This window comes from Diadema antillarum, unplaced genomic scaffold (genome assembly GCF_040938485.1).
Source record: "Diadema antillarum isolate AM-2024a unplaced genomic scaffold, OU_Dant_1.0 seq00000819_RagTag, whole genome shotgun sequence".
Classification (NCBI taxonomy): Eukaryota; Metazoa; Echinodermata; class Echinoidea; order Diadematoida; family Diadematidae; genus Diadema; species Diadema antillarum.
In genome coordinates, this window is record NW_027271696.1 from 1 (window position 1) to 144,179 (window position 144,179).

General features: G+C 38.8%; 5 protein-coding genes and 1 long non-coding RNA gene across 6 annotated transcripts; 4 read left to right on the top strand and 2 right to left on the bottom strand.

The window, feature by feature from the left end:
• Positions 1–1,699: 1,699 nt before the first annotated feature.
• LOC139739783 (nidogen-1-like) lies at positions 1,700–26,911 on the bottom strand. Its single transcript, XM_071650378.1, has 5 exons — positions 26,465–26,911; positions 19,226–19,311; positions 18,015–18,201; positions 11,791–11,999; positions 1,700–1,871 (listed from the first exon to the last, which is right to left on the bottom strand). The coding sequence occupies exons 1-5, from the start codon at positions 26,648–26,650 to the stop codon at positions 1,700–1,702; spliced, it is 840 nt and encodes a 279-aa protein (XP_071506479.1). The 5' UTR covers positions 26,651–26,911.
• A 3,422-nt stretch (positions 26,912–30,333) lies between these two features.
• Positions 30,334–33,127, bottom strand: LOC139739784 (uncharacterized). The gene is made up of 2 exons (XM_071650379.1): positions 32,732–33,127; positions 30,334–31,863 (listed from the first exon to the last, which is right to left on the bottom strand). The coding sequence occupies exon 2, from the start codon at positions 31,852–31,854 to the stop codon at positions 31,042–31,044; it is 813 nt and encodes a 270-aa protein (XP_071506480.1). The 5' UTR covers positions 31,855–31,863; positions 32,732–33,127; the 3' UTR covers positions 30,334–31,041.
• Positions 33,128–40,814: 7,687 nt separating this feature from the next.
• On the top strand, positions 40,815–69,120 carry LOC139739809 (uncharacterized). Its single transcript, XM_071650403.1, has 11 exons — positions 40,815–40,865; positions 45,537–45,640; positions 46,764–46,864; positions 47,623–47,724; positions 49,593–49,717; positions 50,333–50,501; positions 51,173–51,276; positions 51,946–52,062; positions 52,375–52,496; positions 53,777–58,503; positions 68,929–69,120. The coding sequence occupies exons 2-11, from the start codon at positions 45,565–45,567 to the stop codon at positions 69,118–69,120; spliced, it is 5,835 nt and encodes a 1,944-aa protein (XP_071506504.1). The 5' UTR covers positions 40,815–40,865; positions 45,537–45,564.
• LOC139739810 (uncharacterized) lies at positions 68,772–82,948 on the top strand. The gene is made up of 4 exons (XM_071650404.1): positions 68,772–68,846; positions 79,144–79,350; positions 80,187–80,284; positions 81,099–82,948. Exons 2-4 carry the CDS (start codon positions 79,263–79,265, stop codon positions 81,888–81,890), a joined length of 978 nt encoding a protein of 325 aa, XP_071506505.1. The 5' UTR covers positions 68,772–68,846; positions 79,144–79,262; the 3' UTR covers positions 81,891–82,948.
• Positions 82,949–92,730: 9,782 nt separating this feature from the next.
• On the top strand, positions 92,731–132,231 carry LOC139739772 (protein farnesyltransferase subunit beta-like). The gene is made up of 12 exons (XM_071650365.1): positions 92,731–92,848; positions 95,561–95,640; positions 96,310–96,474; positions 97,268–97,317; positions 98,416–98,512; positions 100,193–100,276; positions 111,582–111,668; positions 112,526–112,655; positions 127,833–128,007; positions 128,833–128,902; positions 130,592–130,706; positions 132,116–132,231. The coding sequence occupies exons 1-12, from the start codon at positions 92,756–92,758 to the stop codon at positions 132,212–132,214; spliced, it is 1,245 nt and encodes a 414-aa protein (XP_071506466.1). The 5' UTR covers positions 92,731–92,755; the 3' UTR covers positions 132,215–132,231.
• Positions 114,703–117,310, top strand: LOC139739773 (uncharacterized). Its single transcript, XR_011711527.1, has 3 exons — positions 114,703–114,745; positions 116,531–116,674; positions 117,278–117,310. It is a non-coding gene; the product is annotated as an uncharacterized lncRNA (long non-coding RNA).
• Positions 132,232–144,179: the final 11,948 nt, after the last annotated feature.

The following is a 144,179-nucleotide window of genomic DNA, read 5'->3' on the forward strand; positions in this document are numbered from 1 at the left end:
AAAGTATCACTTTTTTATGTATATAAGAAACAAAAACAAATGAGAGGTGCTGAAGTAATGAAGTCACACTATTATGACAAAGCTTTAACTTGCTTGAACCACCAACTGCCCCCCACCCCCCCCCCCCACCCCTCCCCCCCCTCTGGATTTTTCCTTATATTTAGTGAGTGATGTTGAATAATGTACTCACATCTGATTTCAATACAACCTGTACATCATACCTAACCAGTAGAATACCAACTAGATCAAAGGCATTACATTTTTGGCTGCATATCAATCTAGCATGTCTTCACCTACAGTCCCTATGAAACTTGAACAGATCTGTCAAGAATGTAGCCCCAATCTGGGATCCCCATGATGTCATTTTTACAAAATGAGTTAAAAGTCTTGGACTGTTGCCCTATGTCTAATGCATCTGATGCATCAAATAATCTAAAGAAGACACCATAAGATAAATCTTCATATTTGGCAGCAAGTGGGAATGATCCTTTTTTCTTTCTTTCTTTCATTCTTTCTTTCAGCACTGGGGCCAGTGGTTCCACACTTTAATGCCAGAGCCGGGAAAACACTTGTATCTATTGCTATAAACCTCTCATGTCTACAACTAATTCAAGTTTTCAAATAGATCCACGTAGATCTCTATTCATGCTCTGTACTACATCTTGAATATTCATGCCTGTCCAAGCATGACATCATACCCATTGGCCAAATGAAAGGTTTAAGAGAAAGGTTTGTGGTGTGCACGAGGGCTTGGGTAAGATTTTTTCAACAAACAAGTATACTACAATGGCAATGCCTTCACTAAGTCTGAATAACAACAGTATGGAACAGATAAAAACTAATAAAATGTGAATTGTACTATTTGAAGACAGGGTGCATTAGTAGGCAAATGGACTATTAGGCCTACATGTATTTCTCATACAAGTATTAGAATATAAAATGCTACACATGTTTCTTTAATTCGTAATTTCTTCTTTCTTTCTTATTTTAATTATGTGCATGATATACTGTATACGCTATATATTTCGCGGGGGTTTTATTTTCGCGAATTTCGCGAGTCGGAAGCTATTCGCGAAATTAACAACACGCGAAAATATTACCTTCCAAAATGAATCCCTTGCCTTGATGATACAAACATTTCAGTACTAGTATCCATGTCACGGCTTACCGAACAGACCATACTGGCTATGCGCTAAGCTTGTTTACGCACGTCCACGTCTACTTACGAATACTGTAGAGAGCCAATCCATTATCGCAAGGGGACCACTCGTCAGAAATCTAGCGCGATGGACTTAACCACTTCAAAAATGTTGAATTCTAACCTCCTAGTTCGCAGAGTTTGATAAGTTTTTTTTCATGCAGTGTATAACTAGTATCATTCTTATTTGCTAGTAAGTTGAAAATTCACACTTTCTTTGCCACTTCATATTTTCTCTGGTCCCCCAATCGCGAATTTAACCACTCGCGAAAATGTGTGATAGCGGCAATTCGCGAAAATTTATGTACGCGAAAATTACAGCGTATACAGTATGCTGTGCAATACTTCTGTATATACTCAGAAAGAAAATAGTACAATCCATCCGACAAAAAAAAAAAAAAAAAGTAACAGCAACACAAAACCACTAGAACAAACAAATAATCTTGCCATGACACACAAGGACAAAAGTCAGGCAAGGCCTTCAATGAATGGACAGGCCACTCAACTGTTAGCCGCATCCAGCTGCAGATCAAATCCTGCTTCAGGTGGTGAATCAGCCTGTGGACGCTCCTCTTGCACTGGCTGAACCATGGGCACAGCGGGGTAGATGTTTCCGTCCAGGCGTCCATCAATCTGGTAGGCCCACATCCCATTTCGGCCCACATTGGAGTCTCTGTAGTCAAAATAAACAAACAAATAAACAAAAACACCGCAAATGCATATTGGTTTGGTGACTCATCAGCAAAGCTGGACTTACAGCAATTCAATGGTGGTTTGTACATTGTAAGTAACCAATTCACTACATTAGAAATAGGCTTTGAACACAATATTCTTTAAAGGCAAGGCTAGAGGGCTTTGTTAATGACAGAATTAGAATGCATCTGCCAACGAATTGAAGTCTACTCTGAAAAGCTTATTTGCATGCATCGGTAAAGATGACCAGCACTTTTGTTGTGGATGGTTGATATTTGGGGTGATTTGGTTCTTTCTTTCTTTTTTCTCCCCCCCCCCCTTTTTTTTTTTGGGGGGGGGGGGGGGGACTACCTTGATAACAGGTATAAAAACACAGTGAAACATTGCCATCTGCTTCACATCTCTTTTGGGGATATGATATGAGTTGTTGCAGGCATTGGGATTCCAAGGCTTACGTTCGTACCTACTTTCCACAGCTTGTGATTTCTGAAGAGTGTTAAAGGATTCTGGTTGCATAATTTTGTTGACATTGAAAAACCATGTGCATGTTAACCATAAAGGCCCGAATTCACGAAGGTGGTACAAATGAAACCATGGACAAAAACCAAGGAGCACCAAGTGTCGCACGGAATATTTCGTCACAAAATCAGTCATTTCGTCGACAAAATGACCTTTTCATTAACGAAATTATCATTTCATGGACATGTTCATTTATTTACAAAATGTTGTCATTTTGTTACAAAATAATTATTTCATCGACGAAATGACTGATTTCATAACGAAATATTCCGTGCGACAATTGGCGCTCCATGGTTTTTGTCCATGGTTTAAACCATGGTTTCATTCGTACCATCTTTGTGAATTCGGGCCAATGGGTTTCTAGGTACTCATGTTGTCTCCACGTACACAGATAATTGTGTGGGAAAATGAGACAAAATTGAAAGGTATCATGCTGTCTTTGGCTCTTACTTCCAGTTGTTGATGACTTAATTTTGCATCACATCTTTGTTACTACGAAGGTCTTTCTTATAGTACTATGTATGATTATTTTGCTCATATCTGTCTTTGAACAGTGACGGCATCAATATCTAATCAACAACAAGTAGTTTTATTTCATTGTTGGTCGGAGGAGGATATTCTTATCTTTAAATCTTCTATCTTTTTTTCCTTTCTTTTTTTTTTCTTGAGGGGGATGCCTCATATAAACATTTCAACTTTTGGTGTGATCTGCGCAGACAAAATGAAAGGTATTATTCATCTTTTTCATCTGCCCTTGAATTGCTACAAGTGAGCTCCTTGGATAGGTGACATCAAGTGCAGAACATATGAGGTATGTATTCTATTCTTTCTCTCTCTCTCTCTCTCTTTTTTTTTGTATGTATACACAGTCTGATCAATGCAAACACAATCACCTGTATGTTTACTTGAACCCTAGGTTTTTACCCATTGGTCTGTCAACCATGAAGTTCACAACATATAGAGGGACACACATGCTGAACAGCGTAACACACACAACACACACAAACACATACACACACACAACACACACAAACACATACACACACACAACACACACAAACACATACACACATACATACAAGCATGATTCACACATGCCATCCCAATAGCAACTCCCAGAATATGTGTCTCACTTGTAATGCATAAGAGAAACTGGGTGACCTACATTTTGTTATGTCACATAACAAAACAGGAGATATACAGTAGATTGTACATACCAGCCCTTCCTTGTAATAATTCAATAGTAGTGCCCTCAGAATAGTTTCTGGAAAGATTAACTGGCACAAAATCTCAAGTGTTCTTTCAACAACAAAAAAAAAACAAAAAAAAATCTGATGACAGGACCCAATGTATGTACATAACTCTCAAACCTGACCTTCAATAATTGAATTGTTGGTAGCAGGGTTAGAAATTCAGCAAATATAAAACTCAATGCACCAAAATGAAATAAGTTTATATGAGGGGCAATCTATTTGTCCCCCATTCAAAGCCTGTTTGAAGGCAAGTACTTTGCCAAGATACACTGAGGCCCTATAAAACATGACCTGCATATTTCTTGGCTTTTGAACCAATCAAGCACACACACACAATACCTAATATATGACCTGTGTACGATGGGCTGCCCTTCATAGAGATTATTCATCTATAGCTAGATATTGGTATTCGGGATCTCCTTTGAAATATCTCCATTCCAGAAACAAACTTTTGATTTCTATGTAAGAGCAGGCCTTTTGAATTATAGTCACAACATGTTTTCTGCATTTTAATTATGTAATGCATCAAACAGAGGAACTCCATGATCGCAGGGTGTCTCCTGGGAAAAAATTTGTGAGTATGGTTGATTTGTACCTATTTGTGTCCGCAGACAGGATATGTACATATACCAACCACTAAGTTGTGGCCAGAGATGTAGGTGAGCTTTAACTTGTAATGGGGGAAATAGTCTAGACACATTACCGTTTCCTCCCAAAAAACAATAGAGAGTAAGGGAAGAAATTTGAAAAACAATTTGGTTCTCACGAGCCTGACACTTCAAAAACATTTGCGCTGCTTCAATTCTACTTTGTGAGCAGCAGACCTGGATTTACATGAAAATGAGATAGTCAATGATGGAGAATCTTACAAATCCATACTACCACCAGTAACAGATGAAAGAGACATGCAATCTTGACAAGAAATGAGAAATGAAACATATTTAGTTGCTACAAGAAGACTGCAACTTCCCTACATCTACTCAATGCTTGATTATTCAGCTACAGACCCCCGTGTACAAGGTCTTCTTATTTTTCATTCTTCTTCTTCTCCTCCTCTTTCTTCTGTAAGTCATCTTTTTCTTTTATCTGGCTCCTTCAATCCCAAGTGGTCTTGCAGGATTTCATGTAAGTTGAATGAACAAAGAAACTCTCCACTTAACACAGGTACAACAACCCTCAGTCTTTGGATTCAATTTTAGTGCATCCCTTGCATTGCATATAAATACAAATATTACTCTTGGAGGTAGCAATTTATGCCTATCAGCTGATGGCATTCGGCGTGATAAACTGGCATATAATTGTTCACATCCTACAAGGAACCTGTTTGTACATAATACTTGGCAGCAACCATCAACCTGGATCGACTGACTGAATGAAGAACAGTTCACAAATGAAGGTGAAGGTCGGCCGTAGGATTCTCCTTTTTGCATCAATGATTATTTCAAAACGAGTCTAGCATCAAAACCCATACACCAATGCCCCTCCGACATGAATTTTGATCTCAAAATCTCAAGATGGTACAAAAAGTTGGGATTTCATCAGGACGTCAGGTCTGTCAAACTTTGACAACTTTTGACTCTTCACCCAAAAGAAACCAAAGCAGACTGACATTGCTTGCAGAACACTACCAGGGTTCACAGAATTGACAGTCCATCCCAAGTTACTGTAAGCAAGGAGCTCCTTGTTGCAAGGTTCTTGTTTCCAACTTGAGCAATGAGTCTGCACATCCATATCACAGCTTTAATTTGTCATCGCCAGAACTTCAGCACTTACATGGGAAGTGTCATTCACCAAATGACAGAATATTACTCTTGACAAGTACCACCCCTTGTTGCTCTGGGGCCAAATGGTCTTAAAGGGGGAAATCTCTCTACAAAGGAGATTTATAATTTGTGATTACACTCAAAATCTCAGTTAACATGCCATTCCACTTGTCCCTTGAAAGACTTAACCTTGTTGACTTGTGACTATGCTGCACATAATATCTAAACAATTTCCAACAAACATCATGGATAATACTTTTACACAGATTGCCACAGAAGTTGAGTTCTTCATTAAAAAAAAACCCCACGATAAATTACCATTTTATTTGTTTCATACACACCATGATGAAGATTCAATATTGGCATCATCACTGTACCATCAGCAAGATCATTCTTGTGAAGTCCATTTGATGCAATCTAATCACAAGACTTGCCAGAATTCAAAGAGAGGGATGACTCCCAATTTACATGTATGCACTGCTGCATGTACGTGTACATTTCCTGCAATATTCATAACGGCTTTACCTTCACTAGACCAGTATCAATGATACAATTTCCTCTATTCAACTCATGACTGACAAGAAAAGGCATGAATAAATGAACCAGAGTGCATAAGAATTGCTACTGGGGTGCAATTTAAGCGGCAAAAGCCTGAAAGTCAGGCTAGTATTATCAAACCTTCACTGTCTTTGATTGTTCTAGCCCTATCATCGTCTCACTTGTTGTGACCCTAGTGGTACCTTTCATCAATCATCACTGATATCCTCTTGCAGCCAGAGCCAAAGCTGAAAAATCTCTACATTGCAATGAAAACTTGTCTGAAGGGATCCTACTAAGGGGAAGCATGCGGCCCAAAACTAGGAGCAGCCTCAGATGCAGCTCAACTGTATCGCCCTTTCAAGGGCTACCCACCTCCCAACCCTTGTGCTATAAAACCCAAGAAAGTAGTTCATGAGGAGAGTATGGTCCTTATGGAGAAAGATGATACTTTAAATGAAAGTGGATATCACCATGAAAACCAGCCCAAATATTCCCTTATTTCAGAGTAATGTCCCTGGGGCACAACTTGCACACAGAACGGCATGGGGGATTCTCATTATATCAAACTTCAGAGTAAGTTATGATATAAACTGACTGTCAATAATTCTACAGAATGCACGGGATAAAACCTGATCCACAATCATATCACAAAGGAAAACCAGCTTTCTTTTTTAAAACCTGTCATCCAGTTCAGTAGATTTCTAAACCAAAAATGTTATTAAACAGCAATTCTGAATCAGTATTACTTTTATTTGTCAAATATACCTCCTCTATAAGTAAAGTAAACACAGCAGAATTGCATAGCAAACATTGAGTTTGACACCCCTTCCCTTAGTGATTACAGTTGCCCCTTTCCTACCTAGCTGATCTATACAAGTCTTCATATTTTCAACAAAAGTGACTGGGGACTTTGATTCTACACACTAACAAAAATCATTAATTGCCTTGAAAAACCTGCTGTGTATTTCATAAAAGAAAACTTCTTTCAAATTTCTAAATACTTGTCAGCACAAGGATATATCCATAACAGTTAAACCATTACCTCCTTGTTAAAAGGTCATGGGTTGGGCAGTATGAAAGCATTTGAACCACTTGAAACTCTATTGAGTCAAGGCCTGTATGCCCGCAAACTTGGAAAGTCAAAACCAGGAAATCCTTCAAACAAGGCATATGAACACATCACAATCTGATTGTGGAAAAATATGTACAATTATATCATGTCCCCCCCCCCCCCCAACAGGACTTCTCAGAAAATATCTGCTTGATGTATTCTATTATGTTCTTATTCCTGTCACTTTAAAAGAGTTTGGCATATCATCCAGTAAGAGGATTGAAGTGATCAGGAAATTATGGACTGTAAAATGAGGTTTCTATTGATACAACACATATGTAAGTAATGAACATACATGATAGATTTTTCCCATTTTTTCACTAATATTCATTCGCTTCCATTCAAATCATATAAAAACAACAATCAATTAAGTTTTACTGTACATCATAACCAAAAAAAAAAAGTCCTTTAGTATACAATTTCCACACTTGAAAAAAAAAAAGATTAACAAGGTAATGACTGAAACTCACATTTCATTTTTCCTTGAAACAAATGAAATGAAAATAAAACAGCAAAATTACCAATATGAAAAAGAAGGAAGTATATTGTATCCAAACTAGCAACCCATCACCTAAGCAATACTCCCTAACTGCCTGTCCTAATAATATACACCTTCACAACTATCCCCAACTAAAACCCTGCATACTCTCATCTCCCCTCCCTCTTTCAATCTGCCCATCATCAGACAGACATCTGTCATTCCTTCCCTGAACATAGACGCTGAACATTCTGTGTAACACACCTCCATTTTTTTTAATAAACAATTAAAAAACCTCCTTGAAACCCTATTTTTTATTGCACATTGTATGAGACTAACACAACCAACAACAACTCAGAATCAAGACTGGAACCAGAGAGATGAAAATTTGCCTTCCATTCGCTTTGAAATGGGATCTGGCAATGAAAAACCTACGTAACGACTTCCACTAGACCAAGAGACAGCAATCACAGTAGAGATATGTGCACACATCCCTGTTGCTGCTATGAAACAGACATTGCTCTGTTGCATCTCTATCATTCAGTTATGTCACCTCTATAATAGAGTCAGCATAAGGACAAGCTATCCTCTCTCCCTGTATATCGCCGTAAAGGACATTCTTTGCTTGCCTGCTTAGCCCATCTTAAAAGCCGTCATCAAGATGCCTGCAGTCACTGGGCAATAAGTAGAGGAAGTGGGTAAACAAAGTCCTGTGTCGAGAGTTGCTGTGTCAATTTGCCAAAGCACTCTGACTGCAAATGAGAAGATTTGTGCAGAAAGCCTGCATTTCGTGACTTCTAATCCCATCATCATCTTACAAAGTCTGGTCGATGTTTTTTTTTAAATCATTATTCAGGTTTTACTTGGACTGATCTCCCCCTCCCAGTATACACATTTAGTTAATGACCTTGGGTAGTGCTCAATGCTTTTGCTTTCTAGAAAGATATGTAGGGGCAAGTTAAACTCATAATTTACCATTTGTAGATGAAACAAAAACCCAGCAATAGTGCTTAAAAATAGTTCTAAAATGTGAGTTAGGGATAGAAACCAGCACTGTAAAAAATCTGAATCCGTATAATTGATGTTGAGTATTGTTAAATACACAAAATGCGAACAATAGTTATAATAAAAAATATTCCAGTCTACACTGTCTACAATTATGGTTTATTGCAAAAAAATACTGATATCTCCTTATATTTCAGGCTTTATTGCAAAAATTTTATATGGTAAGATGTTCTATGATACAACAGACCTACACATATGCATCAAATGTGATATCTTGAACATCTTTTAAATCACTGCTCCCAAAGGTAAACAGGACCTTTAAGTATTAAATAATCAATAGAAAGGTGGAACTGGCATTCATGTATAATATTGTATATGCTGGTTGTCTTACTATGCTGGTTTGCTTCAGAATTCAGTTGCAATAACTACAAAGCTCTACTGCATGCATCACACTTAAACAAATGAAATCCATGGGGAATGCCAGTAAAACTTTCGTGACATGGGTCCCTAAATGGCAAAATTGAATGGGCGGACTTGGCAACGTTTGTTGGCAGACCACTCTATGTTGCAACAGCAAGTAGGAAAAGTTCAGCACTTTGGGGGCCACTTTTTGCCCCGCACATTATGACAACATGAAGCAATAGGGACACGCTATCAGTTTTTGTGAAGATGGCTCAACAGATTCCACTTTGCAGCATCTTTCCAATGGCATAATTATCCTTAATTGATTTAAGGACTTTATTGGGAGATGCAATCTTTTCTTTGGCTCTACTTCATGTTATATCTACACACTAACACAAAAGTAAATTTCAACAGATTTTTGGAAAAAAGGGACCCAAGTCTGGATTCGTTTCAACTTTTAGAAAAGAGGTTCCTCACTTTAATCTTATTTCAGTGGTATGAATGTTGCCAAAATCTTTCCCCACAATGATCTTCCTATCATGTTGTATGATATACAGTTGATAGTAGTAATGGACCTCCAGAACCCAGTACTGTACAATTTTCAAAATAGAAACTCAATTCTATTACTGAAATAGCACACAAACTCAGCGGGGATGCAGGCCAAGATTTTTATTAAGCACTGGTCTCATAACTTTACAACATAAACTTTATGTCCCTGTAAAAGTCAATAAATGTGGCTTGAAGGGTGTGTACAGTTCTGGTTGAGGTGAGGATTTAGCTTTTAACATTTTGCGAGATATTCAGAAACCACTTTATGAGATGTTAAGGGGCATGCAATTCTAAAAGGTATCAAAAGTTTATTTGATGAAAATTGGTTTTCAAATGGCTGAGATATCAAAAAACAAGATGAAACAAAGAGATCCTAATAAAGTTGTGGCATGTCGCCTTTTATTATTATCACTTTTTTGGATATCTCAGCCATTTCAAAACCAATTTTCATCAAATAAATGTTGAATCCTTCTTGAAATTACATGCTCTTTCATATTTCATAAGAGGTTTCTCATTATCTCACTTAGAAATGTTCAAAACATGAATCCCTTACTTTAACCAGTACTGTACAGTCCCTTCAACCTCTTTCTCAAGCTTGCCTCCAAGTAGAAAATTTATCACTCTGGTGGAGAGCCATACATCTTGATTTATTCACATAAAATGGTTTTGAATAGAAAGCAAAATTCAAAGATTAGAAATTACAAATTTAAAACAAGGTCTACTTTTTTCAACATTGGTGTCACACAGCTCTTTTGAGATGGCTGGAAGCTTTGAATACGACAATTGTCATAATCTTGGATTCCTGTACGGGGATGGTACAATGCATCAAAGTTTTTATTCTTTCTCATTCATGCACAACAGTGTTTAATGAATTGTTGGAATTTCACCAAGACAAAATTTGTGCAAAAAGTAATTTTTATTATATAACACTGAATTTATCAAACTACATTTGCCATGCCCACAGCGGCACAGAACCTGACTATTCTAAGGCATGCCAAAGTCTTGTGTCATCTTTCCTGCTAGGCGGTGGTAAATGTTTTGCTGACTTTTTCAACATGTGTTGCGATACAGGACAACCTCTGGTAACAGATATGAGAACTAAATGGTAAGGCATGCAAAGCAACAACCCAAGGATAAGTGTTGATGTGCGACAGGCTGAATTATCATTAGGATCCATCACTGGCATTGCACTGCACATATCTCTGCAATCAAGAAGTTGGCCTCAAATTGACAAGCGAGGAGCCGAAGATTTAAAGGGTGCCATCTGTGCGAAAGCATGCGGTGGCCAGCAGACCTCATTTGAACATTTTATAGGTCAGGCAAGCTTGACTCACAATGTATTATGACCTCATGCATTCAACATACAGGAAGCCTCATATCTGACAAATGCAAGGCTGATTGATAATCCTTCCTGTCTCACATACATATAAGTCCAACACGATCTTCTCTGTGTGACACCAAACTATACGGTGGCTGTTTAGAAGCTATTACCCATGTATACAATAAATCTAACCATCTTGCCTGCTGTGGAATTTCAATCTGTCTGTTGACTAGACGATTTCATGTCTGCAGAGCTGAGATGATGAACTGATATCAAATTGAATCAACAATACTGCTATCATTTTGTTTTGTAGATGGCAAAGATGGCTAATGGCTAAGGTCATACACCATCAAATTGATAAATAACAACTTCTGTCATTCATCTGAGCCATGGAATGTCAATTCCCACCACCAGAAACCAGTTAACTACGGGTATGCACATCTCTTCATGGCTTTATGAACCATAGACAGTCTTCATAATCACAAAGTTACTGAGCCATTTTATAGCCTCATCAATGCTTCCCTATAAAGTTGAAAGAAGCATTTCAATGTCAACAGTTACAGACTGGAATGTATGACTTCAGGCACACACTACAATCCTCAAACAGGAGAATCAGGAACACAATCAAAGAGAAGATCTGTTACAACCTTTTTTGGTAATATACCAAGCACACAGCTCATAATATACGATAAATACTTAGGTATTTACCCTGAGGTGCTGTAGCTTTGAAATAGTCTAATGCACTGGCAAACAAGAGAAAAAATGTCTGACCTGGGTTTTTTTTTTATCTGGACATTCAAATTGGCAATTCTCCTGGGTGGCTGTGGCAACAGATGACAAAATATGATCATAATATAATACTTCAATGAATTAACTAATACTCATAATCTCCAGATGCAAAAGAAAAACAATTAATTTGTAAAACTCTATTCATTGAACAGTTAGTAAAAATTCTCACCTCATGGCTTCAAATAGGGCAGCAGCTTTGGACCCATCGCTGTACACCATCTCAAACTCCCACTGGGAGGGGTCTCTGCCCGAAGTGAAACCGGCGTCGATGAAACCCTCGATGGTGTTGGGCCTGGGATAACGGTTGTCGTCATCGTAGAGGAAGAAGGCAAATGAGTGGGTGGCATCTGCCACAAGGATGAGCTGGAATGTCACTGTCTGTGGGCAGTTTATGAAAAGAATATTACTTACTTTTCATAGTGATGCTGGTATTAAAAGAAAGGACATCACTTTTCACTTCCAACAAATTTCAGACCTTCTGATTTTGAGTAGACCTGTCGCAAATCATTTCTCATGTTTGTCTGAAATAGCCTGTGATTATTGTGAGAATTCTATTATTTTGTGCTGCACCACTTTAATCTAACAATTTGCTAGACAGAATATCTCCTTACTAACTAAAGTAGCATTGCACAGAATTGACAATGCATGCAGACTTATAGTCACTGTTCAAACAGGATTTCACAGTATTGATATCCTTGCCCAATTCACCATCACACATTACTAGATATGTTTCTTAGATTAAGTGCCAATTAGATTGTTCACCATAGTTATTAAGCAGCTAGGACATACATAGGAAACAGTAGGCCTATGTCATGGGCAAGGAGTGATATAAAATTACTTACAAAACAAAAACACACAAATGAGAGCCATAAAATATGAAAAAAAAAAATAATGATAAGGCCTACTTGTACCTAAGGTAATATGCCAGTGCAAGTCATCATTTGAAAACTTTGATTATCATATAAATATATTAAAAACGATAATGCCAAGACAAGAACTTATTGATCTTTTTTTCTTTTCTTTTTAAGCTACCAGCCATAAACTCCACTGGATGATTTCACTGGATGATGTCACTTTATCATATTCACCTGCTTGATCCAATATCAAATTACATGTACACAAGGTGTACTGTCATAAAACCACACACTTCTACACATGAGTGGAAGTGTAACAGATCATGACATGATTGACAGAACCTTTGCACTCGCTGCTTACTGAAATAAGTGATGTTTCACAAATTATTAAAACAATAGTTTTGAGATCACAATGTATTATAGGTCCTATATGATATATGACAACAGAAGTGTTTTGGTTGTTTGATTTAGAATCACGATATAACTGAAAGTGAACATCACAGCAAAGACTTCCCTCTGTAATTTCTTGTCATTAATATTCATAATATATTTGGTAATACCACTATTACTACTAATACATTAATAATAACTTAACTTGGTATTATTGGAAATTATATCAAAGGTGATAATGACAACACTATTTCAAGAACTAGCACACTACCAGCATTACTACTTATGCTGCTGCTACTACTACTACTACTACTATGTATACTAAACTCTACTATTCTTTCCAAGATATAATAGCAATTATCATTTGAATGGCAAGTTTATCAACTTAAATTCAATAGGTATGCTTCCTCAACTAAATTAACTCCCACTCAATAATTTGTTTTCTCTTGCAATTACATGTACTCCCTCATTGTGTAGTCTGGATCCTACATTGTAAGATACCACATTAAAAAAATTACCATGATGCAGTCACACAGTGGGTATTACAGTACACATCATACAGGGACACATAATTTACAAGGATTCAGTATATCTCTTACACCTTACAATAACATGAAAGTCAGCAACAAGATGCACTTTACAGTTTTGCTATGAGGTGCTGTGTAATGGCAGTTCGTCTCACCTCCCTGGTAATGGTCACAAACGTGAATTTGGGAGTGTTATTTCAATCTAGCACTTGACACTCCCACATCTGGTAATCATTCCACCTAATGATCTCGCATACCAGAGGAGAGACCCACCGCTGCACCTCTGTTCAGTACGCTAAGTTTGATTTCTGAAGATGACTCTTATGCTTTTTCTTCCTTTTTTTTGTGCCATGCCTGTACTGTATGAATGTGTTTGTGTGTCATTTAGAATTTGTTGCTTTACAAGACTGTTAATCGATCTACATGATTTGTACAGGCTGCAGTCATAATGAATTGCATGTAAGTCTCTCCGCAACAAAATTTTGATCAACATTACAAACTAAAAGTCCACTGGCAATACAAATGCACAATCAAGTTGTTAACTCCTGAAACAAAACTGTTTTAATTTTTTTGTCACACAATATTACCACACTCAAAGCTGTACTTGCTGTGTTTTTATATTACTACATTCCAAATCAACTTTCAAAACCAATTTCACGAGTTGCAGCGTCAGTCATTCTTGTTTCACTCTGACAGCATTACAAATTTGATATGAGCAATAACTTACAGTTCATACAAGTTCATAAGAACAAAAATATGTGTATTTCATGCATACTTTTTTAGTTATATAAAATAAGACTTATGAAGACACTATTCAATCAGTTTAACCTTGATAGCTACAACTTTGAGAAATATTATCAGCATACCTACATTCAAGTTCTTTAACACACAAGTTGTGTGTAAATGACTACAAAGAAAACAAATGGAAAAGTTAACAAGTGGCAGCATTTGAGTAAGATCATTTTTACTATTAGTAGACATACCAGTACATGAATAAAGACTACCACTTGTGTGAAATGATCACAGTCTGATACTAAAAGCAATAAGAATATACTTTATTCCCAGACTGAACATCATTGCCATGAGCAAAATATGTACGTGGACACCAAACACATATTGTGCACCAGAAATATGGTATCAGAATAGCAGATGCATCATCCAGTAGGAATGTCTAGGTGCAGCTGCAAGGAAACTAGATTTACTGTCTACCCTGCTGGTGCGCACCAGTTTTGAAACCCCAGGTTATTATCATGCTGCTATGGGGAAAAAAATGAATATAAAATTTGGGGTCACAATCATATTTCATTTTTTAGACTGGAGTAGCCCACAGAAGAGCAACTCACATATCTTACTTGAAAGAATTCAAGCATCAGGCGACAGCAACATATAGTTGAGATTTACAGCTAGGTTATATAGTGTAGGCCTACATAAGAGGCTTCAAAGATGTAGTACAAAAGAAAAAACTTTTGTTGTCTTCATTACTTGAGTAAATGAACAGTAATCAAGAAAGACTGACTGTCTGATGCATTTATTTCCTATGATAGGTGGGTTAGATTCTACTTTATCATAATTGATACAGACAAAGCAATTGATGAGACAGTGATACTGAATCATATCCGTCACTGCCATGCACCCATTGATGCTCTCTGCATACATCACTGTACATAGTCAAACCAAATGTCTGTCACACTGATCACAAGAATTTCTTGCCCAAATAAGTACCTGGCTAATTCTCGCTATCGCCAATGACGTAAAAAGTACCCGGATGTTGATTTAAGCGTCATTTACGGTGCATTATGGGATAGTCCGGTAGCAAAGTCACTTCCGTTCGTACGCGCGTGATACGTGACTAATGCTATTTACACACACAACCGACTGTATTCTACGTGTACTTCCGGTTTTCTCGACTTGAATTACAGCTTTAATATGATTTGAAATTTCTCCATTCTTAAGAAATTGCTGTTAATACGACTATTGGTTGTTGCTGCGAAGCTGCCATGTGTTGTTCGCACGACCATAAATGAAAAAAATCTGCAGAAATAGGACCCTTACTGGCATGTGAGACGTGACGTGGCCGCGTGGGTGAAGTTTGCGGGTGACTCCACAGCGCAGTACGTGCACGCGCGACTTACTAGTAGTGGTAGTACTGATAGTAGCACTAGGTAGTAGGCCTAGTGCCTACGTACATTGTACGTACTTACTTGGAAGAAATTGCTTCGGAGACAGGATAAGTTCGAGATCACTGTTCGTTCCCGATTGTGTTCGTGACATTTCGACAGAGAACAAATAAAAGAAAAGATGGGCATATTCCATGACGATATACTGTATATCCAGGTGGGTGAATATTTTCCAGCATACAGTCAAACCTGCCTTAGCGGCCACCTCTCTATAGCGGCCACCTGTCTATAGCGGCCACTGAAAAATCCCCCCGAGAGAAAAGCAATGTTAAAGACCCTGTGTATAGCGTCCACCTGTCTAACGCGGCCAGCGGCCACAAATTTTGTTTCCCGTGGTAGATTTTAACCTGTCTATAGCGGCCCAAAACTCGATGGAGCCGTAGCCGAGCCGATAATTCAGCGTGTTTTTCTGCTTGTTAGCCGTGCCAGTCATTCCTGGGCAACGTTCAGTGATCACCATCGTTGCATTCATCACTTATTCAGTCACAATAATGCACTTTCTTCATGACTGTGCACATGCTACATGTACTGTGCAACAATTTCATAAACACTGGTATTGTTCTATGTATGATACACACATGTGCATACGTACACACATACATGTACGTGTAAGTATATATAGATGTATACAACGATGATACATGTTACCTGTCTATAGCGGCCACCTGTCTATAACGGCCACTTTTCCCGTATCCCTTGGGTGGCCGCTATAGACAGGTTTGACTGTATTTTCAGCGTATGCAGAGATGACTGATCTGTGATGTGCTCATCGATTGCATGATCAAGCAGTACCGGTATGTGTTATGTAATTAGCTTATGCGCTGCGTGCAGTGGTGCATGTTGACCGAAAGATCGGTCTGTATCTGTCCGTCGGGGAATGTTCCGCGGAGACTGCGTCTGGCTTCACCGATCCCCTCCGTCTACGGAGGACAGCGTTAATGGCAAAATATAAAAGAGTCCTCCGGACAGACGGATCTTTCTGTCTATCTGTCTATGGTGAATGCTAATGCAAGGCCGGCCGCCGGCGGGGACTACAGTGTACGAGTATGACAGGCCTGGCCACACCACAGAACTCTTACACAGAGTTCTGTGGGCCACACTCGCTGGCTCGTAGCTCGGGCGGTACAGCGGCCTATTGGCCTACTGTACTAGTATCCGTGGTCGGCGCTGCGCTATAGGTAAGGTACACGTACGCGCACGCTAGCGTTGTGCAAATTATGCCCCGCGCCGGAAGTGCCCTTGCTACCAAGTGCACTAAATCTTGACGAAAAAGCCACATCCGGGTACTTTTTACGTCATTGGCGATAGCGAGAATTGCAGGGGTGTATCCAGGATTTTTTCTGGGGGGGTCGTAACCAAAATTTTTGGACCTTTACCTTTGCGAGGGAGCGGAGCGACCGAGCGGGGGGAGGGTGTGGGAGGGGGGTGTCCCCCCTTCCACGGTAGGGAGTTTTTGAATTCTATATCTTAAAATGGGGCAATTTGGTGCATACAAAAGTGACTTTTTCGGCTTGGCAGTGCAGCTTAGAAATAAGGTAAATTATGGCATACTAAAACTAAGTTACGAAATTTACGAGGTTTTTGACAATTTGCTGGAACACCACCTGGTCACTTTTTTTTCCTGTTGTAGGCCTATATAGAGTAAAAAGCCCTAAAAAAAATGTCTTTTACAAAAAGTGGACCTCTTGAAAATTTGGGGGGGTCGTACGACCCTCCCGACCCCCCCTTGCATACACCCATGAATTGACATTGCATCTGAAGGGTTGCTGCATATACTGTACATTCAAATTATGAAATTTGAAATTGCATCACACTGACCACACTTTGCTTCAAATAAAAACAAGAAAATCATCAAATCATGTAGTACTGACCAAGATGAGCTTGTGTAATTTCTAAGTCACATAGGCCTACATTCTCCATTAGGCCCTATTCACACCTACCCAAATTCTGCTCAGCTTTCCCTTGTTTGACTTTCCCATGAACTGTGTAAATCATTACTCGACCACATTTTTCCCATTTTGCTTCAAATGAAAACAAGAAAATCATCAAATCAAGTAGCAATAACCAAGATGAACTTGTGCAATGTCTTCATAGGAAATAAATTCACAAACTTTCTCTGTTATTCATACATGGCCAAATTCTGTTCAGCTTACCCTTGTTTGACTTTCCCATGAACTGTGTAAATCATTACTCTATCACACTTATCCCAATCCCCCGTGCTCGGTGAAAATATGACGGAGATTGTAAACAGTGTATTTGATCTGTCACACATCACAATGTCTAGACAACAGATGGATGAATGGCTGGACAACACTGTATCTTTATGCCTAGGCCATGCTTGGTCAGGGGGTGGAAAAAGAACAAACATATGCAATGGCACAAACTTACCGGCTGATACTCTTGTGGGAAAAATGGTTAATAACAAGAGACTGAATCTGTTCTTACCCCAATGACAGTGTGTGACTTGTCTCGAACTGCCATGTTGTCCCAGGTGACGACAACATGAGAGGTCGGGTTGAAAGTACTGACATCGAGAGATCCTCGGTTTCTGAAGTTTTGCTGGATGATGTTGATGATTTTCTCATGGTCTGCAGCTGATACTGTGGTCCTATACCAGACAAATGCAGTCTTCCTACAAAGACATGGTAAAATCATGTATAAACCTTGGTGTGAGATTCATCAGAAATGAACCATGGAGCAGAAAGTGTTCGATGTCACACGTTGATACAAAACTTCTAACAGAACCAACATGGAAGTCTATCCTACATGAAAGTGAGCACATGAACTTCAGTGTATGACGGTGCCTTTGTATGAGGATTAGAATTTGAGCACAGTCATGATTCATTCATTCATTCATTTTATTTAACCACGGTACTAACATCAGCCACGGCTGTTTTTCAGTTAGTCCGTGCAATGATGTGTAACATCATCATCCAGCATACAAACTGTGATACTACTGAGCCCCATTTCACAAAAAAAAAAAAAAATGTTAGGCTAGCAACTCTTCCTGGAATGGCAACTTCCAAAAGCAACAGCCAATCAGGAAGGTTGACTCTTGTAACAACCAAGACAATTGCCATTCCAGCAAGAGTTGCTATCATATCAACTTCTTATGAAATGGGGCCAAGATGCTGAGATGACCATAGTATTTAGTTCAATGTGAAGCATCCATTACCTTTTAAAATGTCAGAACAGATCGGGTGTAGGCCCTACTACCATTATTCATGTATCTCCAAAAATGAATATGAATTCTGCAAACATGCAATGATGAATCGTATGCCATGCAGAATTCTTCAGCTTTATCTTGTGAAATATAATGGATTTGAGAATTACATTAAAAAATGATTTCTGTTTGATAAATCTTGATTATTTATCAGAACTCTGTACTTGCTGGATATAACAAAAGTTGTATTAACAAATTATATCATTATTGAATAAACATGAAAATTTAGTTGTACAATATACCCCTGCACAGGAAAAAAAAAAAGACTATACCATCACCTCGACTAGTAGTAATGCCATACTGATGTTTCTATAATTCTAAGGTGCTGGTACTTAATTGTGATTGATAATTTTCCAATAAACAACCTTTCATCATATTCAGAAATTAGAAATAGAATGAAATAGTGCAGGTAAATGGAAATGCTTTCACTTACCTTGGCATCTTCAGCTTAGTTTTAAATGGAGCAATTTTAGTGTCCCTGGTACTAGGCGAAAGGCTGACATATCCATCTCTGGCCAGCTACAGAAAAGCAGGGACAAAAATATGAAGACAATTGATAAGACATTTTCATTTATTTCATGGAAATACAATGCTGCCTCTACAAGTAGGAAGGCATAGCTGGTTTTGACTGAGCAACTGAATAGTAGACAATGTATATATAAATCTGTAACATGCACATCATGTAACAATTATCTTTGTCATGATATACCAGAGTAGTGCTTAAGTTTTGCAAAAAGAGAACATACTGCATTCTTAATGTTTACATTGTGTTTACAAAACTTCTTCAGATAACTCTTATCAAAAGTATTGGGAGCAGTAAAATCATCTCAAAGTTCATCATACTCAAAGTTCTACCTATCATGCGTTTAATCATGAATGAAATCCAAGTCCCAATCAGTGAAGACTGAAGTCTTTATAATTCATTAGCGCACCGCTTCCATACAAACACTTTCCATTGTGTCAGCTTTGTGGTTAGGAATTGCTTTAATCCTGGGAACTCCTTTCCTTTGAATTTTAGAGTGAAGCCTTCTTCTAAGGCTGGCTACCACCCAGCCATTGGAGTGCTTTTTAAAGTTTCTCCATAGAGTGCTATTGTTTGAGTGGGACTGCAGCCTTTTCAACACAATTTGTGAAGGTTCCTCCATTTCCAAGAGAGAAGAATAGGACATAAGCGATAACAACGAATGGGCACTGCAGACAGACAGACACACACACACACAAACACACACACAAAAGGTGTTTGAAACACCACAACAATATACTCCTGTCCACTCTTTTGTTGGCAAGCGACATGATACAGCTCCACCATGTCTGTGCTTTACCACCGGGGCTGATGGGGATTTCTTTGCCACCATTCAGGGTAAAGTTTTAGAGCACCCCCAGGAGCTGACTCTACCTGTCCACTCCACGGGCAGAATAAATATCTCAATGAGAGTGATTTGCTGAACAAATCTATTCACAGATTACATCAAAACTTGCTGGTATTGTGAGTAATTTTCACATGCAATTACACCCATATACAACTGACCCTAACTGTATAAAGTGTAGTGCTCAATAAGTATTGGGTCTTTGACACAATTCTGAAAACACATTTCAATTTCCCATCCACAGTATGCCTACATTGTAAATGGTGTAGTTTCTGCTGTGCCACAAGCACTCCCGCTGTTTTCCCTCTAGACCTCCATTGGCAGAAGTGGACCTGACACACATATTATATTTCATGATTTATGGTACAACAAAAGTTTTCTCGTTATAACTCCCTGCCGAGTAATTGTTCCCACAGGCGCATTGGGTATGAAAGAGTTACTACACCTCGTTCACCTTTTGAGGACTCTCCTCTTGACAAAAGGGAATAGTTAAAAAAAACTCATGGTACCAATTTGACCCACAACAGGTGTTTAAGCACACCAGCTACATTATCATCAATATCTTGATCTTCTCTTTTCACCTCACCATCTTGTTTTCCTTTGCTCTTTGTTTTCCTTCTCAGCTTTCATTATCACTATCATTCTTCTGAACATCCAATTACCTACATTGTATCTAGATAAAATTCTCTCTATCAAGGGATCTTTCAAGTACAACATATGAACTTACATTAGTTACACCACACATACCAAGACAGTAATATCCAGGGAAGATGGTGTGTGTGTGTGTGTGTGGGGGGGGGGGGGGGTTCTCCAAACCCACATTATACACACAATGACAGAACAGGAAAGCTATGTTTCCATTCAACACTTGTGATTAAGAATAAATGCTTTCTGTTTTCTTTATACAGAACTGACATATCAATTTGCCTTTATATAAAGAATAATAAGTGCTGCTATGACACAAACTTCTTTTTGTCTTGATGTTTATGATAATGCTCATTATATTACCTACATCAAATATGCAGAATCAACAATAAGATGAGAATACTACCAAAGAACAAAATAGATTCTGACATGAGCAAAATCCCTCCTATTTTTGCTGATGAATATTTATAGTATTTTCTAAATTCTCACATTTCTACTTACATATATGTCAGGGTCATCACACATCATCAATTGTGTAAATTGCAGAAATCTTTGCAGTTCATAGCCTAGAAATAGTAAAATATTTGTGATCATGCATGATAAATAGTTAAAGGGACTGTACAGTACTGGTTGAGGTGAGGATTCAAGTTTTGAACATTCCTAAGTGAGATGATGAGAAACCTCTCATGAAATATGAAAGAGCATGTAATTTTAAGAAGGATTCAACGTTTATTTGATAAAAATTGGTTTTCAAATGGCTGAGATATCAAAAAAAGTGATAATAATAAAAGGCGACAGGCCACACCTTTCATTAGGATATCTTTTTTTTCACCTTGTTTTTGGATATCTCAGCCATTTCAAAAACGATTTTCATCAAATAAACTTCTGATACCCCTCAGAATTGCATGCTCTTTGACATCTCAGAGTGGTTTCTGAATATCTCGCAAAACGTTAAAAGCTAAATCCTCACCTCAACCAGAACTGTACACACTCTTTAAAAGCAGAGTTCAGTAACTCATCTCCTGAAAAGACCTATTTCACACTGTCCCTCTCTGGTAGGAGGGAGATACACAACAGTATCACAACATTGTTACTTCAACTCCTTGCTTATGAAAAGGAGCTATTAATGGCCACCATAAACATTGTTACAATGTTAGCCCTATTAAAACCCTAAGACATTTAGTTCCTACAGAGCTCTAAGAATAGGAATATAGCATGTATTACAACACAGGCCAGGTAGACACACACAGAAGCTCTTCTTCCATGCCAATACCTATTGATTTCTGATAAATGTCAGCTTATCTTCCCTCCGTGGGATCCCTGGCAGTTAGTCTCCTATGCCTGGAGCCTGACCCCAGAAAAGAATGAAATCCAAGCAGTGTCTGCCTATTCTTCAAGCTCTGGCAAAACCAATAACTGCACAAAAGCCCTCATCTCTCACTCTTTCCCTGGACCAATGCACAGGTCTCTATTATCCACATTCATCCACATCATAATCCTGATCCATCCAAAATAGCTCTACATCTACACGGTACAACTACTGAGTAAATGTGCAAGGCCAGACAATGCACTTCCTGTGGTTTAAACTCGGTCACACATGTCTGAAGTGAACCATGAAAGACAAAAAGCAGTCACTTGAACTGTGGCTGATCTAAAATCTGAAGAAACTGTAGAGAAGTAACAGGAAGATGCTCTCCAAGGTCAAAAGTTCAGAGGAATATCAGTTTGTTGTTGTTCTTTTTTTTTTTTTTTTTACTAATACCGGTAATATACATGTAAGTACAGTTGTACATGGGATGCACTTGTACTGATTCAAAGTAGGATTACAGTGGTAGAGAAATACAAATGACCCACAATAATCTGTTGTACCGAGGTGGCAAATAGCAAACACAGTGAGTGTGGCTGTAAAAGGATGAAATGTGATGTACCAAGTTCTATGAATGACACGCCATAAACCGTGAAGAGATCAGGCATTTGGCGACAGGTTTACTGACCTGTATAGTCTTCTGCCCCACAACCTGACACATTGTTACACCTGTTAGCCTGCCTTAATTCCTCACTTCCTCCCATCAACCCAACTTTCAATCTGAGCGTGACGGACGCATTTGCGATGATCACACTTCATGATTAACAATGTGTGTCACTGCACTTCCCTTGTTTATAAGATATGACAATCTTTTTTTTTCTTCCTTCCCAATACAATGTAAGCTCTTCCTATAATGTTCTGGTGAATCTGTCTTGTACCATGAAGGATGCCAATATGAACAAACACTTCTTTAAAGTTTCAAACAATTTCATACATTATGAGGCTCATAACCTGTTTAGTAGGTAGGCTCTGTGTTCCTGTATCTTTGGAAGTACATACATGTATGTATATCAAAGCCCACAGGCACTGATCTTTTTTTCTTCACAATATTCACATATTGAATATATGAAGCTATCTCGTTTCTGGTTCAAACTAAAATAAGTTGTAAACTAATTTGAATCAAATCAATACTCATAATGTTAACACTTTAATACTGAGCAAAAACTGACACTCACAAGTCTTTTCTGCATACTGTATACTTAAAAAATTGGTTATTTTTAACATTAATTTCTTATAGTCTTGTATCAGTCCTTTGTTTCAACCTACTCTACTGTAAAATTTGTGAGTAGGCTAGATCACATGACTTGCCTGAACAACAAATATTCAAACTTTATGTACTTATTAACGTCGGTGTAATGTATTAAACTGTAATTGCATGACAATATCAGATGAATCCCATTACTTGCGTTAAAATGCTACAACCTCCTGGTCAGCCTAAACTTGCTGAATTCAGCAGGCTTGAACTACAATCTAAAAGTACAAATGGTTAAACCAGGGAGCTGGAAGTATCTTCCACCTCCCTGGTTAAACAATAGATAGAAGTGTATGTTTTGTACCTGTTCAAGACTACTGTTTTTGCAATAGTGCTAAAATTTTCTACTACAGGTGATATAGGTAAATATCAGTGATTATGAAGTTTCCAGTGAGAGCTGCCATTAAAAAAAAGGGAATGATGCAGTAACTGAAGCAAAAGTATTCAGAAAGCTCTGCTTCTATCATCTATAATTATTTTCATGCAATTCAAAGTGATGAGGTTGAAGGAGAAGTATCAGGATTTGCTCACTAAAGGGCCTCCCATGACTAATGTGCATCACACAGACAGGAGTTCATATAGAGTGTGCTGAATACCCTACCATTGAGAGTCTCATTACAAAATCATAGCTCATCAGTTAGATAATCCCCAGGTCACTTTTTTCCCAGTAACCGGAAGAAACTTATTTTATAGATTTACAATGTATACCTCATCGGCCATTATGTCTAAAGAACAGCCCTGACAACATCCTTTAATACGTCAAAAAGTTTGATGAAAAGCTCTTCACATTGACAGAATACTATAGTAATTATAGAAAACAAGGAAAGTAAACAAGAAGTTCTGCACCTGCTGCACTACTGTATTCATATAGCACTGCCCACTTGGGAATGTAATGGTATGCACTGTACACATTGATGATGAATGAAATTGACTCAAAAGGCTCTTGATTTGAAGCACAATGTTTAGGTGAGGACAAATTACAGATTTTATTGTTTGTATTGTAGTTTTTATGATGTGTGCGTCTAATTAGCAGGAAAATCCCCACAGTGTTAAACACATCGAAATGCTAAAGAGAGAATGCACACATAAAGCAACAATTTTAATTAACAGAAGAAGATAAGGCAATTCAAAACAGGAGCCATGCACTGTAGTAAAAGTTAAGTGTACATTGCCATACTTTTCTCACTGTTGGCCCTTATTTGCATTTTCAATTTTTATCTTTGATTCACAGAAAGTAACTGATGATGAAAGATGAGCACTCCATAAAATCATTATTGTCTCATGACAGAGCTTTTTAAAAATCTTCAATATTTTTATCTCATTGGTACAAACTGTGTAAAAATGTAACCCAGCTCCTCTAGAAAGCATGCACTGAGAATAATATTTCCTTTCCATCATTGTATCTCTCAGAAGCAAGTCTAGGAAATACACACTTATATCTAATAATCACAATAATGGATCTTTAACAGTTTTCTTCATGGCATGAGCTTATTAAGGCTACTGTAAAAGTGGAACTTGCCCGGCAGAGTGCGAAAATATCCACTTTTACAGTATACAATATCAGTAGCACAACCTAGTTACTCTTACTCATACTCTACACCTGTTTAATAAGTATTACACACCAAGCCAGTTGTTTTGTGCCTTTGTGTGTAGTACAGACAGCTAATTACAGACAAAGTAGATGATTTTGTGGCACCTAATCCATGTGGATTTAAAGATTGAATCAATTGACACATCTCATTTCTTCTAACCCTCGCACCCTCGCCCCCCCCCCCCCCCCCCCCCCCCCCCCCCGCCATCCCATCCCCACAGAGCACAGAGGATTGTACCATGGGTATACTACAGCCACAGTACCGGTGACGCTATTATTTTTTAAAGTTATTTCACAGGCCTACAAACCACGCAAAATCATCCTGTTATACAATGCACTCCATAATCACATACATGTAAAACTGTATGCTTGTCTTCATTACATTTCATATGCAAAATTACATTTTATTGCAGCTTAAAAAGATGATCATAAGTACCTGGGCACAGAGTCTAGGAGAGTTCATAATTTCTACAGGACAAAATTCCTAAAATGTTTTTTCAATCATGCATACTCACCAAGGAGGCAAGGTGGATTTGGCACAGATCTATAGAACTCTATATCAATGGTATGAATGTGGATCGTTTGTGGTCTGCATGCAAGGACTGAGGTCAGTCAGATAACTGGCTTGAAAACAGAAACAAGACCTACAGTACAGACAGTGTGGCTACCCTCCTAGCTTTCTTGGTATGATGGAATCCTGAAACTTCTTTACCAGTAATTAAAACAAGAACTTACTCAACTCTACACAATATTTGATATTTAATCTGTTACCAAAACATCACAAATTACCACTGCAATACTAAACCATTTATTTACCATACCATGAAGGACAGACATAAGTTACCTGAGCAATTAGAAAAAAAAGATACATATAAACATGGCGAACTAATAATCTTCGTTGATGATGAATGTTAAAGCTGAGACTGCGAGCGCAAATTAAGATCTTGTTCACAAATTGAGTGAGAGTGCGTACATATATCTAGACCTCCTACAGGGGCAGATCCAGGAATTCGGAGGGGGGTGGGGGTGCCAAAAATATTTCTGGTGCCACTTCTGGATTTCATCGGCTGAGAAGCAAACAACAACAACAACAACAACAACAACTTCCACACACAATTTTTCCGTTTCTCGTGCCACCGTGCTTCCGGGACTCCGGATATCATCAGCTGACAAGCAAGCAAAAAAATTAGCTGACAAAGCTGGTATCTTCAAAAATTAAAGGGGGCTCCCGTGCCCCCTTCATTTATTTTCCTTTTATTTCTTGCTTTATAACAAATCCATCCACTAAATGTCCTATACAGTACCAGACAACTACTAATTACATTGAGCTCAGTTTCTTCCCTTTCTTTTCGTCGAAAAAAGGAAGAAGCTGAAACAAGTGGAAGCGTCGCGTAGAAAAAGTATGAAAAACTACATTCGCGGTTAGGCCCTAGGTTAGTTACAAAACTTACGTGAAGGGAATTATGCTCCTCGCCGAGAAAGGTGAACGGCTCAGCGAGCGTGAGAGAAACTGGCTGCCTGTTGCCGCGGAGCAGTTTCTTGTCACCAGCGTCTGTTCCAAAGTCGAAGAATTTTTGCCTCGGCAGGCAATTCACCACGGTGAGCACAAAGGCAAAGATCGCGATAAATAACTTCATTTTAGCGTCTTCTACCTTTCAGGACCACCAAGCGAATAAAGTTTCGTGCGATGGTCGTCTGCTGCAAATGCACACTGCACCGCCACTGTACTGGTTCGGGAAGCAAGTACGAGCAGAACCAATCTGTTCGTGGTGTGGTGATCCCTTGATCTCAGCTACCTATTGCATGCAGAACCAGGGGAGAGCGTCGATCCGGTTATCTTCCGTCGCGTCCGTACGTAGTCCGTAACGAAAGCACAGGTGTACAGAACGCTACCCTCTCCGTGGTCCAGTCACTGCGAGCATTTGGCAGAGGGGCACCTATTGAACATACAGCTGTACATGACGTTAGTTGTGTTGTATTCTGAGAAGAGAAGGTGCGGTGCGCGAGCGCGGAATCCAATGACGGGCTGCTGAATAAAAGGGGAAATAGTTTCGACCAATGGTAACACAGAACGCCACATTTTCGGACGCCTCATCAATACGGCCCTAGAATTGGACAACAGAAGATATTATGCGGTATATCCCGAATATAATAATCAGTATTAGTGTGTAATGCAGGTATATCTTCGGTAGTGCTATCATCAGTTAATTATCTTTTCTGGCCAAGGTCTTTTTTACTCAGTATAAGCTGCTATTTCAGATGATTTTCTTTTCTGGCTAAGGTCTTTTTTACTCATTATAAGCTACTATTTTCGCGTAGAGATATTTTCGCGAATGGGAAGGTCACAGACATTTTCGCGAGACGTTGTTTTTGCGAATTGTCATCGAGGTTATTGTAAATGCGCTATTATCCTAGCACATAGCGATGTTTTTGTGTATATACATCATAAGCCGGATTCACACGTACAAAATAGCAGGATGACGATCGCGATGCAAATCTCGAGATTTGTATCCCGCTAGTTGATGTACGTGTGAACCCGGCTATTAATATACAAGTCCTGTGTTTTCAACTCGGTGTAAGTAGAAATACGACCTTAGCCTAGGATCGTAATGCCGCCTCTTTCACTTTAAAATCTTTTTATCAATACCATCGGGCCCCATTAAATGTTGGAATTCATTGAATGCAACTCCATATTGCGACAAACTCCCACATTTCATGATCTAACATTATACCCTGCATGGTGACAGCATCATTTTTGATAAATAATTCAAAATTATTATATATCAACACTGATTTATTGGCCTATATAGGTACCTACTGCTTAGCACTGTTGTTAAGCTTTGACTTACTTATATAGTAATTGTATACATATATATGTATTTAGTTCTTGATCTGATTTATTAACCTACTTCTTTCTATGTGTGTTTGTGCAATTACCCTATACTGTCTGTTCATTTTGTTCATCCACTTTTGCGCCCCCTTCTGGATTGCATGCTTTGTCTTTCTAGACCTATCAATACCCTTTCAAACTTTGGATCTGACAGTAAAGGAAGAGGTATAACGGCAATGCTCTGGGGGGCATTTCATGAAGGAACTTGTCGGATAAAATGTCTGACAAGTCAATTATATCCGACAAGTTTTGAGAAATCAGCCAATCAGACTAAAGAATTTCTCAAAACTTGTCGGATATAATTGACTTGTCAGATATTTTATCCGACAAGTTCCTTCATGAAATGCCCCCCTGAATTTACCTGTAAAACGAATGAACAATGAAAAATAAGATATTTTACCTGACCAGTGTGTGAGGAGAATTTCTGCCTCACCTTTATACTCGTATCCATTAAACCTCCTTGCGTCATTCAGAATGAATCATGGTCAGGCAATCTAAGAACATCACCAAAAGAGGGCGACATCACTCATTCCTTTCACAGAAAATACAGTTCGAGACTCGCAACCCTTCTCCACACGCACATGATCATAGCACACACACATACGTAATATGAATTATTATTAAGAGTTTTATCGCAAAACGAGCTAACTTTATTCTTGTTAAATTTAGATATTTGTGATTAAAGCTGCAAAAAGAAGACAAAGAAAAAAAAATTACTCATAACTTCTAAAAGTTCTAATTTTTATCCTTCAAACACAACTTTGTAATTCCAGTATGTGTGCATATCTTTGTAAGTTCGTTGATTATCATTGATTGTCATACTTTGTAATGTATATATGCTTATGATTGAATTTTTTGATTTACTTTGTGTCATGTTCTCTTGAAAGAAAAAAAATGAAAATGAGAATGAGAATGAAATAAATGAAATGAATGAATGAATGAAAACATTCATTATTACAAGTCAGTGAGGTATTACTGGAGAGGTTTTGTTTTGCTCTATCTGATGATGAACTTACATTGAAATGTTTAAAAATGGGGCTTAGCTCATTTTGCAACAACATTCTTAATATGAAGCATAATTGCATATGATAACCCAAGTTCATAGGGGAATTGATGTAATAAAACTCTTTGGTAGTCTAGGACGTGTTTAAAAGTAAAGAAAATTCCCTGGTTGCCGGCAGTGACACGATAATTTGTAGAGGGAGACAAAGTGAAGAAATTCGCACCTGAACCTTCACCTCTCTGAATAATTATCTTTCTTTCATTTGATATGCCGTGTCCGCCTTGGACTACTGAACATAACAATGTCGAAAATTCGGAGCTTGGGTATTGGTTCCATGTTCATCATGTCACTGCCGGGAACCAGGGACCGTCTGATGGTAGTGTCGCTGCCCGGAAAGCAGTAGATGACAGGTTCGAGTTCCACTGGTCCCTTTTTCCGACATGTTTGTAAATTTAAAGATTAGCAGTTGCGATCTTAACAAATTTGATTTGTAAAGGGAGACAACGTGAAGAAACTCGCACCTGAAGAAAATTCTTGTTGGTTAAAATATGTTTCATTAGCTCGTCCTACTCTTCTGTGAGAAAAATACAATGTATCCACTTATATGACTAATCAAAAATTCCTTTTTTAACTTATCATATCTTGGCCAAGTCACCCCACCTCCGCCAATAACTTTGAGTAAGAATACCTTAGCTTCATGATTTTATATTTTGGAATCTATCTTACGGCATGTCCCTGTCTGATGCCATGATGTTTACACGGTAGATTTATTCAAGGATATCGTAATTACGTTACTGTGTTGACATAACGGGTATACGGGGGTAGTTATAATTGGCAATAGAGAACCATACCAACTGTTTTTTTTTTATTATAAAGGACCTCTTCTTCCATTGTGGTAAATTAATATTCTCTCTTAAGTATTCTCTCTCATATTTTCTACTTGTACATTGTTTTGTATTTTCATCATTTTCGTTATGTCATTGTTTCTTGTCTTGTAGTGTGAAGTTAAAAATTATCTATAACTATGACATTACAGTCTCGCTGAGAGCAAGATTACCTATACGAAAACATGCACCCTATAGTCAGTACAACCAGCTACATGTATTTTATGGCTATATTACCATTGGTTTCTGTCAACCAATTTTCCACTAGTTTTCTATTAGTCGTAAGTGATTATGGAGACAAAATTGCAGAATTGTATTCTAAACCATCATGCGCGAGCGGAATAGTGGTGATGTATAGGCAGAGCACAAATTTTATAAGCCCAGGTGACGGTGTCACCCGACAATTCTCTATCGCTTTGCACACGCACGCACACACACACACACACACACACACACACACACACACAAACAAACGCACACACATGTTGCAGCATCCTGGTCATGAGAGAAATGACTTCAATAAGACGAACACACAAGCAGATGTCGATTGTAAATAAAAATAGTCTAATGAATATTGATCATCGTCAAATAAGTTCAATTTCAAATTCCATTGGTTACAGCTTTCATCGTTTATGTTACATAAAGTGGAAATACTATACATAAAACATTTATGTAAGTATCAATTCAATCATTATCCAAGGCATTTGATTTACAAATTGAATTGAATAAAAAATACAAGTAAATTAAAAATCGCATCCTGGCGTAATAAGAATAGTCATTTCGGTATATTCATTCCGGTTCTTTGTAAAGGACAAATTCAATAATCATAATTTGATGCGTGAAAATATGTCAATGTGAAAGGGTTTACTGCTTTAAAGCAAGTACCCAAGTTGTGAAATTAACGTTACTCAAAGTAACTTATTAATTGTAATGCCATTTTTTGAAATTTCGATACAATTAAAGATCAATTCGGGACATAATTTTCGTCAGTAATTGAAAAACGGCGAATGCTTTTAAGCAAAATAAAAAAAAAATCAAAGGGAGGATGTTGAAATCGGGGAATTAAATTCAACAATACATTGAAAAGAAAGAAAGTCCTTAGAATTTGTTGGAAGTTTCAATCCTGGATACCATGTTCCACTCAAGTTCATCACGATTACAAGCATTGGTAATAGCAGACGAGTAATAAAGTCAATTTTCAGTTCGAAATGTCACGACTGTCCATTGTTCATGTGCGTATTTTCCTCTCCTTTACCACGAGACTTGACTCTGCTGCTCCTCCTCCTGCCGATCAGCGAGATCACTCCATGACGCACCGGTGGCACGGGCCGCCTCCCAGTCAAATTCGTCGTCCTCCTCGTCAGAACTGTCGGGAATGTCCTCGCTTGGGATGCGATCCCACGCGTGATAGCGATATCTGTGGAAACCATTCTCGGGCTGCTCGGAGATTCGCTGGGGGAGAGATCCGCGCATCCAGGCATCGCCTTCGGCCAGCAGGTGCCACACGTACTCGGGAGGTGGCTTCGTCGAGATCACACCTACGATAGGACCGTCGTCCTCAGCAAGCACTGAATTCGCCGAAACGTCCCGAAACCGGTCCTCCTGCCTCTCATCCATGAAGATCAGCTCGTCCGCCGCGTAGTGGATCGGGGGATTCGACATCCGTCTCTGCCGCTCCCGTCGCGCAGACTCCTGGATCTGCTCCCAGAACTCCTGCTCATCCTCATACTGAGACAGCCACTCCTCATCCTCGTCGATGTCAAACTCATCATCGGAAGTCTCCTTGCGGGGTCGTTTTCGCTTCACCACCCCATCATCGTCGTCCTCCTCCTCCTCCTCCACAACATCGTCGTCCTCCATGAACGTGTCGTCGCTCCACAGTGGGTAACGGCCGTGACCTCGACAGGCGTGGTAGCAGACATGTCCCTCCTTACTGCTGCACATGAAGAGGGACTCTCCAGCGGTGGTGAGAACGGAGACTCGGGCCTCGTCTGGCAGCTGCACTGGGTCCTTCGCCGAGGCGGCAGCCGACGAAGAGTTGCTGAAGGCGTTGACAGGTGCCATGATGTTTGTCTGTGGGGATAAAATTTGTTGGAAAAGAAATAATGAGAACACTGGATCAATATATTATATCATTGTTTTTGGCAACATGACCATTAGGCATGGTATATCATTCTTCAAGCCACAGCCAAACAATCTCTCACATTATATACATTTAATTCAATGACACATACTGTATGTAACCGCAAAACTGTTAAATCAGTTGAGGCATTTTAGCTACATGTGATTATATTTCAATGCCGATATACGATAAACCAAGGACGGAGGTTAAAAGAAATCAAAACGAAACAAGGCATGAACCACTAAATTAGGGTAAAGCGAAACGGGACGTGAAACGGTAGCGGCGCAGTAACTAATTGCTGTTTGTGTTAGTTTGCATATAATTTACGTGGAAGACGCAATGTCATAAAAACAAAAAGATTCGAAGATGTCAACGCCGCACTGCACAGTGTAGCTGTGGGCTTCACTTTATCATTTTTACCTTTCTCATTCATTTTCAAGGCCAAATTTTGTGTCTCACCATTTGGAACCATGCGTTTAAAGTCATCATAGCACAATGAAACTTTCCTAGACAAATGTAGACGAGCGAAGTCGTTCCACATACAAGTACGGTGTAAATCATGAGACGATCACGCGTACAAAACCAAACAGGACAGCAGCCAACTAACTGCGTGCCGCGCGTGCTCAAGTAATATGCCCGCCATGAAAATTGCGTACGGGGCCGGGGTTGTAGTACAGTACTATTATACATGTACATGTACAAGCTGTACTTCCGAGTATGTCCGCACGCACATAATACAGTATACCATATACCGCGCAATATACTACCGATATGTTTCCATTTTGACGAGATAATATCAGAAGGAAAATTGAGACTCACCAGGATAATCTGGATGCAAAACTTGTGGCAATTGCAGAGAATTAGGGAGACTTGTTGTATTCAGAGGATGGTAACCCAGAGGGAGTTAAGAGTTATGTTCACGGTTGCGAAAAGATGAGAAATACAAAACGTTGCCGAGTAGATTCGCTGCTGGCTTGTGTGTAGTAACTATGTAGTTGATCGTTGCAGGCTGTTCAGGGCATATCAGCAGGTTCTCAGGTCATTTCGCTTTAAATAGAGTCCAGATTCACTTCGATTCCAACTTTCTCTAATCCTTGAACCAATCAGGGAGAACCCGGATACGCGATAACTGTTGATTGGGGGTAGATAAAACAATAGCGAGGGGGGCTCGGCCAACCCCGTGAGAGGGGCAAAATGGTGTCTGTCGCAGGTGCAAGTCCGCGCTCTCTATTCGCGCACACAATACACGTAAGTCCAACCGTCGGAATGCGCGGGTGAGTGCGCCCGTGTGAATAGATGCCAATTTGCGTGTGCGTCGCCAAACGAACATGTTTTTATCCTACGCAAGGGGGATTATTGTCAGTTCATCTCTCTCTAGTTTCCTTTTGTTCCTATTATCCTCATTGGTGTATCGTCAAGGAGGTGCTTGGAGAGGTTCGTTCAGTACCTCCCTGGTATACGGTATCACCATTGACTTTTCAATGCTTTGCATTTTAAGAGAAACATATCATTAAACGGACAGAAAATGGAGTTGAAATAGACCAACCTACGTAAATCATCCTCACCACATGTATATTATAAAAGTTAATACAGTATTTCAAGTGCTGTCATATACATCAAACACTTTCACGCAAAAAGTATGATAACATTACACATGTAATTATTCACGTTTCCATTGAGAAGTGCTTGAGCAAAATCCAATCACGTAAATAACATGAACGTGATGATGTTCTTATAGCACCGTGGGTTGTCGGTATATTTTGCACGATATCTTATACACTTACAGCGTTGGATTTCGACACAACTTAGGGTTATCGTTTTTCCTGTCTAATTTTATACAGTTGTATTTTGTCACGGTTAAAGACCACGGAGTTACAAACTAGCTCCATGGTTAGACTTGCACATTACGTGATGATATCATGACTTTCCAAGTTTGTTGTTGTTGTTGTTGATGTTTGTATGCACACATACAATATTACATTCATTTTACTATCCTTTTCTAATGTGAATTAGAGTATCATCTTTCTCATCATTTTTTTTTTTTTTGGCTGGAGCTATACATTTAATGATTTTACATCTATAGACGGTGTTGCATTTCCTGATCTCGATACATGAACATAATCAATGATGATTGATTTAATTCAATTTCAATTTATTTCGTACTTCCCGTTTATCAGTATCACATAAAAAATAACACTATAAGTTATTCTATCTTGTAAGCAATTTGAAAAAATGCATACATGATAAAAACAGTAATTATAGTGATAACTGGTTAAAAAAAAACCCCGAAATGAGGTTGTGCATATATAGAGAAGTATGATGGGACCTACATGAAAGCAAGCTTGTTTGGCTGTATAAGCCCCGGATAATCATTGTCTTTGAAAGAGAAACGGAGATCGAATAGAAGTTTAGACCTGGTGATTTCATGGTATTGAATAAGGGAAGCGGGGTAAATATGCCTATATGATTAAGAAATGAAAGAAAAACGAAAACTATACTAAAATGCAAACCATAATTGTGACCAAGCCATCTTTGTTTCCGAAATAGGACATGATTTACATACGTATTAGGACCTATTTTATACGCATTTAATATTGCATTAAATCTATCACAAGGTTGTGTTCATCGGAACACAAAAAGTGACATTATATACAGCTATAAAATCATTTTGTTGCCTGCCGTCAAGCGCTGGGTAGAAAGTATTTCATAACATATTCGTACATACACCAATGAGGCAAAACAAAACAAAACAAAACAAAACCAAAATGAAGATTTGACACATGCATGATTAAATTACAAGACTGATATTACAAGACAGTATGATATGATTTTGTAATTTCTTTTAATCAATTCCAAAGATTTATTGTTCTATTGCACTGAAGGATTGCTTCCCTTGAAAGTACTGGAGTATATCAACAATAATATTGAGTATTGAGTATAGAGTTTGCCTTTACGCGATTTTTGTTTTGTTTTGTGTTGTTTTGTTTTATCTTGTTTTTGTCTAATGTGCAGCGATAGAGCTCTGCTCTGAACGCACTTATTAAGTTAGGCCTATAATAATGGATATGGACAATCTATTAGAAAGCCTATACAAGATTTGTCAGTTTGTCATACTACATGTAATTCTATTCTGTTAGAAAAACACTTTTCGTCCCAATTCACGAAAGTTTGATCGCTGGATCTATAATTTTCGTTTGTGTGTGTGTGTGTGTGTGTGTGTGTGTGTGTGTGTCCGAAACAACGATTAAAACAGAAGAACATTCTGAAGAATTAAAAACGTTCTGTTTGCAAACATCTGTATATGTGTGTGTTTAATTTCTTATCAAGAAGAAAATGCACTGTAAGATTGTACTGAATGAATTGAGCTCGGTAGAAATCAAGACAGTGATATGTATTATTTTCAAGTGCAGGTATGAAATCTTCGACCGTTTGACTTTGTGAATTGCCCCCATATATTTCTTAAAATCCCTAACCTCTCTTCATTCTCGACATATTTCACAAAAAGAATAGTCTTACCTTTCTTGGAAGCTTTTTTAAAAAAAAATCTAATTATATGTCTTGGCAGAGGTCTTAGAATGTCACAGTCCTGAAATATTCTAAGCAAATAAATCCTAAAAGATGCTCGACGTAGTCAAAATAATGATAAATAAAGGCTGAATTAATTTGGCAGAAGTGACGTCACAATCAATAACGATCCCTATCTAACATTGCCATCCAATACAGGACATAAATGTCATTGTATGAAGTATAATGTTCTAGTCACCTATTATACAGTTTTTTATTTCTCGTTTAACCTTTATTTCCATCGATATAAATTATATTGCATTCGTTCATCCTGCTTCGTTCAAAATGTTCAAAATATCATGCTTTTCGTCAAAACTTCTCCTCTAAAAGCGTTGAAGAACATGGGATTGACGACGATCAGATACAGCCATTATACACGTACTTGAATTGCGTGTCTGAGCCTTGGTAACGACGCTTTACAATCTTCACAGCTTGCGTGGTTAAATCAGTCAATGAGGAATCAGACAATGGAACAACAGATGGACACTGTCTTGCGCAACCCCGAATTTACTCCACGCCCCTAATGATCCGTAATTAGCCATCGCGTGTTGACAAAGGCGAGCTGAATGGAACCTGACGCCCATAATTATAAGCGCTGGTGAATTCAGGCTAAAATCAACAACAATAGGCGACATTATAGTAGGAAAATGAAGCTACAGTTTATTCACGAGTTCGCGTGCGTACGGTGATAGACGCCAAGTTACATAACTCGTGAACAATGACCATTTCTGAAACTTATACCATGGAGCTACTCTGTTAGTAGCTCCATGCTTATACCTCAACCATGGACCTGGTATAGGGTCCATGCCTGAACCATGTGGAGCAACAGCTCCATGCCTCAACCAGGGAGTTCACCTCCCTGCCTCAACCCTCCAGCATATTATAGCAAAATGGAAGCTAAAACTGAAACTGACTATTGAATGACTATATTCTTTATAGTTTGTCACAAGATCTAGGAAGAAAGTGACGAGAAGTCCCTTTGATCAGTTTTAGTCGATTTGTCATATTGGTGATATTTCTCTCTGTAGACTGCAGTGTGATCTTTCTGGAACAAAAAAAAAAAGGACAGATATCAGAATTCAGCTCAAGATTTAAGTAATGATATATAGCGTGATTATGTGATATCTGCATATCACAATCATCATGACTGACGGCTACCAGCTGATGATATGCATATCCTTAACCCAGGCATTATCAAGATAGCAGTTGAAAATTCTGTGTCTCCCATCTTTCTTTCTTTCTTTTTTTTTGTTTTTTGTTTGCCTCATATTGTGCGTATAGGTTTACATTTTATTATTTATAACACTTTCAAAGTATCCTTCATAATTATAACATGACTCTACAATGACGTTTAAACTTCTTACGTTAGTGTTACGTTGCTTTATCTTCACAATAAAAATGTTAACACGAAATATTATTCATATGATTGTCATTCATGACTTGTGTATGTACATACTTTGTACAGACTTCCTGAAAACATCAAACCAGCCAGCTGAGTATAACACGTAGCCTGTTTAAGTGCCTACAGTTTGTTGAAGAACGTCCAACAAACAAACAACATAAGTCCTTATTTTCAACTAATGATGATTATTACCATTGTAATAATCATTATTGCAATGCGATAGCAATAATGACCTTTGAAAGGTGACGGTGATATAGCTGCATACACGTTTGGCTGTTAATACCCCCCCCCCCCAAAAAAAAAATCAACAAAAACAAACAAACAAACAAGCTAACTAACAAACACACACTGTGCCCACAACCGCTTTAAACAGTTTCATAAAAAGTCGTAATTTTGCTTTTCATATACAATCCGTAATATATCTGATTTTGTGAAACTTCCACATTGCTTGATTTCATTATTCAGTGAAGTATACTTCGACGAGTAGCATCGCTCTCCAAAAGTTATATAGGTTAAAATACATGTGTTGACTATGTCGCGTGTGCTTTATTATGAAGTGATCTGAACTGCTTCGAAACTGCTTGTTTTTATGACGATATAGGCTTTTATGACGAGAATATCTAAAGTCCTGGAACAACGGACATCAATCTCCTGCATAATAATATCCTTCACTTTTATTCTCATTATTCAATTTGACGTGCCATTGTCTTTTTTTTTTTGGTCTAATTTTCCTGCTGTGCGACCCCTGCGACCCCAGCTCTTGTACACGAAGTTTTTCACCTCATACAACGAGAAAATAGATTTATTGATTGACGGTACTGCCATTTTCATTTTTGCATTTCAAGGATGTCAAGCGACAACATTGCAAACATGAGGATTATAAATCATGTGAGAATGAAATACATTCCAACAAACGTGTCTCATATGTAACTTTATCGTATATTATTTTGCCTAAACGAATAAGTTCTTGTCTGAAGTATAGGGCCTATATACATCGTTGAATAGACAAGTAATATTTTAAACAATATCGAAAACATTTGTATTAACGTCTTGCCATGATATCTATAACCATCATGCATGACAAGGTGTACATGTTATTTTTATACCATTTGTTGTTTATATCTATACAATCCCCGTATAAGAAGTACATCGTGTATATCGTTGAATAAACAATTCATATCTGACGACTGGTGACTTGACCTTGAGATCCGCGATGTTAAACATTATCATCAAACACATTGACGTCTTGCCATCAAACACGCAATCCATGTGTGACAAGTCGAATAGATATAAATGAATATTACAACAGTCAAAATAATGGTAGGCCTATATTTCATGAAACATATTATATAACATAGAACCCCTGTGTACATTCCCCATACACCAAATAGAAAATGTACATTCCCCTATCCCTTACTCACGTCAGGTATACATTCCTGATTAGGAGCGATTCTATTCAAACCTAACCAATATGTTATTCAAAGTCAAGACCATTCTCAATGCTGGTAATAGGCCCTATACATCGCGTTAATTGCCCTCACGCGTCTACAGGTTATAATATACCATAACAAAAGAACCACTTAATGCCTGATCACCATGCATGCTTTGGCTTGTTTTTCGATGATCACGCTCTTTTTCAGCTGGGTACGCAGCTTTGACCATCATACACCTTAATTAAGAATGACAGCTTTGTATAACTCTTTTGTTGTTACACTGCCTCGCTCAATCAAGGGATTATCGATCAGTATACTCAAATTACACTTGCATGCTCATTGTTAAACTCATGGTCAAAGACGCAATATCTGGTAATGTCGAGGATTTTTCAGTGCAAACTGGCCACCCAAAAGTCAAACTTATATTGTATGTTCTGTCTATTAACATGATATCTATTAGTAATAAAGTCAGTTTCGAGTTTTTCGATAGTGCATGAAGTTTTAAATCCTTAGTCAAGGGTAAAACTTATAAGGCTGCCCGAAGTCAGCATTTTAAGATATCATAGAAAAATGACCTTAACGATCAAGTAAAAAATGAACGCAACTATACAAACAGCCATTCAAAGTAAATCATCATAACTATAGTTCCAGGGGAAAAGTATTTGAGGTTCTCTACAACAGTATGGGGTCCCATGCAAACTACTCGAAAGACGTTTTAACAAGAGGAAAAGAACATGAGAAACTCATTTTTTCTTCATCTCTATCATGTAACAAAGCCTTTATCAGCTGTTTTCATTAAAATATACGATTTATTTCATCAGATGTATACCATGTTAACATTTGAGTCATGTAAGTTTTTAACCTGTTTTAAAAGCAGAATACAATATAAGGGAGTAAAGGATGGAATGCAATTTCAGATAATATCTACATGAGTTTTAATAATTTCAGGTTTCAATTATAAAACAGCAGCAGTTGGTTATATAGTCTAATGTTATAATAATTATGTGCTCTATAATGAGGGAGGATAATTTTTGGTTATGAAGCTTCATATATAATTATAATGTTATTAATGAGTATAAAATGTTTGATGAGACAATGGCGATATACTGCCTCAAGTCCCACATTTTACTGAACAACCAGATCTTCGCTAAATTTCCCAAAATTTTTATCAACTAACGAAACGAAATTCAACAGAATATCATTCGAATATAAATGTAATAGTTTTTAATATGACTCCCTATACGAATTACTTTCAAGCTGTCTAGATTTTGTAAAGGAAATTTCGCTGTCATAGCTAATAACATATTGACATAAAGAAATATGTAATCTACACGTTGTATATATTTTTCAATCCACCGAGTTAAAGTCGTGATATGACTGACATCATCACCTCGATCGTCTAAATGTTTTTTCCCTTTAAGCAATACAAGTCTTAATAAATTCTAATTCAAATTTCTTGTTTTATGCTATGAAGGAAATCAAATTTCATATTCAGCATTTCGTGTATGAACATTGCACTATTTTGCCTTTAATATGATTAAAACGTAATCAGATTATGATATTGTTCACACGAGGTGCATAAACGAAATTGTACCTTCTGTAAAGCTGTAAAATGATTTAAAGGTATATTCCGTAATGAAGTCAGAGAGTGATATGCGAATTTCGTCTCACCTCCCTGATCCGGAGGATGCAACGTTTACTCTAACTTTAATACTTATTCTCGAGCAGCTTGGGAAGAACCAGACAACTGTACTTCTCCTATAGGAACAGAATTAAAAAAAACAACAACAACAAACGTACATGCACTTTACACGATTCTTTTCATTTTCGTTCAACTTCAAAATCAAGTGATTTTATTTCCATATAAAGTAATACAACGCAATATACATAACGCTTATATGAGTACATAATATCTTATGGAACTTTGAATCGCATAAGCTTCAACAAAACATGGATGCAATTTTAATGATGTCAACTTTGTTTTTAGATAAATAAACAAGTAAGAAAATACAATTTATTTTTCAAATCTATATGGAAAAGAGGAATTCAAAAGAGAAGCATAGCTTGTAGATTTTGTGAATTACCCAGGGAGATGAGGGCATCTCAAGATCCGTCAAGAACTCATGTATGAAAATTTTGACATCATGACGTCAGGGGAAGCAAACAGAAAGAAAGGACTATGATAAGGATAAGAACGAAAGCAAGGACGGAACAGACAAAGTGGAATTCGTTAGAGTGGAATGACTATTTTGAAGAATGAATAAAATAGCTTTGAGAAGATGATGAGAATGATGCAAACTTCTCATGAGTTGAAACACTGCCCATGAGATGCTCCAAAAAGAATTCACCTATATAACTCGGCGATTCATTTATTTTCATCTCATATTCTGATCCAACTCGTTAAATCGACACCTACACCGGATAAAGGAAACCTTTACAATGACGTCATCGCAGCAGAGCGCGCAACCGTCCTCCGGTCAAAGGTCAAAATTTAGAATGTGCGGCAAGTACAAGTTTGTTTTGGATGGCATGGACGTGGATTTTGACTTAAACGGTAAGAAATTTGCAAATAGTTATGTGATAAGACTTGAATAATGTCTTCCCTAATTTCTAAAGATATGATTCGACGTAGCAGGCACCTCCCTGAAGTTTGCGAAGGGGCACTTATTGGCTACAACATCAGTTTGTCGCACTGAAAAGAGACTCGGCTCAGCTCAGGCTCAGTCGAAAGTCTCATACGTTTACGAGTAATTTACTGCAGTACAGTATCAGTAGGCCTACTCGTACTGCCCTTCAAATCGCAATGCAATGCACACGACACACACTTGCACTAGCCCAGCTGATTGTTCGTTCGTAGGTTTGCGTACGGTACCCGGCCCGCCCGCCTGGCCTGAGGCATGAGCGCCTTGCGCTCGCCGCGCCTCGTCTCGCCTACTAACTTACAGAGACAGAGTGGATCTATCTATGTCTCACCCTTAGTCTTATTATCAGTGATCATGTCAGTTTCAAGGCCGTGCCCATGATAGTGATGCTGGTGTCTGGCCTGGTGATACTATCACCAGCAAGTGCATATGCCGCATGTGTTAACATACCTTGGCTTTGTTGGAAGTGGGCAAAGTTAAAAACTTTATTTGCAATTTGCCTCTCTCGTTGTCGTCATAACATGAAAATCGAAATTAATGACTCTTTGACTTCTTTGGTATAAACTCTAGCTAAATTGGTGCTGTGCACAAAATGTATCGCATGGACAAAAAATAGAATTCTATCTCTTTGCAAGTTTGGGGTTATTAATATCTTGACACCAAAACCTCACTAAATTAGACTTGAAACTGTTTAGGGTGTCTACTTGATGGGCTGTGAGTGTCAACTACACAAATGGTGGCAACTTTAATACTGTAAAAGTGGATATTTTCGCGCGACTAATTTTTCGCGCTCGGCTGGGTAGAATAGAAGAGCAAGAGTTTTGCGTGTCTTTAATTTCGCGGGATCAAGATATCAACTACTGGAACATGTAGCAAGCAAAAATATTTGTGTGCTATTTCTGGTTGCGCGAAATGCGCGAAAATTTCCACTTTTACAGTATTCCACTCATTACTCTGTGAGAGAAGAAGCACTGTCTCACTTTACTAGATTTTAACACGTTGCATATTTCTTCAATATAATTTGTGACCACGTCCTCCAGATGAGAACTAAAAAAAAAACCTATGAAGACTTTATCGTCAATCCCATTTAGATAAAAAAAAAACAATCTTAAAAATCTGCATCGTATCAACTGTATGCCATCTATTTAATAGTGTATAGACTACAAGTGAAGGCAATTTTCAAGTGCTTTAGTCTTTGAATGTATTCTTGCTCTTTCTTCACTAGCACTTTTTACTCTATTCACTTCTCTTTCCTACATTATTTTCTACACTATTTTCTATTTTTACTCTACTTATCTTTTCTTCTTTTATTTTTTGCTTCCATTAGGCACTACAACCCAATTGTCCTTTTCAGGACCACCATATTAATTTACAGTTTTCATTACAGGTTATTTTCTCTTGCCTTCTCTCCTCAGGACTACACTTTCACTTTATATTCTCTCCTTTTTCTCTTACTCCCACAGGAACCTAAGATGTATTTAGAATTTAACTGCCATCACTTTTCCTCGCTCTCTCTTTTTCTTATTCTTCTTTTTGGTTTTCTTTTTCTCCCCCTCCCCTCTCTCTCCCTTCTCTCAACATATGTTTAAAGTCTCATCTCTATTCGACTTGCCTTTCATTTGGAATTAATCATCCTTTCTCCGTTTGGTTCCGCATTCCGTAGTCCACATCGTTCACAGACTTCGTTCTTTTTGATTTCATGAATCTTCACTTCTCTCTCCATGATTTTCCAACCTTCAACTCTTCCTTCTTCCCCCTCCCTTCTATTTCATCTTCTCCTCCCAATGATGTCTGAACATCTTACTTGATTCTCACTCTATTCTTCCTTACCACTCTCTCTGTTCCTTTTCTACTGTCTCCACTAGTGCAACTTCAACTTCCAGCCCATTACTGTCCTCCACCTTCCCTTTTGCCCTCCATATGTCACTTCCCTCCTCAATTCTCCTCTCTCTAGGCTCTTCTTCTGCCAAGTAACTACCCGGACAAGGACTACAAATTTGTACACACACATCAACATGGTGTTATCTCAAACCTTTCTCCTTTGGATATGCTTTAGTCTTGCTTCATAACTTAGAGGTCAGAGTGGACGTATCACCAGTATCAGTCTGGTGGCTCGACGCTGTACTTTTTCTACTACCGGTAGTTGTACAACATTCTTCTTCCAATATGGATGCCACATTGAAGAACAATATTCAAATTCTGTGATTTGCTATTATGTGATTTTCAGAAAGCTAGTAGTAATTCTTCAACTAGGACCTATTTCATTATCTAGAGGATCTATCGTCACTGTCCACTCTGTCTCATTATATCAGGGCTTTCTTTTATATATCCGGTCCCTGCCCAGCCCAGTGTAGTGGTAGTGCTGTGCTGTGGCGACGTGTCCCTGTGTATAAAAGCATGGCCATGGTGACCTGGGCCCCATTTCATAAAACTTGTCATCAGTGACAAGTTGTCATAGATGTGACAAGCTACTGAAATCCTTGCATCTGATTGGCTGAGAGCAAATGTGTCATAGAAATGCGGCAGTTGTCACTGATAACAAGGTTTATGAAACGGCCCCTGTATTTTTGTAGTCGTGGCTGGATGTGCTAATCCTACTTTCTGTCTTATAAACTCAACTGAAAGAAAAGCAATGGCCTTGCTTTAATAGCTAGTGAGAAACACATTTCGCCACTAGACTACTGCAGTTTTACATTGGGGGGGGGGGGGGTATTCTGAAAATCTTCCTAAGTTTCTTCCTTAGTAGACATTTTTTCCTAAGTCAGAAACTTAGAAAGTGCCTAGGATAGACAGAATTGGTATTCAGAAATTTCTTCCTAGGAACTTCTTAATGCAAATAAGGCCATCCTTATCCCCACCCACATCCTTTCTTAAGTCAATATGAAATGCCGTATCATAAGGAACCAACTAATGATAGTCGCATATTACTATAATGTAGGGTCAAATACACGTGTGCGCGGCATGTCCCCTTTCTCACGCCTATTTTGCACATCAAAGTACATGTTACGCACAGTGAATGACAAGTGCGCCTATCACAATGTTTTGCAGCTTGTTGCAACTTGCTATTCTTAACAACATACTTAGGACAGGGGAGGAGCTTTCCGAAATATTTTCCTAAATTTTTTTCCTAAGTGCATTCTAGAATACCAACTTCTTCCTAAGTCAGAAATTTGCATACTCCCGCCTCCTTCCTAAGTTTTTTCTTAAGTTTAGGAAAGAACTTAGGAACAGACATAAGGAGAAACTTAGGAAGATTTTCAGAATACCACTTAGGAAAAAATCCTGACTTAGCAAGAAATTTCTTTCTAGGAAGGATTTCAGAATACCACCCTGGGTGCCTTAATTTCAGTTTTATTGCATAAATTCAAACTTCAACTGAAAGCAATACCCGTATGCATAAAATTTCCAAAAGCATGTCTTTTTAAAGATACCATAGAAAAACTTGCTGTGATCACTATGGGATCACTACATCTAGATCCAATGATTGACTGTATTGCGAGCTGCCATGAGAAAGTGTACTGTTGATATTGACATGAAAATTCATCATTTTGAAGATTTTAAGTGGTGACAAGCCCAGAGAGATCATGGAAAAAGATTTTCACATATTGGTCAAAGCTACAGATTGAATTTTATTCCGTAAAACTGGAATTCAGGCACCTGGTACAAAACTGCAGTAGCACCCACATTTTGTCCCACACTATGCCATGATGTAAATTGTATCTAAGACTAAGATATAGCTGAAATATGTTTGAATAAAATCATATTTATATCTAAAATGTGCTTGTGCACGTCATTACTGTAAACTTCTGTGACATTGTAAGGTCATAGCAGTGCATGGCCCTAAAATCCCAAGGACTGCCATGAATTTACCTATCATCGTCAAATTGATGGTAATACATGACGTATTGATGTATGTGCAGGGTGCTTCACAATTTCTTTTTACCACTTGCCTGGTTGGGCAAGCAGATTTTCAAATTTGCTGCAAAACACTTGCCCAAACATCAATTTTACATGCCGGAAAAAGAAGTCCAAAATATAAGGAAATAATACAGAAAATCATACACATATGTTGAGGGCTTAATAAAACACAGTCATTGGAATAAACAGCACAAATCAATTCACATGCTTAAACACAATGGAGTAACAAACTTGGTCCCATTGCATTGCATTGGGGCTTCTTCACACAAGTGTTGGAAAGATACTGAAATGAAATATAAAGTGTGATGCATCACTAAACGGCCATTATCTTTAGGCGTCTGTGTGGTTTGTTGGGGGAATAAGCGAATAAAAGGTGGCTTTAAAACTTTTTGCTTGCCCAATTTGGGCAAGCATTTGTTCACATTAAAAAAACACTTGCCTGAATTTGATTTTCACTTGCCCCATGCAATCGGGCAAGTGCTTATGTAGCACCCTGTAGTGTATGACTGGATTTTACTTCAATCTGCCTGATGATATGATCTGGTTCTGTCACTGAGGCACAGGCACATTGATTCTCAGGCAAGCATCAATTAAAGTTGTAGTTGTACATCGTACTTTACCGTGAAGTAATCAACCAGTTTATTTCATTTTATTTCCTCGTTCAGGTGACCTATGTCTATAGGATGAGACTGAATGAGTGAGCATGTTATGAACTGTAGTGAGAAGAGGACCATGGAGGAAGCATTTAGAAATGCAGGTCTTGAGAAAGGTATGACTACCTCTTTGCCATACAGTGGCAATATGAACCACATGGCAAAACTTGATGTAGAGCCATTTATGCTTCTGCTTTCATTTTTCTTGTTGCTCTATCATACCTAATGATATTCTTGACAAAGAAAAGCACAATACATTGTACTCCTGTTGTAACAAACACAGTTATAACAAAATTCCTGTTACAACAAAGTAAAAATTCCGGCTGCAACCTTTTCCGCTCTTTGTTTTTCATTGTTTTTTTGTTTGGTTTTAACGAAATTTCGATATAACGAAAGAAAACTACACAATACAGTGTACTCCTGTTATAACAAACACGGTTATAATGAAATTCCGCTTACAACAAAGTAAAAATTGCGGCTGCAACCTTATCACTCTGTGTTTTTTTTTTTTTATGTTCAGTTTTAACAAAATTTCGATATGATGAAAGAAAACCGCCTGTCCTGAGGACTTCGTTATAACGGGAGTCCACTGTGTGGATAATGATAACCCACCTTCAATTTCCAGTGATGGAATGTCTAGATACAATTTGTATGTATGTGTGTGGAAAGTGGTACTCTATACACCATGCATTTTTTTAAATATGATACCTGGCAAACTGGGAATTGTCATACAATTTTGCAATATAGCCGAATAGGTTGTTGTGATCATGAACCACATTAACAGAATTTGAAGTATTTACACTTTTCATGAGAAAATTTAATGTTTTCCCACCTTGGAGACAGTTTACAAAACAGTTGCATTATGAGAGGCAGTATTTTTGTAAGGTGTTCATTTTGTGAATATCAGTTGTCTTGTGAAATGAAAAGTATACAGGAAGTTTCACTTGGTGTATGGTCTTTGATTACTTAATTTGATGCACAAAATTTTTAAAAAGGCGTCCAGACTGGAATACATACATGTACCTGTACTTTTCTTAGGAGTATGCAGTTACCAGTTGCAAGATTGTGCTTCCCTTACAGTTTTTTTCTTGTTACATGAAATAGAACCAGTGCAGACTTTTGTATTACAATTCAGATATTACCAGTCTGTCTGTCTGTCTGTATGTCTCTTTCAATCCTCTGTGTGTGTTTTGTATTAGTTGTAAAATGTTTTTTCATAATTATCCTTTCAACTTCCAGGATGCTGCGTTTTCTGTGACAGTCGAGAGATCAACGAAGAGCGCTTTGGCCGACTACTTCATCATGAAGAGAGTGACATTCACGCCCACTACTACTGCATGGTAAGTGTTTCGTGATGACAGATGACACTAGATCTAAACTAGTCGGCATTTTGATGGTGCCGTGATGGTCAGATATATTATGTTTGTTTATTTGTTCAGTGTGTGTGTGTGTGTTTGCACATGCTTGGTCTGCTTTTCATCTATGATGGCAGATTATGCTTAAAATGTCAGGGTTCCAAGCCCATAAGGGAAATCAGGGAATTTTAATTTACTTTTTTCCAGTCAGGGAAAAGTCCGGGAATTTGATAAAAATGCCTCAAATCGGGGAAAAGTCAGGGAATTTTGATTGACCCAAAAATCGAAAGTAGTCAGTAAGACTCTGTTATATTTTGTTTCATATCAAAACAACATCCATTGGATGAAATTGGATGTGAAACTGGAAATGGAAATTTGATACTTCATCAGGGAAAAATCGGGGAAAATCAGGAAATTTTATTTTGTTAAAATGCTTGGAACCCTGAATGTTGATATTCTTGATTCTGAAGTTTCAATATTGTCAAAATCAAAATGATTTAAAACATGCAATTGTCTCCATTAACCATTTTGGAAATGACATCAAACAAAGGCATGTTCTATTGAAAAGTGAAAGGAATAGAAGTACATTTTAAAGCATGTTACCTTTCCTGCAAACTGCACCTGATAACATGACTTTGCTAAAACATATACATGTCTGCACATGAATTCAATTGATATTTGATTTGATTGTCGAGAATACGTAAGTGAACTCTGCGTTTCATCTGAACTTTGCTTGCCCACAGCTGTTTGCTTGTGGACTCAGCCAGCAGGGTGATTCCAAGGAAGGTTTGGAGGGATTCCTCATCAAGGACATCTTGAGTGAGAGAAAGCGAGCTCAGAGACTGGTGAGTGATATTTTTTTGTTAAAAAAAAAGGAAACATGGTGACAAACAACATTTGATATATCACATTTTTTGTAAAAATTGATTTATCATCAGAATATCTTGCATGAGAGAAAGCGAGCTCGGAGACTTGTAAGTGATAAAAACAAAGGAAACAAAATATTCACTGATGCAGAGTACTGTATTTTTAACCTTAACCAGGCCAGGCTTTTTTGGGTGTTCTGTGGCCGGGGAGGGGTTACCCCCCCCCCCCCCCCCCCCCAAGATCTTGGCCGTCACTCGCGCAATCGCCATGAAAATTGGCACATACATTACCTGTGGCGTAATCTACCAAACTATTTTTAAAAAAATTGAAATTTTCATCGTAATGATTAATTATGTTAATATATGCATAAAATCATACTTTTTGCTTTAAATCAGGAATTAAAGCTCCTAGAATCCTAATTTTTGGTGATAACATTCTTTGTAGCATTCCTAACAATGTACATGAAAAAAATCTGGTATCAAATCAATTTCTTGTGTATTTCATTGTTTCATGAATTTCTTATGTATTTCCCTGTTTTTTCGACCTTTTGTTTTATCTTTCTTTTTCTCAAAATTTATGACAGAACCTATTTCAAGCATAATTATGCTAAAATTAATTAGTTTCAGCCCATGAAAGTGAAAATAATCATATCTTTATGAATAAGAAGAGAAAACTCTATTTGCGTGGACTTTATACACAAAATCACGTTTTTGAGCCATTTTCGGTCTGACAGGCATGTATAAAAGGTCGCGCGCGTCGTAACGGTATGCGCGATTTTCGCGAAAATGGTGTCAAAAGATGCGCAAGACTTGAAAGTAAAAAGTCAGCAAATGGCGTGGTCAAAAAATTTCGCGCGGCGGAGTAGTCACGAAAAATTTCGGCCTTTGTAGGATTAAGCAATGATGCCATCATTAAAGGACAAGTTCACCTTCATAAACATAAGGATTGAGAGAATGTAGCAATATTAGTAGAACACATCATTGAAAGTTTGAGGAAAATCAGACAATCCGTTCAAAAGTTATGAATTTTTGAAGTTTTTGTGCAGTACCCGCTGGATGAGAAGACTACTGCAGTGTATGAATAACGTAGATGTCACATGCGTACAACAATATAAGGAAAATATAAAGAGAATTTCACAAAATTCCATCTTTTGAAAAAAGTACACATTCCCCTGACTCGTTACCGACAAATGTTATGGGTAATATCATTCCCCCTGCCTTTAGAAAGAGGCAAGTCAAGTGCTCTTTTATTATGCGAAAAAAGTGAAAATATGTTGAATTTTCTTTTACATTTTCTTCATACTGTTGTACGCATATGACTCACAAGCTGTAGTAGTCTCCTCATCCAGCGGTTCCAACACAAAAATTTAAAATATTCATAACTTTTGCATCGATTGTCCAATTTTCCTCAAACTGTCACTGATGTGTTCTACTAATATTGTTGCATTTTCTCAATCCTTATGTTTATGAAGGTGAACTTGTCCTTTAAAGTGTCACCTATTAGAGATAATATTGACCATGCGGTGTGAATCTGTGACTTCAATATGTTTTCAATGTGTAAGCACCTTCTCGGGCACAGGCTTTAAGTTCCAAGAGTTTTTCCTGCCACTGACTGTCCAAACTGTACTTTGCCACAATTATTCATTACCGAGATATCAATTTACTACTTCAAAATGTAACTTAAAGTAACCTTTCAATTCCTGTAGAAATACTCTCTGTTATATTTTATTGTATTCTTTTTTTTTCTCCATAATTTAGTCGTTCATTTGGAATGCTTTGGACCTGTAGCCTGCACATTGCTTGTAATACTTTTTCTCCCTTCCAATCATCTTTGACCAATTGTCTAGAGATGCAAGTATTGCAAGAAAAAGGGAGCCTCGGTGGGATGCTCTGTGAAGGCATGTCAACAGGTCTACCACTTTGCCTGTGGGATGGACGAGGACGCCATATTCCTTTTCTACGACAGTTTTGTGTAAGTTCACATTTCCAGCAGTCTTGTTTCAGATTAGACATCCTTCTACTGCTTGATGCCCTAGAATAGTGTAAGTGCTAGTTGCCGTTAAAAAAGATCAAAAGAAATAGATCCTGATATACCATTATATACATTCAATTTTAAAAAATGCTGGTAAATAAGTGTGCATATAATTTCACTACTTGCACATGGATATAATATGAAAGGCTATAATTTGTATTCACACAAAACTGTACAACAACCACTAAGTAATTGCAGTGAAATCAAAATGATTGTTTAGCTATTATTATAATGTCCTGTCCTAGGTGTGATTTGTATGATCGTGTATTTATTAAAATTGATTCTGTTGAATTTTGAGTGTGAATTCATTATTTCTCTCCAACCATAACTACATTGCTTTGTAATCTTTGTTTGTTCATCTTCATAGCAAAAAAATGGTTCTTGTGATTGTAGCATGACAGCCTTGGTCATGAATATATGAATCATCACCAAGCAGCTTTCATTTGGTGTATCAAAATCTGGAGGCAGCTTCAGATAAGAGTCAGAAGAAATTGTGAACATTCGTGTGCCGATTGCTCAGCTTCGGACTCTGCGATATTCTCCTTTTACCACCAGGTCCTACTGTGTCAAGCATCGGCCAACTCAGAAGGTCCTACCTTCCTCCTGCTCTCCGAGTCGGGGCACCTGCCCCATCTGTATGGAGGCAGTGGAGACCCATCCGGGCACCAAGGTGCTGAAGACTCCCTGCTGCAAGGGCACATGGCTCCATCGATATTGTGTGCAGGTGGGGAGCTCTTGATATGTCTGACAGCATCTTTGTTAACCCGTTGAGGGCGAGTCCCGAGTATATTCGGGCAGGTGTCTATGGGAAATGTGTGTTGTAGCAAAATCAGTCCGTCCTCAACGGGTTAAACAATGGGTGGATTTGTGTTTGTGTCTCTTTTGCTTTCACCCAATTTGGCTACTTCATCTTGACCATTAGCAGACCTCCCAACCACTCTGAATTTTAGGAAAGAATGTGAATGTTGACAATTCCAGCTTTTATTTCAGTACTAGGAATTTCCTGGGTTTTTTTTTATGATGTTGCTACTCACTCCTATGGGATCTGCACTTTTTTACTTTTGAGCCATGTCATCCCTATTTTTCAGTCAAAAAGACTATGAGTTCTAGTTTAGCAGAACTAAAACATGATCAATCTATACAATCTCAATATGACAAGCAAACAAACGGATAACATTATTGATTTGTAGACACAAGAGTGATCCAAGAAAGTACCGTATGATTCACATATTTGATATAGGGTTCTATTCCATTGTGATTGCATTTTATGTTTTCCCTGGAGTCTTTATTGTTGAAATTTGTGTCAGATATCATTGAAAATAATTGCGAATTTATGCTAAATCGTTGGGGTTAGATTGTCTTGTGACATCTTATTTCTACCTCTTTTTTCCCCAGAAACAAGCTCTGAGTGCTGGCTACTTCTTCCGCTGTGCCATTTGCAACAACGAGAATGAATTTCAGGAGGAGATGAGGAAATTCGGCATACACATACCAGAAAAGTAATCATGTTACAGTGCATATATTTATCCATGATCTGCTCATAATAATGTAATACTTTACACATTCCAGAAAAGTAATCATGTTACAGTGCATATATTTATCCATGATCTGCTCATAATAATGTAATACTTTGCACCCACTATCAGACACTCTATATACGATTAAGTTAAAGTTTTAGCCATTAGAATGGTGATCTTTTAATGCATAGTGATTTGAAAGGTTGCGTTTATTGACTGCAAAACCTGACTCGGAAAATCGCACACACGTGCAAAAGGAAAAAGCAAGATTCAACGACACAACGGAATTTTATATGATTTGAAGATGAGCATGATTTTTGATAATGCATTGTGTTCTGCCCTACATAACTTAAGGGATGGCTCTTGTGGAAGCTTTAAATTAATCATTTAATCTTCCAATAAACTGTCTGACAAGGCTTTCTTGATGATCCCAGGTTTCATTGTCGAATGATCAAACTTACTTATTTTCTGTACGTATGCAATTCAGGCATTAGGCAAAAGGCAAACTGTATTCCAGTGTGCTTGCAAGTAGTGCCCATGTAGATGGATCACAAACATTCAGTACTGGCTTGTTGCCCCCGCTGTGCGCCATCCCTGCTGCCCATGTTGTGTTGAGAAGCTGATTTTCTTTCTGTTCTCTGATGTGTGCAGGGATGCAGAGTGGGAGTATGGACTGGACGCCTACAGGGAGCTGTACGAGAGACACAACCGGTGTGACGTGGACAAGTGCAGGTGCCCAAAAGGAAGAGAGCACAGCACCCAGTCGGGGTAAGAAGTTCCCCCATCTCTTTGCAGTTTTCGGACTTGTCCATCCCCATGTTGCTGCCAACATTCATCTTGGATAGTTAAAAACCTTGCAGTGGTCCACGAGGAAATTTTAGCTGGTGCAGTGACAAGCCATCACTACTTTCAAGATGTCATGAATATGTGGGAAACGTTCTGAGTGACATGCTGAAAATGGGGTATTTGTGAATGAGTTCGGTATGTCCAAACATATTGAAAATATGGCAAAGTGTTTTAATCCAGTATCGAAGCTTTAATGATGAGTAGTGAATTTGCTGTACTTCTTGAATGTTACAGGAAGTGGGAGATTGTTCTCTGTGACCTGTGTGGGTCAGCTGGCTGTCATTTGGCATGCGGAGGTCTTGTGACTGCCCTCGATGACTGGGCATGCAAGGACTGCACATCTCTATTCACCAAAGGTCAGTGGTCACAATTTTTAAAACAAGATCTGTTGTGTGTGTGTGTGTTTGTGTGTGTGTGTGTGTTTTGTTGTATTTTGAATGATGTCAGAATGGAGATCACCACAATATGTGTGGCAGGGTGCTACATATGCACTTGTCCGGTTGCCTGGGACTAGTGAAATCAAAGACGGGCAAGTGCTTTGGAACAATGAGAAAAGATGCTTGGCCAAATCAAGCAAGAAAAAAACTTTTTGACACCATTTTTTTTCATCCCCCCCCCCCCGCACAAACCCATGAAGTGTTTAGTGATGCAATGCACTTTAATTTCATTTCAGCAACTTTCCGACACAGTCTGTAGTGTAATGCAACACCAGTATGTTTAAGCGTGTGTACTGTTTATTCAACTAATTGTGTTTTTTAAGCCCTTGACTTAAAAGCAATTTTTGATAAGTTGTTTTCTTATATTTCATTCTTTAATTTTCGTTTTGGGCAAGTAAAATTCATGTTCGGGCAAGTGTTCTGCAACAATTTGAAAATTTGCTTACCTGATTGGGTAAGTGGCAAAAAAAAAAAGAAATTTTGTAGCACCCTGCACTGTGTGTATTGTGTATGTGTATGTGTGTGTACGTCAACAAAGTAATGATTAGTCAGTAAGCGAGCATGTGTTATGGGGGTGTCTGTACCCAACTTCACATTAAGAGTCACCTTCCTTTCATGTGACAGGAGCATAGTCGTGATTACTGATTTCTGAGTAGTGAGTTTGGAAATGAATGTGCTCACTCACAACACCTGAAAATCCTTCAGAAATCTGTCATATCACTCCAGTGAACATGTATATCAGTTGAAGGCAATTACGGGACTTTGTATTTTGGTGCACACCTGCAGCATTAGTGGCGAGTTCCTGATTTCAGTGTATGCCACATTGCTGTAAAGTAAATAGAATCAACAAAAACTTACTTGTATGTCAATGTTGATGTGAAACCTTTTCATATGATGGCATAACTGGCTTGTGATGATGATCCATTTATGGTCTATTTAGAGCGGAGATAATAAGATTGCTATAGGTTCACAATGCTGAATTTGATGGAACTATTTCAGTAATGTCTATGCAAATCGCCAACAGTCTGTGATAACGTACTGCTTGCCACTTCCCATAAAAGTTGTGTACAATATCATGATATAACTCACAAATGTTTATGGTATGCAAAAAGAAATCTTTGACAAAAGTAGCTTATGACTAGTGCAGAGTTAGACATGTGAATGTCAAAACAGTGTTATTTTTGCTGGATTTTGTACAGGCTTTATGCAACAAAACCAGTCTGCGCAGGAAAGGGCTAACAAGAAGAGTGCCAGAACTCCAGATACACAGCAGAAGACACCTTCAGTGGGTGGGGGAGCAAGAGCCAGGTCAGCCATTCGACTCCAGGGAAAGCGTCCTCGGCCACCTCCTACAACACCGCGTCCCCTCAAGAAGAAACGTCTCAGCACATCAGTTTGCCCTACCCTGTCTCCTGTAACAACCAACCAGTCATCCTCGAGAAGCTCTCCAAAGTCCACACCAAAGCGGCCAATGAAGTTTCCCAAGGTGTCGCTCTCTCCAACGTATGGAGCGGATGAATCACGGCCGGGCAGTTCAAGAGAAGCCTACACGAGTAAGTACAGGGAACTGCTGCCAAAGTTGGAGTGCTATGTGGCTCTTGAGACACCACCAAAGAATTTCTGCTATGATGTGAGTATGCCATCCCTGACGCCAGCATCCAGTTGTAGCAGGGCACACAAAGGGAAGAGTAAGAAAGCTAGGAAGTTGGATCTAGATGCGTGTGATTCCCCATCGAAACCCAGACCATCTGAATTTCCGGCAAGAGGTGTTTCTGGAGTGAGGGATGCAGCTGTAAAAGCTGGCGAATCGTCCATTACCTTAACAAAAACAGCCAGCACAGCTTCCAAGAGCATGAATTGTGGCAGTAAAATGCACCAAAAGTTTCGTTCGAAGATGTCCTCTGGCAAGTCATACACGAAACTTTCCTCTTCACGCGGGTTTTCCATGGGGAAACGATTGCAAGGAGTCACCGAGGAGTCTGAGGACAGTGGCAGAACTTCAGGCTGTGGTCTCGATCCAGCAGAGTTGCCCACCATCTCTCCAAGTTCCAAATGTTTAGAAGAAATGGCAAATGATGTGAAGGCGCAAATATTGTCGGTGGTTTCAAAAAAGCAGCCGCGCCCGGGAAAGCTAGAGATCTCTGAAATCACTGAGTGGAAAGACGACAAAAGCTGGAAGGAGGCCAAAGAGGATCTCCTTCATCTGTTCAAATTTGATGGCAGAGCAACTAGGAGTGCTCTGACAAAGGTGAAAAGTGAAGAGTCATCAGCAAAATGGAAAGCAAGAGATGGAGTGGGTCAATTTCCTTCACATAAAGCATCTCCTCTACTCACATCTCTGAATGACAAGTGGTCAAGATCTTTGTATGTTTGTCACAAAACCAAAACTGCTGGAATCCCAGAGGGTGCATCAAGGAAGAGAGGCAGTGCTGAAGTGCCACCATCTACTGTGAGTCGCTGCACCGACTGCCAGCAGTGGACATCAGCAGGTGTATCAACTGAACAAGGTCACAACTCGTGTTCAGGATATGATGGCAAAAATTATGAAAGGCCAAATGGCCTGTCTGTATCAGAAGCCATTTGTTCCAAACAGGCAATACCCTCAGCCCCTTGCTTGCAGACAAACTCATCTGTCGATGTGCCAAATGAAGTTGTAGACTTGAATGCCACGGCATCCACTACAGTTGACAACATTTGTAAACAAGCCAGTCGTGACCTTGAACATGCATGTCAAGTTGATGGCACAGTTCTGAGGAATGTGCAGAAGAGTGACCAAAGTCTTGGTCAGTCACAGAGTGATGCTTTGCAGGAGAAGGAAAAGGAAAAGGAAAGTTCTAGCTTATTACACTCTGACCCTGCTAGTACTATGCACAAAAGTGTACAAGAAAGTTTAGTGCTGGCACAGTCTACCTCAATTCCAATCACTAGGTCCTTGGAGAAAGTTCCAAATGAAATTCAAGAAGAAGAGGAACAGACACAGAGTGACATAATTTCTAGTGAAGATGAAAACCCCCAGAGAGAGCTAAGAGCAGACCTTGCCTTCCTACCTCATGCAGGGGAAAGAACAACTCATAGTACATGGCAGGAAGGTGAACCGACACTGAGAAATCAAGTTTCAGGTCATATCATCAATGGAGCAAATTCAGATGGTAGACATACAGCCCTTTCTTCTCAAGATGTGTTTCAGCATGATAGCTGGCAACCTTCCTGTGCCCAGGCTGCCACGAGCGTGTTGGGGAAACCTTTGGAAGATGCAGACAGAATACCTGCCCCGGTACTAAAAAGCTCAAAACACCGCCGACTCTGGTCCCGCATCCGCTCTGTGAAAGATGTTGGTACCTGGAAGGAAGCCAAGGGAGATCTCAGTGACCTTCTCCACAGATGTGGGAGAACAATGAGAAGTGCGTCTCAGAAGGATGGAGGGGGAAATGCTGAACTTGTGAGCTCGTCAAGGCATTTGTCTCATAAGCGAAAACTGAATCGAGCATCATATCGACTAGGAACTATGGATCCTAAACATATGGTTTGTCGCGGTAATGAAGCAGAATCTATTCCTGAAGTGTTGGATAAATATGAAAGAGACAGCAGGAAAGGAGTTGTACTGAATCAAGAAACGCCTCAGACATGCTGCTCTGAATCAAAAAGGCATGCCACATGTACCATCATTCCAAGTAATCATTGTTTTTCAGAGTCACCGGAGGAGAAGGCTGTGACAAGCATTTCAGATGTCAAATGTTCAGACATTCCTGAGGATGTGGATGCTGATAATGCACTCACTGCACATGACACAGCACAGCCAGGAGAATGGCCAAAGCATGTTCCAAAAGTTAAAGAGGTTGAAGCCAGCCATACATGTGGCATGTCAGATGGGCTGAGGGAAGCTGAATCGCTTTCTGCAAGTGAGAGTCATCACTGTGTTAGTGGGAATGAAACATCTGATATGGCTGACTGCGATGATGAAATATCATTTCCAAACTTTGGGGAGACATACTCAAGTATGCTGCAAACCGAAGCTGGCAAACAAGCTGACACAGAGCTACTGAAATCAAAAGGGAATGATATTATTTCTGCACTGGCAACCCAGAAAGGGGATCGCTCACCCACTGGCAAGTCTTCTGATGGGGAGGACAAGTCAAGAGTAGTTCACCTCCAACAAACACCTGGCAGTAAAGTGGTAAATCATGAAAAACCTGGTAGGGAGTTGACGTCGCTGCGTTCTTGGGAGAGAGAAGACATCTGGAAAGAGACCAAGACCGAAATTGCAATGTTGTGTCAGTCTGAGAGTAGATTGACCAGAAGCACTAGAAAAATATATGGGGTAAAGCAAGAGAGCTCCATATCAGGGATGGGTAGCCAGAATGTTCTTGCTTCAGTGAATGAACTTGCTGCGGAAGGAGAAAGTGTGAATTGTACAGAGGCAGAGAATAGGAATGGTATGCCATCTTCTTGTGAACGCAGGAGATACACTTCTAAGCTTAATGCTCTCCTGTCTTGGAGGTGTGACCTCACATGGAAGGAGGCAAAGAGTGACTTGGAGATGTTGTGCTCTTCCGATGACAGAATTACCAGGAACTGCAGTAAGATGAAGTGGGATTCAGCTCAGCCAGTTTCTCAGTCAGTCACAGACATGAAGCACAGGATAAAGTCATGTTCGGAGCACGTACAGCCAGCTCAGTCAGCAAGGAAACGCAAAAGGGCAAACACTGTCTCGCATGAGAGAAGGCCTTGGACGTCACCACCAGCTAAACAAAAGATAACAGCACTGGGTCTGTCGGGAGAAGAAGTTTTACACCGGTTGAGAGAATCACAACAGCAGATCATGAGCGAGGATGCAGATGTGTCAAATTTGAGACAGCTGGATTGGGTTGGAAATGGAATATCCAGAGAAAGCTGGTACAAAAGGAAGAAAAAAATTTGTAGAAGGCTCGAAACCTGCTCTTGGTGTCCTTCTGCTGTGAAAGGGGAAACTGATGATGACCTTGGTTTGTGTTTCAAACCCCTGTCAACAACAGCGTCAGATGCATATGCTGACTTGCAGATTACCAGTTCCCAGACAGAAGCACCCACTGAAACATTGATCATGAAACCATCTCAAGACACTAATGAAGTTCAAGTGTGCACGAAAACACAGACTTACAATTTTAGCCCATTGCGGACGGCCAAAAGGGTACAGATGGGGATGAAAAACCACAATCAGATGGCTGGTCCGTTTTCATCACCTGGCAAGTTGGATTGCCACACTGGAGAATGCAGCAGCTCTTCACAGACAAACTCAGCCTTCGTGGAAGTTCACGCCCATGTGAACTCCAAGGAAGAAAATTACTGTGAACCGAGTGTCAAATCTGCAGCTGCCCAGTCAAGCAGCAGTGGCAACAGAGCGCATTTTCAGACCCAAGCTCGAAACTTCTCTCCGCCTCGGCATGAACTACATGAACTCCTGTCAAAAAGGAAGATTTGGGTGAACAGGGCAAGAAAACATCGCTCAACTCAAACAGTGGGTGCTTTGAAAGAAGTCCAAGCTTATGTCCAATCGAACAAGATGTTATACTCTGAGCCTAGTAATGTACTGAATGGCATCTGTGTCTCAGGAGATAGCTTCAGAAGACATATCAGCACACAAACTTACCTGTTTGATGAGTTCAAAGTAAATGCCCTTGAAAGCAAACAAGATCAAAACAAGATTGGTCAGGAGACCACAAGTACAGCTAGTGAAGTGGAAAAGAAAATTCAAGTGGAGCAATCATCACAAACAGAGTTTCCCCTGGTAGAGGTAGAAGCTTACATCAAGTCTCACGAGACACTGTACACTGAACCAAAGAGACACCCACCCATGAGAAGAAAAACTGGTGCCCTGGTAGCAATAGCAAAGACCCAAACATACAGAGAGATTCTTGAACTGCCAAAGGGGAAGATGTTGGAGAATGGGGCAAGAAAAGATCGCTCAAATCAAACACTGGGTGCCCTGAAAGAAGTTGAAGCTTATGTCCAATCAAACAAGATTTTATACACCGAGCCTGATTGTGAATTGAATGACATCTGTGTTTTAGAAGATAGCTTCAGAAGACATATCAGCACACAAACTTACGTGTTTGGAGATGTCAAAGTAAATGCACCGGAAAGTAAACAAGATCAAAACAAGATTGGGACAGGTCAGGAGGCCACAAGTACAGCTCATGAAGTGGAAAAGAAAGTTCAAACCCATCAAGCATCACAAACAGAGTTACCCCTGGCAGAGGTAGAAGCGTATATCAAGTCTCACAGGACACTGTACACTGAGCCAAAGAGTCGTCCACTCATTAGAAGAAAAAAAGATGCTCTGGTAGCAATAGCAAAGACACAAACATACAGAGACATTCATGCACCGCGGAAGGGGAAGAGGCAGAAGAACAGGGCAAGAAAAAATCACTCACTTCAAACACTGGGTTCACTGAAGGAAGTCCAAGCTTATGTCAAATCAAACAAGATTTTATACACTGAGCCTGATAATGAACTGAATGACATCTGTGTTTCAGAAGATAGCTTCAGAAAACAGATCACCACACAATCTTACTTGTTTGGAGATGTCAAAGTAAATGCACCGGAAAGTAAACAAGGTCAAAACAAGATTGGGACAGGTCAGGAGGCCACAAGTACGGCTCATGAAGTGGAAAAGAAAGTTCGAACTCATCAAGCATCACAAACAGAGTTTCCTGTGGTAGAAGTAGAAGCTTACATCAATTCTCACAGGACGCTGTACACTGAGCCAAAGAGACGTCCATGCATTAGAAGAAAAAAACGTGCTCTGGTAGCAATAGCAAAGACACAAACATATAGAGACATTCATGCACCGCGGAAGGGGAAGATGTTGGAGAATAGGGCAAGAAAAAATCACTCAACTCAAACACTGGGTTCACTGAAGGAAGTTGAAGCTTATGTCGAATCAAACAAGATTTTATACACTGAGCCTGAATCTGTACTGAATGAAATCTCTGTTTCAGAAGATAGCTTCAGAAGACATATCAGCACACAATCTTACTTGTTTGGAGATGTCAAAGTAAATGCATTGGAAAGTAAACAAGATCAAAACAAGATGGGAACAAGTCAGGAGGCCTCAAGTACAGCTCATGAAGTGGAAAAGAAAGTTCAAGCGCATCAAGCATCACAAACAGAGTTTCCCCTGGTAGAGGTAGAAGCTTACATCAATTCTCACGAGACACTGTACACTGAGCCAAAGAGACACCCACCCATGAGAAGAAAAACTGGTGCCCTGGTAGCAATAGCAAAGACCCAAACATACAGACTAGATCCAGTAGGAAAGCAAATACCATTGAAGAGCCATCTCACTGCAGCTGAGAGTGGTGAATCATCGCTTCCTAACCATCAGCAAGAACTTCAATTGGCACTTGATAGTAAGCCAGAGGCAATAGGATTTTCCTGCACAATTTGAAAGCAAAGCTGAAGAGTGGAAAGGTTGGCAAGGGAGGAAACCTATACAAGTCATGAGGTTCAGGAATCAGAATAGAGAACTGTTAGCACATCAGACATCTGGAATGGAGGTCCCCCATGGCCAAGGTAGCAGCTTCCATCATATCACAAGCTTTCCTGTACTGAGAGTCATCTACAGTTCCTCCTCCATTGACGAGAACTGGGCTTGGAACCAGACATGTAGGGCTGATTTGGCTCAAAATGGAACCTCAGAAAAGGATAGAAATGCTGCTACTGCTTGTCGGTGACCTCTGCTGGTTCTTTCACTGGCTCAGGTGGAGCAGAGTGAGCACAGAAGTTCTTGGGCAGAAATTAATGGCTGTTGATGAGTAGGAAATCAGTATCAGTGAGAGACTGCAGCACTCTGACATCGTCCACCACAATATCATCCAGATTGGGAAGTATGCTTTCATCATAACCTGGAACTTCAGCAGAGCTCTCTTTTGTCAATGCATGTGGTGTTCTATGTCACCAAGACAGAAGCAAAAAACCACAGGGATTGTTTGATTGAGTCTCTCCAGCCTGGTTGGGAATGTAGGCTGGTGTCAAACACAGAGCTTGTAGAAATTGAAACCGAGTTATATGTCTGTTGCACTTACGTGGATTATAGAGTATATAGGAAATATCCAGATAATGGCGACACTTGTTCTTGTAAGATGCGAGATGCTTCCTTTTCTACAAAACAAGGAAGAAAATTGTATAGCCAGAAATTGTGTATATATTTGAGCATGTTTCCATATATTATGTTGATGTTCATCAATCTTATTTAAATGGTTTCTATGATTTTATCATGAACGTAATTTGTATTTTGTGGAGATATGCACTTTGGTGATTTATGTTAACATTGAATCATACTTTTACCTGAAAGCATGCTGTGTGTATTCTCATATGATTAGCCTCGTGATGCATATTTAGTTTTATTCATTTTCTACATTTCCTACAAGGGTACAAAGGGAGTGCAAGTTAATTTGTGTTTAATAGTATAGGTTAATGTCATGCAAGTAAGAATATTTTACTCTTGTTTCATAAGCAAAGGTTATTAGGTTGGAGGTCAGGGAATGACCATTTCTGCTAGAGGAAAATCATATGTGTACAGGCCATCTTTGATCTTCGTAAAATTGTATGTGAAAGTAAAGCACTGACCACTTACACAAAAACTTTGAAAGATGGTTACATACATTGTACTACCACCTCTTGAGTTGAGCGATGGAAATTGGCAAATTGCATCATGAAGCGATCTAAAGCTGAAGTGTTGAGAGCAGGTATGCTTGTACCATGCCATGATATTATATTTCTGGTCTCTATATCTTTGTTTTCATTAAAGTTTTTTTTTTTCAGTTGTATTGTATCTAAAAAACTGAAACATAATGAAGCATGATTCGAAAATGAATCAACTGGAGTGCTCAAGCTAAAGCTGTGCACTATCTAGATGAAACCAGAGGTAATAAGAAGTTTGACAAATGATGGTATATTTTGTATAACCCTGTTTGTGTCTTCATAGGAGAGATTTTGTAATTGTATTATGCAGATTACTGGGGGATACCTTTTTAATTCAATTAAAAATTTCCTTAGCAGGTTTAATAGATAAGAGAGATTTAACATTCTATTTCTGGAATGTGATTGCATATTTGCTCTTCATAATCAACCACATTGTGTTTATGAGGTACTATAGGTTATGAGAGATTACGATTGATCATGTTCATTTGATGAGATATGAGTTTGATTGGTAACTAAGCACACTGACATTTTATTTGTACTCCTTGCCATCTATTATGTTACTGATATGACTGCACTGGTGAGTATCTGAAATAGCTTGGATTACATTGAACATACTGGTACTCTTCATGAAGTGAAAAAAAGCCAGAAATGCCAAGATAAATTCACCTTCATGGTTTGGGAATTGAATAATATACATATGCAGCTGAACTCAAGGCCTGCATGATTGATCTGGGTTTTTGTTTGTTTCTTTGTTTTTAAGCATTGTTGTAACAGTAAAAAAAAAAATAATAATAACTGACTCCTTCAAACTGTCTTGCTTTGAAGGCTAACTATGTACTGTAGATCATGTCAAGTTACTTCATCCAACAAGAGTCCCCCCCCCCCCATATATTCCTACATTTTCCAATCTCACTTGATACCAATGAGATCGTTCCATGAAGGCTGATTCATGTGAATTCAGCAGTCACCCATAGAAAAAGATACCTTCAGAGCATGTTTGTGATTGCTGCAATCATATAATCCAAACTATCACAAACATGTCTGACGTGTCTCTGCTTGAAAACTGGAGATTAACTGTAAAACCAGAAATATTCACAGCATGAAACTTCCACAAATTTGGAGCTGACAGTCTTCCTTGCAGCTTGAAACTTTAGTGAATTGCCAGTGTCACTCAATGCATTGTATAGACAAAACCTTTCACATGCATTTTACTTTTCACCAATCTTGGCTCCTACCAAATTCGCGAAAATTTCATGCACCTGAAAATACATCTGGTTTTACAGTATTCTAGTAGGAAGAGGAGGATGTACAGTATGTTGTAAAAAATTGGCATGTCTTAATGTACATCTTACTGTGCTGTGCAGCCAAGCACACTTCCGTCATCCTTTCTGATATTGGAAAAGCAATTTTAATATCCTCTGGCTTTAACCCATTCAACTGTACATTTTAGATCTGGCTGTCCTATTGCTGTTATATTTTAGTTGTATATAGATTGGTTTATTTTATTTTATATCATTTTGAAATTGAAGGGCAACACATATAATGAGTCTGTCATTGTGAGTATTAGTTGTACAGTTCAACCCTACTATAAAAACACGTGGATACAAAATTTAGTGAATATGAGAGGATTAGGCTGATGAAACTCCTGATTCCTGTATTTACTTTTTTTCTGTTTTAAACAAGATTTGTTTATAATGAGAAAGTTATTGTGATCTCAACTGTCTCCTTATGATGAGGTTTGCCTGTGATGATTTCTGAAGATGATTTGGATACAGATGAATTGCCCTTACCAATTGGCAATACAATATTATTGTCATGGATGTTACTGATACATTTATTACAATATTCTGACGTATATGCAGACTTTATGGCATTTATTGCGAGACAAATGCGAACTTGTGGCATGACTTGATTCAATGTGGTGCCACTATGGCATAAAGGGGGTCGCTGTAGAAAGCTTAAAAGTTGTATATTAGTGATCTGCGTGTATGTAAATATAATTCAGTTGAAGGTGTGCGTTGGATGTTTGCTGTATAAACACAGCATCGTAAATGTATATTGTGTCGCACCTCACATTCATCATCATTGTATGTTTGTATATTAGAAATAGTCCCCAACTTCATATGATTTTTGTGCCTTTTCATTTTACTTTCCTGTGATTGCTAGACAACTATTATTGGTGTAGATTATGATATTAAAGCTATGATTTATGTATACCGGTCATACATTGCAACATGTTGTTTGTACACATACTGAAAACTGATATGACAAGTGTAGGGTAGTAGAAGGTACACAATGTAGCTGCAGGGCTGGTAGTGAAATGATCTGTTCCACAGATAGGATTGGGGACATATACCATATGTAGAAGGATGGTGATAATGGTTTATTGCAAAATGAGACACATAAAAGTGGAAATTTTTGCACATTTCATGAAGAGCATGTAAATTCTTAAAAATAGTATTAAAAATGTTAAAGGTCCTGTTTACTGTTGGGAGCAGTGATATAAAAAAACGTTCGAGATATCACATCTGATGCATTTGTGTAGGTCAGTTGTATCACAAAACATCCTACCATATGAAAATTTTGCAATAAAGCTTAAAATATAAGGATCTTTTACTACATGTATTTTTCTTAATAAACCATGACTGGAGACGGCTTGGTCTGGAAACATTTTTATTATAACTGTTGTTCACATTTTGTATATTTAACAATACTTTCCATTGATTATACTGATTCATATTTTTACATTGGTTGTTTCTATCCCTAACCCACATTTTGTTATCATTTTGAAGCACTAATGCTGGATTTTTGTTTCATCTGGAAGTGGTAAATTATGCCTTTAAGGTCATCTTACCAGGTAGAGCATGAAAAATTACTCACGCGAGCAAACATTTTTCACTTCTACAGTATGTATAGCTTCGGAAACACTCCTCTCATGTAGAACAAGTAAAACAATTTGTTACCAAGACAACATAATAACTTTGGTCTACCTTAACCAACATCTAACCTTGTATATTCCTAGTTGATACCGTCTTCAGTCTCCATTTCTTCCATACATGATGAATGAAATTTTAAGGACAAATATTTGTGTTATTCAGCATACATGTACTTTAAAGGATGGTATAGTATTGGTGGAGATGAGGACTGAGCTTTAAACTTTTTGCAAGATACCAAGAAACCACTTGTAAAATACATGTAGTATAGAGCATACCATTCTTAGTGGAATTCAGAGTTTATTTGATGAAAATTGGTTTTGAAATGACTGACACATCTAAAAACAAAGTAAAACAAAGCATTTGTAATAAAATGTGGGTCCCACCTCTTATTAGGATTGCATTGTTTTGGATATCTCAACCATTTCAAAACCAATTTTCATCAAATAAACAGTGAATTCCTCTTGGAATCACATGCTATTTCATATTTTATATAAAGAGGTTTCTCATTACCTTACCAATTAATGTTAACAACATGAAGTTAGGTCTTGGCTAAAACTGTACGCGCCCTATAAAGCAAGAAATTTTCGCAGCATTACATTTTTCGCGAATTGGAACCGACAACCTTTTTTGTGGTTTTGTGTTTTTTGTTGCTTGTTTCTATCCCAAATTTACCTTCAAGAAGTATTTTGAAGCACTAAAGCTGGGTTTTTGTTTCATCAGCAAATGGTAAATAATGCCTTTAAAACATTTGTGATGATCAGAAGTGTCATTATGCAAATCACTCAATATTGTTTGTGTTACTTCTCAAGTCAAAAATCACAGTTTGCAAGAAGAAATCTTAGCATTGATTTCTCTGCCATTTTGGATGATATATAGAAAATAAAAGTCTTTACTTATAGAGCAGATGACAGGAAATTTGAGATGTGTCTCTATGTGGCGTGTATGTATTAACGTTTTTAGTGTGTGTGGGGGAGGGGGATGTCAAGTGGTAGTGCTTGGCAAAACATTCAAAAAGTCATGGATTTCTACATGTTTTTATTTCCATTTTTTGGTCTTTTATTGAAGAGCCACAAGTGCAGGGGGGGGGGGGGGGGGGGGACTCTAGCCCCCTTTTCTGCTGCCTTTGATTAAGTAAGGGCTTTGACCATGCTGACTTGCTGTGGCTACAAAAATCAGACTTTGATCTCTGAACTTTGTCTGCCCTCAATAGCAGATAGTCAGCCTGGTTGTCTGTTTTTCATTTCTTATGTATTGGTAATGCTAAGAAGTAAATGAGGTAGTACTCAAGTGTATTTTAGGTTATATTTACTGGGATTTACTGCTGCTTTGCATTTTGGAAAATTTTGAGGGATATTTTTAAGTTTTTCTGTTACCGATTGAAAAAAGAATCATCAGAATTGTAGCATTCTGGGTAGCATGGTCATTTGATATTCATTCTAATGCCTGCATGAAGACAAGCAGTGAGTTTAGAACTGGAATATTCCATATGTGTTGTTGTTTTGTATATCATAAACTGTGCATCAATATTTATGGGCATGTAGTTTCTCATCAGGTGTCTGGAACAATGATTTCTGATGTAACAGATACGCTAACTGCATGGATATTGTTAAATTTTGAATAAATGGCAGAAAGAATGAACAGGAATGATATGAATATTGTGTCATCATTGTGTATTAAAATGTACAATTGTGTGTTCTGCTTCTGATGTCTTTGATTGTGAATTAATTATCATGTTTGCAGGGTGTAGAGTAATGGAACATGAGGCACATACATAGCAGTAAAGATATACATGTACCACTGTCCAGTGAACAGTCTTCAAAATACTAGTAGACATGTACAATGTATACACTGTTTTACATGCTTTATATTCTCAATCTGTAAGCAAAAGTCACTTGTTCCTTGTAGCTACATTACTTTATTTGACTCCCATTCATTGAAAGTGACTATTGTGGAAAGGAAATGAAACCATTACTGAGAAATCACAAATTTTGTGCTGTAATATCCATTGCAAGCGTTTCCTTTTTGGATTGCGTTATATCTCGGTGTTCATAAACTCATGCCACTGAAGACTGACCCTAGGTCTGACACTTAAATAATAAATAAATGAATGAATAATTCATCATTCTAGAAAACTGCTGCTGCATTATTTTTTTTTCAAGGAGTGGCAAAACCATTAGGTTGCCATGGAATAAAACATTTTTGAAGACTGAATTTGATTTTAATGAGAATTCCATGTTCAGTTCATTGTACTACACTTGTATTTCTTTACCAAATTAACATAGTGCCTTTGTAGTTACTGATACGTGTATGTCCCCCACCCCCCCCCCCCCCCCAAAAAAAAAAAAATAGATAAAAGGTGAGGACAATCATCAGGGCTCGACTATTGGCGGTGGCCTGAAGCCAGTAAAAATTGGTGTTGGGCCACCAACTTAAAAAGCATATCTTTTGGTGGTCCGATCAGGCAACTAAGATTCAAAAATAGATTGTTATGTTTCCTTATAAGTATTTAGTGCCACTACATATCTCTTTTTGGCCACCAACATTTCAAATTCAATAATTTGACTGGCCCAAACAGGCCGCAAGAGAAAAACCTTAAAGTCAAGTCCTGATCATGTGTGTGTGTTCGTCTGAGTGGACTGTCTCGCATGAGTATGGTGAAGTGGGATTTCACTGTAATTGATGGATAACTCGTACACATGGTCGCTAGACCCCTATAAATGTCTTTAAATCATTCATGTCAAGCAAAATGTAAAAGGAAATTCCATCAAAAGTTCATAGATTGATTTTACTTGGTAGAGGAACATGAAATGAACAGAACAGGAAACATCTGACAATTTGAAAGCTATGAAAGTTCCACGAGTATCAATGGTATGTTTTTACTATACACTGATAATAATCCCAGATGTCATAATTATGATCTGTCTATTCATTGGGCATAACACTCGTAAATAATTGAAGGGTATTTATTGGATAACATCCATTTGCAGCCCGCAGGCTAAATTGCGGACATTTTACATGAATCAGCATGAATACATTAAAATATATACAAAATACATCAAGAAATATTAGCTATTGCACAATAAAGTTAACCTTTACCATTAACAAAACAAGAACAAATATTACAATAACAATTTTTAACATCAAGTCTATTCTCATTTTCATAACTAATCATTATTGCTTATACAAATAACCGTACTAAAAAAATCAACTTCTTTCTCATCTTCTCATCTTCTTCTTCTTCATCTTCTCTTTTCCCCCTCCTTATAAACTTTACCATCCTCTTCTTCACTTCCCCTCCTTCAACCTCTTCTTATTCCCTGCAACAATATTCAAATTATCATTATCATAATCACACATATTTTTCATCATAATAATAAAACTACCATTTACACTGTTACAAATCAACAATCAATATTACATTCATAAAAAATATATCATTATTACACAAAACACTGGGTTTATATCAATAAAATTGTTCAAACATTTATACAAAAAATACAAAACTTCATATTTCATATGACAGAATATAGGAACATGATATGGCAATCAAACTAAGATCAGAAAAGTTTGCTTAATACTGAAAAATTCTGGCAGATGAAAAAAACAAATACAGATAGAATCAGAAATGAATGAATGAACGAAGGGCCGATAATCAGACACATCATTACAAAGAGTAAAAAAACAAACTAACAAGTTGATGACAGTGGTGAATCAACATGCGGTTTTCAGCCACAGTTGAATGTTTTCTCGAAGAGAAGAAGTTTTGATGTGCCTGTAATATAGTACCTTCTACCTAGACCACTATATATCTTTGTAGTTTCTTCTCGATCATTACAACTCTGGAATATTTCAGTGTCATGTCATCGTCATACAGTACAATGTATCACCATTGTAATTTGCATAGTAATTCAGTAATGTTTTGTATCAAAAGTGCATGAACTTGAATAATTGTACAATATTCTTGTTTTGTGTCCCAATAATAACTGAACTGATGAGTACTCAGTATCAATATCATGAATCTCGACAACTACAGCAAGAGGCTTATCATGACTGAGATGGATACTTATTAGAGTTGATCGATGCATATTTCTAGCGTACTACAACTTCTTTTTAAAAAAGTTCAGGTGTGTGTTTCTTCACCTTGTCTCCCTCTGCAAATTAAATTTGTTAAGATCGCAACTGCGAAAAAAAAAAAAAGTTGTTAGGTTGAGAAAGGATTAAACTTCATCTACAGCAATTTATTAATGGTACCGGTAGGAGTTCTTGGGATCTGGCAGGGTTTTCTCCCCCTCCCCTACGGATCGCCGTAAGGGGTGGGTGTGCTTCTGCACCCTTTCACCATGCATCCACATTGGTGTTCGAGCGTTCATCTCGCCTTCAACTTGTATACAAAAGTGTACAAGCATGCAGCGCACACATCAACACAACAGCATCACGCACCTGCTGCTACACAAGTGAAGTGTTGCAACGTCAACGATACTGTAATGTTCACGGTCATTACGTACGTACAATGTACGCTTTTTCGCATTCGCTCTACATTGCATTTACTGTATGGTTTCTCCGATTATAGAGGGAACCCACCAGTACCGGTGTTGGGAAGAGACACGAGAACGTGTAAATCAGTTTCTATTCTTCTTTCGACTCGTGAACGGTAAGATTTCACTTGCTTGTTTCTGTGCCCTGATCCTTTTAGGGGAATTTGAAACTAGTGCCCTTCTTCCCCCCGCCCCCAGAAATTTAAGACTCCTGAATCGACTGCGCTAGTGGGACATCACTCTCTGCTCTCGCTGTCTGCGCCAGCACTGCTGCGTCTCAGCACTGCATGCAGCACTCGGTCCCTGCAGCTTGCAGGGAGGTGCACCTCCCTGGTCCCCCTGCGCCGGCGCGCCTGCGGCGTGGAATGCGTGGAACAACAGCATGAGTGACATGCCCGACTACCACTACTGGCACTAGAGTACTAAAATCTAAATTACTGGTAATACTCTCTAAATACTCACCACACCTCGGCTAGCTTCATTTTTAGCGAGAAATAGTTGTTTGTGCTACCGTGCATACTTCTATACCTCAGAAGAACATTGAAATAGTGCATTTCTACATAAGTTTAAGGTTCACAATACAGAACTTTCTGAGTAAACGATCCTGGCTGGGGCTGGGATAATCAGCTCAGGATAGTGTAAATTAGGCTTCACTAAATAAGCTGTAGAGCCGTAGAGGTCTAGTGAAGAACCTAAGGGCAAGACTTCCATATGTACCCCCTACTATGTGTTATGTAAATATCATGAATAAGTTTAGGTGGCTTTGGGATTAGGATTAGGATTAGAGTTTACTCAGTTTAGGATTAGGGTTAGGGTTAGGGTTAGAGTTAGGGTAACATTGACCGAAAGATCGGTCTGTATCTGTCTGTCGGGGAATGTTCCGCGGAGACTGCGTCTGGCTTCACGGATCCCCTCCGTATACAGAGGAGAGCGTTAATGGAAAAAAATAAAAGACTCCTCCGGACAGACGGATCTTTCTGTCTAGGGTAACATTGATCTTGGTGTCCTAGGGAAATGCGGACTTCAGACTCAGAGGAAGCTCATACAATGTAGGTTTATAATATGTGGGGGGGGGGGGGAGGGTACATATGGAAGTCTTTCTTTCAAATTACATGTGGAACTGAAACATTGGTTTACCCATACTCGGTCCAGCCTGGTCTTGAAAGTGATCACTGAGGGGGTATTGACCACATTCTCTGGCAGAGAATTCCATGAATTTATTATTTGGTGGCTGAAGGTGTCCTGTCTTTGCTTGGTCTTTAATGCCACAACAAACTCTGAAAAACTAGCTCTAACCCTAGGACTTGGGAGGATGCGCATGCACAGAGGCCGGAGGGGGAGTAAGGAACTGCGCATAGGCCATGAAGCGCCAAATGAAATTAAACATTATAAATTGAATCAACATTGTGCAAGAAATTTAGACTTGGTAGAGTTGAATTGATACTTTGAAGAGAGCTTTCACAGAATTAAGTGCTGTTGCTTCAAAAGTAGTTTGTACAACCTACTATCTCTTTTCTTTGTGTTTCGCTCGAACAACACACTTCGGCTGTTCTCCTCTCTCCCTGCATCGTGTCACAAAGGAGCTTCAGATTATGTGAGGACGCAGCCTGTAAAATGGCACCCATCATTCCATCATGTAGCTCTCCGCTTCGTGAATTTGAGTTAATGCTAAAATGACCCAGAACTGACTGAAACTCAGAAGACGCAAGATCAATTCTGATATAAGTGATTTTGCGCATATGCAGAACAGGTTTTTGTTTTTTGTTTTCCTCTGAACGTTCACAATGCGAAAATCTAAAGCTCCTTATCATTGATTTGTGGATGACTGAGCAAATGTGGCACTTCTCATAAACAGGAAATATGTGTGGAACTGCAAGCAACATGTAATCTTGTGATTTGCATTGTGATGAACAAAGTCAGAATTCTGAATTCAGGTTTGAAATCTATGAATTTCTGTAAACTGCTAATTATGGACCTCATTGCTTTTGTGCCAGATATTAGAAATGTCCACAAAAAGAAAGAAAAAGAATAAAACATTACTCATAGAAAATTCTTACCTGGTGGAACTCAGAAAGAAAGCTAAGTAGAAAAACTGGACAGTCCAGAAAAGATTAAAGAATGTACAGAATTTTTGTTCATTTTATTCACTGCACTGCCCTCTCTAGGTAAGAGCTTTGTTGCAGAACTTTGGTAATGAAAGAAGCATCAATAGCAGAAAAACAATTTCACAAATGTTTACTCTGCCCGTGAAAAAGTGTAAACTTAGAAAAGGTATGGGCACGCAGTGAGCTCATGGTCACTTTTGTGAAAACAATCTTGCACAATTCAAAGACAAGGGCATCACCCCCATCCTTGAATTGAGGTGGCCGTGAAACCTTCGAGGACTCATTCTCGATTTTGGCATTGGGCATGCTGGAGAACTTGGAGCATGCGCAGTTTCTGCAAATGACGTCATGTCGCAGTCCAAGTTCAGGACATGAAATCTAAAATTGGTCTGATGAGAGCTTTGTAGATTCTCACTTTTAAAGTTCTCGCGATGTTTTGGTTTGACCATATTGTTCCTTTGAGACTAATCTGACACTGGACATAGGCCGGAGAGTGGGAGAGGTATTGAGAGGGGTTGAGAAAATAGAGGGATGAAGGAAACTGACTCTGAGATGTTTTGTGGTACCCCAATGATCTCTTTGACTATGGAATATGTAATGTCATTGTAATGTGTTACTTTTTTGTCCCCGCCGAACGAGTTCGAGCAGGGGACTATGAAACGGGCTCCGTACGTGTGTGTGTCCGTGTGTCCGTCCGTGTGTCCGTCCGTCCGTGTGTCCGTGTGTGCGTCCGTGTGTGATCAAAATCTTCAATTTGCTACTTCTCTGTCATTTATGAGCCAATTTTGATTCTGTTTGCTTTATATGATAGCGCTACATGGGAGCTTTGAAACTTCTACACAGAATTTCAGTCGTGACCTTTGACCTTGACCTTTGACCTATATTGTACATTTTGCTACAAAATGCTACTCCTTCGCCATTTCTAACCCGATTTCGATTCCGTTTGCTTTATGTGATAGCACTAGGTGAGGGTTTCAAAACTTCTACACAGAATTTTGACCTTTGACTTCTTTGACCTTTGACCTTGATTTTTTACCTATATTGTACATTTTGCTACAAAATGCTACTCCTTTGCCATTTCTAACCCGATTTTGATTCCGTTTGCTTTATGTGATGGCACTAGGTGAGGGCTTCAAAACTTCTACACAGAATTTTGACCTTTGCCTTCTTTGACCTTTGACCTTGATTTTTGACCTATATTGTACATTTTGCTACAAAATGCTACTCCTTCGCCATTTCTAACCCGATTTCGATTCCGTTTGCTTTATGTGATGGCACTAGGTGAGGGCTTCAAAACTTCTACACAGAATTTTGACCGTTGCCTTCTTTGACCTTTGACCTTGATTTTTGACCTATATTGTACATTTTGCTACAAAATGCTACTCCTTCGCCATTTCTAACCCGATTCCGTTTGCTTTATGTGATGGCACTAGGTGAGGGCTTCAAAACTTCTACACAGAATTTTGACCTTTGCCTTCTTTGACCTTTGACCTTGATTTTTGACCTGTATTGTACATTGGCTATAAAATGCTACTCCTTCGCCATTTCTAACCCGATTTCGATTCCGTTTGCTTTATGTGATGGCACTAGGTGAGGGCTTCAAAACTTTTACACAGAATTTTGACCTTTGACATCTTTGACCTTTGACCTTGATTTTTTACCTATATTGCACATTTTGCTACAAAATGCTACTTCCGGCGGGGACATATATTACGCACCGCGTAATTTCTACTTTTCCTTGTTATGGCAAGTATACATTCACTTGACTTATAACTGATTTTAATGCAAATATTATTGTACATGCTGTGTGGAAGAGGTAGTTCATTTCGTCTTTCAGTAACAAAGAAGTACGGTGTGTTGTTTTGTGAAACTCTTTTTGTATTTTCCTAATATTGCACTCCTGTTGTGGGTCCCAGTTTGTCACCTAGAGTTCTCAACCTGAGACTCTGTTACATGAAATTAATCAAAACTTGAAACATTTGATATAGCTCAAAATTAAACTGGTTGTTTCACTTATCTTTTACTTATCTTTATTCCCCCATTTGTGAAAGATTTGTGGGAAACTTCCCCATCTAAGGGTTGTGTTTTGTCACTCTGAGATATAGATTATTAATAGATTACTGTGTATTTCATGCCGAATATTTTGTGAGGATTTTATTTTTGTGAATTTCACGAGTTGGATTTCTGTTGGTGAATTTAAAAACACAAGAAAATATTAGTTCATAGCCTGACATGAACATGATGTGTGCTCATATATTTCTCAGTTTAGTACTGTACTCCACAATCGTGAATTTAACCACTCGTGAAAACATTGGGAAGTCCTGGAACATTCGCGAAAAATTTGCAAAAAATTAGACTCGCAAAATATATAGTGTGTACAGTTGGTGACACAACATTTGCCCCTGTGACAATTGCTCCGGTCTTAATTTTCTCAAGGACTTGGGTTGTGATTAGGGTTTTAGGTTTGGTTTGATGTGAGGATTAGGGTTAGGGTTATGTGTGTGGGTAGAATTTATGTTTAGCTCAGCATGGAGATATTTCATGGATGCAGATGTTGCAGGAGCAAATGTCATAGAACCAGATTACTTACACTATATATAGCTCTGCTGTACTGTATGTTTGGAAGGGAGAAGACAGAAGTTGATTGTGAAAGTTTGACAGAGTTTAGCCAATTTAGCCAAGTGGCAGTACATTTTTCTCTTGTATACAGTCTAGTGGAGTGTGTATACACATGTTGCATAAATTCTATAGATTATAATATAATGCTTCAATTTGGTCATATGTCTATGAGCTTGTATTGACTCATGATTTTCTGGCGGTGCGTAATGCAACGAACGTCTTCCACAGTCAGAAATAAAAGAGAGGAAAACAGATGAACAAAAAAGAGATACTGTAAGAGTTGGTCATACAAAGAACCATATTATATTGTCCATGTGACAGCCTGCTGTAGCACATGTATCACTTTATTATCTATCCCACTTGAAGTCTATATTTAGAGTCACTGCATTAGGACCTGTGCTTAGATTGCATGGTTTTGACCAAAACAGACCGACTCTTTATTTCCTCTATCACTTAAGAGGACAGTAAGGCCTTTAAAAGCAATGCCGTCTTTATCTACAAGGTACTTACTGGTCTTCTCAGAGAACCTTTGGAGGAAGGTGAAGATAGGAACAACGGAAAGATAGGGGGAGAGAGAGTTAGTGAGAATCGTACTCAATACTTAGTACAAAGGAAGCTGATTTCGATGTCAATTAAAGTTGCCATTTCTACTCCACCACAAAGTGTGTATTGACATTGTCACTTTGTCTGAAAGCGCCTGCCAGCAAAGGTTTGACAGTTTTTACCCCTGTGGCTGGCAGAAAAAGTGTAAAGGGTGTCTTTTTTGGCTCTCCTGTGCTAAAGGTGAAAGTGTTGAACAATAGCACCTCTTGGATGAAAACCATGAAGTACCCATTGTACTGCAGTCCAGTCAATCACCAGAACCCTCAAGCCTCTCATTCAATCCCTGTTTAATCCTGGCAAGCCATGTCATGGGGGAATCCAGTGCAAGTGGGCCAGTGGGCGGTGGTGCATGCAGGCAACCATCCAGCCCAATGTTGGTGGTGGGATTCACATGGGGTTTTCAATAAATTATTTTCCTCAACCAAGTTGACTTGAAAGATAAAATGAAATCAAAGCAGGAGTGTTTGTCTGCATTTTCATCAAAGTGAATGGTAAATTGGAAGGTTATGAATTGTTGAAGTTGATGCAAATTTCACAACATAGCAATATTATCAGTCATAATTCCATGATGAATGCAGTGATGCCAAGTTTCTCAAATGGCTGGGAGTGAGAAACAGCAATGTAAATGCAACCAATGGGGCGGGATGGAGCGGACATCTTTCCCCCCCCCCCATCCAATTCTCATCCAATGTCATTGAGCGTGTTTCTACTGAGCGATGAAAATTCGAGGTGATGCGAGGCGATGCGAGGTGATTTGCGGTGATACGCGGCGATGCGCGGTGACACCTCAAATTTTTCCTCAGTAGAAACAGATCAGGTAGTGGCCGATGCGTGGTGATGCGAGGTGCTCCGTCCACCTTTTCAGGTGGTCGATGCGCGATGATGTGAGGGACGGTTCAGAAACACACCTGGAAGCGAAATTCGCTTTGTACCGGAAGTCTCGAATTATTGGGAGCTTTCGCCCCGCGCTTTTCAAATCGGTTCATCGCACACTCCGACACTTGTGTACACAGCGACCGTAGTTTCGCACACATCATGCCTTGTACCAACTCCTACTAAATACATGAGGTGGTACATGTGAATTGCGTGCATTCATCGTCTATTGTTTGCGTGCCCAACAGCCTATTATACTATATACTCTGATTTTTACACTGCGTTCATTTTCCCATAATATCGTATCGTCTCGAAGTTTAATATAGATTCCCTACTTCGTTTTCCCTGGAATACTAACATTAGTTTGTCGGAGCCCCTAGAGAGCATTAAGTGGACCCTAGACCTGCAACGATTCCTAATAACCAAGTGGCAGGAAATGTTGGTGAGGGGCATTTTGAATGGACAGACTAAACGAAATTCAGTGGCCTACCACAAAATGGCAGTGCAGAGGCAGCGTGACCCAATCTGTGACCTGAAAATATGCGACTTCCGGATTCACCGCATTTTGCACGTCACCTAGTTGCATCACTGCGTATTTTATCGCTCAGTAGAAACAGCTGCGAGGTGATGCGAGGTGATGCGAGGTGCTCTCAGTAGAAACACGCTCTATGATTGATGTATACCTGCCTTTGTTTTTTTTTCCTTCTTCTTCTTCTTTCTGGGAGGCATGAGTAAATGATTGCTGGGTGGGTGAACATGAGATGGGTTACTGGGGAGTGAGACTTCCACCATAGGCATGAGACTTGTTAGGTCTGTGAATGCAAAGAAGCCATCACGATAATAAAGTTTCCAGTTTCAACAAGTGAAGTACGAATATGAAGCACTTCTTTTCCTCTATCATCTCCCCCTTTGAAGTCGTCATTGGATTATTACATCTGTGGGAAGTGTTTTGTAGGTGATGTCTCTCTGAATTCATGTCAGGACAGATGTTGATTATAAGCTTTGCAAACAAAATTATTGGGAGAGTTGGGTGGGTCGCCTCAATACCACTGTTTGCAGGAAACATGCCAAGTTTTAGAATTGCAATTGCACCTTCTTCTTTTTTTTGGTGCTAATTTTATTAAGACTTTCACTGTACCATGGGATTCTGCTCTCTTTTTTCTATCGAAGAAGGAATTTCACTTTAATTTGATGGCCAGAATTCTAATAATCGTTGAAACCATGTAATGAGTAATTATACAAAAAGGAGTAGCTTTATAAAGATATCTTATCAAAATGCATGGCATAGATTATAAAAGGACACATAATACATGTACTCAGTACACAGCATGACATCATTCTACATGTACTGTGAATATCCTATTTGTGTGCTTTCTTGCCTTCCAACAAATTACAGTGGAAATAAGGGTGGGGGGGGGGGTTGGGAGAAGGAAGAGGAAAAAGATTCTCAGTAGAAGTTATCAGGACCACATAGTGTGAGAGTGCAGAGACACTGTTTATGCGCCGCAGACAGGCAAGCTTTTGGGATGCATGCATCTTCATCCTGCTAGAATCCTGGAGGCAGGATGCTAATGAATTGGTCAGACGCTGTACCCCTACTCGGCAAGCTTTCATCCTGTAATTGGGGTGCGGGGATGTACATACATAATCAGCGGAGGCCTTGGAAGCAAAAGGGGTCCCTCACTGGGGCTGGTCTGCCCCATACATTTCCGAGTCATGCTTTATGTGTGCAACATGGAAATTTGGTACTTGTAGTCAGGAAATGCAGTTAAATCAGCCCCTTAATGTCCCGTGAAGTTAATGGCAATTGGACATACATCACACATGAAGCCTCATGCATTAGCCAGACTGCGCTCTTTGACTGTCCCCGACTGTAATGAGGGTCTCGTCTGCGATGAGGTTATTAAGTTGGCTTTATTAACCATGCTTTACAGTTTACTACGCACTTAACACTAACAGCTATGGGGTAGCCCGTTATAATTATAATTTGTTTGCATGGCAAAATTTGCTAGTCGTGTTTGTAAATTCCTAAAGACATTTTCAGATTTTCATAGTGCCACTGTACCTACCTTTCCAAATAGCCACTAAGAAAAAAAATGAAAGAGAATGGTTTTGTTTTAAACTGCATGCAGCTTCTTATCATACAATAGTTTTGTGTTGTTGTTTTAGTTCTATTCAGCTTATAAATGAGGCAGAGTCTGAAACCAGTGGTATAGTGGCATATATTCCACCTCTCTGCTGATTGTAAAGGCATCACAAGACGAGCTAGAGATGATCTGTGGCCCATGGTAATGCGTCATGCTCTGTTGCCAAGGAAAGCTTTCTGTTCTCAGATCAACTCAACCGAATCCATGGTCTGTAAATAAACTTTAAAGCACACATTCCCATCCTGTATAATCTGTGTATGGAACTGAAAATGGTTACAAACTCAGTGGACAAATCCAGCCATTTTTTTCTTTTTATTAGATGTTTGATGCAATGCAGTGTATTGTAATTTCAGTGAGTCATTGTCTTTGTAAGTTTTGTATTTTGTATTTTGTATTTTGTATTTTGTATTTTGTATTTTGTATTTTTTTTTTTTTTTGGGGGGGGGTCTATATCTCATGATAGAGTGAATTTTCTTCTATGGCATTGCTTTTTGATAGTACAGGTATATGGAAGTTCAGAGTTTATTCTGATTTCAGACTTTCTTACTCTGCTAAAAACCCTCATTTCAGATTTGTTCCCTTTTAAGTCATTGAAATGTTCACTGTCTTGATACTTCAGACTTTTTTCTTTTTTTTTCAGAGGTTTCAGATTTTTTTTCCAGACTTTTTTCTGCAAGTACTGTCACACCCTGATAATACATAATGGGGTTCTGTACAAGGATAATGTGACTGCTGTCTCAATATTCTGATGAATCTCTAATAAGTATTGAAATATGAGCTTGAATTATGAGTAAGTAAGCAGCTAGCTGAGATGCAACAGAAGTTTGAAGACATGTTGGTGCATGAATACCTGTGCTTGAAGTTTGTTGTGTTTGTGATGTGATTTCATAATTTAGCAAGAATTGTCATATTTGGAGAGTGGCCAGTTGCTAAATTGATCTGGTAATAGTGGGAGGGAAAAACTTGTGTATCTATTTATTTATTTATTTATTTATTTATTTATTTATTTATTCATTTATTTATTTATCTATTTATTTATTTATTTATCTATTTTTTGGTCATTATCAAGGGGGAGAAAATTGTTATGTTTTGTTCATTATTAAACCATTTGTCACAAAATGATTCAGATCTTTCAGATCTGAGTGTGTGGATAGCTCACATTTGAATCTGCTTTTGTGAGTTCTTAAAAGCTGTGAAGAACTCAAAAGTGTGTGATATGAATGCATGCATTTTTCCCCAGCAGTGAATTCCTGTGGAGGGTGCACTGAGCTTGGAATGAGACACTTGTTGAATGTAACCTTTGACACATCACCCTCTCAATCTCTGTTGTCAAGTATTTTTCTTCCTGTGAGGGTGTAATTCATCACTGCCGGCTTTTTTGTGAGCAGTCAAAAGATGTGTGATTTATTGGAACTGCAACAACCGTCAAAGGAGCCATTGAATACTTACTGCTGGCTCGGGTGTCAGCTCTTACTTGGGATGAATTTTCCCCTAGATATTTGACTCTGTGATGAAATGTGCCCTTTGACCTTTTGAAAAGAGTCTGAATCTTTGAATGCTGTATCATTTTTCTGTACCCTGCCATAAATCCAGAAATCACAAAAAACCCTCTTTTATTGAATTACTTTAAGGTAAACATTCATGCTTTTTCTAGATACTTATGAGACAATTTGTGAGCCAAATGTCTACAAAGCAGTGATTACTTTTACAATGTGGCAACTAGAAGTGCTCTTCCATGAAGGTCAAGTGGTAATTGATATTTCACATTTGGCAACAAAGAAAATTAGAAAAGACTATATAATGCAAAAGTTGAGATACAGACTCATACACATTTATATGACACATGAAAATGTATGAAAACTTTAAAAAATTGGAAAATGTAACATGAACTTGAACCTTTCTGTTTGTATTAAATGGCATCATGTTGGTCCTAACATTAATAAAGCATGACTTTATCCATCATTTGCAATGCAATATGTCTGTGTGTGGGTGTTTTTTTGTTTTTTGTTTTTTCCTTTGGGGATAAAATATGTCATTTGACCCCTTCTTCTTTGCCCCTGATTCAGACAAGTGATCACCTCGTCTGTCATCACCAGGCTAACCAGATATTCCCTTGCACTCGGATCTCTCCAGGATTGATGAGGTCGCCACGGTAACAGGCAGCATGTGACGTCACCCGTCACCAATGGGGCAGGTGTGCCCGCAAAGCGCTCCGTCCCACGTACACTACGCACCGACCAAATGCCAGGGCGTGTCCACCTCCAGGACCACAGGTAACGCTGGATATCCACTTGTTGGGGATTTAAGTGTGTTTCAACAATCCAGCTGCAATATTTATGTTCTGCAAAGGGCATTATGGAAAGTGAGATACTGTTATGTTAGGCTCCCTTAAGTCTCAAAACTGCTGGAAAGAATAAGATGAAGGATGTTTAAAAAGACCTCATATAATTTGAATTCATGTCTTGAATTTCATTTGGACCTGCAATCCATTGTGTTGCAAAAACAAGGGCTAATAATTATGTGTCTGTATTGAATCACAATTTGAATGAAAAATATTAACAGAAGAATTTATATGCAGGATTCTTTTTTTTTTCACCTAATTTGAAAATTTTGATCAGATTTCAATAGAATGTGAATTAAAAGAATGTTGATATGGAAATGATGATCCACTAGGTACTTAGTGGTATAAAAATGTTTTAAAATAAAGCAAGAAATTTGTCAAGTTGATTTTCCTATTTGTTCAAAAACACTATTGTAGTCTCATCATAGGTTGCACGATAGATGAAATGAAGAACCCTGCAATACATATGTAAAGTCTTTCCCATCTTGCTATAATGTAAATGTGAAATATATTGTAATGTGGAAATTTCATGTATTTTGCACTTATATGAGCTATGTTGAAATAATAAATATTTTGAGATACAAGATTATGTATGAAGATACTCTCGGCTGCAAATTTATGTAGAAGGGAAGTTCATTGAAACCAGCTCTAGGTGATAAAAATTATTTGAGTGAAAGGTTTCCAGTTTTACAATATTTGTTTCCAGTTTTACAATATTTGCTTCCATCTCCTCCTCCACCCCTCCCCCCTCCCGTGCTCCCGCTCCAGAGAGGAGCAGACTGCAGACCAGTCAACCCCAGGGCGACTCAAATGTGACATCCCGCGGGGCCCTATGCACTCAAGATGACATCAGGCGCTCTCTTAGGGTAGGAGTATGAAGAGGAATCATGTTTTTAAAGTAGCACCAACACATACACATACTCACATGTGCTAACACACAAATAGAGCATACATGTATGTGCATTGATACTATTTAAAAATGCTCTTTCTCATAAAAAAAGTATGTTTTGAAAAATGAGAGACACATGATGCTAATATGAAGGACAGTGTATGATTTGGTCACAGTACTAGTGCACTTTAAGATGATTGAGACCTCAATGATATGAACAGTTGTTGATGTGTTAAAGAAGTTGAGTATGTAATATTATTTAATTCAGCTTGAAATAAAGACAACATCCTAATGTAAAGATGATACCTGGTATACAATATTGGGTATTTTGATTCTGTTCTGTTTTTGTTTTTTGTTTTGTTCTCTCGGACTTTGCCATATGCATAACTTAGTCTAAGTGATAATCATCTCTTGCTATCAATGCCATAATTGTTGTGAAGGTGAATTATCTATTGAATAGTTTGGATCATGCATAAAGTGTGCAATAGATTTGACAGTATTATTTTTTTTAAAACAAAATTTTTGAATAGATAGGCTGAGATTATTTCTTTCAAAACAGACTAACAATCTTTGAAATCCCAGTTGATAGGCTTTGTTATGAGCTTTGAGCACAGTACCACAGGTTTCTGGTCTATGAAGTTTGTGTTCTGACCTTCTCAAAGGAGCATGAATCTCTCTGTGTCATCTCTTTCCATGCCCAACAATACATCTTAAATGATCATCTATGTAATGTGTCTTCAAACTGTAATGTCACATGTCTTTTTTTTTATTGGTAAATATATCTCTTTCAGAAGGATAATACATCTGAGCCATCACAGACCAAGTCAGTGGGCACACAGCACAGCAATAAGCACCATCAGCATTCTCACAGAAGTAGTGGCTCCTCGTCAGGCCCACGTGAGGAACGAAGGCACACGGGTCGATCCTCTCTGAGGGACAGGACGAAAGGGGAGGAGATTGAGCAGCCCCTCATAGACCAGAAGCGTCGGACTTGGCGCCAGCAGCACTGGGATGGGCAGCGGGAGTTGGTCTCCCTGGCCGTGCAGAGGGACAGCTCCCAGGGTGGCAGTAATTACCTCCTGAGGGTGGAGCAGTATCAGCAAACCCAAGTCGGGGTGGGGCTCCAACCGGGCGGGAAGTGGTCGAGACACGACCCCCAGGGGAAGGAGGAAAAGAGTCATCATCATCATCGTCATCACCATCATCGTCCGGATCATTGTCATCGCCAGGGCCAGCAGGATCAGAGTGTGGCCACGCCGCGAGAGCGGGAGATCGAGGGGAAAGCAAAAGGCAGAGAGTTGGGGATTGGGAAGAGGACTGCAGCCAATGCACAGAGCGAGTACCTCACACAGAATGCACACAACGCAAAGATCAGTGCCAAGAGAACCCAGCTGCCGAATAGCAATCTGAGCACCGCTACGCCCAGCAAGCCAGAAAGAGATGCGGCTCGGGGGAGGACGCCCCCTTCCCCTCGCAGCTCCTTGCGGGACAAGAAGCGTATTGGGAGGGCAGGGGATGGGAAGTCCCCTGGATTCAGTTTGAGTGGGGACCCTGTGTATGCCCTCCCACCTCTGGTGAAGTGAAGAATGTGTTCTGCCAAGCTATCACCTTCACTTTGTGTTACAAATTGGAGTAATGATGAACATACAGTCGTCAAACGCCAAGTCCACCAAACATCAAGCAGTTTTGTTCTTAATTCTCTTCTATTATTGGCATAAGATCTTGAGCATTTGATTAGGGACACCCAGGGTATGACAGAACCCTGAGCTCTGACATTGTAAAGTGCCATCTTGTGTTTGGAAGCTGTATACCTACACACAGCTCTATCACAGAGGCCAAATTTGAGTAGTCAGCCATAATGATCCCAATGCCAATTCATCCCTTTTGTGACATGCCAACTGCTATTAACAAGATGATTTTCTTAAAATCATGAAAGTCATAAATTTCTTATCTTTTTTTGCAAAAATGTCATTATGATTTCGGACAATGATTTATAAAAGATTACTTTAAGAAACAAACTCTGCCCTCGATTACGTATTTTCATGTGTGAACTGATAATGCATAGTGCAATGGTAGGGGTGGCGGTGGTGCTGCTGTGCTGTACATGCGTGCACTGCCTATGCCACCAGTAAAGTGGCAGGACATTAGCTTCATACTTACCAAGGTATTTGTTACCATCATCAGAGAGAGAGAAAAAAATAAAAAAAATAATGGGATTTATTTAATGTATCAGCATTCATGTATTACCGCTGTGTTAAGATCACTAACACAGCAAAGATAACTAACACAGCAAAGATCTCTCACTTAAAGCGCTGAAAACCATGTCCGTCCATTTTTTTGTTTTGTTTTTTTGTTACCCAGGGTAAAGTACACACAAAAAAATTATACAACAAAATGGCAAAGTTTTATTTGGTACCACAAGATACAAAATACCACATCATTTGTTGTACGTGTGATTAAAAACTTTGACAGTTTTGAATTTTTCATTTAATGAACCTTGAACAAAGATGGCGGTAGAACATCAGAGTAGTTTTTACCCAAGTCTTTGATAATTGCTTGTCAGTGGGAGGTAATGTAGATCACATTTCTTTTTTTTAGGTGGTGGTGGTAATTCAACAGAACACAAAAATGCAGACAGAAAGATAAGGAACAAAAAAACAAACAAACAAACAAACAAATAAACAAAAGGAATTTTCTGTTTGAAAAGCATTGAAGTAATCACCGAAACTCTAATGTTGATCATCTTCAAACTACATTGGCAGTCTGTGTTAAAATTACAAATGAAAAAGTTGTGTCCAAATCACTTAAATAATAGTCTATGCATTTTTCTACACCTATACCCTCAGCCCTCTTTGAGATCAGTATGCGTGTATTTTTACTGTGATATGCTGACTGCTTTATTACTTCCATTGTGAAGTTGGACCCCGTTTACAGTGAGTGAAAGGGCCGGGCTCGGCCGTGGCTGAGCCCGGCCTTCATTTCATTGTAAACACGCAAAAGGCCAAATGCAATACCAAAATCGGCCGCACTGTAAATGGACAAAATTGCGGGGCCGAGTAGCGCAATTGAGGCCGGGCTCGGCTGAGGCTCAGCCAGGGCTCAGCCCGGCCCTGCACTGTAAACGGGGTCTTAGTTTGTGAAAGAAGGGAAAATGCAAGGCTTTGGGTTCTGTACTGGTTCTTGTTTTACACTGATATCAGTATTTCTGTAAATAATGTGATATATTTGTTGATATTCACTATTTATTAAGCACACATGAGAATCTAGGAAGCTTTGGACATAGCTCTACTCATTTTAAGAAGCAGTACCAGCACCTGACTACTGTTGCCTGCTCTATTACACTAAGAAACCTAAGAGTTGTACAGTAAAGAATAACCTTCTTTTGGGCATATCCAAGTTGGCAGTGATGAGTTTTTCCTTCGTTTGCCACCACCGCAAATGGCACCAGAGACGTTATTTCTTCAGTCTTTTGCAGTGCGGAGAATTTGGAGTTATGCATGTCTTTTCTGATGCATATTGACGGCATTGATCAGCACAGATGCTTTCCAGATCTAACAATGTACCGTATATGAAATAAATGCAAACAGAAGGAAACTGACCAGAAATGAATATAATTTATTAGTGGGAAAATGAGCAAAGAAAATGGGTTTCCATGGGGATTCCAACCCAAGACCTCTGGATTGCTAGCCCGGTGCTCTACCGACTGAGCTATAGAAAGCCCTAGTTCAGCGTTCGTCCCAGAAACCCTACGTTCTCAATGCTGGGATGGTCAGAAGCTATAGCAGTGTGTTTGTGTGTGACACACATACACACACACACTTAAACCTGGCATAAACCCGAAGGATAATTCAACTTGGGGATAAATGTTAGGGATCACCAATGGAATCCCATTTTTTCCACTAATAAAGTATATGAAATAAGGATGATTCATTGTACGTTCAGTATAAAACAGTACTAACATCCAGCCAAAGAATGGTATTTAGCAATCTGCCTTCCTCACATTAGCCACCATGATCACTTGAATCCACATCATATGAAAGCAACTGTAATTGTTAATTTTGTTGTTGTGTAATTATATGTTTTTAATGATTACTGAAACATGATGTTTTCAAGCTGAGTGTTCAGTTTGAGAGTTTAGATGACAAGAAATCCCTTTCCCATGAAACCTTATAGCATGCAATGTGAATGGAAAGATTGAACTTATAATGTTGGTGTAAAAAGTGTCTCAGAGATTTAATAGAATTCCCTATGAACTGAAATTTATTTTCTTGCCACAATGTTGTCCAAAGCTGTTTAATTTGTTTTCTTTTTTCTTTTGTTTTTGTGATTTATTCATCACGAATAGTGCAGAAGGCATTCTGCAGGGCTCAATATTAGGGCCACTAAACATTATTGTCGGGCCACCAAATTTCAAAAAAGGCTATATTTTGGTGGCCCAATTGGGCACTTAAGATTTGAAATGGATTGTCATGTTTCTGTTTGTTTCGGGCCACCACATTTCTTTCTCGGGCCACCAAAATTTCAGATTTTAAGATTTTAGTATCCCAAATTGTGTCGAGCTCTGGATTACGTATGTTGATTTCTTTCCATCTGTCTGTGATTTGTTAACTCGCCCATTCTCATATGTCACCTTGCCTGTTCTTCTTGACATCAAGTACCAGAAATGTCATCTGACCCATGAATTATAATCACATGAGCAGATCTCAAGTAGACCCTGCCACTGCTAACCTTCTTGTTTGAGGCTCTTTTCTTCTTTTTTTTCTTTTTTTTTTTGCTGGCTGCTGTCAGTGCTAACAGCAGCCTGAGGTTTTTTTATGCCTCCGCCAACGAAGTGGCCGGAGGCATTATGTTTTCGGGTCGTCCGTCCGTCCGTACGTGCGTACGTCGGTCCCATTTTGTTTTTGTCGATATCTCAAGAACCGTGTGGTGGTTTTACATCAAACTTGGTATGAGGGTATATCCTGGGGAGATGATACTTTGTTTGGATTTTAGGGTCACGGGTCAAAGGTCACAGGTTATTTTGTGAAAAAAAAGGTTGAAATTCCATGTTTTTCTCCATATCTCGCAAATGGTTCAAGGTATCTTCATGGAACTTAGTATATATGCATGTACCGATGGACATTGATTATCTAGGAAAGTTGGGGGTCATGGGTCAAAGGTCAGGGTTCAAAGGTCAAGGTCAACTCCTCAAAATATTACTACTTTCCTTATATTTATGCAATGCCTGAAGGATTTTTTTCTTAACTTGATGTATGCATGTATTACCCAATATATATTCTGTGGGAAGTTTCTTGCCAAAAGGTCAAAGGTCAAGTGAAAGTGCTAAATTGCACTTTTTCCTCCATATCTCGCAAGTAACTCAAGGTATCATCATGAAACTTACATATTTATGCATGTTCTACCTAACAGTGATTCTCTTTGGAACTGTGAGGTCAAAGGTCAAAGGCCAGGTTTAGATAATACTATTTTACCATTTGATACTGAAATTATATTTTTTCTCAATACCTTGAAAATTACTCAATGCATAAACTTATAAAAGGGTCAAAAGTCAAGTAAAAATCATCAGTTCCCCAAATACCTGCACTCTGACGTTTTAATCATTCATCCAATTGAACCTAGTTCTAGGAAAGTGAACATTCAGCACATTTGTGGCAAACCTGTCATTTTAATATTTTGCCAATTGTGTGAAACTGTCATCACACATTGTCAAGACATTGTACTATAGACCTATTAGGAGAACCATGCATTATGGCGGAGGCATACCAGTCGCCGTAGCGACATTTCTAGTTTGAAAATGCCAAGTGTAATTGGCAATTCATAGACTCTCGTGAAGGGGAAATTAGGATGAAAGTCTAGGGAGTCAAAAGTCCATTTCAATTCCCATGGTCTGTGTGTTTCCAAAATAGCTTAGGGACTTGAGTCATTTGTGTCAAATATCAGATTCTATAGGAATGGGAGAGTACCTCTTTCACTTCCCAAGACAACCATGTGGATGAACAACATATTGATCAAACAAGGCAAAACATAGATATGAAGATACGTAATAGTGCTATGATTTTTCCAACAACCAAAATGTACATTGTAATACATCACATGGATATCACAAGTAGGAAAAAAAGATCAGTATGTCTACATTTTACATAAAATAATTGAGCGGTATGGCTCACCAATTATGATTCTGTAAGATCTTTTTGATGTGTCCAATCATGAAATTTTTAATATGAACGTTGTGATTAAGAGTGGAAACAATGTGCCCCTCTTGCCTGAATGATGCTTATGAAGCAATGGAGAGCATCCTTTCCATTTTTTTTTATACCGGCATTTAAAACAATTCTATGTTAATTGTTGTTATTTTTTATGCTTCATATATTCCTAAAATGAATGATCTTCAATTTCATGTACAGTGTACTTCATGTTTCTCCTTACTCTGAAGTAAATGCTGTAGATGAGGCACCAAACAAGCTGTTGGCCCAAGGCCCAATGAACTTAAGTTTATCCAGAGATCCCCGTGATGATCCCTAATAGATGGATATTAACTTTGACGAGGTTGAAAATTGTAATGTGTATGACATGATTTGAAGATGTAATTGATGCTTGTATATTCAACCTTGTATATTTTATGTTTAGAGATAGATGCAATATTCTGCAGTTTGCTGCATAGCACAGTGTAGATTGTGTATTCAATGTGATTCATTCTTTGAGATGATGTTTTTATGATGTTTTATTGTTTTTCTGCACTGCACTTGGACGAAGCACAGAGGCAGGTGCCATGAGTACCCTTTTCATTCTTCCATTTGGTCTGGGCTTTGATTATGCAAATGATTTGATTCATTTCAGTATAAGTGTCACTTCAATTTGAAGTGATTCTGAATAAGACATATCTATTTTGAAAGTACTTTTAAAGAGCCTGTGCTGTACATGAGCACAGGAACTGGCATGAGCTTTTTACTAAGCGTAATTGGAATACAATGTATGCTACATGTGCGACAAAACTGTGACACATATGGAAAGCAGTGACACATGTGGAAATATGAGTCATGTACAAATCCTTGTTGATTAAGAGGTTATTTCCTCAACTCCTGTGTTTCAGATTAAATGTTGATTAAGATTTGACCTATTATGTGTAGCCCAAATACTGCCCTTGTTTGTGTCACAAGTATGACATCTTTGGTCATTATGTTCAGCAAACATGAAATCTGTGTGATAGCAAAGTGGTATTTGTGCTATGTGCTGTCAAGTGAGTTTAAATCTGAATACCCCAAAGAGCCCAGGTTTAGGTGAAATGTAGATGACAAATGTGGATGTTTTCATGCTGCAGTGAGCACAGGGCTAGACAGAACCAGGGCTCAACCTCCTCCTCCTCCCATTTCGGTACAGCCTGAACTCATTCCACAATGGACAGGTGTCCATCGGAGGTACCTAAAGACTTGGTAGCTTCGGGAGAGATGGTTGCCGCGATTAAATCAATCTTTATTTGCTGCCCGCTGGGGCACATTTGAAAACCACTACCAGCACATTGTGCTGGAACAGAATTGCCATCAGCGAATATGTGCATCGAAGCGTATGCTCATTTGTAACATTTGACTCAGGTTGAGATTCTTCTGCTGTGTGTGTACTTACATAGAGATCAGTAATAAAACTGTACACAATTCACTATGAGGATTCAATTACATGTACAGTACTCTCCGCATAATCGGGTGGGCTCGGGCAGAACGTTTCTTACCCGATTAAGCGGAGTACCCGACTAACAGGAGAACATGTCTCATTCACATTTGACACACGCAATGTGCATGTACATGCATTGTACACTGCACCAAACACCTACACTGCATACTTAACAGGCGCGCTTGCATGGGACATTATACATACCTTACACTTGCTCAGTCATGGGCAATAATTTACACTCTTTTTATGGACAAATATGTCTTCAGAAAACTTTGTTTTATTACTGTACCTGTATGAACAACAAAGAAAAAAAGATGACATTCATGATTTCTTAAGGTGTATATCTGCGATAAGATGTGGGCAAAATTAGAAAAATTAGAAAATTATTTACCCGTTTATGTGGAGAGGCAACCCGATTATCAGGTAATTATAATGTGCATTGGAATTGATTTTGACATTACTACCCAACTAAACGGATTACCCGTTTAAGCGATACCCGATTACGCGGAGAGTACTGTATGTCAGAGTCAGGCCAGCCTTCCTATTGCATGAATCTCCACCCTACGAGCCAAGCCCTTACAGAGCATAGTCTACCAAGCCCAGACCAAGTGTAAACTTAAAATGAGTGCAAAAAGAGCATCAGCTTTAACAGTTCACCTGGCTGCTATGTGATACTGTGTTTACGTAATATTTTGTGTACATCACTGTAATAGTTTTGTATCTGTGTACTTCTAGACACTTCAGAGATTATCAGATACCGTTTTATAATGTGCAGAAGAAGGAAAGAAAAAAGGCCATAGTCCAGGCCTGTGTATTGAAATTTGTTTGTTGGTTTAACACAGGTGAAATAGGCTTGGCTGAGCTGTTATTGACAGCAAATTAAGTACTAGTATTATGAGTAATACCTTTGATGTTGTGGTACTGTTTTGATGCTAATGTCCTCTGTTTCTATGTGCACCTCATGACATCTTTTTCTTTTTTTTCCCCTTTTTTACTTAGCATTACTTGTTTTTTGTATGCAAGAGTGTCATACTGCAAAGAGACTGATGTGATGAGAAAAACAAACAGTTGAGGTTTGCATTCGTATATTCAGTCATGCCAGAGTTAAGTCGTGCTTACATTTTAATTGCTGAAGCAGAATTTATACCAACACAGAAAAAAAAAATACTTTAAAACCTTTCCAAGATTGTTAGCAAAAGGAAATGAGCACCAGAAATCATGTATTGATGAGAAATCCCAATGCTTTTTGATATTTGCGACTGCCTGCTTCACTGAATAATCTTTTGCACCAGCTTGTATTGCTTCAGTTTTGGCATCTCGTGATTGCAGGGTATTGATTCACTCAGATGCAAAATTTATTGTGTATCAGATGTGGCAGTTTTTTTTAATTTTTTTTTAAAACTATCGACTGCTTAGGAGATTGTACTTATAAAGTCCAGCTTGTGTCATGTTTACACGCACCTCCATATTGCATGTGGTTAATGGACCTTGATTTGGGCAGGACATACACAATTTGCCCCTTCACAAACACTGAAAAAAACATAATTCAAATCATGCTTGTTGGGGTTTTGTGTGCGCTCAGTGGATCAGACATACACAGACAAAAAAAAAAAATTGAAATCCAAATTGCACTGGTTTGCAAAGAAAAATTGTGACCCAAATCACACTGGTTGAGCAAGACCAAACTGCACATACGTGAGTCATGGATTTTGGCTTGACTTTGACCCGACTGTCCCATGCGTGCCTTGCATCGTGGCATATAAAAAACTGGTACAATTTCGCACACCTTTCATACACACTTTGCACTGCAAATTATTGTTACTATTCTGAAAAAAATTGTGACTATTTTTGAGACATCACACTTTCAGTGGTGAGCTCACTTATCATGATTATTATGTCAGCACGCATAAAAAGTTTTTGTATCGCGATTCAAATCGCAATGCAATTAATCATGATTATTAGTGGCAGTGTGAATGGGCCCACTGTCTTCACCTACTCTTTGTTTCTTTGCTTCATGTTCTTTCGGCCTCATCCCTGCCTCGGGTTAGGAGAGTATTTTCAAACTGCAAAGGCTTTAGCACAAGTATATTATGTGTAAAAAGAAGAATTAAGTACTGGTACAGTACATGCAATATGTGTCTGCCTAAATGTCTGTCGTGGCACCTGATTACAATAAAGGAAAAAAAATATACAATGACTGCAAGGATGAATGATCATGATAAAAAAGGGCTTCCCGAAGAGGAAAGATGGCTGATATACTGAAAAGAAGTCTTCTTCATCACAGTCTTGCTATTTCTGTCATTCATGTAAGCTTGTCAACAACATCTCTCCAAAGGTCATAATGTTGGTAATAAAATCAGATTGTCTCCATGAAGAGAACAAAAGAGTACAGTGATCCCCTGTATTCCATCATGTTGTGGGATATAAAGTACCAGTGGAGAAAACTTCTGAGGTATAAACTACGATAGGAGAAAAGAGTAGTGTTCTCTACAAATCACTGTGTGTAAGTATGCATGTGTGTGCACGCGCATGTGTGTGTGTGTGTGTGTGTGTGTGTGTGTGTGTGTGTGTGTGTGTGTGTGTGTTTGTATGGAGAAAGAGAGAGAGAGAGAGAGTGAGGGAGAAAGTGGGGCTAACATGGCCAGGTATTCATCAGGAAGTTGTACTGACAGATTGGCCAGAGATGCAATTAAGTGAGGCAAGTTCAAGAGTGAGAGAGAAAAAAAAAATCTTGAAATTTGTCTCTTCCTGTTTCCTACATTACAAGCATCCAAACTCTGCATCTCTTGAATGAGTAACCGTGGAGACTGCTTGAGGAGGGTAAAGGTTTAGGATCATATTCATATTCTCTATATTACATACTCCCTTTTAGCGCTGCATCTATATCTTGTTCTCTGGGTATGTACCTTGTAAACTAAATGACCAATATATGTACATATGTATCTGTTTATTTTTTCCCTCTCTCATATAATTATTTACCTATTAATTTATGTGCATATTTTATACATAATATATATATATATATATATAGATAGGATAGGTAAAGTTATATTGCTTTTATAGCGAATAATAGAATGACCCTGAAAGCCTCCCATATTGTATGGATTACAAAAATTGAGGATTAGATGTATTGATTGAACTATACACTCTTAAAAATGAAATCAGTGTTTTAAATGTCACTCCAACATTTTGTTCAATGTTCAATTTAACCCTCAGAATGTTGGATTTACCATTGCTGAAATGGTGAATCTATAATATTTGAGTATTTAAATTTAACATTACTTTGAGTGTTTCAACATTTAACAAAAGGATGGAGGAGAGACAACACTTACAATGTTGATTTACCATTTCTTTTTTTAGAATGTAGTGTAACTTGCACCAAATATGTATGCTTAGATTGAAAGCTTACATGATTATGCAAAATCATTGCTGCCAACCAATCAGAATACGAAGCAGCATTGATTTTAACACTCTTTAGACTGATTTAAAAGCTCACTTTCAGATTACAACAGAACCCTGAACCCAATTTTTCATTTGGATATGATATGTACCATAATACTTCTGATGAAGCATGAGCTGTTGATATATGAAATATGGCCAGTAAAATATAGTTTCAAATTGAGTGGTTAAATCACTATATTTACATTTCTCTTTCTTCCACATCGTATGAGGACTTCACATCTTCATGTCCAGAAAGTAGCTTGAAGGTATATCATATCTAACAGGAAATAAAAGTATATTAATTATACAGTACATTTTGTATATATTTCTATTTCATTGCCAGATATACTACACCATTCTACTACATGCATATAAGGGTAGGTTCTTGTGGTGTAATGTATTGGGCCCAAGGATTAATTCAATTGCAAGATATGTTCTTAGATTTCCACACCCATGTATTTCTCCATGTAATGGAAAGTTGAAGAACTTTCATCTGAAAGTTGAAAGTATACTTGTCATACTTTTTAAACAATTTGTTTTCAGTTCTTTTTTGTTCTTTTTTTTTGGTGGGGGAGCATGATTTAACTTTGATATTGTAATAGTATATTAAATATCATGTACTGAAATAATAGCAGTTTGTCCCATTATATGTCTGATGAGAAAATAATACATCCTAGAGCAACAGAATATTCACAGCTTGGAAAAACTTTCAACTCTGAAAACAAAGTAGGGCCTAATCCAAGAGTTTTGTACGTTAGGCTATACTGTCCAGTTTATTCTCTGGTACAGAGGTTATATGGATGAGAGTTCTGTATGAGCTAATCCCCCTTACAGAATTCACACGTGGGCTTGAAACCAAGAGGAATGCCAAGGGTCATCATGAGGTGCAAATTGAAATCAAACAAGCTTTGTAAACCTCCATCGACAGCTATATGGACACTTTGCATGGATGCCAGAACTATGCAGCCCTCTCTCTCCCTCTCCCCATATTTTGTCATCACCATTAGCGTGTTCATATAGATTTTGTCAATGCCGTTTCTGAAATTGTGGTGCTGAGTGAGTTAATTTCCGTACTCCATAGGCTCTAGGGGGCTTGAGAAACCAGAAAGAGTAAACTCGGCTATGGTCGGATGCTGACACACACAACACACAGCAAAGAGATTAGTTTCTCTTTGTAACACAGCTGCGCTGCCCTGCACTCTGCCTGGCGCCTGTGCCTACGGGTTTGCTGCCTCCGTATAACCCTACTGTAAATCTACTCGGCTACCTGCGAGAGTTCGAAACAGCGAGGAGACATAGATTCTGGTACAGTGGTAGCCCGGTAGTAGCAGACACCAACAGGATGGCCGCGACCAGATGCATCGGAAAAGAGGAATGGCTTGACGGGCAACGATTCCTAGACGATGGGATCGCCACCACCTCATCGGAGCAGCAGGTTTGTAACCCAAAATGTAACGTCTCTGACTAGAAGTGGTGGACTTTCGATATTTTTTGTCGAGTGCAGTGCCCTTGTTGTGGATAAAGATTCCGCAGTCCCGTGTACTGGGACCTCTGTAGTGCAAGGTAGCCTATGTACATGTATGGTACCCGTGCCAGGTCAGGTGGGCAATCCTGGGTTTTCATGGTTTTAGGGGGCTTAATTATTTTAGGCTTCTAACTTCAGCACAGCTGTACATACGGACTAAAATCCAATTTTACCTTAACCCTGAGTCAAGAAGACAGAATTCGAATTAGAATATAGAACTGTTGGTCTGCATGCAAATATGAAATATATGAGTATGACAGTCACTGACTGACAGTGCTATGTTTTTATAGGATGATATGATTATTAATGAACATCAATATTTGTCTACCCTGGCACGATTCCTGCAGATGAAAGACATAAGAGTGGGTTGATTATTTAGGTTTGCACAGGGCAACATTCTTATGTGAAATGAGAATGCAATATTAAATTAGTGTTAATAGGGTTCAATGTTTAATATTACCAGGTACCGGTACAATATTTAGTTGATGTATGAATAAAATTTTCAAAAACGTTTTCGTTTACTTTTTTGTTTTTGCTACTCAAGGGAGTTAATTTCACCTGTTGGTTGCTCATAAGACAAGTCTGTTAGTGTTATTTATTCATATTTTTAATTGATGCATGCAAATTCACATGCATATTCAAACTTAACGATCATGCTGTATCGTGAAGTGCAATGTCGAAATTGATTGATAAAGAAATCAAGATATACACTGAAGATTTGGCCATTTAATTTGATAGGCCAGTTATGCTTAATGCAGTGATCTAGAATCATTTGAACTTGGATCCTGAAGACAAGAAATTTGACGACACACAAGAAGTTACCATTTGTTTTAAACAGGCTTAAAGTCCCTGAAGCAAATTTAACTGAACTTATCTTTTACCAGTTATGTAGCTTTTTTTTTTTGTTCATGTCGGTGAAATTTGATATAACATTGGATTTAGAGATGTTGAATAATTTTATCAATTTTTTTTTTTTTTTTTTGCCATATAAAACTTGCTTCCCTGAATGATACTTTTGTGATAGGCTAATCCCAATGAGCTTGACAAAACTTATGCAGTTGTAGTATGTGCATGGTTCCTTAGCATGAGCCCATGTTTTGGAATAAAGAAATTTATATGTCAACGTGATACATTTGTATGTCAATGTGATAAAATTCCTGTTTTGAATACAAGCTCTTGAGTACAGTGGTCTCCCATTATAATGAAGTACTTGGGACTGGCAGATTTCTTTCATTATATAGAAATTTTTTCATAACCGAACAAATAAACAACTAGAAAAGCACTCGTGAGAGCGCAGACCTCTGCCAAGCATGCAGCTCATTTCCACCACTGATCTTGTTCTTCCATAGAGATATCGGTGATTTCCACCTATACGTACTTATAGCATTGTGTGCTGAAAGTCGCCCGATTTCCCAATATAGAAGCCTTTGTTACGTCATAAACCCTCAGCTGCACGGCGCGCCTCGCCCTAGCAGAAACTAGAGCATGCACTTTAGTGTGCGCATGCAAACCTCAAATACGCGCAGCCTGAACTCCCAAGTTCATTGACCCTACCTGCCAAAATATCAAAAATCCTTCATAAATTCCCCAAAAATTCTCGGATCACTACCAAAACTTAAAGGACAAGTCCACCTTCATATACATAAGGATTGAGAGAATGCAGCAATATTAGTAGAACACATCAGTGAAAGTTTGAGGAAAATTGGACAATCCGTTCAAAAGTTACGAATATTTTAAGTATCTGCGCAGTCGCTGCTGGAAGAGAAGACTACTACAGTGTATGGTGTCACATGCGTACAACTATATAAGGAAAATAAAAAGAGAATTTCACAAAACTTCACCTTTTGAATAAAGTGCACATTTCTTCGACTTGCTACTGACGTATGTTAAGGGTAATATTATTCCCCCTGCCTTCTGAAAGAGAGAAATCGAGTGTTCTTTTGTTATGCGAGAAAATGGAAATATGTTGAATTTTCTTTATTCTTTCTTTATATCGTTGTACTCATGTGACATCACAAGCTATAGTAGTCTTGTCATCCAGCCGTGACTGAGCAGAAACTTCAAAAATTCATAACTTTTTAACGGATTGTCAGATTTTGCTCAAACTCTCACTGATGTGTTCTATTGATATTGCTGCATTCACTCAACCCACATGTCTATGAAGGTGAACTTGTCCTTTAATCATCTGTTACTTGTATCGGTCTAAACCTTTCCTGCAAGTTTCATCCAAATCCATTAACTACTTTTTGAGTGATTTTGCACACGGACAAACTAACTAACTAACTAACAAACAAACGGTAACGAAAACATAACTTCCTCCCTTTGCGGAGGTAATAAAAACACTTAGAGCCGATAATTTTGCGACCTGGATTTTTATTTCGTTGTAACCAGAATTTTGTTATAACCGTGTTTGGTGTAACAGGAGTGCACTGTATATATATGCTCTTTCTTGAGAAGCCCAGTATAACATTAATCAACTGATACACAACAAAAGAGCGTAATATCTCTGACCAGAGGATAATCTTTTGAATCATAAACCATGATATAAAGAACACAATATAAATATTTACATAATAAGTGAGAACTTTTTTTTTTGTGTGTGTGTGGTCTCTTTCATTTCAGGAAGATGTTGAAAAGCTTGTGGATGCCAAATTTGCAATGTTTCGGGCAAAGGTGAAAAGCTTGGCAACTGAAAACAAAGGGTGAGTACTGACCATTCTGATTCCCTGGTGCCATAAATTGATTTCATAGTGCACTGTCTAATCTCAGAAAATCCCATAGCCAACCATGAAACCGCACTTTGTGCTTATGAATTGCTGTGATTTGTAATGGGTAGGTTATGGTTTTTGCTTGTTTTATTGTATAATGTACTGTAAAAGTGGATATTTTCGCGTGACTAATTTTTCGCGCTTGGCCGGGTCGGAAGAGTTTCGCGTGTTTTTAATTCCGCGGAATCAAGACATCACGCACAGGCACATATGGCAAGCAAAAATATTCGCGTGCTGTTATTTTCGCGCTAGTTTCTGGTTGCGCGAAATGCGCGAAAATTTGAACACCGCGAAAATTTCCACTTCTACAGTATTGTATCTCTATTGTTCTAGTATTGGGGGGGGGGGGGTGGTAGGAGGAATGAAGCAAATGCTAGTTTGTTTTTTCTTTGTTTTCACTGAGGTGATGAATGTAATTAATACATTGATTGTTCCTTTGAATAAGACTATCATTCTATGACTTTGCGAAGAACTGATGGAGAACGTTTTTCAAATTTTTCCATACTTGCCAAGATTTTTAAAACATGCAGAATGATGTAAATAAACAATTGTAATTTTTGACATTTAAATGTTTCATTCTCGCTCTTTGATCGTACCGTGCAGACCCGTGCTTGAGCGATTCAAGCATCTAGCCTACCTCAACAAAGGACTCTGCTACCTGTCGGACTCTTATGAGGTCTTGGATGCCAGCAGGCCATGGCTGTGCTACTGGATACTTCACAGTCTTGAGCTCTTGGGGGAAAAACTCACTGCCGAGCAGTCATCCAAGTGAGTTCTGCTGCTTCGTTCGATGGACGTTGTCGTTTGGAAAGAGGGAATGTGGGAAAACCAAGTGGTTGGGCAACTATGCTGTGAGCTGCCCAACCACTTGTTGGTATAAGTTTTATTTATTTGGCTTTTATGGGATGCTGAAACAACACAATTTACGTCACACTTAATTCGATGAGCTTGCTCGCACCTAGAGTGCAATGAAGAGCTGTTACCAGTCTCTCAGTATGATTGATAAGGATATGAGTTGTATGAGTGATTGGACTCATTTTGCATAGTTTGCACATGACAGCCTGGAAAATGAAATCTTGTTTGATGTGGAATGGCACTTTGCACGAAAAGATGTAAATATTAGAGTATTCTTAGCAGTTTGATGGGCACAAGAGTGGCACAGATTTGCTGGGTCAATATCACTGACGTTTCCTTCGCTGAAGAAGGTGGTGAGGGTAAATGTATTATTATATCTGTGCCTGCACTCTAACATTTCAACTCTCGGTGCTTGGACAAAGGCCCACATGGCACTCAGTAATGATACATTTGCATTCTGTCATTGGCGATCTACGAGCAGGTCGTCTTTCCCCGACAGTGCTGTCCAGCATAAAACACATGCATGGAAAGTTGCATGGGAGGCAAATAAACAAATTACAAAAAAACACAATAAAAATTAAGGCTATGGTCTGTACATTTGGCCTCTCTTTTGTAATACAGTGAATACAATGCCCGATATGCATCATCATTTGTGAAGTCCATTCTGATTTATACTTGTTCTTTTTGTCTCTTGTGAATTTCCCAGTGTAGCGCATTTTCTTGGCCAGTGTCAGTGTCCAGATGGAGGATTTGCAGGTAAATGCAAAAACAGTTTGTGTATGTTAAAAGTATTAGAACCTCGCATGTTTCAGGCCATGAAATCAAAAAGAATTCTTGCTATCTGCTCTAGTCAACTTTAGGACCCACATATTTCTGGTATTGATTTTGAATCTCGAGTACATGTACATTGCACTGTGGTTGTCACTCTGCCTTTGTGCAAAACAGCTTCTTTCAATGATGGCAACCACCATTTTTTTTTTTTAAACACAACTTTGGCCAACCAACCCATAGTTGACTCTAAGACAACTTTCAAACGTTAGACTGTCCCCTGGTTGAAGAGCATGAGGTATTTGTCAGAATGAGGGATTCTGTCAAATGGAAAACAGCATCATGAACCTGAACTGCTAGCAATCAGAGCTGCAGCGTGTGCCAGCCTGTTGAGTCCATACAACCGGGAAAGGTTGATGAGAAAGCGATGGCAAGTGTCTGCTGATGTCAGCAACGTTGTAGAACTGAATGGAAACTGAATGTTGACATACACCACCAGTTTGAAGTGCATTTGAAGTATCACATGCTAACATATTTGTTACCTCCGCAAAGGGAGGAGGTTATGTTTTCATCGGTGTTTGTTTGTTGGTTTGTCTGTGTGCAAAATAACTCAAAAAGTAGTGAACAAATTTGGAAGAAACTTACAGGAAATATTGAGAATGACACAATTAACAGATGATTAAATGTTGGTAGTGATTCAGGGACTTTTATGGATTCTATGAAGGATTTTCGATATTTTGGCAGATAGGGTCACTGACCTTGGGAGTTCAAGCTGCGCATTTTTAAAGGTTTGCATACGAGCACTAAAGTGCGTGCTCTAGTTTCTGCTAGGGCGAGGCACGCTGCGCAGCTGGAAGTTGATGATGTAACAAAAAGCTTCTATACTGGGAAATTGGGTGATTTACAGCATGCATGTGTATGGGTGGAAGTCACTGATCTCTTTGGAAGAACAAGATCATTGGTGGAAAGTAGCTGCTTGGTGGAGGTCTGCACTCTCGTAGTGCTTCTCTAGTTTTTTATACTCTTGAGTATGGATGGTACTTGTTAGGGTTCTTTTAAAATGTTGCTGCAATCTTTATTGTGCAGGTGGGCCGGGACAGATTGCCCACCTGGCTCCAACGTATGCTGCAGTGCTGGCCCTGAGTACTTTGGGGACGGAAGAGGCCTTCAACATTATTGACAGGTGGGTGTCAGTGATCAGCAGTCAGTCTGACAAAACACTGTGCTTTCCCCTCCCCCTCCCCCACGTTCCTCATAAAAATCCCATCATACTCTATCCTTTTTTTAAAAATTGATGCCATGTTGAGCTGGTTTGTTTCCGTTTCCTTTGTCAATTCTGCACAAGGGAGTGTTTTTCAGAATGCTGATGATGTTAAAGTAAACACTAGGTAATTTCTAAGGTGGGACATTGTGTGACTTTTTTTTTTCTTTTGCCAATAACTTCAAAAGAACCTCATACCAGTATTTTGAACTACAAATCAAGTAAAACTTCACAGAGTTCTTCATTGACTGAGTTACTCTGATCAAATTTTCTCACAATACTTCTTGCACTCAAATTCAAGTGACGTGTTTCCAGGCTCTGTAAGGATTCTGTTTGATATCTATATTGTGTAACAATGGCTTGAATAAGTGATGTTTGTTTATTTTTTTCCAAGTGCTTTAAGGTTTTTATTACCTGATACCTTTGCTGCGTAATAGATGGCATAAGTGATGACATAAAAGAGGGAAGTTTTTTCTAGACCCTTGAAGGTTTTCATTTATACCTTTAGTGCATAATAGATGGCTTGAATAAGTTACAATCCAATAGGCATGTGGTCATGTTTACCTTTGGGGTATATATACACATACAACTTATTTGCTTCTTTATTACCTCCACCAAGGAGGTTATGTTTTTGTCGACATTGTTTTGTTTGTTGTTTGTCTGTCTGTCTGTTTGCAAAATAACTCAAAAAGTTGTGAACGGATTTGGATGAAACTTACAGAAAAAAAGTTGACAATGACACAAGGAACAGATGATTGAATTGGTAGTGAATTGGAAAACTGCCTATATCCAGGATAATAAAAAAAATTAAGGACTCTATGGCCATCAAACGAGGAAATTCAAGCTACATGTATTTGAGGTGTGCATTCAAGCACTGAGTACATGCTCAAGGCACAGTAGGAAGCTGAGGCAGACCATGAATAAAGAGATTTTTCTCACTATTATAAGCTCGTTGAGGTAGGCTCTTCTCTATCATTGGAAAATAAGGCCATTGTCATCTAATGTGTATGAGTGGAAATGTTTTGCTTGGTGGAGGTCTGTGCTCAGTGTGAATACAGACAGGATGCTGTAGCTATGCTTGAACTGAGACTGCCATTTTCCAAGGCATATGAAAAAGTATTGATGTATTTTACCATTGCTGTTTCTATACATACGGGCAATTGATGTTTAAATGGATGAGGACAGTATTGGTAGAGATGAGGATTAGGCTTTAAACTTTTTGGGATATACCAAGAAACCTCTTATGTAATGGTAAAGAGCATACCATTCTAAGAGGAATTCAAAGTTTATTTGATGGAAATTGGTTTTGGAATGGCTGAGACATCCAAAAACAAAGTAATTTAAAAGAGCGATCACAAGAAAAGGTCGGTCCCACCTTATATTAGGATCACTCTGTTTTGGATATCTCAGCCATTTCGAAACCAATTTTCATCAAACGTTGAATTCCTCTTTTAATTGCATGCTCTTTCACATTTCATGAGAGGTTTCTCATTATCTCACCCAAAAATGTTAGAAACCTGAAGATAGGTCTCAACCGAATCTAAAACTCCCTTTAAGCACGTCAATTCACTTTGCATCGTTATTACGTGTCTGCTTCAATAGACCAAAATTACAGTCCTACCTGCTGAGGATGAGAACACCAGAGGGCGCTTTTCTCATGCACACATCTGGGGAAGTTGATGTAAGGTAAGAGGTCACAAAAGCTACAGTTCATACCGCCATGAATTATTTTGAAGCTCTCAAGTTTTGTCATTTTTCTTTCCTCCGTAAAAAAAAAAAAAAAAAAAAAAAAAATAGTCATGATAAAAAGAGCACAGTTCCGTAGAGTGAGCATAAATTGCATATTTCCATGTTACTAATATGATTCACAAAAGATATTTTTGGGAAGCATGCAAGTTATGCACAGTGTAAGGGAAAGTGCATTCCAATGTATTTTGTGAATCGTTGCACATTGTACTTTGCCAGTGATTGACAGATGATGTCATTGACAGAATCTTGACTTGGAATGTTTTTTGTGGGCTATATATAAGTACTGGTTATCTGAAGAATAAAACTATTATGAAATATATGTCACATGTTTAGATATTCTTTTAGCCACATAAGTAATGATCAGGGTAATTTGAATCAATACAGGTCAACTTACATTTGCATTGCATAGTTCCTTTAAGTTTGAGTGTCCTTTTTCACTCTGCAGAGGGGACATTGTGACTGCAGTACACTCAAACAGAGCAGACTGTAATTACCCTTTATGCTAGCTTTGCAGTATAGCTACAAGCTTTGGTATTTGTGGTATCAAAGTAGAGAAATATGTGTGTATGGGGTCTAGAGCAATTACCCCCTGGGCAATTACCCTGGACCCTTCCCCTGGCCCTAATCCTGAGAATCCTACTCCTGAACCCAGAGACTCCAACTCTCCCGTTTTCGACGGGAGATCTCCTGCCGAAAACCCATTTTTGCAAAATCTCCCGTTCTCCCGCTGGAGATTTGATTTCTCCCACCCTGGCTCTGTGTCTCCCGGTGGAAAGGATTTCTTACTTATTGCCATTGTATATTGAAAAAATAAGCCTTAGATAGCACCAGAGAACATCTAGAACCATAGGAACTTCGCACACATCAACTTGGAGTCTCCCGTTTGCTAGGGGTTTCGGGCGGGAGAATCTCCAGATCAGAAGGTGCTGGGGGTTGGAGTCTCTGTGAACCTAATCGTAACCCTAACCCAAACTCCTAACCCTAAACTTAGATCTAACCCTAATCTTTACTCTAACCTAACCACTAACTAGTATTTAGCTGGGGGGTAATTGCCCTCTGGGGGTAATTGCCCAGATACGATGTGTATGAAGCAGACAAGATGGTATACAATGATTTCTGTCTCACATACAACAAACCATATACTGAACATATAATTCTCACAGATGAGTATTGGTCTTAGAGATATATATAGCCTACTTTAGTATATATCTCTATGGTATTGGTACATTTCTAAAGATTGAATGGAACTTCTTCATGTAGCATTATTATGAATGAGGTTTTACACAACGACAAAATGACACAGTAGAATTTAATTTTTGTAGTTTATTGTCTTTACACTTGGGAAAATACAATCTTTCAGTTGTATCATATAATGTGTAAGCATATTCACTGGATGTCATCTGTAATACTCTGTTAAGGTGTACATGTATGAAAGACTCTTATCAATTAAAATCAAATTGATTCTCTGTCACAAAAAATTTGACAATATTTTTTTCGGGGGTGGGGGGGTCATCAATTGATCTGTCCTTTTTCTGTAGGAAAGTTGATTTCCTTATTAGATTGAGACCTTGATTTTTTTTTTTTTTGCCAGACTATTTCACATTTGACCTGCTTTTAACTTGTTTTGTGTGTATGAATGCCTTTAGCAAAAAACAAAAATGTGTCCAATCATGGAAAACGCTTAATAATTTGTGGCCTTTGGTCACAAATTTGGGAGTCGTGGAGAAAGAAATTGGGCTTAATTTTTCTCCCTTCATCCAAAAGGAATCTTCCTTCATATGCAGGAATATTCAAAGGTGTTTGAGTGTATAGACATTTAGAAAACATTTTAAAGAAGTGATATTGAATGCTTGATTGTGTCCTGAATGAAATTAAGAATCAAAGGAAACATTCAAGTTGGACAGATGAAATATTTACAAACCATTTATTCTGGCTGACAAGGCCTGATAAATTTGATATAATCCGTTGCCAAGTCACATTGTATTAGCAAAATACAATGCATTTTCCTACCTTTGGCCTAACTTTAAAACAAACATGTGCTCTAAGATTTAGAGCCTGTGTTAAGTGATTTGTATCTAGTGGAAAAGTACTGAGTAAGAATTAACTATTATTACTTCAGATGTAGTGATTTTTCTCAACAAAGACTTTTTGAATCATAGAGCAAAACCTATTTGAAATTATGTGCTTGTGCTTCACAACTGGTAATATGATCATTGTATTTGTTACTTTGGGACAGAATGAAAATTTTGTTCTCGGCATGGCACAGCAAATTACATAATTAATTACAGTCCAATAGCAGGTCTGATAACAAAGAAATTGTCTTGAAAAAAAAAATGGCTAAATTTGTATGCAGTGATTGTATATAAAATTCCCCACCATGATCTGGATTGTTCGAACAATAACATTGGCCTGAAATCACAGAAACCTACTTAAGATCATGTGTGTGCAAAGAAACACCATCACAAATGTGGAAGAATGAAATTGGACAGTACGTTTTCCTTTACGTAGAAGAAATAATCTATGGAGTTCAGCTTTTCGGAGTAAATATGGGGTTTGCAGCCATATCCACATCAAGACTTCTTAACAGGCTATTTGATTTCTTTCTTTTTTTTTTCAAAATTACCATAAGGGATAAGCAAAGTTTCACCAAGGAAGCAACAACGACAAAACACCCATATTCTTCTCATGGTGCCCACAAGCTATACTTGGGCCCTGAAGAGTATTCAAGCATATCCTTACCAAAAGCTGACAGGATTTCAGCCAGTTTTAGTGACAATGTACCATCTATACACATGTAGGCAGACTGGCTGTGTGATACTGTAGTGGCATACATTTGACTTGATAAGTGGTAAAGCTGATATTCGATTTTCAATCAATATTTGGCTTTCCATCAAACAGTAGTGTGTTGAAAGGAAAGGAAGTGAAGTAAGATATCAGTGCAAACTTCTGTCAAATCAGATAACATGCTTGTACCATTTGATAAGCTTGGCCATTTACATTTCAGTGAGCGTACAATGCAACTTCATTTAATATGCCACACACAAACAATCATTGTATCATGATATTGATTGCATAGAGCTTTTTTCTGCCTCTGTTTTTAGATCTGAAAGATTGGCAGCCTTACATGTCCTTACCTATCTATGAAGACAGACAGTTCATGCCTTTGTACAAATTTTGCCCCATTTTTGTAGATTTTATTCTAACAACTTCCTCTCCACGATAAATCTTCTGTCATCAAGTACATGAGTGATCATTATGTGCAGATCATAGATGTTTTCAATATTGTAATATCATGTACTTATTCCAAAGGAACAAGCAAACAGGCATTGAAGAGATTGGTTTTGGTGTTGGTTAGTTCAGTTGTAGTAAAATGTGTTCTGTTTTCACCGCTTTCGCTGCTGGTGATCCTTTTGATGTCTCAATCCTCAGCATCAGTGTCATATTTCATGCTGTTGTCTCCTCCATCTCTGTCATTATCAGTGTCATCTCCATCATCATCATCATCATCATCACTGCACTTTATCTTTCTTGTCATCAGCAGCATCATTATCATCATCGTTACCGCTTTGCCCCTTTCCTTCATTCATGTTTTCTCTTTCAGCAGTTTTTGTTTCATTTCTTTCATCATTTGTGACCCCAAGATTTACCTGTGCTGAGTTTACTACATTTACCCCATCATCGCTTTCATGGCCGTCGGCACTGTCTTCTCCGTAATCACTTATCCTTACAAACATTTCATCATCATCATCATCATCATCCACGTCTTCATCATCTTTGTCAGTGTCGTTGTCATTAGTGGTACTCTTATCATCATCTTCATTTTCATTATCATAATCGTCATCATGACCATCACTAACTTCATCATTTCCATCTTCATCTTCTTCTCCGTAGTCACTAATTCTCACAAACATTTCATCATCATCATCATCACTATCACCATCATCATCATCATCATTATCATCATCACTGTTACTTTCATTATCTCTGTCATCTTCTCCTGAAATGCTGTCATCACCATCGCTTTCGATATGGACATCAGCAATGTCATTGTCCTCGTCGTCGTCATTATCATCATCAAGATCATCATTCTCATCATCACCATCATTACCATGGAAGTCCTCATCGTTATCACTGTTCTCTCCGAAAAATTTTATATCAGGAGAGCTTTTGGTACTATGAGAAGTTGTTGAACCTTTGCCAGTTGAACAAGCAGACTTCATTGCAACCGACATATCATCTCTAATTCCAGTTGATGATTCACTTGCGCAGCTTCTGTCATCAAGACAAGAGTTGTCATCGTCATCATCAGTCTGATTGGCTGAGATATCGGTACTGAGCTCTGCCTCCTCCTCCGTGTCTGCATCACTGCTATCGTCTTCGCTGTCCTCATCTGGGATGCTGCCGGTGAAGCCCTCCTCAGCACCGTCAGATCTTTTCTGGGGATGTTTGGAGACGTTTTTGTCTTTTTTGACTCCCACCTTGCGATCTGGCTGACTCTTCCTTCTTTTTGGCAGTCTTTTCGCTTTTAGTTTCTGCTTTGGTGTCCTGGCTATTCCTGCCAAAGATGTGCTCGTTTTGCTGGTTGGAGAAGATTGAACTTGAGGAAGATTTGGCTCATCCAAACCTCTACTTATCGGTGGAAGAATGAAGTTGGCGTGCAGATTACCTCTAGGGGCCTTGTTCTTGAGGATAAGTGGCAGTGGAGTTTTGCAGAGTTTGTCCAACATGAGGGGCTTGTCCAGCATACCCAGCAAACTGTTTGTCCTCTCTCTGCGCTTCAGTCTCCTGCGCCCTGTGGAAGAGATGCATCAGAGTCAGTACGGTTCCCGTGAATTCTTGATCAGGAATGTCAAAATTGAAGGAGTTCTGCGTATATGAGTCACAATTGTCCTGAATTTCTTCATAAAAGGATGTCAAAATGACCACAATTGTGGATTGATAGCTAGAAGTTGATATCATGGTGTATTCAAGTGTTTGGATTTTGTTTTCAACAGGGAATCCACAAATGCTTTGTTACATTTGAAGCATACTGAAAACTCCACTTTATAGTGAATGGATCATGCTTTGGACTCCTATGTAAGGGTAACCCTAATTTTGAATTTTGTTGAGCATGAACATCCTTGCACAGGACATTTCACTCTCATTGTCTCTCTTCACTGAGTTGTAAAAATTTGGTAGTGCAGATGAAAAATGATTTCAGGACCTTCATGAATAGCATTGTACTTTATATACTCAATCATTTCAGTATTTTTAGCAATGCATGTGTATATTTCTTCAAAAATAATGCCATGGGTAAATACAATTTCTTTCATACCTTATATTTCAAAATTATGTATCATACTTGAAATGTTGACTTCGCTTCAGTAGATGCTTCATTATTGCATCTAGATTAAACCAGGCAGAGTGAACGAAAAGTTACCTTTCTGTGAAGTTTCAGTCCCTGTCATGGGATTGATCTCCTCTTGTAATCTCAAGGGCTGATTATGTAGCGTGTGCAGATTCTGAATTGTGGGAGTGTCCTTTGACGGATGCTGCTTTGGAAGAGCTGTGGTGGTCATGTGATCCCAGACAAACCGTGACCTCACTCTTTTGGATGACTTCCTTCTCTGCCGTCTCGTCATTGCTGGGCCACGCCCCCAAAATGAATGTGCACCGTTTTGTGACCCAGGCTTGGAATGTGTGACTGTGTCGGGTGGGTAATCGGCGGTGGTGTTCCACAGTGGCTTGGGACCGTGTTTGTCCGGATGGACCCGGGAGTGTCGGTTGTCGACGGGAATGGTTGATCGCTGAGAGGGCAGTATGGGGAGGGATCGGGTCCTGGCATGACTCTGGCTGGACAGTCCCCAGGCTGCGACCCTAGAGTGCTGATGGGTCCTCTTTCCTCCTCCGTGGTTCCAGCATTGCTGGGCCATTTTCTTGATCTCGGAGGCCTTGACTGTGAGGGCGCCATCCTTATCATTGAGTGGCGGCAGGAAGCTGCAAGCTTTCATTGCCGTCTCTCACGTGGGCTGGTCAATGCAGCACAAGGTATTATGGGCAGTTACATGGGGCTCAAAATCCTTTGCACCCATACATTCTCCAAGAATGTCACAGTTGAAATGTCAGGCAGTGGTGTCCTTTGTGGAATCTGTGAGAAAGGCATGAATACGTTTGGAGTTTTGTCGATATGAAGAGTTGTTCTCATATGATTTACATCTGATAAAATCACTTCAAATGGAGACTATCAGAATCTGTAGCTTTTCCTTTGATGTGATTTGGTTGATCACTTCGGATGTATGCTACGAGATGATACTTCTTGCAGGATGTTGTAGTGAATAGAGGCAGGAATGCAAAAGCAATAAAATATGAGAAATTTCAGAGAAGAATTACACAGAGCACTTGAGAAGCTTTGACGATGTTGATTAAGTGAATGATATAATGTAGCCTCCCATGGGTTTGTCATGATAACTCACTGAGAATGTAATTTCTAATGCCTACACTAATTATTGCTTTGTGTATATAGGAATTGATGAATTGTTTTTTTTTTGGGGGGGGGGATTTATGAAGGAAATTACCTTCATTCTTTGATGATTTGCAGTGAAAAGATTATGATTGTAGATTTTAACAAAAGTACAGGTTGTATAGATCAATTGTATCTATCAAATGAAAACAAAATCAGTGACCCATCCATTACAACACAACAAATATCACTGTCACATGGCCAAGGCTACCTTTTTTTTTTGTCATTGTAGCAGGTAATATTGTCCATTACTTTGTTGCTAATTGATTCAAATTTACTCAAATCATTAATTGAATTCTTTGTCCCATTTCATTGCTTGCATGAGAGAGAAACTTAATCAAAATAATATCTACACCATATATTTGGCAGGTTTTTGGTTTTTTTTTTCGAATTAAACCACTCGCAAAATTGTTGGAAAGTCCTGATTGGTGAAAAATAAGCCTTGCCAAATACATGGCATATGCAATACTGTATATTCACTTTCAGTATCTTTTGATAATACTGTAAAAGTCGAAATTTTTGCGCATTTTGCGCAACCAGAAGCCAGCGCGAAAATAAACACACACAAATATTTTTGCTTGTCAAGTTTTCCAGTTGTTGATGTCTTGATTCCGTTGAATTAAAAATGCGAAACTCTTCTTAACTGGCCGAGCGCAAAAATATCCACTTTTACAGTGTTACACCATATGTCTTAATCTTGAATGTGTGCTGTTAATACCTTTTGCCATAATCACTCATAATGTTACGAAACTTTAAGCATAGGTTGTTTGTCGGGATTGTGAGCAAGACTGTAGAAATGTTCAGAGATTAGGAAAAGGTACTCACCTCTGTGATTTATCTCTCACAGCTACCGATGGGGATTCTTTGGGCTACATGTCGTGGCACAATTTCCTACAGAGCGAAGTTAGCTGTGCTTCAGTCATCACCAGATACTGTAGCATTCCAAAACTTTGTCTCTTACAAGCTCACCAAAGCTACACCACTAGGACTTGGGATCAGTGCGGAAAGGTTCTGTGCACCGCTCACTGGTGGTTTGTAATCTCTGCGACCAACGAGAGGTGGAATACTGATGATTATTTTTGTTTGGTTTAGGAGTATCGGAAGCAAATGGATACAAATTTCCACTGCAAGATGGCAAATGCCACGTTATTGGCCGGCTTGCCCGTAGCTTTGGTGCTCTGATGTGTGGAAGTTGTGGGAATTTGTGATGATGATACAGACGAACTCTTCTCTCGTTGATTTATGCTGAATCTTACGTCAGGCGTGGAGTATGCCCAGATTGTTTTGCACAACAATCATTGATTGTGTGAGGAACTCCTCGTGAATGGAGCAGTGTGCTCCCCCGCGGATCGGCCGAGACCTCCCGCAGTACGAATGCCATCCCATTCATAGCCCCCCTAATCACCCGTGCCTGGAACCGAGTCTATGCCCTGCCCACAGAGGGACTTGCGGTAACTATGGGAGGTGTTCACACTGGTGCTCAGTCTTGCTTACAGAAAATATTTTGCCTTTTTGCAGTTGTGTTCACACCGACAAGGGAAGAGGTAATTTAGGGCAACTCCATGATGAATGAATAAGTGGTCAGGTTTCTGAATCAGGTCAGGGCAGTCAGGTCAGGGTGTTTTATTATTTGCCATAGCAGTTGCAATTATTTTGAGTGGCGATTGTTCGAAGTATCCTCAAGTATCAATGCCAGAGTACAAAATGTCAATTGTTGTCTTTTTTGTTTCTTTTGATGGCATAACCCTTTGAGGACCGTCCCGAGTATACTCAGGCAAGTGTCTATGGGAAATGCATGTTGTAGCAAAATCAGTCCATCCTCAATGGGTTAATAGTTCTTGCTCTGCAGAGCTGAGGAGTAAAGTACTACTCCAGTATGTTCTGACAGGTGATTTTGCGCTGATGTCTTTTGTGCAGAGAAGAGCTTTAGTGCCAGAGGGAATCCAGCAAGGATCAGTGTCCCAGTGCAAACACAACTGGCCATGCTGGCAGTTCCCGTTTGAGAATTTTTATAGAACTGCACAATGGATATTTCTCTCCACGGGGAAATGAGTTTGAAAAGTAGCCATGATCGGTAGACAAGGGGGGAATACAAATGACAAAAACAACAAAGCCCAGTGTTTGCTGGTTCTGCTTCGCTTCACCCGTTTGGTTTGAAGGATGACGTGATGAGGGTTAGGATGGGGTGGGATGGAGTAGGGTGGGGATTGGTGGAGGGGAAGCACAATTTTGGTGGTGGGGGGGTCAGTTGTGTGTATCTGTACCCCAAGAGAGAAAAGGATCTATGGGGCGTTGTTTACAGATTGAATGGCTTCACGTCTCACGTTGCCTAGCATCAATGTTGTTGTAAATATTTTTTTCTTCATATCCATTCACATGCCCTTGGCATGTTTCGATGAACTTGAATGAGACAAACTTCGGGTATTGTGGCTGAGAACGGAGTTTGGTTTGGCAAACTCACAGAAGCATGTACTCGCCAACGGGCATTATTCGTAACGTTTCATGGTTTTTAGTGGATGGACAATAATATAGAGCTGGAAGACTTTATCTCTTCATTTTTCACTCCTTAATCAGTTTTACAGTAGTTAACGTGAGAGTGTGTCTATCAAAAAGCTTCTTCGTCAGTTTCTCTCCCCCCACCCCCATGGTAAATTGAGATTCAGATGAACAGTCCATTACAGTCCCCTGAACTGTGACTCCTTAGCAGGGCTTTTGGGCCCGGCAAGTTGACATCGTCGGCTGGTTGAGCTCAGAAATTTTCTATGGCTTGCCCAGTTGCTTTGATCCGGCAAAATCTCGTCTGCTTTGCGGCTTAAGATGAGATCCATGCCCCCCTTGGAGAAGTGGACAAATCTGTCCCTTAATCCTATTTAGCACCTGTTGCTAATTTGCCGTGATGATAATGGTAGGGGTAACAGAAAGACGAAAGAGAGTGTGCCCATTCGTTGAAAAGCGCAAATCTCTAGTAGTGCGGCATAATTGGGATTCGCAATGAATGGTACTATGCAGAGTAGAAGTTGTATAGGTAACGGAGTAAAGTAGGGCTTAACCTTTTCGCACCCGAACCACCCATGGCTGCTGACCTTGTAAAATCGGTCTGCTACAGCTTGTCAGTCCTTACTGTTGTGTGTGTGCCAGTGTGTGTGTTGTGAAAGTTTGTGTGTGCTTGAGTGTTTGTGTGAGTATGAGGTGTGGGAACATGAAAATATGTCATCTGCTGCTGGTATCAAATTGTGTCTTTCATTTCTGTATCATTTTACTTTCTAAGTAGTTTCAATCCCCCCAAATAGTGTGACATTTAAGTTTTCCTTCATTGAGTAGAGTTTGACATTGCTAGAATCATCAAGGTGTCAAAGGTTTCATAGGAAATGGAAACAAGAAATAATCAGAGCAATGAGTACAGAGAGAGAGAGATAGAGAGAGACAAAGTGAAAAGAGGTGGAGCAGAAATAATGGAAAGACAGTAGCTTTCTTGGGGTGTGAGTAGGGAAAACAAAAGGATTTTTACCCATATCCATAACATGAATTGTTGTTTATTGATTACAGTTCACTCCCATTATAATGAACACGGTTGTAACAAAATTCTGGTTACAACGAAGTAAAATTCAGGCCGCAACATTATAGGCACTATTTTTTTAATTGTGTACTTGTTTGGTTGTAATAAAATTTTGATATAACAAATGAAAATTGCTGTTCCCGAGGACTTCGTTATAATGGGAGTCAGCTGTACTAAACATAATGCCACAAGCACTGGATGTTGATCCACAAGTGCGAAGTATTTTCCTTAACTGTTTGTAGAAATCAATGCTATTGAAGCACACAGTGTTAATATTTTATCTGTGTATAACTGTGTAAATTGTGGACATTGTAAGGACAACTCCCAAGCCTGTATTTTCATGCAGCACCAATACTTACACAAATTTTAAACTCACTTTTACGACCTTTATCTTTTTGGCATGAATTACAACTACATTTTGACCATAACTTTATCACTCATTCATCTAATCAACAATGTTCCAAGATACCTCATTTGAATTTGCCTCTGCAGTCATATCCGTACACAATTACCTTTTACCAGTAATCAAATTTTACAGTGTGTAGAAACATCGATAATGCAGCTTTACCCAATCATAACATCTGGGGATTTATAGAGCAATCAATGTTATTTTTAGAAACTGGAGTCTAGCACGATGAATTGTCTGTCACCACTCCATGAATTAATTGTCTTAAGTGTAAAGGGACATTTGAGATTTTGTGTAGAAAAATGAAGGCAAATCGCATTAAGAGCATATCACATTTTGTGATGTGAAATTGTGATGGTGCGTAGTTACAAAACCACATTTCTATAGATACATATCAAATGTCACTGTAAATTTTGTTTGCATTTATGAAAATATTTGAAATTACACTCTAGGGAAATGAACAGTTCTTGTCTTGTTTATGTGGGCTTTGTTTTTTTTTGCAACTCTGTTTTTTTTTAGCTCTTATTTTAAAGAGAAACTTAATGTGGAAGAGGATATGTACTTCCTAAAAAGATGCATTTTAGAAAGAAAGAAAGTGTTCATTGATGTGGCAGTATTATCCATCATTCTGTTCCTTTAAAGGTGCATTCTTTAAAGGCAGAATTAATCTGAGAAGAGGTTTCTGTCATCCTATATGACTTCCTACAGTGGGACATTTATTAAAGGGAGAACCTGTTCATGGAAGAGTTAATGTTATCTGTCATCTTATGACTTCCTACAGAGGTGCATACTGTGCAGCAGTTTCAGCCATTCTGACAAATGTTGCCACGCCAGACATGTTTGATGGGACTGCAGAGTGGATTGTCAGGTAGGTGAAGACATTTCTCAGTCCAGTTTTCTTCCTCTAGCTGTGGTTTTAAATAAAAGAATCTGAAAGTATTCAGTAACTTATTGCAAAAGCTTTGTTATAACAAGACAAGAATTCTATGAAGATGAGATATTTCTACTAGGGCGCATTATTTCTGAATAATAATGGCAGTGTGCAGGATTGTTTAGAAAGAACACAGATCACTGAAACTGAGGAAAGATAACAACACTCTTATAGTGCTGTGCCCCACATAGTCACTTCCATGTTGATATTCTCAGCACATTGGTTTTCAGAACTATTGCTTGGATGTATCAAACTTGTTACCCACTAGAAAAACATAAATCAAAACTTTACGGCAATATTTTCGAGAGAAAGTTGTCTCCAACTTCATTGTACTTCTCAGCAGTCAATCAACAAGTCTCATGATATGGAGAATCATTTGCAAGTGGTCACTGTTCTGTAAATGATTGTACATTCTGGCTTAAGTTTATGCATTGCTGTACAACTGAAATTTGACCTGAAAACCTTAAAACTCATCCCAAGTACACGTATGCTTTACACTGCCATAACTAATGCATGCAAACTGGATCTCATTGGTCGGTCAAAGTTCTTATAGTCAGAATCGATATTTGAAGGAGTTCTATATTATGCCTCCAGGGGAAAATGTTATCAGATAGATTTAAATCCATCAGTCATCTGGCCTACAGGACTGTTGAACATTTGGATGTCAGTCCCAATGAACAAAATGGCTGTTAAAAAGGTTATGGTGCTAAGACTGCCACCAGTAAGTGCACAGAGGTTTTAATACATGGAACGAGAAGATAAATAAACAGCAAGATCTCTTTCTTGACTTTTAGCTGCCAGACATACGAAGGAGGGTTCGCCGGGCAGCCAGGGATGGAGGCTCATGGGGGATACACGTTTTGCAGTGTAGCTGCTCTGGTTCTATTAGGACACGAAAGGCTATGCGATGTACAGGCACTACTGGTGAGTAGAGGAGGAAGGTGGGAGAGATTGTGTGGTGGTGTTGGGTCTTGTTGGTGATTTTATTGGATTTTGATGGTGATGATGATGATGATGATTGTGGTAGTGGTAATGAATATTATTGAATGTGGGAGATGATAGCAGTGGTAGTGGAAATACCTTAAAGATAATGATAATGATTGATAATGCAGTAGTGATGCATAATAATTACAGTGATGATGAATTGGTGATGATGACTTCGATTGCTGGTGCTGATGATGGTGTCTGTCATTTGATGATGGTCATGATGACTAGTTACGATTTGATAACAATAAAGTTGATGATTAATTTTAATGGCAAATTTAATGGTTCCTAAAAGATTGCTGGTGCTGATGATGGTGTGTGATTTGATGATGGTCATGATAAGTAATGATGATTTGATGACTGATGTTGATGATTAATTTGATGGCAATATTGATGGCTGATAAATGGTGCTGGTGCTGATGATGGTGTCTGTGGTTTGATGTTGTCCATGATGACTAGTGATGAGTTAATGGTAATCAGGGATCTCGCCAGCGTATTAATCAGGGATCTCGCCAGCGTATATCACCCTTGTCGGTGCCGACACGCGTGCGGTTTGAAGAAACAATTGCCGACAAGGGTAAAACTTGCCGACAAGGGTAACACCACGCGTGAACTTGCCGACAAGGGTAACGCCACGCGTGAACTTGCTTGACGAGCTAAGTTCGGACCAATTTCTTGCCTTTTTTACTCTTTATCTGGCTAGAAAAGAAGCTAGATGTTGAAAGGAGCAGCAGTTTACAAGCGCAAAAAGTTATCCACGCAGTCACCGCACCGATCACAACAACGCGACTCAACATAGCGACGTACATAACACACTTGCTCACTCACATGCGCTCTGATTCGGGATCCACACACACATGCACCAGCACCCAGCCGGCCACACACAGCCGCCTGTGTGTATGACGGTATTGTGAGAGGGAGAGAGAGGACGGAAAGAGAGGGTCGGAGGCCAAGGGAGGCTGAGGAAGGCTGACACATGCTCGCTTGTTGTCACGCTTGTTGTCGGGTTACGCAAAAACAAGCGATATGAAATGCATGCCCCCCTCCGCCAAAGGTTGTATTTTTTTTTTCTGCTTTGGTTTGTCTGTTCGTTTGTCTGCCTGTCTGTCTCTCTATTCGCAAAAATAAGTCAAAATTTGAGAACAGATTAGGATGAAATTTTCAGAACAGTTGGTTGGTAAAATGGCGCAAGGAACAGATGATTAAATTTTGATAGTGAGCAGGATTTATAATACCACCGGAATTCACCGCCAGGATCCAGGATTTTTAGACTTTGTTTCGTATATTATAGTAGACCAGCCAAACCTCAAAAAAGGCTCTAGATAAGGATTCGACGGCATTTTTTGTTAATGCTCCGTTCTCATACTGAAAGTCTTGCAAAAATACTAAGGAATAGCGTACGGCCGGATGTCACGCGCGTTTTTGCCGAAAAATGTCATTTTTAGCACAAAATTCAGAAGCATGTCAAAAATCACGATTTTTATTTTTTGCTTGCATTCAATTGATATTTGAAAGATCATGAGTTTCAATTGCCCCTTTTAATGAAATTGCAATTTAAATGTGTTTCCTTAGCATTTTAAAAAGTCATTTTGTACAGCCATATATGGGGCTCTCAAATGTTTGGGTGTTGTTTTCTCGAAATAATATTCACAGATTAATTAACGTTCTGCAAAGTTTGCTTTCCCAAGCTAATTAGATGATCTTCCAAAAGTACTTTAATGTTTTATAAAACTACAAGTGCTTCTTTAATTGAATGTGTCAATATTATTTCTAGTTTTCTTGAAGAAATCTTTACTTTTAATCAAAACTCTGAACTTGCAGGAACTCAGAAAATGCATTTTCCGAGCATTTTCCAGTAGCCCCGCGCAGCTTGTGTGCGCGCGAATACTTAATACGTGTGCGTACGTCTACCACACGCACTACCCCTACGATCTAGCTACATACAGGTAAAATCTCTCGCGCGAGAGCTGCATGTTTCGGTCGTTGAGTTGGAAACGTGGTGACTGGAAAAGGGACTATTTCCTTCGAATGTAAGTAACTTAGTAAATAAATACATAGTTCCTTATTGCACTGCATAACGGAACTTAAAAATCTGTTTTGATCTATTAGTTAGATATAAAACTTTGATCTGAGACTTGGTTAATATCAAGGTTCAAGCGCTAGTACTACGTTAGGCCGATGTCTTTAATTACTGTATTTCGCACCGATCCCGTGGGCGCGGGCATGCCTACCAACCCCCGGGCCGCCACCCGACCGTGCCGGCGGTGTTTGTTAGTGGAACAGCGATTATTCCGTAAAGCACGTCTTGACATGGTGCGAAAAGAGGCCTAACAAACATTAGGTCTACGTCTAGATTTAGGTGTCTTGTTAGTTCGATCTAGGTTTGTAATTTATGGCCTCATCACATGCAGTTGGACTGAATCCTCGTCTACTGTTAGGTCTAATCTATCTAACGGTAATACACTCTCTCTAACTGTTAATACTAACGTTAGTGTTAGACATTCTAGCTAGTACAGTAGGGGTAGTGTTACTCTAACGACGAATGTTAGTGTTAGTGCTAGAATGTACGGCTACGCCTGTTATTATGCCAAAACAATTCAATCGGGCTAGGCCCTATGGCACTAGTAGTATAATCACAATGAACTTAACACCTAACGTTAGCACATTAGCAGTTGTATAACGTGGACAGTACAGGTCCACTACTACTAACGTTACTGCGCTGGTTAGATGTATTTCTATTTGTAGGGCTAGAGCCAGGTCCAGGGCAAGGGGCTGTAGACTATACAGAAGATGTAGATGTAGATCTACCAACGTTTAGAGTCTAATAGTAATATACTAGACCTACAATATAAAATCTAGGGCCGGGGTCTGAAGCATAAATAGCTGGCGTCTGGAATTAGGATCTAGGTCTAACCTTAGTCAAGATCTGGGCCACTGATTCTACCTAACGTTAGAGGTTTCTAGTAATCTACTACTCATATCTAGGCAGTTTTGTTGTAAAGACCCAGCTTACTAGGCCTAGCTAGACCTAAGTTTAGGCATCTAGAGGTTCTAAAATCTATGCATAATAATTATAATATATATGTAGGCTAACTTTGATCAAAAAGTTCATGTTAGATCTAACATTAGAAGATCCTAACATTAGCTCTAACGTGAATTATCTAGGCTAATATTAGTCTCTAGAGCAGAGGTCTAAGGTTGATTCCACTCTTTCTGGTATTTGTAGACCTGTGGGTTCAGAAAAAGAGTCTAGGATTTAGGCCTAGGTGTTTTATATAAAAGCGAGTCTACAACCAAGTGATCTTGCCATTCGAATATGCCTGAAAGAGAGAGAGAGAGAGAGAGAGAGAGTGTTCAGTCCTGACTGCCAACCTCTCCTAATCTGTGAATCATTTACATGTACTCTTCTAGTTTACAAATAGATCTAGTCAAAGAGAAACTATTTAGAAATGTCTTTACTCATAAGTACCAAGTTCTTATGTTAATGTCTCAAAGAATAAAGGTTCATTTGAAAAAATGTAAATATTACATTTTTAATGGATCATTTATACCGACTCACTGAAACCTAAATATCGTCTTCTTTTTTAACTTTTTAAAAAGCTAAAAAAAAAAAATATCATCTTAATGAAAGAGATATATTTTTAGTTATAATTGATTTGCATGGGAAACAAAGAAAATTATGTCAATGTCAAGATGCCTTTTCAAAACAATTAAATTTCAAATTGATTTTATTTTTTGTTCACTATTAGCTTATAATGCTCTGCTTTAAAGATGAAAAAAAAAATTATTTGAGCCATGTCGATTTCTGTTTTCAGCTAGATGTACCAACAAGTGGACAGACTGAGTCTTGTCTTCAAACTTCACCAAAGAGAGAGACATATGCCTATTCTGACTTGCCAAAATCTAATTGTAAAGACTGAGCTCTTTCTACCTGCAACAAATTGCAGAACAACCAGAAGGTAAGAAACGGTAAATGTCTTAAATAGCGGTCTAATTTGAAATATCTTTTAAATACTAACTTACTAAGTGTTTGATTATCAAATGTATCACTTCAGTGCCCAGTTGAAAATAATGCCAAATCTAAATACATTGAGTATCAAATATTCCTATTCCATTTGAATAAATTGTAACAAGCATGTTTTCGCTTTGACAGTTGCATTACAATGCAGTGTACAAATACTTTGCAAACAAAGAGAGGAGAATAATCTTATACACGTGTATCTCCATTTATATAATAAGGGGAGCAAATCTATGATCGGATGTGTATTCTTGTTTTCTTGTAAATTCATTGCATATTCTATTGTAGAGGATCATATGAAAGAACGGTATTCTATCTACTGAAGATGAGATCATATAAAAATCAAACATAAATGTAATCAAGTAAGATATTATATGTAATGAAATATTTCTCAACCATGTCAATTGGCACAAGTGTTTAATGTGTGCACAAATGAAAATACGTCTGTAGTCACAGATCAATTAACTTTCCATTGTTATTATGTTGCGTTAAGTATGACGTAAGGGTGATATGCTGTGATGTATTGTTCTTTATTTTTATCAAGGTGTCACCAACAAATGGACATGCTGAGTTTGAGATCACATCGACTAGAGTGAGGGGGAGATAGAAAGATGTCTTGACTGCGATGTGAATGCCCTTTCCAGCTCAGAAGTAAGTGTCATCGATTTGAAATTAGGAATATCATCTCATGAATACAAATCGATTTATGCAAGGAAATCATATCCTAATCCACATACAAATGAGAGCATGATACAATCAAATATTTGTGTACAGGAATTACAGGTGTCAAGATGACTTCCATCCTACATAATTCATTTTCAGTAAGATATGGCTTTAGACCATCAAAGATGATAATAACAATTACATGATTAATGTATTACATGTAAGACAAATTAATGTTGACAGTGACCTGAAGATCCAAAATCTCATACTAAGGGTTTCATGAGATCGTGATGATTAATTCTAATTCATGATGAATGTGTTTGTTTATGTTGCAGTATGATTATCCTGTTTCACTCATAAAAATGATAACTTATTTAAGTTTTTGTTAATTGTATTTTCGACCAGAATTAGCACAAAGTGGACAAAATGGACCCTGCAAACCACAGCCAACTACGGACAAGAGAGAGAGAGAAAAAAAAGAAAGAGAGAGATGTCCTGACTACCAACCTCTAATCTGTGCATCCTGCACTCTATTTCGAAAGGAAATGTGGGAGGTAAGCAATAATACATGTACATGTAAAATGTAAACCCCAAATATGTTGGAATATTTTGTCAAGCCTTTGACATCTTGACCAAATTTTTGACTGTCGATCGTTCATTGGGCAGAAAATTAACGCATGTTTTGCTAAATGAATGCAGTACTGCATATGCATGTAGTCAATCACTCCAACAACGAAGATTTACATGAATTAACGCTGATTATTATTTTTTTTTTTAGCCTCTGTCAAAGATGGTTGCAGGAGTTTTTATGTTGTTGCAGTCATCATTCACACGCACATCTATCCTATTCTCATCTTGCAATAACTTAACATTTACTCAGCAGATCATCTTCAACTTTGGTTTTATACAGAAGAGATGATTACCTGCTGAGCCTTGTACAAGTAGCATTTTAGTTATTGTTGTGATTTTGCTGCTGATTGTAAATTACAGGGAAACCCTGATTTTTATTGACTGTAGAGCATTGCTACCATGACATTATATTTACCTTCGGATGGCAAAGTTACCATAACCTCTAAGCAATTTGACTTTGATTAGTTATGAGGGTATTGATGTGAAAGGTCACAGGGACATTATATGCACGAAAGTGTTGAATGTATCCAGTTGCAGTATCAGGCAAGCACTACCTTGAAATTCTTCTGAATGGAATAAAAAGCTTAATGGAAAGAATTGGATATTTGGATCATGAAAGTTTCCTACATTTTATATTTCATCGTGTACTCACGGTTAAATTGCTACAATTAGGATCTACTGTATAAAATAATATACTTTACAGTTTCAAGGAAACACTACATATAGAGGAAATCAAGTAACCGTATGTCTTTATTAGCCTATATGTCACTGTGTCTTCACCAAAGATTAAAATGCCCATGTCACTTTCCTCATCAAGTAAAGACAGATACACCATTCTTTCTCTCTCTCTCTCTCTCTCTCTCCGTCTCTCTCCAGAAACAACCCTGCCAGGCTATCCGGTCCGCATCCAGATTCCGTATGAAGGATGTCATCAGAACCTGAACTTACATGTGGAATGCATCCATCTAAACTTCTCAAATATAATCACAATGTGCTTTCAGAACTATTATAGAAGTTGAATATATAAAAGACATGTGTATATATTAGACATTTCTACTAATCCAGATTAAATGCTTCTTTTCTAATCTTTTTTTTTCTTTTTTTTTCCCTTAGTGATGAAGTAAAACAAGACCTGATATCAAAATGTGCACAACACTACTTGGCAAAGAGCATTTACAATATGATTTGATGTAGATCTACTTCCAATTTTGATGGCAGCATTAAAGGGATGAGGGATGGCCTACTTTTGGTTGAGATGGGGGCTGATATGGAGATTTTGTAAAATAATGAGAACCCTGTTACGAAATATTAAAGAGTAAACAATACCAAGAGGAATTCCAAATTTATTTGTTAAAAATTGGTTTTGAAAAGGCTGAGATGTACAAAAACAAAGAGGTCCTAATAAAGGTGGCACCCACTTCTAATTATTATCATTCTGTGTCACTTTTTAAAAAGATTTCTCGGCCGTTTCAAAACCAAGAACTTTAATCAAACAAACTTCAAATTACTCTAAGAATTTGATGCTCTTTCATATTTCATAAGTTGTTTTTATTTGCTTGCAAAAAGTTAAAGTCTGAATCTCCATCTCAACCAAAACTATACCATGCCTTTGAGACTCACAGTTACAAGCCGCATACTAGTAGTTCATGGAAATTGATCCTGTTATTTCCTTTGAAGCCCAAACGCCAACATTTTAATCCTGTCAGATTGGAATGTCTTTTGTTTTTGTTTTTATGGGGGGGGGGGCAACAAAAGGGAAGTGAACTTTGCCTTTCTTCATCAGATGGAGGAAAATATGTGACATGTTAGTCAGAAAAAAAAACTGCACGTTGAAGTGCTTAAAAAGAGAAAATTTCACAAAGTAACAGTTGGTGAATCTGAAGGGAAATAGCATAGAGCATGTTTTTTCTTTTCTAGTTTAAGATATAAAAGAATAGTATGTAGCTTAAAGGAACGAACATAAGTAAAATGTTTCAATCCAAACGCCAAGTACAAGAAGTAGTGAAAAGAAAATGTACTGGTCAAGATGTATGTTTTGCCAGGTTTTCTTTCACATGTGCCATAATTGTCATGATGTTGGTAATACTGTAATATATGTTAGCTATTCAGGGCCCCAGCAATGTATTCTGGTACTTGGAATGAGGGAAAGTATTAGAGGGAAATACCGGTACCATGCATTTTGGAGAGGTGATTTTTTTTTTCTTCATTGAGAGACGAGTATTCAGTACAGATACCTTATCACACTGGTCTGCAGAACACAAAAATAATATCAGACTAAAAGTAGATTTTTAAAAATTTGGCAGTCACCATTCTAATTTAGTTGTACATTGACGAAAGTTCAATGCAACAGCGTACAGTCATAATTAGCTAGGATATGTAACCACAAATTTTTAAAAAGATAGAGATATTGAAATATTGCTTAAAGAGAACATTTTGTTTTTCTAACTGGTGTAACGTTTGTGATGCTGGACACATTATAGTATATGTCACATTAAAAAAAAAATTGAGGCTGTCAATGCAGTTAATGTAGTCAGCGCAATTTGTATTGTTTTTCAAACTCTTTTGATGTATATCACAGAGATTTGTTCATGAAAGACATTTTCACTGAGGACTCATTCTTTTCTAAAGCTTTTAATCATTTAAGAAGATTGCTTTCAGATGGATTTTTTTGTTTGTTTTTAGATGTCCACAAATGGAAACTGAGGTTCTTTACCTTTCAAAACGAAATACTGTTGAAGAGAAATAATTATATATATTTTGCAGGATTCAAGCATGTTCTTACTGTGTATGGTATTCTAATCAGCATTTTTGGTAACCAGCAACATAGATGTCAAGTGCTGTTATTTTAGTAAATGTACGCTAATGGCAAATCACTGCTTTAAAAAAGAGAAATTGCCTCGTTTACTGTTTACTGTATTTCATTCGTGAACGCTGTTTGAGACGGTGGTTGCGGGCGTGTGCACATTGTGTAGTACGTTTTGTTGGTTGACTGGGAATTTAGAGTGTTGGTGATAACTGAAATGATTTTTTTTTCACAAATTTGTGATAATATAGAAAAAAAAATCGAATTGCAAACAAACAAGTTGTTACATGTCTGCTCCAAGGACATAGAACTTGGCCAAGGATTAATATAATCTGCAATATAGACTCGATGATATAACCGACTTAATGATGGGAAGGGGAAATAAAGCTGTTATTGCATTGTACGCATTTCACTTCTACTTCCTTTTCGCTTCTTATTTTCTCTTTTGAGGGTGATATTTGCCTTACTTTTTCACACAAATCCGGGATACATAATAACATTTTATGTCGCCGACTAAGTGTGCGTTCCAAACAACGTTCATGTCAACAATCAACCATCATAAAAGAAACATTTAGTATAAGTCTTCTGCGGGAGAATAAATCAAAATAAAATGCAAACACCTCGCCTTAGAACATTACAAAAGTAAAAGTGATTTCGTGCCTATCCCTTGCAGGGCTCCGTTTCAGGGCCTGAGAATGCAAACTATATAGCATTACGAATTCCAAAGCATTCTCGGGGGAAGGGGTGAGTATGCAGGATGGGAGATTTGGTATCGTAATTTTTCCCAGTAACATGTGATTTGTTATCACGGTTTCCATGACAACCATTTCCGAACATAGTAAACAATTTTATATAACTCTTAGGTTTCATTGTTAAACATAGATTAGTTAGATTGACACATTTTTCACACACACACAAAATGTTTCAACACTTTCGTACGTTTTACAATTATGAATATTTGAAATTTTCAGGGAGTGACCTAATGATGATCAGTTGCCATGGTAACAACACTACTGATTTTATTTTTTATTTTTTTTTTTTGGGGGGGGGGTGGGGAAGAAGCACATTTCAGTCATATCAAGGTGCCACAAAGGGTTTTGCAGTCAGCTATCCAACCTGTCCATTGACTTCGCCAATTATGTAAGATAAATACCTACACGCACTATACCATGTACAATATATATGGGCTTACGCTATACATTCGATTTTTCATTCAAAATGCGCGTCCGGTAAAAATACATCGTCCCATTTAGGATAACATAAAACGAGTTATCTTTCGCCTTATCTTGTAATTTCTTTGCTGCATAAGATATCAGAATATATATTATATTTCGGAATAATAAAAACTTTTGAATAGATTGATTTAGGTAGTTTAAAAAAACTTTGAAATATTGGTAGATTTTACAAAGTACAATTTTGAGTAAATCAAGTTTTTATGTTTCATTGCGCCATATATGTGCGTGTAAAAATTCTACATTCAAATGCATATTAGTCAGGTTCTAAACTTGAAATGGAAGATAACACATTTCTAGTTTGAAAGGTACTTATCAACCATTACTTATTTCGGTAAAAAAATAAAAATCGTGATTTTTTACATTCTTTCAAATTTTGTGCTAAAAAAGACATTTTTCGGCAAAAACGCGCTTGACATCCGGCCGTACGCTAAACTTGAGTATTTTTGCAAGACTTTCAGCTGGAAAACTTAGCATTAACAAATTTTGCCGTCCAAAGTAAAAAAAATCGTCTTGGCTGGCCTACTATTAAAAGGATTCGTATCAATTTGTAGCAGCACATAGTTTGACAATAAGTCACTGGCCGAGAGAGGGAGCTATTTTAATCGGTATAATCATGCTACTCTCTCCGGACGCTCCCCGATGGCAAAAGAAACAAAAGAACTAATTTTTGCTGACCAGTCCTTCGACCACGGTTATGTAAAAAGGTACACGTAGGCTTATCCCATAATACTTGCCACGTAGCCCCCTTTCCCTAACATTAACCGTGGACATAGCTTTTGCTCTCACTCTGGCTCCTCAACCTCCAAAGGAGATGGACATAGACCATCGCTCTCCTGCGTCCGATACAAAAAGGGATATGTAATATTATACTTTCCAGAGTCAAGTCCATTCGTTATTGAGGCGGTTTTACATTGTACTATAATTCTGGGAGTTCATACATGTCTCTTTTACACCACATCGGTGAGGTGCATGTTTCCAGCAACATTAATTCTAAATAGTTGTGGAACAATTATTACGGAAGAGGAGTTGCCTTCCTGTCATATTTGCGGACGCTGCATGAGGCTTGCATCAGAGCTCATCATCTCGCATCTCCTCTCTTCGTCAACCCCGTCGTCAATGACTGCGGATGAACTTCATCCATTTCCAGCTCACAACGAATTAGCGTAAATTTATTGTGAATCTCCAAGTTGGGATCGCATCCTTAACAATCGATGTCAACGCTATTGATGTGAGTGCCGGGCGACAACGAGGCGGCGAACACTGGTCCCGTTCCAGACAGTGCGTGTACACGTCAGCATCTTGACCCGGAGCTCATCGTGGCAGTGCGCACTGCAGTTCGCGATCGCGATCGAGGTCCCCTTGGAGAGTGACGTGGCCACTATTTCACCCTGGAAGCGACTAGGGACTCTGTTCGGACTGTCGCGGTGGTTCGTACCTTATGCACCCTTTTATTTGTATTACCGCTCCTAATAATTATAACCACATGTATGTCCCCTCAATTTTAAGACCTCCTTTTAAACGTTTTGACCAAATATAATTTGGTGTAATTGCTCATGGAGAGTCGTATATAACCATGCAATACACTGATTAATTCATATTCTGGGGGAAATACCCTATAATTATCACCTGCGTGTGATATAATGATGTACACGACAATAAAACGTGTATACTATTGAACCTTAAATATTCTGTTGTCAACGCCCGTTATTACAATTACATTGTAGTAAGTCGAGTGGAGTCATAACTCAAGACGTTGGAATATGGCTGTATGATGAGAGTGTGTTTGGTGTGTAGTTTACATAACGATAATAATATCTTGCCACATTTAACACGTTCCGAGGCCTACCTTCCAACAAATTCTTTAGGAAGCTGTCTATCGGCAATGACGCAAAATTAGATGTGTTCAAAGCATTGCCGCAGAGAGAAAATTAACTCCATCTTTCGTTAAAAAAAGAAGAAAGAACGTGCGATGGAGTAAGCAAATGCAAATTGTTAGTTGTTTTTTTTTTTGGTTGTTTCAGCGGGTTATTTTTTTTTTTAGTTTAAAAAGCCATGCGGTCCATTTGAGCCTTTTCACTTTCCATGGATTTGTAAACGTCATTCGTGAGTGTTCCATTTTCCTTCTCCGGGCCAAAATCTATAGTAATTCTGTCATGATGGTCTTTCAAGTTCAACGTACGTAATGCTCCACGTGCTTCTGGCTTGGTTTCTTAACATGGTGGGTTAGGGGGCCTTCATGGGCAGAAAATAAATGGATAATCATTCATCGATGCTCCCAGTTGGTTTACATGCTATCTACACGCTGTTTACGACCACCGAAGCAAGGTGGCAGTACGCGCGGCATTCCTTTATCTGACACCTGGCTTTCGTGGAAATTTCGTGGAAATTTCCACGAGTCATGATATCAAGTTTCCCCACTGCCTGTGGCCGTGTGTTGTTTTTTTTATTCTTCATTACAAACATCAATTTGTTCAACTTAAAAAGTGTAGATAATTTGCTTCGAGCACGTGTTTCTTTCTTTTTTTATTGCAGCGTCGGTAACATTTTGTTTTGTTTATTGTCCGTGCATGGCAGGAGTTCATGGGAGGAGAACGATAGGAATGACTGGGGAGAAAATAAACTGAAAGAAGGAAGCATCTTTTGAGTGAGCTGTCTTTGTTTTTCTCTACACCAGCATCAGATAATATCACCACCAAGGTTCATTTTTTTCCCCGGCTAGATATAACTCAAAAAAGTTGAATGGACTTCAATTTTCTCGGAAATTTTGATAATGCAAGGAGTAAATAGTGCCAATGATCCATAGATAGGCGGAGTTCTGAGCCCTCTCCCTTCCCACCCTATATAGTTCATTATTGAAATATTTGTTCTCCATCACCGATATGAAGTTTGCTCTCCTTTTCCATTTCATACTTCCATCCCTTCTCTGACCCAATCACTGCACATGTGTGAAAATGGATCCGTTTGGGATTCATGAACACAACGTATAATGTATTACATTAATGTTCATCAGGGAAGTTTGGAGTTTGTTCCGAATAATGATAGAATAATTCTACATTCCTCATTATTCTGAAGGTTCGTTATTCGGAAAATATAGAAACAATGTCCGTTAATTTCCAAACAAAATCAGTTTTGTTATTTCGAACGTTCTGCCAGTGAAATTTCGGAATGAAACAGTTACAGATTTCTTACTCTGAGGGTTCGTTACTCCCACAGAAAAAAATAGTAATGAAATAGTACCAGATTCTATATTCTGAAGGTTCGTTAACCGAAAAATAATAAAGAAAAAAAATGTCTGTAAATTTCAAAACGAAATCAGTTGTCATTTCGAACGTTTTGCCAGTGAAATTTCAGAATAAAATGACGGCACAAAACAGCGTGTTTTCGTACTTTTCTAGGGTCTGTTACTCCGACAGAAATAGTAATGATAAAATAATACATTGTAGATTCTTTATTCTGAAGGTTGGTTATCCGAAAATTGAATAAATGAAAATGTCTGTAAATTTGAAAACGAAATCAGTGTGTCATTTCGAACGTTTTACCTGTGAAATTTCGGAATAAAACGACTGCCCAAAAAACAGTTGCAGTTTTCTTACTCTGAGGATTCGTTACTCCGACAGATTAATGATAAAATAATGCTAGATTCTTTATTCTGAAGGTTCGGTAATCCAAAAATGATTAAGAAAAAATGTCTGTTCATTTCACTACGAAATCAGTTTTGTTATTTCGAACGTTCTGCCAGTGAAATATCGGAATAAAACGACGGCCCCAAAACGTTTACAGTTTTCTTTTACTCTGAAGGTTCGTTACTCCGAAAGAATAATGATGGTAAAATATTTAAGATTCTTGATTCTGAACGATCGTTAATCGAAAAATGATAAAGGAGAAATGTTCATTTATATCCAAATGAAATCAGTTTGTTATTTCGAACGTTCTGCCAGCAATTTCGGAATACAACAACGGCCCCAAAATGGGTAGTTTTCTTACTCTGAAGGTTTGTTATTCCGAAACAATAATGATGATAGATGATGGATTCCTTTCTGAAGGTTCGTTGATCCGAAAATAATAAAGAAAAAAATGTTTGTTAATCTCCGAACGAAATCAGTTTGTTTATTTTGAACATTCATCTGTAGTACCGACCTTTGGTGTTGTTGTTGTTTTTGATTACAAACCTTCGAAGTACTCAGTAATGAATCGTTTCATTTTATGATTAAACACACCTCGGAATAATGACCATCATTACATTTTTGTATGATATCTCTTTGATGTCACGGCCAAACTACCGCAGTATACCCAGAAAGGAAAGTGCAATGATGTCCCGAAAGTTCTCGATCGCTTCTCGCGCATCTGATGCAGTAGGCCTACCACGTGGTCGAGCAGACGGCGAGAAAGCAAAAACACTACGGGTATAGTTAGTATACACGGCGCGCGTTGTTGCGATGCAGAGACGGCTAATAATTTCAACAGTGAAACAGGAAAGGCCTAAAAGAAATCGGAACCGTCACCATCGGCACATACTTCTCTTTCATTTATTATTTAGGAACTGCCGCCAACAAAAGGTATGGAGTTTCTGCATTGTTTCTGTGAGAATATGCCCCTCACAACGTTCATTACATCTCCCTGAAAATGTCGCATTTAGTGGCATTTTAGCGGCGATTTATCTTTGTTGTAGTGAGCATTAGCGAAGGCTTCCGCGCTTCGCGCAGGAGGGGGAACCCCGTACCCACCCCCAAAACAGCACGTATAAGTGCCGACAAGCGTGAAGAAATTTCTGGCGAAAACCCTGGTAATGATGTTGACGATTAATTTGACGGCAACAGTCATGGCTTAGTGATTGGTGGTGCTAATGATGGTGTCAGTGATTTGATGATGGTCATGATAATTAGTAATGATTCAATGACAGTGATGTTGATGATTAATTTGATTGCAATTTTAATGGCTTGTAAATAATTGCTTGATGACAGTGTCTGTAGTTAGACGATGGTCATGATGATTAGTAATGATTTGATGACTATGATGTTGATGAGTGATATTAGCATGGTTTCATAGTTGCTGATGCTGATGACAGAGTCTGTAATTTGATGATGGATATGATAGTGATTTTATCATTATTCGTTTGATGGCAATGATGCTGATGAGTACTTCGATGGCAATGGAGGTAGCATTGATGGTAATGACAAATGATGATGAAGATTCTCATGACGAATGGTGACAGGGGACAAATATTTCCTAATGCTAATGATGATGGCTGCTGGTGATAATGGTGTCAATGATTATGATAATGATAGAATGATGACTGTGGCAGTAATTGCAGTGATGTCACAGATGAAAATTTTGAGGATACACTGATGAAAGTGTTGAGGATAATTTGAAACTGTATCATAAATCATATCTGTAGATTATGGATGGGACACTACCTATGAATGATTATCTAGTGACAGTTGTGGATGAATCATTTGTGGATGTTGACTTGAGCAGGATCTTTGTCTCTTATGCAGTTCATAAAGAGAAAGCAGACATCATGTAGTCAAAAAGAAACCAGCACATTTGTGCACTGTTTTAAGAATATAGACAATGAGAACTTTTGCTTGCAGGATGTAGTACATATCCAGATAATTCAAATTATTGTCTACGTACATTCCACTTTAACTATCTTCCACTTCAACACCTTGAAGAAATCGGAAAAGAAAAGTATACCTCTCGGTACACATACAATCATTTTGTTGTTGTTGAGTGCACATGTTTGTATGTTGATTCCTTGTCGCTCTCAGCGGTGGCTGTCCCAGCGGCAGATGCGATTCGAAGGGGGCTTCCAGGGGCGGACCAACAAGCTGGTGGACGGGTGCTACTCCTTCTGGCAGGCCGGCGCCTTCCCCCTCGTCCACTCCATCCTCAGCAAGCAGGAAGAGAGAGCTCTCAGCATGGAGGCCTGGATGTTTGACCAGAGTGAGTCACTGTCTACATGGCTACCAAGTTGTTGTTGTTGTTGTTTCTTTTCTTAAGTATAATTTGTGAACTTAGCAATGCCAACAATGTATGTCTGACATATTGGCACAGAGGGAAAATATAGATTGAAAATAAAAAACCCAAACATTAATGTTCAGTATACAGCAGAAGCAGAGACCGATTTGATAGTAAAGCCATAGTTAATTTCACTGGCTTGTAGGAGCCTGATGAGTACGTCTTTGTCCCTTCATGAACCACTGAAATCAGATATGAAATTTCAAGCACTCAGAATTTTCTGGTATTCTTTGTAAATTTGTGCTTCAAGGTGAAAGCCCTGTGGGAGTCTCTCCTAAAATTCATGAAATTACAGTTGACTTTGGCAGTATCCATTGGAAATGTTATGTCAAAGCTGCATGTAGGTGTTTATACTGGTATTGACTGATTAATTGAATGAATGAATGAATATATGTAGTGTATGTGTGTGAAGGAATGAATAGTATAAATGTATAAATGAAGAATGTGATATGATGATATGATGATATCAAAGAACCCCCAGTTTATGATAACTTAATTAGGGATGGATAAATCTCAAATTTGATCTGTTGGTGGAGACTGTTCTGAATTAAAGAAATTTCAATACCTACACAGCATTTAGCTGAGTGCTGCCCAAGGAAGTGCTGAAATTTGGATATTTACTTCCTGTAGCCCAGTAATATACCTGCATGCTGTTTGTTTCTTTGTTTGTTTGTTTTTAGGCACGATATCACTTTACCATTTCTGTTTTCTCATGCTTGTTTTCTTGTGTTTATTCTATCGTCTCTTTAGGAGCCTTACAGGAGTATGTACTACTGTGTTGCCAGAACCATCATGGTGGACTTATAGACAAACCAGGAAAGTAAGTGTGTATGCTTCTTGTGTCCTTTGTAATCACTTTAAATATACTCCCTCGCTGCTGGCATGTACCGGTATAGGCAATTTGACTGTTTCACAAGCTTAAAGGTACACTGACAGCCATCACATTTTTGTCGAGCCCACCGGAGGTGCGGGGAGTCTAAGGGATTGCCTGCCGCGTCTGTCCATCCGTCATCCATCCGTCCGTTCGTCCGTCGTCCGTCGTCCGTCTGTCCGTCCGTTGTCCGTCCGTAATGCTACAAAAACTTGAATAACTCTCTACTGACGGCTTCATTTTCAATCAAACTTGGAGGGAAGAGTGGTTATGCAAAGTTACACATTTTGCCAAACATGAAGTACACCTCAAGGTCAAAGGTCACAGGCAGGGGTCAATGAACTTTAGGGCCCAATGTTAAGTTTTTACGGTGCGTTTCGATTATGGCTCATAACTTGATGTATATGTCCGTTTGTGACCAAACTTGGATGATAGATGTCTCTTGGGGAGTTGAAGTTCATCACATGGTCAAAGGTCACAGAAAGGGGTCAACAAACTTTTAGGGCCCAATGTTATGTTTTTACAGCGCGTTTTGATTATGGCTCATAACTTTTGATCCCTATGTCTGTTTGTGACCAAACTTGGATGGTAGATGTCCCTTGGAGAGTTGAAATTCATCACAAGGTCAAAGGTCACAGACAGTTGTTAACGAACTTTTAGGGCCCAATGTTAAGTTTTTAAGGCGCGTTTCGATTATGGCTCATAACTTTTGTTCCCTATGTCCGTTTGTGACCAAACTTGGATGGTAGATATCCCTTGGGGAGTTGAAGGTCATCACAAGTTCAAAGGTCATAGGTGGGGGCAATGAACTTCCGGGAGTTAGAAGATATTAATTTCTTCTACGTGAATGGGCGAGACACATTTTGGCACTTGCCTTGTGACTTTTGTTGACGTGAATAGGTCTACAAATCGCAAATTATAGAATTTATTGATCAAAATGTGTAATTGAGTTTTTAATCTGTTTAATTCTCATTATTTTGTTTTCTGCACCTGCTAAGCTTCGCCCCTGAAATAGCAACTCTTGATGTCATTAATGATAGAACCACCTAAACTAAGCATCGCAATGCCCAACATTTAATATGACCTTTGCCTTGACTAACACACAAATACACAAGAGCACCTCAGAACCTGACTCCTAGTCTTGATGACATCACCAAAGCCATGAATGATTTGTAAGAGGTTCATCCCAGTGAGTGCAGAAAAATGAAATGATTTGATGCACATTTCAATCACAAAATTAAGAAATTTGTGGTATGAAGATCTATCCACATCAATAAACGTCATCATGGACACAGGACAGAAATTGGATGTCAGTGGGTCCTTAAGTTTGTCTGTGACATTCGCCCATTGTACTTTAAAAAAAGATAATTATGAATGAGGTAACTGACATGCAACCTTGGCGACTGCATGTTACAGTAGTCTACTGACTGAATGACTGTTTTCTTGTGCATATTAAGCCTGAACTTTTTGTGAATGTCATTGCTGCTTACCATTAACTCCTTACCATTAAGTCCTTTTTGTTGAATGAAGCAGTCCATGATACCTATAAACAGATTCCTTATTCTAACATTTTTGCGCAAGTCATCTCACATGCATATCCAGACTCAGAGTGTCTTTTACCATATTCTCTCTTTCCAGGTCAAGGGACTTCTACCACACCTGTTACTGTCTAAGTGGTCTTTCCATAGCTCAGCATTTTCTAGCAGGTCAACTCAGGGAAGAAGAGATCCTAGGGGATCCAAAGAATGAATTGGTAAGGATATAGAGTGGATGCAGAAATTGAATTGGTCAAACTTTCAGGTGCCTAGTAAAATTTCATTGATTGTTGAGATAATGTCCAGCACGACATGTTTCCGAAGATAAGGGAATTACAGTACCAAAGTATGAATAGACCACTTCATGAGTGCATTCCAAAATCCCTGCTGCCTAATGGATGTGGTACCCATTTCACTATCTTCTTTTAAAATTTTCTCTGTGATGACTTGTCATAATTATTTCCACATCATCAACAGGTGCTTGCAGGGTGCTTCAGCATCGTTTTTGTCGTCTTAATTAATTTGCCAAACAAAAGGAAACATGCTTATAAAAAGATTCAAGAGTACGCTAGTCATTTGCCAATGCACCACACAAAGGACAATGATCCAAACCAAATATTGACCAGTGGTGCATGACAAAGGACATTAAAGAATAAAACGTGTTCATTTCTGCTACAAAATGGTAGGCATTTGACCTACAACTTGAGCCAGGTCAATCAAGTTCTAGTTGCATACTAAAGATAATTTGTCTAAGCCTTTAAAAGCTTGGTTTGGCATTCTTGTTGTTGTTTTGTTATTACCTCCGCCAAGGGGGGAGGTTATGTTTTTGTTACCGTTGGTTTGTTTGTTAGGTAGTTGGTTCGTTCGTTCGTTTGTCCGTGTGCAAAATAACTCAAAAAGTAGTGAACGGATTGTGATGAAACTTGCAGGAAAGGTTGAGAATGACACAAGTAACAAATGATTAACTTTGGTAGTGATCTGAGAATTTTGGGGGAATTTATGAAGGATTTTTGATATTTTGGCAGGTAGGGTCAATGAACTAGGGAGTTCAGGCTGCGCGTATTTGAGGTTAGCATGCGCGCACTAAAGCGTGTGCTCTCGTTTCTGCTAGGGCGAGGCACGCTGTGCAGCTGAGGGTTTATGACGTAACAAAGGCTTCTATATTGGGAAATCAGGCGGCTTTCAGCACACAATGCAGTACGTATGGGTGGAAATCACTGATCTCAAACAAGATCAGTGCGGGTGGAAATGGGCTGCATGCTTGGTGGAGGTCTGCGCTCTCAGAGTGCTTTTCTAGTTCATTTTGTTGAAGGAGCTGTCAAATGCTGTAGTGTCTTTTGTACTATTGTACTGATAGTGTACCTAGATGTACCTACCCTGAAAATGTTGGCATCCCATTACTAACTTGGTTCATGACAATGGTAATGATGGCGGTGGTTGTGATGATGATACTAATGATGTTGATGATGGTTATAGTGATCGTGATGATGGTGGCGATGATGATGTTGAAAATTTGTAACAGTTCATCTCTCATCCTGTTGTCGTGGGAGCAAAACAATGCCCCTGACTGAAATCTTTCTGCAAATACTGTCATCATGTGTCTTTTTTACTCCACATCTGTCTACAGAGGCCGACCCATCCTGTGTACAACATCAGCCTCCAGTGCGCTCACAATGCCACACAACACTTCAGCTCTCTTCCTGTCCCCACTCCAAGCCCAAGATGAACAGACGCCATCCCCCCCCCCCACGCCCTCTTCTTGCATCTAACCACCGAGTCAGCGCCGATCCCTGCTTTGCGTCGTGTCATAATGAATGGCCGCATTCCAAGCTTGTCTCTGTGACTTGACTTTCCCCACCCGTTCTTTTTGACATGACACTTATTTTCTTTTTCTCTTTCCATAGTAAGTTTGTCATCATAGCATACACTTACTTGTGATCAAGTACATATGCCACAAATGACAGTATGCGACTGTATCAAGATAGATGGCACTTAGCAAAAGGAATTTCTATCGGTTATCTAAGGAAGTGGAGACATTGCAAGCTTTTTGAGGATTGGTCCTTCTTTTTTGTATTTTTCCTTCCTTGTGCTGGGGCTCATCCTATACCCAAAACAATGCCCCCTGACTTTAAAGAAAAAAAAAGGAGAGAGACTCAGAGAAAAAAAGAGTATTGAAGGTTCAAAACTGCCACCTTGATGCTTAAAGAGCTCAAGGAAGGCATTTGTTGTGACCAGAATGATAACTACTTGTGAATGATGCATCTTCTCTTGTTAGTACCAGGATCTTTTGTGCTTCATCATGTATGGTCCCTGTGGTCCTGGCGAGAAGTGTTGATATTACCACCAACTGAATCTGTCGTGCTAGCTGCTAGTAGCCCCCCCCCCCCCCCCCTCCCCCCATTTGAATATGAAACTGCAAACCTAGATAGAAAATATTCGAGGAAATCTCCATTGCTTGAGATAATTACAAGAAGAAAAAAAACAGTAGTGATACATTTATAAGCATTGAAACATTTTGATGTCATCATCGTTGTCATGTATCATGTTCACTGCCAGTGCGAGACACTGTAGATACTTATATTTGTACTAGTTTAGCTAGCAAGGGAATGGAAGCTGCTGAGAAAGAAGAATCAATGGTACTTAAGGTCTGATCTCGACTTTTGCATCTTAATGGAACTATATAGCGGCAAGTGGAAGAACGTGTTCAAGTTTACATCTGACAGACAAAATTTTTATTCTATGTTGTCTAGTGATATATAGCATGTCTTTTACTTTGCCTCCCTGAAGCTGTGCAGCACCTTCATGCTTTTTGTGTAACAGTGGCTTCCAGGTTTATCTCTCCGTTTTCTGCTATGGAAACACCAATCAGATCCCCACACAAATTTCATTCTCACGTATATATGTACCAGCAGTGGATCCCATGTTCAGAGCAAAAGAATTAAGATTATTGTGCCTCCCAAAAGTGTGGTACATGTATAAAACCATTCAATAGCTATCAGCTATCGAGTTACAGATTGCAATTTACCAACTTCTGCAGTCTCTAATGTTTAAAAATGTTTTTTTTTTTCTGTTTAAATGAATAAATGCTATATATCTATATATACCTAGCTAGTGAGGGGTGGCTTTAGTACTGCAACCAGTGCAGGCCAATCACACTGCTACATTGCTTGTAAAGAATTGCCAGAAAAAATGGGAAGTTAAGGTGTACCAGTTATCAAAAACATTGTTTAAAACAGAAAAAAGAAAAGCTACCCCCTTGGATGCGCAAATATTGAGGTCCTCATGTAGGTTGCATTTTATGTAGTATGTACTAGTTGATTAGCAGTGTAGAGGAGCTTCATCTGAAATATGAGAGGTACTTAGTACGAGTGAAGAAACTAAAAGGTAAGGAGATCTTACATGTGGCGACATACTGTAATCCATCGAATTCCTTTGAAGTTTGAAAATTCGCAAAAGACTTAATGACCAGTGTTTATCTTAACTCCTCCCCCCCCCCCACCCCCAAGTTGAATAAAAAACATGATTTAGAAAGATCAGAGCTTCACTTCAGTAAATTTTGGAAGGAAATCTTTGCCCAGATTCAGGAAAGTTTTTGTCTTCCTTCAGTTTGGCATATTCACAATTACTATAACCAAAGCTAGCCGTCAGTGTATCTGGGAAGTATTATGTAACAGTGCTTTGTTATGCTGCGTTTGCATCATGTTCCCGGTGGCCACGGCAGCCCTGTTTCGCGAAACATAGTGTGCTGTGGGTAGATGAGACATTCTCTAGTTTTTCCTCCCTTCGCATTTTAGTCTTTGTTTGTTCCAGTCCTTGCCCCAGTGAACTATAGCTATCAGATGCTGTTCTCACGGCGTCTGGTCAGGCTAGACTACATTGTATCAATATTTTCTGTCGCGTCCCGCTACGAACTGCCTCCCAAGTTTTATTACGGCCTATTACGTGGCGTCCCGTTTTGTTGCGTTCACCTCGTTTTATCATGGCATACAAGATTCCTCATTAGTACTGGCACTGCAGTGGCAAATGTTTTGACAGTTTAAAGATCTGACACAGCATCCACGGCAATCACGGCCTGTCACATTTGCCTGTCTCGTCTCACGGCATTGTTTCACGTCCATCCCATTTTGTCCATGGTGGTCTGAAACGTAGCTGCCGAGGCTGCCGGGAACATGGTGTAAACGAAGCATTAAATGTGCAAAGCTTGTTGCTGCTATGGGTAAATGTGAAAAGTTATTATTCAGGGATACCCGTATGTGTGTTAGTGCAGCTGCTTGATTATTGTTGTCAATTTCGTTACCGTGATATGAAACACTAGCTTTGCTCTCATATGTCAAACTGACTTTCACAAAGGCAGAACTGACTGTTGCAGAAATAATCAGAGATGCAACACGTGTGTGCAAACTGTGAAGGTCCTGTGGAATGGAGCAATATTTGATGAAAGCATTGCGGCCAATGAACACTATACTTGTGCATGACTTGCATGAGGGATCACGTTGCCCAATGTCAAGGGATATTGAGATAGCAAGAAAAGAGGGACCAGCTTGTTTGTGAAGGAGCAATTTGTGAAAAATTTTGGGAATGTCCCTTGAAGTATCCTAATGAGTCACTGTCAACTCCATGGAGATCAATTGTGCTGTTCCATTAGAGCTACTTAATCCTTGTCTTATGTTGACCTTTGTCATACTGGAAGGTGAATTATGGGTACATGTGTATGATGCCGATTGTCTTAATCATTTCCTGAGGCACATGTGGTGCCAATGGTGGGGGGGGGGGAGGGGGAGGGTAATTATAAGGGGCAAAGAAAGGTCATTTTTTGCCAGGCTGCCTAAAGTGGTGATGCTCCTCCCAACTTTCATCTCTATTTATGGTGATGATGATGGTGATATGATGGTGATGACGATGATGATGATGATAATGATGACGATGATGATGGTGGTGATGACGATAATGAGATGGTGATGATAATGATGGTGATGATGATGTGATGATGAGGATGATGATGAGGATAATGATAATAATGATAATGATGATGATAATGTTGACATAATGATGATGATGATGATGTAACCAAAGGAAAAACACAAATGAGATGGCTGTTAACTTAAGAGGACATACTGGTAGTTATTTGTTGTCCATTGTAACTCATATTGATGCAAGGACTTTCGTCGCTGACTGTAAGTGTACACATGTGCAAAACGGCATAATGGAAAGGGATGGATTGCATCAAAGAGGAGAAAAATTCAGGTGAATTAAACTGAGAAGCTTTATGTTGCATGTGCTCTGTTTGGTCAGAGTATATCAAGAGATGCAAAGATTAATGTGGAAAGCTTCATGGTTGCGTAAGTTTGTTTTTTTTTTCGCTGGTGTATGAAATACACATGTATGGCATTGAACTTTGTATATATTCTGCTGGTAGGAATTGTCTGAGGTGCGTCCATTCATTCATAATCATGCCTGTTTTGTCTTTTCTTTTCTGTGAGAAATACAGAGATATAGAGGTATTATCAAGAGATGATCTGCATGTGCAAAGTGGGAGAGTGTAACCACCTCACTGAAGTAGCGATGATGTTCATTGGGAATGGTTTCACGACTTGTGTGTCCATAGAGCAGATTCCCAGTAGTACCTGTTCTAGTTGTGCAGGATTTTCAATGTATGCAGAGACTACTGTACCTCTACAGATCAAATACACTTGATGCAGGATTTACTGGTGTCATGATAATCTGAGAACATTGTATCAATATAACAATATGAAAGTGAAATAAGTCTTTATAGTTCAAGATGCGTACTCATGAGTACTATGACCGACTGAAATTGACATTATCCTACAGGGGCGTCACCAGCTTTTTTTAAAGGGGGGTGCGTTTTGACACTAAATGTAACGATTTTTTATTTTACAGACATTTGGAATATAGGAAGCTCTCAATCCCTAGACTTTTACTGTTTTCCTTTGTTAGGGAAACTAAGCGGGGAAAGGGCACCGGCATAGCTAGGATTTCATCTTGGGGGGGGGGGGGGGGGGGGGGGTGTTAGTATGCGAGGGAGCGAGCAAGGGGGGGGGGGGGGGAAAGGATGTGGAAGTGCCTGTTGCAATTTGATGCATGTTTTGCTTGTTGTGGGAGGGGGTTGTCCCCCCTATAAATGGATTATGGAACAACAGTGTGAAACGACAAATTACTGGCAGCAATATCAGGAGAATGGCATAACGACTACATGCGAGCAAGCGGAGCGAGCGAGCTTGAAAATTTTGACATTTTACAGTCCAAAAACTGCAGTTTGTAGCCATATTTGTTTGTTTTGGAAATTAAGGGGGGGGGGCGCACCGGGCGCAACTGCTGGCAATTACTGGCAGCAACATCAGATGGATGGCATAACAATTAAATGCGAGCGAGCAAAGAGAGCGAGCTTGAAAATTTTGACATTTTACAGAGCAAAGACTGCCATTTGGAGCCATATTTTTTCGCTCTGGAAACAAAGGGGGGCGCGCACCGGGCGCAACTGCCGGCAATTACTGGCAACAACATCAGGAGAATTGCATAACAATTAAATGCGAGCGAGCGGAGCGAGCGAGCTTGAAATTTTTTGACATTTTACAGTAAAAAAAAACCCTGCCGTTTGTAGCTATATTTTTTTCGCTTTGGAATTTAAGGGGGGGGGGGACGCATCGGGCGCAACTGCTGGCAATTACTGGCAGCAATATCAAGAGAGCTTAACGATTACATGCAAGCGAGCGGAATGAGGGAGCTTGAAAATTTTACATTTTACAGTCCAAAAACTGCCGTTCTTAGCCATATTTTTTCGCTTCAAAAATTAAGGGGAGGGGGCACCGGGCGGAACTGCTGGCAATTACTGGCAGCAACATCAGCCGAATTGCATAACGATTAAATGCGAGCGAGCGAAAAGAGCGAGCTTTAAAATTTTTCATTTTACAGTCCAAAAACTGCCGTTCTTAGCCATATTTTTTCGCTTTGGAAATAAAGGGGGGGGGGGCGCACCGGGCGCAACTGCTGGCAATTACTGGCAGCAACATCAGGTGAATTGCATAACGATTCAATGCGAGCGAGCGAAGAGAGCGAGCTTGACAATTTTGACATTTTACAGTAAAAAAGCTGCCGTTTGTAGCTATATTTGTTCGCTTTGAAAATTAAGGGGGGGGGGGGCGCACCGGGCGCAACTGCTGACAATTACTGGCAGTAACATCAGAAGAAGTGCATCAAGATTAAATGTGAGCGAGCTTGAAAATTGTGACATTTTACAGTCCAAAAACTGCCGTTTGAAGCTATATCTTTTTTGCTTTCGAAATAAAGGGGGCGCACCGGGTGCAACTGCTGGCAATATCAGGAGAATTTAAACGCGAGCGAGCGGAGCGAGCGAGATTGAAAATTGTGACATTTTACAGTCCCCAAACTGCCGTCTGTGGCTATATTTTTTCGCTTTGGAAATTAAGGGGGGGGGGGGGGAGGCGCACCGGGCACAACAGCCGGCAATTTCTGGCAGCAACTTCAGGAGAATGGCAGTACGACTAAATGCGAGCGAGCGGAGCGAGCGAGCTTGAAAATTTTGACATTTTAGAGTCCAACAACTGCCGTTTGAAGCTATATTTTTTTCGCTTTTGAAATTAAGAGGGGGTGGGGGACGCCCGGTGCGCCCCCCCCCCTTGATCCGCCACTGGTAGTGAAGGGTGTCGGTTTATGTTCATGACTGGGGGAGGTATGACCAGCGAGGTGGCGTCGAAGTGACCAAGTGGGGGAAGGATGTCCAAAATCTGCTCTTTAGAGCATCCCCTTATTGCGCGTGTTTGTTTGTGTGTGTGTATTATATACATATAAAAGTTAGGAATTAGCCCAGGTCAAGTCTTTTTATTGGCAATGCAAGACATTTTTATATAGACTAGTATGTAAAGCAACACTGCAAAATCAATGATCTAGCTTTGATATAACGAAGCGTAAGGTACAAAGGTGTACATTCTACATCACATTGCGCAACATTGTAGCGACTCTTTTTGCCGTTCGGATGTTCTGAGTACACTGCGCACATCCTGCTTATATGCAGAATGCCAACCAGGAATCACGCTGAATCACAATCTTTTGTCGGGTCCGGGCTTTTTGAACAATGTTTCACACTATATACCTATTTAATTATGGTTAAAAGAAATCATAGAAAAATATCTTATTTCTTGATCACCCTTTCATTCAAAAGCAATTTACTAACCCTTGAATTACTATTTTGGTAAGTCTTTTTTTTTACCAGCGGATGGAGGAGGAGGGGGGGGGGGGCTCCGTAGTTACGCCACTGCTTTTGGGTAAAATAATTGGACAGATTTCTAACAAAAAAGCAAGAAAATCTTTTCATCGCGGGAATTATGATTATGTGGGATGGGGCAAATGGTGCGCTTGCCTTCCAATATTTTTATGGGGGCAACATTTTTGTTTTCTTTCAAAAGCAAGAAAATCTTCTCATGTCGGGAATTATTAAGTATGGGGGGGGGGCGGGGCAAAATCAAAATATGCTTGCCCCTCCAAATTTTTATGGAGGTAACTTTTTGTTTTTCTGTCAATTTTTTTTGGTGGAATTATGGAATTATGGAGGGGGGGGGGTGGGCAAAATGATACGCTTGCCCCTCCATTTTCTTTTTTTTTAAACGAGGCTAAGGCTTGCTCTTGGGCTGGCAATATGGATTGGTCAGAAGTAACGTACATAATTATACCCGATACATACTTGTAAGTAGCACACGTACATGCAAACGTGTACGTGCTCCGTATCGTACGGATGTAAAGTACGGTCGATAAATAGTAAACACTGTATAGAATACTAGTAGATATGTATAAAATCAGTGCTGCCAGAACCAGAGGTGCGAACTTGTTTTTGCCCACGATTATTTTTTTTTTTGTCCCTGGTGCAAAAAAAAAAAAAATAAATAAATAGAAAAGAATAATTATTTAGCGTCCGGCGTTGAGGTCGTTCGCAGACTGAAGTTTTTTTTTTCTTTTTTTAAAGGATCTGAAGGGGGGTGCGTTCGCACCCAACGCACCCCCCCTGGTGACGCCCATGTCCTATTGTCTGTAATTAACTACCGGTAACCATAGTGAAACTGGAAAATAGGTTATCAAATCAACGTATGTTAAAGAACAGTGATGTCTTAGAAGTGAATGGCCTCAACTATCCAAGGAGGTACTAAGGGCCTAGTACCTCCTTGAACTACCTAGTAAGTCAAGATGAAAACTTGCCATGATAAGAATTCTGATGACTTTGTTGCATTCTAATCGATCTGATCTCAAGCAACTGAATTATATGACTGGTTCTGTGTACTTATCAATTACATAATCCGTACCGGTAATAATTGTGGCCAATGTTATTGACCTTGCTGACGTCAAAGTGGAAAGTGAGAGTGCTTTGCCACAGGCATCGTCATTTTAGAAGCCCAGTGATCAGTGTATGTAACTGTTTGAATACTTTTGCATGAGGAAAACTCAAACCAATGGTGGTTGAACCTCTTTATAAAGACCACCTGTGTGAATAAAAAGATGTCTTTGTGAGCAGGTGATCTTCTTAGGTGGTTTCACATACATGTACTAGTACAGTGCTCTGAATGGGAAAACTTACAATGAAGAAAATTAAGAATCCATTGTGCGAATGTCGGCAATTGGTCTTTCAAACAGTTTGTCGCAATGAAACAAGCTTGGCTGAATTAAATGGGGGCCACTGTTATTTGACCATCATGCAGTCCAGCTGTGACCATCATAGGTCCACATCTGTACTGGCTGTGTTCACAGTTGCAGAAAGCTGTAGCTTTGCTTTAATGTTGATACTGTGCCTGCTTCAGAAATGACTGTTTCCTTTACTGTGCCATCCACCCTTTGCACAACACAATGGTGGAAATGTATCTTGTAGATGCGCTCATTAACATGGGCCATTAATGCCTGGCAAGTGTCCTCTTGTTAGGATGTACCGTAACGCAAGTTCTCATAAAAAGTTACCCACACAAAATTTCTTGTGTGGGTGGGAAGCCAGCACAGGAATAAGAGTGAAGAAGAGCCAGATCAAAAAGTTACACTTTTTTTGATCCCCACCCCCCCAAGTATTCATGGCTACCATGTATGTACATGTATTTGACCATCACTTTTCAGTGTGCCATATAATTGATTTTAATCAGTGGGCAATATCATAATCGTATTGGCTCTATAACAGTGTTGGATAATAACTGAGCAGATTTCTGAGAATTTTTCTTTTTCTACCATCAAGAAAATTTCCTCAATGAGCAGATGTTGTATTAAACTTGTGCTTTACATGGCTTGCAAAATAAATGGAACATGTTTTGTAAATTTTAGTTTCCACCAACTCGTATTCATCATTTCAAGTTCCTTTTTAGCCCAGCTCTGAAAGTATACTTGGAAATTATCTTCACTAAACATGTTCATTCACATTCTATTATATGGTACACTGCACTCCCGTTATAACGAACACGGTTATAATGAAATTCCGGTTACAACTAAACTACTAGTATTCAAGCCGCAACATTATCCTCTCTATATATTTTATTGTTTATTTATTCGGTTATAAAGAAATTCTGATATAACGAAAAAAAAAACTGCTGGTCCCAAGGACTTCGTTAGAACGGAAGTCCACTGTATGTGCATATTCACATCATGTCTCTTTCAGTGAATACAGTGTACATTACTGTCTGAGAGATAGCGTCCTAAAAGCAAGCATTTTCCCTTTCCTTGTTCATTTCGATCGAAGCTAGATAACGCAGAGATTTTTGAAAATCTCCAAATGTTCATTTCTTCATGCAATCATCACATCACCCATCCACAAAGTGAAGTGTGAAGGGTAAGATTTATATGCACACTAATCTGGGGCCATATTCTGAGAGCTTAATTAACCCTAATCAGGCTGGGCTTTTTTGGCTATGCTGAAACTGGAGGGGGGCATATTCCCCCCCCCCCCCCCGACGAAATTTGGCATGCGTGACACCCACGTCATAATGTACAAGACTGTGTCATAAAATTTTTTGAAAAATTCAATTTCTAATTTTAATTAATTATGCAAATTAAGCTCAAGATCATATTTTAGCCTAATTAAAAGCATTGAGAGTCTACTTTTTGGTCTGTTCATCTGTTTTAGCATATTCAACAATTGTACATCACAAAAACTTCCAAAACTCATTTCAATTCTAATGTATTTTATTGTTTTCAGAATTTATTATGTATTTCGTTGTTTTTCAACTTATGTTTTTTGTTTTTTATTGGAAATTGTCACTGACCACTTTTCTACCAAATTAGCATAAAATCAATCAATGAAAGTGATTAATTGTGAAAATAATTAGGTTTTCATGACTTTCATGACAGAGTACTGTTTTTCATAGGAAATGTACACAAAATCACAAAATTGTGCCCGTTTTGGGGCGACATGCCATTACTAAAATGGGCGTGGCTTTGAAAACGTATGCGCGGACGTTGCAAATTTGGTCTCAAAAGTTGCGCGAGACTTGAAGACAGTCAAGAAGCCTAGCAACGAGGCCTTCTCGCGTTACAAAATTATAGCGCGAAACGTCGAGGAGGGGGGGGGGGGGAGGATAATGATACCACACATTACAGCGTTTTTTCTTGGCCACAACGATGCTTACTGTCTTCGAGGAGCAGTTGAATCTTGTTGTCATGGTATCCGTAGAATGCAGAGAAAAAAGAAATACAGGCGATCTTCGAGCAAATTTGTCATTTTATGTGAGCTCTTCGAGTGCGTAGGTGAAGGGTTGTAATCAAAGACCGGAGTGTGGGCATGGAGCTCTTGGGTGTAATTACAGGAGGTGTGTTGAGGAGCGCGCATTGAGGGCATATTTGTGCACGCAATAATCATTTTGGCTTCTAGCAACGTGTCTGATTGGATGGAATAACAATTAGATGGGAGGAACCCAAGACAATTATAGGGGACTTAATCATACCTTCATTACATCCTCAGAATACCGATTTTGCCTATGATTAAGGGCCTATTAACTTCTCGACTTAATTACTAACTTAATTACAGACTTAATTACGACCTCAGAATACCACCCCTGATGACATGAAATCTTCCATGCTTTCTCCTTCTCTATGTACCGCACACATCACAACCACATACACAAGAACCTCATTATAATGAGGACCTAACAACCATGACAGTTACTACTTTGTTACATCTGGTTTTTCACTGTGTATCGTGTAACAAAAATAAAGAAATGTGAAGAGTTGGGACTTGCAAAATAACCTCGTTATAAGAGGGCTTTGTCACTATTTCCGACCCCTTTATTATGAGGTTCTACTGTACAGACCTATTCTCCACTACTAGCCCACGCACAACCAAGTCACCTCTGACCTCTAGATCAAACATGTACACGCTACTGATTAACACGCCTATTCAGGCCAAAAAAACCCAAATACTGTACATACAGTATATATATATTTTTTAAACCTAACCATAGCTGTTGTCGTGGTAACAATTTAATGCAGTCCAAGGTAAAGCTGGAAATGTGTCACACACAACCTCAGATCAGGGAGGCGTTTCATGAAGCATTTTGACAGATATATTTTTTCTGACAAAATTTTTCTTGGCCAATCAGATGCAAGGATTTCAGTAGCTTACAAGTTCGTCAGTAAAATCATTAGACAAAACGCTTCATGGAATGCCCCCCTGCCATCACTCTCCCTCTTCCTGATTGTATGTTTCTTACACCACAAAGTAAACACAAAACAATGCATTCAGTTGAATCTACACCCAGAATGTATATTTATTTCTGATGTAGAAATATCACGTCTCTCCTCCTAGCTATACAAAAAACACATCTAAAAAAAAAAAGTATCAACACCACATGTCCACCTTCTTTCTTTTTCCCTACCTCCCAACATCCAATGCACATTGTGATAATAAAGCTCTAGCAAATTTCAGGTCCATGTTCTGTCCTTCTTCCTGTACAATTACACCAAAGAAACAATCGCCTTATTCCATACAGTTCCCTCTGTGTAAGGCCTTTTTTATCCTGATCAGGACTTGTCCAAAGTTTTCCCCAGGCTGATGCCACTGCAATTTTTCACAATTTCTATGATAGTTTTGTCTTCCAGGTCAAAGTGAAAGATATGCCATTATGAATATGCAGGCATAAACCTCTCGTTAAGCAATTGTTTTGTGAAGTTTTTTTTTTTCCTTGAAAAAAATCCTCACCAAAGAGCAACTAAAAGTCAGCCAGGTATTCAATGCCACTTAGTGGATGGTCCTGAATCACGACATTGTCTTTAAAACAGGTTAAAAAAGCATCTCACACAGATACTAGCAAGTCTTGGGAGGACGCTACACATTGTATCTGATACAAAAATGTCAAACTCCAAGCAAAGCCATCGAGAAATCTGGGGGGTGTCACACGAGCTGTACAGTTTGCGGGTTCCTACACACCTCCCTATTAAACCACGGCTACGGAGAGAGAAAAGAATGACAAACGCACCAAAAAGTAAGGAGTTTCAAAATCTTGATTACGTGCAAAAGTGGAATCTTGTCAGTGTGACTGGAAGGAGGTAAAAAAAAACATTGGACTACACACGTGGCCATGTTGCTAAACAATGCCATAAGGCATCAACACACACACACTCTCTCTCTCACACACACACACATACACACACACCTATACACTCTCAAAGAAATGCACAATGTGTGAGCCGTTATGTCA

Coding starts and splice junctions, on each gene's coding strand:
- LOC139739783 (XM_071650378.1), bottom strand. CDS start 26,650: ATGAAGTTATTTATCGCGATCTTTGCCTTTGTGCTCACCGTGGTGAAT. Junction 18,202..19,225: donor ACTAAGCTGAAGATGCCAAG/GTAAGTGAAAGC, acceptor ATGTCTTTGTAG/GAAGACTGCATTTGTCTGGT. Junction 12,000..18,014: donor AGTCACACACTGTCATTGGG/GTAAGAACAGAT, acceptor AACTGCCCACAG/ACAGTGACATTCCAGCTCAT.
- LOC139739784 (XM_071650379.1), bottom strand. CDS start 31,854: ATGGCACCTGTCAACGCCTTCAGCAACTCTTCGTCGGCTGCCGCCTCG.
- LOC139739809 (XM_071650403.1), top strand. CDS start 45,565: ATGAGTGAGCATGTTATGAACTGTAGTGAGAAGAGGACCATGGAGGAA. Junction 45,641..46,763: donor AAATGCAGGTCTTGAGAAAG/GTATGACTACCT, acceptor TTCAACTTCCAG/GATGCTGCGTTTTCTGTGAC. Junction 47,725..49,592: donor GAAAGCGAGCTCAGAGACTG/GTGAGTGATATT, acceptor CCAATTGTCTAG/AGATGCAAGTATTGCAAGAA.
- LOC139739810 (XM_071650404.1), top strand. CDS start 79,263: ATGGGGCAGGTGTGCCCGCAAAGCGCTCCGTCCCACGTACACTACGCA. Junction 79,351..80,186: donor GTCCACCTCCAGGACCACAG/GTAACGCTGGAT, acceptor CTCCCGCTCCAG/AGAGGAGCAGACTGCAGACC. Junction 80,285..81,098: donor ACATCAGGCGCTCTCTTAGG/GTAGGAGTATGA, acceptor TATCTCTTTCAG/AAGGATAATACATCTGAGCC.
- LOC139739772 (XM_071650365.1), top strand. CDS start 92,756: ATGGCCGCGACCAGATGCATCGGAAAAGAGGAATGGCTTGACGGGCAA. Junction 97,318..98,415: donor TCCAGATGGAGGATTTGCAG/GTAAATGCAAAA, acceptor TTTATTGTGCAG/GTGGGCCGGGACAGATTGCC. Junction 128,903..130,591: donor CTTATAGACAAACCAGGAAA/GTAAGTGTGTAT, acceptor CTCTCTTTCCAG/GTCAAGGGACTTCTACCACA.